This window comes from Oryza glaberrima, chromosome 8 (assembly GCF_000147395.1).
Source record: "Oryza glaberrima chromosome 8, OglaRS2, whole genome shotgun sequence".
Classification (NCBI taxonomy): domain Eukaryota; kingdom Viridiplantae; phylum Streptophyta; class Magnoliopsida; order Poales; family Poaceae; genus Oryza; species Oryza glaberrima.
In genome coordinates, this window is record NC_068333.1 from 2,786,432 (window position 1) to 2,928,849 (window position 142,418).

The 142,418-nt window shown below is 40.8% G+C and overlaps 14 protein-coding genes and 2 pseudogenes across 25 annotated transcripts in view; 6 read left to right on the forward strand and 10 right to left on the reverse strand.

Moving 5' to 3' along the window:
• The window catches only part of LOC127782536 (protein LHY), an 11,067-nt gene extending 7,963 nt beyond the window's left edge, over positions 1-3,104 (forward strand). For 6 of the 7 annotated variants that reach the window (XM_052309793.1, XM_052309789.1, XM_052309790.1 and 3 more), the window contains 3 exons: positions 708-926; positions 1,016-2,386; positions 2,477-3,104. In XM_052309793.1, the coding sequence (XP_052165753.1) occupies positions 708-926; positions 1,016-2,386; positions 2,477-2,824 (1,938 nt within the window). In that variant the 3' untranslated portion in view covers positions 2,825-3,104. The remainder of the gene's footprint in view (positions 1-707; positions 927-1,015; positions 2,387-2,476) is intronic. The other variant, XM_052309794.1, reaches the window with a different exon arrangement.
• Positions 3,105-6,742: 3,638 nt separating this feature from the next.
• LOC127782908 (putative B3 domain-containing protein Os08g0157700) lies at positions 6,743-8,199 on the forward strand. Its single transcript, XM_052310186.1, has one exon. The coding sequence runs from the start codon at positions 7,177-7,179 to the stop codon at positions 8,047-8,049; it is 873 nt and encodes a 290-aa protein (XP_052166146.1). The 5' UTR covers positions 6,743-7,176; the 3' UTR covers positions 8,050-8,199.
• Positions 8,200-12,362: 4,163 nt separating this feature from the next.
• Positions 12,363-16,791, reverse strand: LOC127783312 (uncharacterized). Its single transcript, XM_052310565.1, has 5 exons — positions 16,598-16,791; positions 14,806-15,828; positions 14,506-14,681; positions 13,848-14,045; positions 12,363-13,242 (listed from the first exon to the last, which is right to left on the reverse strand). Exons 1-5 carry the CDS (start codon positions 16,713-16,715, stop codon positions 12,601-12,603), a joined length of 2,157 nt encoding a protein of 718 aa, XP_052166525.1. The 5' UTR covers positions 16,716-16,791; the 3' UTR covers positions 12,363-12,600.
• A 2,055-nt stretch (positions 16,792-18,846) lies between these two features.
• Positions 18,847-23,263, reverse strand: LOC127781795 (NAC domain-containing protein 14-like). Of its 2 annotated transcripts, none has more exons than XM_052308843.1 (7): positions 22,882-23,263; positions 21,913-22,199; positions 21,328-21,654; positions 20,901-21,197; positions 20,001-20,816; positions 19,680-19,749; positions 18,847-19,591 (listed from the first exon to the last, which is right to left on the reverse strand). In XM_052308843.1, exons 1-7 carry the CDS (start codon positions 23,048-23,050, stop codon positions 19,377-19,379), a joined length of 2,181 nt encoding a protein of 726 aa, XP_052164803.1. In that variant the 5' UTR covers positions 23,051-23,263; the 3' UTR covers positions 18,847-19,376. The 2 variants fall into 2 exon arrangements, with proteins under 2 accessions (XP_052164803.1, XP_052164802.1); XM_052308842.1 differs by having other exon boundaries at positions 20,901-21,200.
• A 7,036-nt stretch (positions 23,264-30,299) lies between these two features.
• Positions 30,300-32,161, reverse strand: LOC127781797 (berberine bridge enzyme-like D-2). The gene has a single exon (XM_052308844.1). The coding sequence runs from the start codon at positions 32,159-32,161 to the stop codon at positions 30,572-30,574; it is 1,590 nt and encodes a 529-aa protein (XP_052164804.1). The 3' UTR covers positions 30,300-30,571.
• A 2,374-nt stretch (positions 32,162-34,535) lies between these two features.
• Positions 34,536-36,190, reverse strand: LOC127782922 (berberine bridge enzyme-like D-2). Its single transcript, XM_052310203.1, has one exon. It carries the CDS (start codon positions 36,188-36,190, stop codon positions 34,616-34,618), a length of 1,575 nt encoding a protein of 524 aa, XP_052166163.1. The 3' UTR covers positions 34,536-34,615.
• Positions 36,191-38,566: 2,376 nt separating this feature from the next.
• LOC127782774 (berberine bridge enzyme-like D-1) lies at positions 38,567-40,512 on the reverse strand. The gene has a single exon (XM_052310042.1). It carries the CDS (start codon positions 40,510-40,512, stop codon positions 38,824-38,826), a length of 1,689 nt encoding a protein of 562 aa, XP_052166002.1. The 3' UTR covers positions 38,567-38,823.
• A 3,361-nt stretch (positions 40,513-43,873) lies between these two features.
• Positions 43,874-48,818, forward strand: LOC127783167 (uncharacterized). Its single transcript, XM_052310405.1, has 9 exons — positions 43,874-44,078; positions 44,169-44,415; positions 45,524-45,673; positions 46,079-46,136; positions 46,216-46,308; positions 46,435-46,467; positions 47,017-47,108; positions 47,204-47,263; positions 47,389-48,818. Exons 1-9 carry the CDS (start codon positions 43,945-43,947, stop codon positions 47,653-47,655), a joined length of 1,134 nt encoding a protein of 377 aa, XP_052166365.1. The 5' UTR covers positions 43,874-43,944; the 3' UTR covers positions 47,656-48,818.
• Positions 48,819-60,943: 12,125 nt separating this feature from the next.
• On the reverse strand, positions 60,944-64,612 carry LOC127781173 (uncharacterized; annotated as a pseudogene).
• A 14,667-nt stretch (positions 64,613-79,279) lies between these two features.
• Positions 79,280-81,911, reverse strand: LOC127782026 (uncharacterized). Its single transcript, XM_052309100.1, has 3 exons — positions 81,784-81,911; positions 81,315-81,586; positions 79,280-79,647 (listed from the first exon to the last, which is right to left on the reverse strand). Exons 1-3 carry the CDS (start codon positions 81,909-81,911, stop codon positions 79,439-79,441), a joined length of 609 nt encoding a protein of 202 aa, XP_052165060.1. The 3' UTR covers positions 79,280-79,438.
• A 1,532-nt stretch (positions 81,912-83,443) lies between these two features.
• Positions 83,444-85,092, forward strand: LOC127781867 (uncharacterized; annotated as a pseudogene).
• A 59-nt stretch (positions 85,093-85,151) lies between these two features.
• LOC127781865 (nucleolar GTP-binding protein 1) lies at positions 85,152-91,182 on the reverse strand. Its single transcript, XM_052308932.1, has 14 exons — positions 90,989-91,182; positions 90,221-90,342; positions 89,204-89,324; positions 89,026-89,090; positions 88,838-88,951; positions 88,618-88,692; positions 87,621-87,659; positions 87,407-87,478; positions 87,127-87,240; positions 86,548-86,619; positions 86,399-86,435; positions 85,891-86,003; positions 85,558-85,752; positions 85,152-85,447 (listed from the first exon to the last, which is right to left on the reverse strand). Exons 1-14 carry the CDS (start codon positions 91,128-91,130, stop codon positions 85,337-85,339), a joined length of 1,392 nt encoding a protein of 463 aa, XP_052164892.1. The 5' UTR covers positions 91,131-91,182; the 3' UTR covers positions 85,152-85,336.
• A 206-nt stretch (positions 91,183-91,388) lies between these two features.
• LOC127781866 (transcription factor MAMYB) lies at positions 91,389-94,804 on the forward strand. The gene is made up of 2 exons (XM_052308933.1): positions 91,389-92,478; positions 94,484-94,804. The coding sequence occupies exon 1, from the start codon at positions 91,456-91,458 to the stop codon at positions 92,431-92,433; it is 978 nt and encodes a 325-aa protein (XP_052164893.1). The 5' UTR covers positions 91,389-91,455; the 3' UTR covers positions 92,434-92,478; positions 94,484-94,804.
• A 1,567-nt stretch (positions 94,805-96,371) lies between these two features.
• Positions 96,372-99,911, forward strand: LOC127783013 (tobamovirus multiplication protein 2A-like). The gene is made up of 6 exons (XM_052310310.1): positions 96,372-96,934; positions 97,562-97,658; positions 98,031-98,111; positions 98,197-98,301; positions 99,266-99,463; positions 99,552-99,911. Exons 1-6 carry the CDS (start codon positions 96,666-96,668, stop codon positions 99,636-99,638), a joined length of 837 nt encoding a protein of 278 aa, XP_052166270.1. The 5' UTR covers positions 96,372-96,665; the 3' UTR covers positions 99,639-99,911.
• A 13,451-nt stretch (positions 99,912-113,362) lies between these two features.
• Positions 113,363-117,433, reverse strand: LOC127782520 (protein LSD1). 4 transcript variants are annotated; one of them, XM_052309765.1, is made up of 7 exons: positions 116,250-116,437; positions 115,918-116,005; positions 115,406-115,570; positions 114,864-114,977; positions 114,428-114,541; positions 113,855-113,964; positions 113,363-113,688 (listed from the first exon to the last, which is right to left on the reverse strand). In XM_052309765.1, exons 3-7 carry the CDS (start codon positions 115,461-115,463, stop codon positions 113,653-113,655), a joined length of 432 nt encoding a protein of 143 aa, XP_052165725.1. In that variant the 5' UTR covers positions 115,464-115,570; positions 115,918-116,005; positions 116,250-116,437; the 3' UTR covers positions 113,363-113,652. The 4 variants fall into 4 exon arrangements, with proteins under 4 accessions (XP_052165725.1, XP_052165726.1, XP_052165724.1 ...); XM_052309766.1 differs by lacking the exons at positions 115,918-116,005; positions 116,250-116,437 and adding an exon at positions 117,286-117,433; XM_052309764.1 differs by lacking the exon at positions 115,918-116,005 and having other exon boundaries at positions 116,250-116,430.
• A 14,548-nt stretch (positions 117,434-131,981) lies between these two features.
• Positions 131,982-133,744, reverse strand: LOC127782575 (AT-hook motif nuclear-localized protein 23-like). 2 transcript variants are annotated; one of them, XM_052309836.1, is made up of 2 exons: positions 133,228-133,744; positions 131,982-133,143 (listed from the first exon to the last, which is right to left on the reverse strand). In XM_052309836.1, exon 2 carries the CDS (start codon positions 133,138-133,140, stop codon positions 132,271-132,273), a length of 870 nt encoding a protein of 289 aa, XP_052165796.1. In that variant the 5' UTR covers positions 133,141-133,143; positions 133,228-133,744; the 3' UTR covers positions 131,982-132,270. The 2 variants fall into 2 exon arrangements, with proteins under 2 accessions (XP_052165796.1, XP_052165797.1); XM_052309837.1 differs by having other exon boundaries at positions 131,982-133,140; positions 133,228-133,743.
• Positions 133,745-142,418: the final 8,674 nt, after the last annotated feature.

Genomic DNA, 142,418 nt, shown 5'->3' on the forward strand with positions numbered 1-142,418 from the left:
AGTATAATGCTCATTAATTATCTAATATGGCAGCAAGGCAGACATAATCCGGTAAGTAAAGGGTAGGGCTGACCGCCCTCTGGTCAAGCAGGCTCTCCCTGCATAGCAGGAGGCTCTGCTTGGTGAAATACAAAATCCTTCTCTGATATTATTGCTTATTTTTCCTTAATACACATACTAGTCCACCTTTATAGCACAAGTGCTGAGATATGTACTTGGAAGTACTAAATAAACTAGGAAGCTCTAGCTAGAAAGTACCGGTTCCCGAACCGATGGCTTCATGAAACTTTTTGCCAAAGGTTTTTAGTAACCTTCTACATGACACTCCCTCTACTCCACAATATTTGTCCAAGACTACCATCTGCATAGACCAAGGAGGTGCAAGATATAAGAAATAGTTAATGATAATGGACTATATATACCATCTGCATAACTTTTATACCTCTTTTAAGCATTATATAAAGTTTAGTAGAGAGTTGGGAGCAATAAGTCCAAACTCCTAATTTTCTCGACAAACAGACATTGTCAAAGGGGACAGCCCCGAGAAAATGAACAAATCTTGTGGAGCAGACGGAGTAGCATTATGTAAAATATCAATATCATGTAGTATGGCACTTTCATATGTCAAAATTACTGTTAGATATGCCTGATTTGTTTTCTGTTTCTTTATGTAATTTAACTGTATCTAACTAATTGAAATATTACAGTTGGAAAAGGAAGCTATCAACAATGGCACTTCTCCAGGACAAGCTCATGACATCGACATACCTCCACCACGACCAAAAAGAAAACCTAACAGTCCATATCCTCGAAAAAGTTGTCTCAGCTCTGAGACATCCACCAGGGAAGTTCAAAATGATAAGGCAACAATATCAAATATGACGAACAATAGCACTGCACAAATGGCAGGTGATGCAGCTCTTGAGGTACATACCTTTGTAGTATTCCATTTTAGTTAGGTTTCTATTTTTGATTTATCCTTTTCTTTAATGTGCTATCCTGTTTCTTTAACAAGAAACTCACTTACATTCAGAAACTTCAAAGAAAGGAGATATCTGAAAAAGGAAGTTGCTCCGAAGTTCTTAATCTCTTTCGAGAAGTCCCATCGGCATCATTTTCTTCAGTTAACAAAAGCTCTTCAAATCATGGTGCATCCAGGGGGCTGGAACCGACTAAAACAGAAGTCAAAGATGTGGTCATCTTGGAAAGGGATTCTATTTCCAATGGTGCAGGGAAGGATGCAAAAGATATCAATGATCAAGAAATGGAAAGGCTCAATGGGATACACATCAGCTCGAAGCCTGATCATTCTCATGAAAACTGTTTGGATACCTCAAGCCAACAATTTAAGCCAAAATCAAACTCTGTGGAGATAACATATGTGGATTGGTCTGCTGCAAAAGCTTCACACTACCAAATGGACAGAAATGGGGTTACTGGCTTTCAAGCCACTGGAACTGAAGGAAGCGGAGGAGCCAGCGGAACTATGAATCAATGCATCCATCCAACACTTCCTGTGGATCCAAAATTCGACGGCAATGCCGCAGCACAGCCCTTTCCTCACAACTATGCAGCCTTTGCACCAATGATGCAATGCCACTGCAACCAAGATGCCTACAGATCTTTTGCCAATATGTCATCCACCTTCTCCAGCATGCTTGTCTCCACATTGTTGTCAAACCCTGCAATCCATGCAGCTGCCAGGCTTGCAGCATCGTACTGGCCTACAGTAGACGGCAATACTCCTGATCCAAATCAAGAAAATCTTTCTGAGAGTGCTCAAGGAAGCCACGCTGGCTCTCCTCCCAACATGGCATCTATTGTCGCAGCTACAGTTGCTGCAGCATCAGCATGGTGGGCAACACAAGGTCTTCTCCCTCTTTTTCCTCCACCTATAGCTTTTCCATTTGTTCCAGCTCCTAGTGCTCCCTTTTCCACAGCAGATGTTCAGCGAGCTCAAGAGAAAGATATAGACTGCCCAATGGATAATGCACAGAAGGAATTGCAAGAAACTCGGAAACAAGATAATTCTGAAGCTATGAAGGTCATAGTGTCTTCAGAGACTGATGAGAGTGGAAAAGGAGAAGTGTCGCTCCACACTGAGTTAAAGATATCTCCAGCAGATAAGGCCGACACCAAACCTGCCGCAGGAGCTGAAACAAGTGACGTTTTTGGAAATAAGAAAAAGCAGGATCGCTCTTCATGTGGTTCCAACACACCGTCAAGTAGTGATATAGAAGCAGATAATGCTCCTGAGAATCAAGAAAAGGCTAACGACAAGGCAAAGCAAGCATCTTGCAGTAACTCTTCAGCCGGTGACAATAACCACCGTAGATTTAGGAGCAGTGCAAGCACAAGTGATTCATGGAAGGAAGTTTCTGAAGAGGTGGTCGTCTACCAGCATTCCGCATATTCACATTTATCTTACTCGCTGAACATCCATCACTGCTTTTCTAATTCACATTTCTGCTGTCAGGGTCGTCTGGCTTTTGATGCACTGTTCAGTAGAGAAAGGCTTCCCCAAAGCTTTTCTCCTCCGCAAGTAGAAGGATCAAAGGAGATTAGCAAGGAGGAAGAAGATGAAGTAACCACGGTGACGGTTGACCTCAACAAGAATGCCGCTATTATTGATCAAGAACTCGACACAGCGGATGAGCCAAGAGCTTCCTTTCCTAATGAATTGTCAAACCTGAAGCTGAAATCTCGCAGGACCGGTTTCAAACCATACAAGAGGTGCTCAGTGGAAGCGAAGGAGAACAGGGTACCGGCTAGTGATGAGGTTGGTACCAAGAGGATTCGTCTTGAGAGCGAAGCATCGACATGATTTGCTTTCCACCTGGTTGCTGGCCTCTACCAAGTCAGAAGTTAAATTTACATCTGAGCTACCATAGGACTTCAGACCTTCCAATGCATTACCTCACAAACTCAATTTATTGTGTGTTGTATCTTAATGCTTGCCAAGCAGCTCCTATAGACTGCTTTTAAACCGTATCTCATAGACTTTTGATTAGCATTTAAGCGACTGCTAAACTTTCTTCATAAAAGGGTATTATCCTTATTATGCATTATAGTCTGGGGAAGGTAATAAGTGGAATTTTGGTTCATTTTTCTGGGTCATATTTTACCAACTGCATTTTTATCCATATAACTTTAGTTCAGTCCATAGGGGTCCATGAGGGATCTGAACCACTAATCTAGTTCAAATTATTTTTGAAAATTTTCATTTGTTTGCCACAAACTAATTATCTCGAATGTTTCTCAACCATAAGCTTTCTGCTTTTGTCATTTTTGTTGACTTCTATACGGTATAGTTTCAACACGGATTGTTGGATTTCAATTGCATCTCCTAATGAAATAATGAGAACTTCCATCCTTATCTGTACAGACTTGTGTGCATCCTCCTTCCAATTTGTTTTAGACAAAGATTGCCAGATTGGACTACTTGACATATACTCTTGTTAATTGTGACACAAGTGGAGACCAAAAGGATATGCTTTTGGCTTACCCTGACTTCATCATGCAAGTGCATGTTCCCAGTTCCAACATGTGACCTTGAAAAATGATGAATTGGGAGAACAAAATCGCCTTGTATCTGTCACCATATATATATCTGAGATTTGAAGATTCTCTGGATGGACCTTGTCTGGAATCCATGTGTTCCTTTTTCTCAAACAGGAGCACCAGCTACTGATCTGCCTCTATATTTGGAATTAATCTGATCTCCAACTACTCTTCATTTCACTTTCATGTCTGAATATAAAAATGTTTGCAAAGGACTTGCAGATCAGTGCATGATCACCACTTGCTGAATGAAGGGGGAAACAGGGTGCCAGAGTGGGAAGAACGTGTTCAACGTGCCCACTTGCAAGCATGGACAGGGTTACTGAACTCTAAAAAGTTCAGATAATTCATAATCATTGTGCCTGTTGCATTACAACTTGCAAAAACTTATGGTAAAATGAGCAGCTGGTGCTGTGTACAACTTCTTCTCTGCTACCCAACAGGGGAAAATGCGTGACTATGAAAGGTAACCTAGCACCTTTTGAAGTCGCCAAGAGCACATTTGATTTTTCTCAAGAAAAGAAGAACAGTTACGAATTCTTGGGGTTGGTTTTTCTGGATGACTCTCTTATATTGACTTGGCGGAATTTCTAATGTTTGGCAGTTTTTGGTCGGGGTTTAATTTGCTTGCATTACATACAAATTGCAAATAAGTTTAACCAAGCTTATTAGATGATAGGACTTTTACCATCCTTGAGCAGCTCTGACTAAACTTAAAGTCTCCTCTAGAATTGAAAAAAAAAAAAGTGTATATCTGACGAGGCTAGCCGTGGATTCTTCTGATCTGATGACCGATTCTTCCCCTTGACCAACTAGCTTAATTAGCTAACCTTATTTAGCATTGTTTGTTGAGAAAGTTTCACGGCAAACCATGGCTAACGATTCCGTGTTATATATATATAAGCAAGACAACGATCGATGTCACCGGAATTAATTGCAAGTTGCCTCTTAACACTTTGTACTACAATCTGGTACTTCCTGTACACAGTTGTACTACTCCAATAACCATGTTTACATGATACAGCTATTAATCTGTTCTTAGTTAATTAATTAGGTTGGTTATTTACCATCCTAATAATTCCAAGACTGCAATATGTCTGTGTTTAGTTCAGCGCAAAGTTTGAATTTTGATTGAAATTGGAGATGATGTGACTGAAAAGTTATGTGTGTATGACAGGTTGATGTGATAGAAAAGGACTGAAGTTTAGATCTAAACTTTGGATCTAAACACAGCCTATGTATATGTGCATCAGGCAAACTTTCTTTTTAGGAATCATTACGCTAGCAAACAGATTAGTACTTAATTAATTTCCAAGCATGCGTTGAAGTTTTTTTTTCAGCTATAGTAAAACAGTAAAATGACAGTACTAATTAACACAGGATGAGCTGTGACTGCTAAAATATGTCGTGGACAGTTCTCAGAAAATTCTGCCGGGCAATCTGTTTGTCGCTGAAGGCTTTAATTTGTTGGTGGTGTTAATTTATAAGAAATGTCTGATCTGGGGGGATTTGCTTAAACAAATTTAATATTATATTTGAATCACCCCAGCACATGGAAGATGACGCCACAAGCAACAAGAGCGATGACGTCTTCGTCGCTTGATGAACTGATCGACTGCATAAATATAGATTTAACTATCCGTTGTTTTCTCGTCTGTTTATTTTATGTACAGCTGTTGAGTTTCGAAAAAAAAAGGGCACTTAATTCACGAATAAAACATAGTAAAACCCGAAGCAAGATCAAAGAGCAGCCAAAAGTGTCGATGATAAGAGGGGGATAATTTTCCAATTTTTTTAAAATTTTCAGCCATAACTAAAAAAAATCAACCATCAATGCAACTTGGAAACATTTAATGTTACAACCATGACCTGTTAACAGTTTACGGTTCACTTTTTCTTTCTAAGCCAGAACTTAGAGAGGCTTTAGGTGAGGTGTCGCTAATATGTCTACATTATGGGTGAAATAGTCATCGAACTTTAAAAATTAGCTAATGACTAGATACTAAAATCTTACTTGCACAGTTGCACTAACGGAAATTTTGAAATTAAGATCAATTTGGTACAGGAAAATAAAATACAAATACAATATGACCCTGTATAAAATTAAATGAAGCCGTTTTGATGAGTCTATTGAACATTATTATTTCACTCGTCAGGCTGAATTAGTTAATAAGGTCTTAATAGTCCAATTCATGTGAAATATTAGTCATTGAATAATTTAAAATTAATAATTGTATAAAAATTCCCCATTTTTAAATTTAAATCATAGGACCTGCGTTTTGAAATTTAAAAAAATAAAATTTTCAAAACCATCTAAAAATTACTTTTTTATATAAAATGCTGTCTTTCATGTTAAATTAATTATTGGCCGTTCTATTGTCTCTCCTCATGTAACTCCTAAGTATAAGTTCAGGTGCTCTGCTTGTGCTGGATTTTCTTTTCCTTTCTCTTCCACCTCCAATGAAATCCATTGATCTAGCTAGGAATGCAAAATCTTTATCTAAACAAAAGGAATAGGATGCAAAACACCATCGATTTCTTTTTACGAAACACCATTGATTCTAATCAACATGTATTTAGTCCTAATTTTACTATTACCAATTATTAGCATAATACCGAAATTTCAGGCTGCTGGCCACTGGCACTATATATAAAAATTAACATGCAAATAAAAATTCCAAACCGGTAGTCTAGAGGCAACCTGGTTGCAGTTATATATTTTCACTCCGAGTTGTTCATAATCTACTATCTTACTCAGCTCAGTACCGATTGACCACTTCACACCAATTTTTTTTTTAAAAAAAGATTAAGCACATGAAAGACAGGTTAAGTAAATTACTAATAGTAGACACCAACTCAAGCAAACTGCATCCACTTTAATTTGAAGCCATAAGGAGAGAAGAATCCTTAAGTACGGCATGGCATATGACCTAACCCTGAATCAAGTTGCTGCAAATGTGTAACTACCACAAACATGCATGCATGTAGTAGCATATTAATCCAGGTAGCAATAAGTGGCGTTGAAAAGGTTAGTTAATTAATTAATTGATTGGTAGTAATTTATAGTTAATTAAATATGCTATTAGCCACATCCCTGCATCCTCCTAGCAAGCTCATTAGTCTCCTAACCCTGCTAATCTCAGAAAGGACAAACCCACTTGCTGCCTAGGTATACATTTTACTTATATCAGGTGGGCCCCACTCCCCCTAATTGCAAAGAAGCTTCTCCCTTAATCTCTCTCTCTAATAAGCTTCTCTCTCTCACATCAACCCCATTCCCCATCATCTCTTCTCTCCCATTCCTAGCTAACTAAGCTATCCCTCTAATCCTCATCAAGATCATTTCAAAAAGCCCATTTTTGATGATGATTAGCTAGCTATCTATAGAGATAAGCCCCCTTTTCCATTCTTAGTTAGTTCTTCCATTACATGCACTAATCACTTTCTTGATGAAGTCATAACCTCAGATAGATTGGAAGGATTCTATTTCTCCCCCTCAGATCCAAGAAAGATCCACCCAAAGAATCCAAGCAAAAAACAAAGGAGATATCAGATCTTTGCCCTAGCTTGCTTGATTGATAGAGAGAGAGAGAGAAAGCTAGCAATCCATCATCCATGTACATGGACTTAACCCTAGGAGGAGCACTGCTGCAGGTAGAAGAAGCCACTGAGGAAGAAGAAGAAGAAGAAGAGGAGGAGCAAGTTCTAGGTCAAGAACCTGCACCGGCTGCGGCGGCGGCGGCGCTGGTGCTAGGTCGTCGCCACGGCGTCGTCGTCGGCGGCGGCGGTGGTGGAGTGGTGGTGGCGGCGGAGCGGGAGCACATGTTCGACAAGGTGGTGACGCCGAGCGACGTGGGCAAGCTGAACCGGCTGGTGGTGCCGAAGCAGCACGCGGAGAGGTTCTTCCCGGCGGCGGCCGCCGGCACGCAGCTGTGCTTCGAGGACCGCGCCGGGACGCCATGGCGGTTCCGCTACTCCTACTGGGGGAGCAGCCAGAGCTACGTGATGACCAAGGGGTGGAGCCGCTTCGTCCGCGCCGCCCGCCTCTCCGCCGGCGACACCGTCTCCTTCTCCCGCGCCGCCGACGGCCGCTACTTCATCGACTACCGCCACTGCCACCGCCACGGCGGCCGCGACATCAGCTTCGCCTCCGCCGCCACCGCCATGCCGGCGGCGGCGGCGGCGGCGTGGCCGCTCTTCGGCCGGGTGCAAACGGCGGCGCCGGTCAGCTACGGCGGCGGCCATGGGAGTGCGGCCACAGCAACGATGTTCTTGGACACGGTGGCGCCCGTCGCCGCCGCCGGCGGCCACCGCGGCGAGGTGGGGCCCTCCGGACAGAGGAGCTTCAGGCTCTTCGGCGTCAATGTCGAGTGCGGCGGCGACGTCGACGCGGCGGCGGAAGAGGAGGATGCCGACGACGACGTCGACGACGGTGATCATCGCCGAGGTGAGGAAATGGAGCTTGTGATGTGGACGAACCATAGGTAGAGTTAATTTGCAAAAATCTAGCTATAATCACACAGCTGATTAATTACTTGCTTTCATGAGTATACTTTAGATCTGATTAATTCCAATTTGTTATGATCGATAATGATGATTCTAATTGCACCAATTAATTGATGATTAGTTCCTTGTTCTTGTTTTTTTGGTTCTTAAACTTGTCTCTCTTGGGTTGAGCTAATATCCAGGTAGTGTGATCATTTGAATATGACCCAAGAGTTTTGTTTATTTGTTTGGTAGAATAACAGTAGATCTGGCTTTGAGATTCGATGAAGTGGTCATGTGTGTTCCAAATCACGGTCAATTGCAGTAGTTTTTTGGGTGATGCTTGATTCTTCTTAATTTTATGCTCATTTGTTCACTCTCAATTTAATTTTATGCAAATTAATTATATGTTTATAGCCACCAATATTAAGCATGCATGTGAATTGTGAATTGAGAATGATCAGTTTCTTCATGACTTTTATGCATATGCCATGCTGTGCTCCATGCATGTTGCATATATATCAAAGGTAAGTCTACAACTTGCTGCGTGTGTTTTTAGACTTTCCACTCCATTTCGTCGTCGTGTCTGTCCTTTATAAGTTAAATTTGCTTTTTTCTTCCGATTCTGTGAGATTTATATGTACGATAGTTTAATTATCCCCTATATGTAGATTATATATTGTGTGTGTGTGTGTGTGTGTGTGTGTGTGTGTGTGTATTGTTTGGATGTAGAGGTTGATCATCTTATCCTATTTTCTAAAAAAATCTCCAGATTATTACATGCATATGCACAAAATTTGTATATGAAAATACCCCATGGACTACTTATATATACGTGTGGTATACAATGTATATACATATAGCTAATTAATTAACGTATATATAATTGTATACTTGGATATATATATCCATCTAGCTAATTAAGAATACGTACGTGTGGTAGCTCGATATATATGTATGCTCTTATAAGCTGTATATACAGGAGGAGCTGGATTTGATCACTATATATATATGCTTTCGATCAGGCTGCTTTAATTCAGTAATGAGTTAATTCAATTCACGTACTTATAAATTAAATGAGAAACGATGGAGTTAACATAGTAACAATATAATGCATTAGAAGCAAACTTAATTAGTTCTTTGGAATGAAACAATGGTCTATATGCATCTGACCGAATAAGCAAGGAAAACGAAATATGCATGCATGCATGGTTCCATTATTTGAATGAAAGAAACATTTTTTTTATTTCTACCGGGGCTAAAACCACGTACGGTTTCTATCTGTAATCTGTTTAATTTCTAGTATATATCTGTCTCTTTTATTAATTTTATGCTAGTATTATTTATCTTGTTAACTTGGGCTCTTGATCTATAAGTTTCTCCTTCAACGTACATTTATCCAAATTAGTATATGACCAGATCGAAAAAATCTCTTATTATCTTTCATTTTGCTGGTATATATATGCATGGTGGCCTACAGTTCGATCGAGCCATATATATATATGGAGAAACGGGTAATTAATTAACCTGATCTTATGATGGTTTTTTTGCTTATGTAAAATGCACTGTGATTAATTTGGGTTATATATAGATTGGTCATCCTTACAATGTGCCTGAAAGTTGCACCCTTCTTGCCTTTACGCGATCCCGATTACTATGATGGAGTAAAAAAAGTAACAATAATATAATGCATTAGAAGCAAACTTAATTAGTTCTTTGGAATGCAAATAGACAAATATATGTGCAAACCATGGTCAAAATTAAGCTATAGGTCTTATATATACCGATAACTGTTCATTTCTGTATAGCCGGAGCTGGTTAGAGCTAGCATGCACCCCGATTGTGCAACTTAATCTCGACTAGCTAGCTAGGACTAATTAGCGATGAATCATTTGAAAACATCGCGATTATATATTTAGATGGTTTAGTTCTACGCGATATGATCGAAGACATGTGCTTGATTAGTAAAAGACGCGTATACATATATCGATCCCTAGCTAATATTTATGCTAGTACCTGTGGCACATGATTTCATCGTACATAACATGCACAGTAATTAATAAATATTTTAAAAAATTATACATGTACTTCTAATAGGTTATACCTATTTATAAAATCTTAACCCTAAATTTATTATATATTTTAGCTGTGACAAAAAAAAAGAAAATTTGATGAACATATATATACAATACAACTACATGTAGAACCTAAACCACAAAAGTTGTACATGTAGTTGTATTGTATATATATGTGTGAAATCTCATATTAAAATTCATCATATAGAGAGCAATATAAACAATATTAAAATTCATCATATAGAGAGCAATATAAGACAATTGTCTTATATTGCTCTCTTTATGATGAATTTTAATATGAGATTTCACACATATATATACAATACAACTACATGTACAACTTTTTTTAAAAAAAAAAGTTCGGTGACATTTGTTAGCTAGTTTGCACGGTGTGTACGTTCATCGGAAACTTGTGTGCAGGATATGTTCCCCTGTAATACACGTCTAACACAACAGTACAACACGCCTACTTAATTATCTCTAAGGGTGTTGGGGGAATTGTTAGGAGATAATTTGCAAATCTACTGTATATCAAACAAGCGACGGAAAGTAAAAGATTAAACTCTAAACTTCCACCTCTAAACTTCCAATCCTATTTCTCAAAGTTGCCAAACAGACGAAAGGTATTACTGTAATGTTGGGCGTGCATGTGCATTGTGTTGAATTGGCGAAAAAAAAACATGACGCATGTATAACATGAAATAAAATATATGAAGAGAGAATAATTCTAACACTCCAAAATTATTAGTAACAGTACAAAGTTCATTCCTGCACGCATCATCTCAGACAAGTTAAAGTAGAAAGATGTAATTAATAATTGATTAAAGGTCTTTGATAAAGTGGAGAGGGTACTAATATGAACACGCACCTCAAAATGACTGATTCAATACACATCGATCTCACAGGGTTTGCACTCTTGGAGCAGCATGCATTTGACTAGGATGAATGGGACACATGCATAATCAACTTGCACAAACAAATCAGCACAAGGCTACAAATTACAGATTGGTTTAAGAATTAAGTATGTTCCAAGTTGATAGAGGACCATGCATCCCCTTGCTAAATTTATGTTATCACTTGTCTGCCTTCCAAACAAATTGATGATCAGTTTTACCTACTGTACATAACTACGTACATATGGTTGCTCTAAAAGAAGATTAATTATCAATTTCAATCTGATGGATTTCAACTTGATTTTCAAAATACAGATTTGATGTACTCATCGTGCATGCGCCCATGTGTGCATGTGCATGATGGAAGAGACTTATTCCATAATTATCAAAACCAATTTTTATACAATGATGATATGTCTTGATTATCTCAAATTGCATTAACGGGAGTAAGCAACATTTTTTTAGCTCTCTCACTTCCATGCAAGTGGAAACAATAATATTCAGAAAATTAACTACATATTTGGATTTCTCCACTGAACCCCACTAACCTCTTTAGACTACTACTGGAAGTACTACCATAATTTTTTCAGCCATGTAAATTGTAGAAGTGCAGAACTAATTTCCAATCCTTGCATGATTGATCTCCAAAGAATTTCACTCTTTGCACGAAAGCCTGTGTTAAAAGAATGTTTTTCAGATGAATCACACGTGTTCTATGTAGTGAAGCTTGTCAATAATATTGATGCCAACATTACCATATTAATTATTAAAAAAACTGATATTTTAATGGGAGATCCTTTTGTTCTGATCTAGAGAAGTACTTAATTGGATTTCTCACAAAGTGATCTTTCGTAGATTTGCCATAGAAATGATTAGCACATAATTTTATTTCCGTAGATAACTATTTTTAATCACACATACTAAGTTATGTATTTCAGGCTTGTTGACATCGAGTGGTAAGTAAAAGAGCACACAAATATATATTATGTTGACTCTCTGCTATATTAGTATGTAGTATCAACCAAGAACCTCAGCAACTCTTGAAGGAGTTAGGGAACACAAAGTACTCTTGGAGATCACAAGGCAAATCCCCGGGAAGTAGTTGGCACAGGATCCCATTAGTTACAGAGAATTTAAGAATTTTTAAGTTGTTCGGTTGGATAGTGTGTCGAAAGTTCATCGGTACCTAACGTGTTCTCCATTTTGTGATCTTGTTAACATCATCACACTTTCAGGTATGTGCATATTCTTATCATGTGGATCTAATTGCTTGCTTAATTTAGTTGCAAGAGAACAATTCACATAGTGACAATTTGGCACTGCCATGGCCAAAATGTGCAGCTAGGTTAGGACTTAGGAGTTCTTATACAATTGTTCATAAGAAGCTAATTAGACATGCATACATAAAAGTGGTGCTGTTTTTTCAGAGGCTGGAAAGCACCATTTTGCCAAGCAGTGCCTGCTATCCTCAGCCTTATCAGACAAAAAAACTCAAAAAAAAACCCATGAGCAGAATTCCTGCATCTCTAATTACTCAAGCATATATATATGTACAAATTAAGTAGCAATCTGGCTGGCAGATCCCTTTAGCTCCAGCCGATTTCTTCCTTAAGAACATGCTCCCAATCTGATGACAAGCCATATTCAGAATTGCCACTCAAAATGCCGTCTGCTCCGGTGAAGCATGAGTGGCCTGACGCTTCATCCATAGTGCTTATTCTCGGTTCCCTGTGAACTCTGCTCGGTGCGAGTTGCGGTACTGGCTGAGCATGATGATGCAAGCCAGTTTCCTCCAAGCCTGTTAAAAGGTCACCCTGAAAATTATTCGGTCGAGTAGGATGGCTGATGGTGCTTGCAGAGCAGCTAGGCACACTGTTATCTCCTAACCGGATGCAATCACCAGTGTAAAGGAGGTCAGTGTTCCTTGCTCTTGATGTCTCTTCAGTAGAATCACCCTTAGGAAAACTCAGAGTTGGTGGGTAAGATATGGCAGCTCCATAAGAATTACTTGGACCTGCACCTAAATTACATGCCTGGAAAGAAGGATTTCTTGGACCACCAATATGAGCCATACTGGATTCTTGGACAATTTTGATACGGTTCTGTTTCAGTAGATACTTCAACTCACAATTTGTACGCTCAGCATCAATCCACAGATTCTTATAAATGAGAATCTGTGAGTGGTCTTCTTCACAGGATATCATCCTTGGAATATTGTTGAATGAAGGCTGGCCAAACATTAATAATAGCTTGTAAGAAAGTGTACTAGACTAAATGAGAGTAAATTGCACATTGTACCAGCCTACCGGGTAGAGTATACCTTGTTTCACTTTACACTAGTTTTAGTTCATACTTTCACTTTAAACTAGGGTATATTGAAATAAGCTTCACATGGCACTAGGTAGCATCATATAATTGAAGAGAAATCTCGAAAAATATGAGTACAACCTGTGAAACTCTTTGAATTTAGACCATGTTTTACGAGATTTTATGAAATGCCATGACATTTCTATAGATTGAATGATGCATCCAGGTGTTAAGTGAAATCAATAAGCGCAAATTGAAAGTATGTGCTAAATCTGGTGCAAAGCAAAACAAGGTACACTTTACCCATTGCAAAGTGCAACTTACTCAACTAATAAGAAGGTTATAGACAAAGGAAAGGGGGTAAATTCCTAACAAAATGTTGCAGGCTCAAACTCTGTCATATACTGTATCTTGTAAAAATTACTACTGACCTTTTTGTGCTTATAAAGATTTTAAAGAACATTTTGGAAAACCCTCTGCACATTTTTCACAAACAGCACGAGCTACTATGTGTACAAAAGAATACCTGGGACCATGTCAAGCTGTTCTTCCCAAAATCACTGAGCACACGAGTAGGACCCACAGATTTATTTACAGTTATGCCATTTCCACCATTGGTTGTACAACTACCTCTGTAGTCCCCTGCATAAGATTTTAAAACAGCGGACTGAGAATGAGGAGCCCTTAGTCCTGCCTTGTTAGAGCCATCATCATTAATGGGACCCTAGAAAGAATTGAAAAAAATATTATGGGATCACTGATTTAGAAAGTCACAAATGGAAATGCATCATGTGGGTATATGTACTGTCCTACCCATCCAAAGTGTTTGTGTGTAAGGACATCATAATGAAGAGAAGGTGGGATTGTTTGTTCCAGTTTTGGACTTTGCTACTCAAGGTACATTTGATGGTGGTGATTGTGCATGTGCATTTGGGAAGCATTCTCCAGCAATAATCATAAACTTTGTTATCCTACACATGTGAGGACTAACAATAATAAACTAACAGTTAAACTAATCCTTTACTAATAACAAAATGGATGAGCTGATGAAATCTTCTGAAAGAGTTGTATGAAGGAAGATGCCAATAAAATACAAGTTGCAGGTTGTGCACATGCTCAAAGTAACGCATTTTACAGAAAGCTTAATCTAGTAAGAACTAAAAGAAAGACCACAAACAATGCACCTTTTTTTTCCTATCAATACATGTCTGAAGATTCTCAATTACTGATTGGAGGAGAGTGTGCTCATGCTCATCGAGCTCATTTTCATCCAACAAACAGCTATCGCGAAGCATTTCTGACAAATTCCCCATTGCCTTGAGAATTCCAGAAGTGTTCCTTCCTGTCGTGGAACAGGACCCTGAATGTGACAAATATTTAAACATGGTTGTGAATATGAAGTAAAATAAAGGATATAATAACTTGAAATACAAATCATGAGACAGGCACGATCATATAAAGCACTTTTATGGAGTTAGACTGACCTTTGACAATTTTTGATTTCCCAACTGATGAAGGGATAAAATCAGGAGCAGCAAAGTTTAGACCAGATCGCTTCACGCTATTATCTCTCAGCTCCAAACTGTGTTTCTGCTCTGCGGTGCATTTTGCTGCACATTGTTTTGCACTCTCAATCTCCTTATTGTGGGAAACTTCTTCCTCTTTTTTACCAATGTCTCCAGATTTCATAGACACAGACAATTCAACATGAGATTGGGATTGGTTTTGCTTATTCTCGATAGTGTCCAAATTTTGAGATGCGGTCAGAACCTCACAATGCTGAACAGTGCTAGTGCTCTTCTTTTGGCCAGAATCAAAAGCCTCTGATTCTTGATTTATTAACTGTATCACTGACGTTTGATGAGAAAGTGAAGTTCCTCTTCCTCTCCAACATGGTGAATCCACATAGCATTCTGATGGTTCTGTTTTCACACCATCAGCCATAGAATCGCATGGATCAGAGCCAGCAGTTGAAATATGAAGAGGCCTCGTATGGGAGACAGGGCTTGCCTCTTTGGAGCAGATCTCCGTACCAACTTCCAAAATTTGTGGAAAGGGGGCATTTTTCACAGCATCTTCGTTGGATTTACTAACATCTTTTGTCATAGATGACTTGCTTGTTAAACCACAACTGATTTTATTGGCTTCAGATATTTTATTTGGTGGGCTTTCTATCTTGACTGTTGAACATCTGCTTCCATTACTTCCCATCCCAGGGTACAAGGGATTTTTCTGGTTATGATTGGAGGCCATCATGACTGAAGGATATGAAAATACCACAGAAGTAGAACAAATCGAGGATGGATAAGCTGCATCGCTGCCAATTTCTGGCCATTCCCTCGGCTGACTTGCGTTCGCTCCACATGTGGAGGCTGGTAAAACTGTGTCAAATGATTGTGTTTGAAAGCAAGATGTTGCTGACGACGATGATGGATGAGCATCTCCTAAAATTTTATTATCTAATCCATGCACCACAATGCTACCATCCATCGACCTAGAAACATCACCTAAGCATCCAAGAACAAACGTGAAATCAATGCCATGATGCATACTCCCTCCCGTTCCATAATTCTTGACGTTTTGGACAATGACACAATCTCCAAAATATATCTTTGATTTTATTTTTCTATTATAATATATACAATAAATAAATGCATGTTTACTTTTCTTATAGTACTTTGAAAGATAAATCTATAAATGTTGTTCCTTTAAACTAAATACTTTTAAAGTTATTAACAACCAAAGTTACAAAAGTTTAACTTTAAACTTGTCTAAAACGTCAAGAATTATGGAACTGGAGGGAGCAAGTAATACTAACTGAAAATAAGATAGGATAATCGCATGAAATCAGACTGCGGCGCAAATAGCCCCAAATAAACATCCACATTATTGCGCCAATGATTTGATACTCAATGAACAAACTCATCTCTCAGATGAAACCGAGAGAGTAAGTAAATTCAAAAGTGCAGAACAATAACACAAATTTTGATGATCGCCGATCGGTTTCAGGTACTACTTAATCTCAACTAAATTCTACCAACTGAAAATCGAAAAACCTCACTCCTCACACACTTGACGCGAATGAACCACACACAAAGACCGGATCCTTCGGAAAGCCCCCCCCCCCCCCCCCCCCCCGCGCACCAAATCGACGGTGCCGATCATCAGGGAGCGGAAGAACACGCCGTACCAGCCGAAGAACGCGCGGTGGCGGGGCATGAGAGACAATCAAGAAGAGGGTAGAGGAGGAGGAGGAGGAGGAGGGCAGGTTGTTACCATCTTGGAGAGGGGCGCGGGCCGGGCGGACGGGGAGGGCGAAGGGAGCCGCGTGCGGGGAGAGGGTGGAGGACGAGGCGGATTGAATGGCGGCGGCGGCGGTGGAGGAGGAGGTCATCTCCGGTGAGGTCGCTGGTGGGGTTTGGTGGGGCGGCGGAGAGTGGCAAGAGTCGTAAATAACGAGGAAGTTGGAGGGGCAGCTATGACCATTTTTATATGAGATTATCGTTCGCTTTGAGCCTTTAAATCTCTCCGTTTTCCAATGCAAAGCTTCTGAGAGAAGGATTTGGTTTGGGAAATCTGGAAAGGATTTTGTTTTTTTTTTCCAAATGTTTGGAGAAAGACATTCTCCTTTTTTTTTTGAAAAAAAGGAATTGTTTGGACAAAGAAATTCTTGTGGCAATGTGCAGAGATGCGTCAAGCAATTGTTTAAAAAGTTGTTTTTTTTTTGTTGGTGTTCTGTTTTTTCATGAGACTTGTTTTGAAAGAACTGTTCAAAGTCAACGGGACCGAGTTCTGCTTCCGAATATATAAATAGGGTGTGTTCAGTTCACGATAAAATTAAAAGTTTGGTTGAAATTGGAACGATGTGACGGAAAAGTTAGAAGTTTGTGTGTGTAAAAAAGTTTTGATGTGATGAAAAAGTTGAAAGTTTGAAGAAAAATTTTGCAGCTAAACAAGGCCCTAGTATGGTGTTATCTGTCTAAAATTCTGATGTTGCCATGTTGGACAATGAATATTTGATTACCGTCTCTTTTTAGAAACTTTCCGTATAAAAGTTCTTTAAAAAGATAATAAATTAATTAATTTTTAAGTTTATGGTAGTAATTCATCTCAATTAACGTGCATCCTTAATGAAAAGTTAAAACACCATAGCTGTATCTATGATCCAGAGCTGAATAAAGAAAAAAGATATGGCAGTTAATACACATGGCCGAGTTTAGTTCTAAACTATTTCTTTAAACTTCTAACTTTTTCATCACATCAAAACTTTCCTACATACACAAACTTCTAACTTTTTCGTCACATCGTTCTAATTTCAATCAAACTTTTAATTTTGGTGTGAAACACTGAGATTTGTCGCGTGTTGACTACGACTAATTTGGGCAACAAAACAATAAATTTTTCTAGGGAGTTAAAGAAATGATCAGTATCAGGCCGTGGTAGGCCCGATACTGATTGGTGGCCCAGATGAGTGGACGCACGGCACGATAGGAAGGTGGGCTCTGCTTCATGGGCCGGAGTGTTCAAGGGGCTGCACCCTCTGTTTGGCGACAAGACCTTACTCTACCGCAGATTTGAGTATAATCCAAACGATTTTAAATTTTGAAGTTTGATTTTAAGAGTACTTTTCGTGTCCCTTTAACCTACTCCCCCGTTTCAAATTATAAGTTGTTTTGGTTAAGCTTGACCAAGTTTATAAAAAAAATTAGTAACATTTGCAACCCAAGATAAATGTATTCAATTATTGATTTAATAAAATTAATTTGGTGTTACAAATATTACTATATTTGACTACAAATTTAATTAAACTTAAAGCAGTTTAACTTTGTCCAAAATCAAAACGACTTGTAATCTGAAACAGAGGGAGTATCATCTTTATAATCATGAGAGCGGAGCTGTACGATAAGAGTGAAGGAGAAAAACTACTCTTAGGGCCGGTTTGGTTTGAGGCCTAAATTGGCCTTATCAATATTTGGCAATTTTAACACTGTTTAGTATCTATTTGGTTTGAAGCCAAATTTTGGCATGCCTAAGAAAATAGGCCATTTCAATAGTTAACTTAGACTATTTTGGCTTTAATCCAAACACAACTTTGCCTTGCCAAAATTAGCCATGCCAAAACTTGCCAAAATTTGGCATCGACAAAAATTGGTAAGGCCAATTTAGATCACAACCCAAACCAGCCCTTAAAATCATTTTCTAAAAGATCAAAATCAGCTTTGGCCCATAATCCACTAGGCAGCAGGTGACCATCCTCACGTTTGCATGAAGCTTTTTTCAACTTTCGCTCAACTTTCTCTTTCAAAGTATCCTGCTACAGTAAAACAAGAACATGCAGGAAACTTCGGCAGCTGCAGCAATTAAAAGTTGTAGGGAAGGAAACTTCAGCCCCCTACGGCAATTGCTCAGCAGATCCTCACCACATGTGAAGATAAAGCAGCAGCAGCAACAATCAATCCCAATCACATTCTCATGTGCCCCCCTCATAGGATGTTGCACCTCACCAGTCTATTCATGCCTCCTCATTTCATCATCAATAGTATATTAGTACTAGAAGTATTAACACTTCACACATCAAAATTTACACAGGAACTACAGTTTGCAGCACAGAGATTTACTGAAAGGAAAACGAAATTGCATCCGATAAAGCAGGTTCAGATAATGCTACAGAACATTACATAGACAAAAGTAACCATATCCCTAACCTGACTTACAACTGCTGAACAACTAGGGTATGTGGCTACTAACATCTGCAATAACAGCAGGAAGGAATACTACCATGCACCTAAGTCACAGAACATCTACAACAACTTTCCTCATTCACTACCTCTTCTTTTTTCTTCGTTTTCGCCCCTCTTTTTTTTGTTTTTGGATTTTTCTTCTGCCGCAGCACGCTGGAAGGGGAACAAACACTCCAGGGTGTCTAGCAGCCGCCGTCTAAACACAAGGGCGTAAGACGCAATATGTACAACAGGTCACTCAGCACAGCAGGTCAATGTTGGGAGCCTGTGCCAGTAAGCATGGTCATCTTGAAGACCATCAGGGGAGCAGCTGTTTATACCCATCCATAAATCCCAAGGGAGATAAGCAGGACCAGAGCCACAGAGAGAACCAGCCAAATGATGTACGATGGGAATCCCCTCTTATTCCCTGGAGCTCTCACATGTGAATCAAGAACACCCTCCTCTTCCTCCTGCTTGTTCTCCTTGTCGCTTCCCTCTGCTGTCTTCCGCAGCCTCACAACAGATTTAGCATTTGCTGCTGAAGCATCTACATGTCAATATATCAGATTAGCTTACGAGAGAAGGAACGGTAAATCACAAATTTTCTGGATGAAATATTTCAAAAGTGGTATTACCATGCTCCTTCTGGTCATCCTCATGGCAAGTCCCACCTTCAGCCAAGGTACTTCCTGCATTCTCTTCAATCTGGCAAGAACAACGTAAGAGAAAATTAGCGTTTCTAAAGCAACAGAACTTTCAAAGCATGCAGTACATAATCAGCCTAGAGTTCTTTTATTTATTTTTTACAAGAAATTAACCAGGATCCATTAGTAGTTCATGACAAAGGAATTACCTGCATTCTGGTACAATTAATAACAAACTGGCTATGGAATATAAAGGATTTAACTTATTCCCATGGAACAAGAGTGCATTAGTTTAAGGGTAATATAACCCACCTCAGGTTTCTCCATGGTGCGTTCACTTTCACCTTCATTTATGATGCAACTTGATGAACCATCAACGCTAGAACACGGTGCTGCATCAAGGTTTGATTGTAGCCGCACCCTTTGCACTGCAGCACCCTGTTGAGTAAATGAACTAGCTGAGCTAGCAGTTGGAGCTTGGCGTCGTCTTAGGATAGTGATACCCGTTGACTCAGCATCATCTCCATCAGAAAGCAAGCTTGCATTTGGAGCTTGGTGCTGTCTTAGGATGGTAATACCCGTTGACTCAGCATCATCTCCATCAGAAAACGAACTTGCAGTGCGTCGCCTCAGGATAGTAATACCCGTTGGCTCAGCATCATCTCCATCAGAAGGCATATCCTTTTCTGCAGTTGACTCCTCAGGAGCTTCATTCACATACTTCGAAGTTACAACAATACCTGGTTCCTCATCTTCACACTCATCTCTAGTCATGCTCGCATCAAAATCAGGAGATAATGATTCTGATAGTTGTAGCATGAGCCTCCTATTTGCAGTGCCCTGGTTTGGAAATGCGGAGTTCGGCTGTAACGGCCAAGACATGGGAAATCCAGTCCCCTGGAGGAATGGTTCGTTGCCCCATACATTATTCCTCGCGTTTGAATCGTCCATGCTGTTGAATAGATCTTGCAAGGATTCAGCACCAGAGTCCATGGAGAGCACATCCTGGTCGGTGCTATCATAAGGCAGCAATGGTGTGTCCTCATACAGTGCACTCAACTGGGGATTTCGGTCATCTGGCCAGAAATCTAAATTTTCCAACCCACTCAGATCATCCATGAATTCACCCTGCAAAGGTTCCATGGATAATAAGAATTAAAAACAATAACTATAACCTAAACAGCAGGTGCAGATTAGGGAGAACAACATTACCTGCATCACCCCATGGTTCTCAAACTCAGTTGGTATGATTCCAGTGTCCGAATCATACTGAGCCTTTGATGTTGTTGATGAATGCTCATCTGGATCAGCAATGGTTTGATTCAAGAACTCCTCCACTGGATCTCGAGGATTCATATTGCCATCAAAATTACCAATGGCTCCTAGAGGGAAATTATTGAAGTCTTCATGTGGTAGCATGGGTGCAGAAACTGTGGCTAATTCATTATTATCATGGATATTCTGTTGTGAACCAATCAGCTGAGGGAAAGCACCAGTTGAAGGGCTAGCCTGCTTATATCAAAAGAATCACGCAAACAATTAGAAGGAATTCACACCTTGGAAGTTAACTGGCTAGAGAAATAAATCAATTATAAAATGATCATACAAGTTTAATAGACCTACAAGCAACTTTACTGACCTTAGCTCCTCCATCAAGCCCATGATGAGGCATGTGAGAGATGTTTACTTCATTTGTTGTCGCGTTATCAGTTCTGTCTGCAAGCCACCTTGTAATTGGCGCAGCTTGAGCCTCAGTTAGAGCAGGCAAATCAATTGGGCTTTCATGCAGAGCAGATTCTGGAGATTCCCTGTTTAATGGTGTATTTCCGTCTTCAATTGGTTCCATGTTATCAGGAGTTGAACGAGAAGGAGTGGGTGAGTATCCACTTCTATCCACTTCATCCGGACTGGGTCGCTCAATTTTCTCCTCTTGCTTTCGGAACAGCCGGTAGAGAACGTAACCTCCCTGAAAATACAAATACGAATACTAAGATACCAGAACAGAAACATCAGATGATTATGTCTCTTTTTTTCCCAAAAGATATTTGCAGTGTTCATTTGACATTCTCATTTGCTGTAAACTCACAACCGAGCTGTGAACTGTGAGCATACCTATATATAACAACATCGTCGCTAAAAATCTTGACATACTGATCATGAACTTGCTGAGAAAATAAACCTACAAAGGAAAGCTACAAAACAAGGTACTAGCACTATCGCATACCTGCTCACCGGACTCAAACTCCGGCTCGGTGGTGCGGTACTCATGCATGATCCACCCAGTCCGCTCACCCTTCGGCGCACGCCCCCGGTGGAACACGAGCGTCTTCTTCATGCCAATTACTTGCTGCTTCTTCTTGTCACCCTTGGACCTGATCACCCTGTCCTTCCCGGTGGCCTTCCAGTACCCGGCCTCCGTCGCCCTGTTCGACCTGCTCCCATTGGGATACTTCCTATCCTTCGGAGCGAAGAAGAACCACTCCGGATCATCGGAGCGGATCAGAGACTTATCTGAACGCACCCGCCACAAAATCAAGAGGAACACGCGTCAGAAATGGAATCTTTCTCAGAGTTTGACAGGTCGATTAGTAAAATTTGCATCCACGAAGTCAAAGATTTGAACCGCATCACACCAAACAGCATCTCGGGTATATTTTAATAAAGGATTAAGGCATTTTTAGCGGAGTTCGAGGGAATCGCATCAAACTAGCATCCCCATGGGGAGAAAAAATTCCTCACGGAGAAAGATGCAAACCACAGCAAGCAGCAGTAATCTGCTCATCAGAATCCCGCCCAGAAACCACCGAGATCCAGCAATAAAGCAGCATAAACAAAAACAAAAGAATCACTGAAAGAATGGCCAAAAATGGGGGAAACCCCAGTAGTGATCAAACCAAAAAAAAATCCCCAAAACCACACGGCTACAGTTATAAAACCAAAAATCAAAAAAAGCAAGAAACAAAACCCAAACAAGAAAGAGCAAACCAGAGTGATTTCTTCAAAACGAATAAAACCAAAAACGAAAACACGCAAACGAGCACAACCCCCAAGCTCTCCATACCTGGAATCAGCCGCAAACCACACCCGATCGAGACAAAAAAAAAACAGCACAAATAACCCCAAGCAACGAAATTCAAACCAACCCTGCAGCAAAAGGAGGACTAAAGCAGAGAGGAAGGAGAAGAAAACTCACCAGGGAGATCCCACGGCTCGCACTTGCAGACATCGATCTCGGGGATGACCTCGGCCTCGCTCCTGATCTGCCCCGTGATCTTCCCCTTGAGGTAGTGCCTGACGAGCTCCTCGTCGGTGGGGTGGAACCTGAACCCGAGCGGCAGCTTCTTGAGCTCCATCACCGTCATCTCCGCCCTCTCATCCACCTCCCCCAACCTCTCTCTCACTCTCAAGATCCGATTCGCGGTCGCCGGGAGGGATATACTTAGCGGCGAAGGAAGCGTGGGGTGGTGGAGTGAGGCGATTTGGGGGGAGCTAGGGTTTGGTCGGAATTGGGGATTTTTTAGGGGAGGAGAAGAGGAGGAGACGTGGTGGGGAAGAAAGCGAGTGGCTTTACCGCGTCGACGACTCGAGGGGGGATTTGCTTTGCATATTCCTCTCTCCTCTCCAATCCCCCACTCCCGCGTACGAGCCTGACCCCACGCTCCGTCGTAATTTACGGGAATTGCCACTGCCGGTCTGTGGGGCCCGTCCTGTCAGTGGCAGACGGGTGGGGGGCTGGGAGCTCGTTGTCTCGTCTCACCGGAGTACCGGACGCCTTTGGAGTTTGGAGTGAGTTTGGACTTGTTTGGCGAATTTTTGGTGACCATTTTTTGGATTCGTATGGCTGGATTTAAAATGACTAGTACACATTTGAACCACTGGCTGAGTTCATTTCCTTCCATTTTCCAGCGCACCTCTCTCGTTTTTCACGCACACATTTTTTAAACTGCTAAATGATATTTTTATTAAAAAAATAGATATATACATAAATTGCTTTAAAAATATATTAATTATTTTTTAAAACAAATAGTTAATTATTTAATTAATCATACACTAATGAGCCGCTCGTTTTGTGTGTAAGAGAGATTAGCTAATTATTTAATTAATCATACACTAAGTCGTGTTGAGCTCTCTATGACAAAATGAAATACTCCCTCCGTTCTATAATATAAGTCACGACTACTTTTTTTTATGTTTCATAATATAAGGCATGTATGCATACATACAATTAATTAGGACATCATCTCCATTAAATTATTACTTTTTTAAATCCTCCACCCTCAAGATCTCTAATTCTATTGGATGCATGCATTATATTTATTAGGGTGATCCAAACTAGGAGATAATAATAATTGTTTCTTGGTCTTTGGATTAAGGGTGATTGTGCCTTATATTTTGGAACGGAGGGAGTACTGGGAAGTGCCTACTTCACATGAGAAAACAAAGTTCTAGAAGCTTTGACGAATACTATGCCAGAGCAGCAGCCCTAAGCTTAATATTCTAAGATTAAGACATTAATTTCAAGGCTAGGTCCTTGCTAATATCAGACAAATATCTACAATTACATGAGTTGGATAGTTCAGTTAGGTTAGCTAGTTGACAAGTATTGCCAAGCGTTTCAGACACTCCTTTCTCGGATTCAACAGTGAACCAAAAACAGATGAGCAGAAAAACAGTGTGTGCAAGTGGCGGAGTGCAAAAGTCTTTGGATTGTTCTTCTAATCCTAGTGTGTTTTTGACTTCCACGGTCTAGATTTGCAGCAAATTTGGAAATCGTTTTGACATCGAACTGCCCTGAATTAGACGCGCACTAAGCTACTGCTACTACTACGGTCGTTCACAGTTACCATCAGTCAAGAGACGAAATAATGACTTTGATTTGCACGCGACAATTCGACATTGTGTCATGATACACGTTTGCTGTTTAAACTTCAAACATGAAACATTTTTACCAAAGTCTGTATATATGAAAAAAAAGCGTGGAATAATTTCCCAGCTTTTTCTCGAGCCGTTGAAAGCTGTTGAAAGCTCATTGTCTCAAAGCTCAAACCGACAGGCACAACCAAACAATGTCGGCTCATCCTCTTTAAACATCAAGCTAATTATTATACTAACAAAGAATCGATCACTTTTATTTAGACAACACTTTCATAGTAACATTCTGCTCTCGTTCTTTAAAAAAAACATGAGCATCTTATAGCTAATATTCTCGATCACTGAAGACAATTGAGAGAGAGAGAGAGCAAGAGAGAGGAAAACATCATCTTAAGTTGGGCTTCTTAAAGCAGGTGGCGATCGATCGAATTTCGTCCAAATTTGTGAAAGTTGGAGGTGATCGACACGATGACGAAACATAACAAACAAAGCAAATCCTGAACATGATATGGCAGATACTAGTCCTAGAGTAGAATTAGAGCAGGTACAATAGCAGGCTACTATTAGCCAGCTATAAACATATTTTAATGAGATAAACGATGAGAGAAAAGAGCAGCGGGCTACAGATCTATAGCCAGCTGTAGCACGGACTCCAAAACACACGGTGTGTATGATAGGTGGAATCATATATTAATAGTATAGTAAGCAGCTATTGTATAAATTGACTATTAGATTGGCTATAGATGAATTGGAGCTAGCAGTGTGCTGTACTATTAGCCTTCTCTTAGGACAAGTTAAGATGGGAGGTTGATGGTGACAAATGATTAATTAGTGGGCTTCAATTCCCTCCATGCTTTTAAGAAGGCTTTTCTTTTTCATCCGGGCCTTTTTGCTTTTGATTTGACCCAATTAATTATGAGCTCCAAAAAGGGCCATGACAATATGACATTATTCCCTCCCAAGGATCTGTAGTGTGATCGTTGTGCAACAACCCTCGTAATTCCGCAAAGTTTTTGCAGGTGATATTCTGATCAGATTCGCATTTCTCGTGCCGTTGCATATTGGACTATTGGAGTATTATTTATCAAGGAAAATGGGTGGTAACTTTGTACCCAAAAAAAAAACTCCGTAAAAAATTTAACTGAAGAGAGTAATTAACGGTGTAGCGATTATTGTATGCATTATGTGAACATTAGACAACCATTCAAAACTCGTATTCCTTCGTTTTATTTGCATATAAGTATATTTAGGATCTAAAATTAGTTGCGCTAAAACTAATATTTAATGTATTTTGATAGTACATTTGTTATGTGTTAAATATTTTGTTATAGTTTTTACTCCCTTCATCCCAAAGTAAGTATAGTTTTACACTATTCACGTTCAACGTTTGACCGTTCGTCTTATTTGAAATTTTTTTATGATTAGTATTTTTATTACTAATAGATGATAAAACATGGATAGTACTTTATGTGTGACTAAATATTTTTAAATTTTTCACAAATTTTTCAAATAAGACGGACGGTCAAATGTTGGGCACGGATATCCACGGCTGCACTTATTTTGGGACGGAGGTAGTATATAAATTTGATTTATAATACTTCCTCTGTTTTTTAATAAATGAATTTTTGTGACATGTTTAATCAGTGACAGACAGCCTAAGGCGTGGCAATCGAGGACGTGGCGAACCTGGGTTGGGAAGAGAAGCAGCCGCCGGCGACGAGGACGCGACGAGAGGACACGAAGCACAAAAATAATAAAAAAGAAAAGCGGAGCGATGATTGGTGGGGAGCGGGCAGTGCGCGTGGGGACCCACTCCTCTTGATCTTGTGTGGGACCATACGTGTCGTCCCCGCCGTCCGTTTCCCATCGGGCGCCGCTTTGCCTTTTTTGGCGCCGTACTAGCAACGTAGAGGTACCCCATTTGGTAGTAGTAGACTAGTATACGACTATACGTATACGGCGTCGGCGTACGAGAGGAATGGTGGTGTGCTCGATGCCTTTTTTTTTTTTTTACTGTGGCTGCTTTTGGCATTTGGCATTGCCAATTTCTTCTCTTCTCTCTCATCTTCATGTTCATGTTCATCTTGTTCGCAGGCAGAGTCACGTGATGGCAAAGCAAAGCAAAGCAGGGGCAAAACCAAACAAGCGCATCACCAATTCACAAAGCGATGGATGGATGGATCAAAAGCAGGGAGGAAGGAAAAGGAGAAAGGGACGGGTGAAACACAGACAAGCCTGCCTCAGGCAAAGCTTCTTCCACAAGCTGCCTTCTCTTCTCTTCCTTTCTCATCTCTCTCTCTTTTTTATCTCTCTCTAGTCAATCTTTTCAGGCTGTTCAGAGTTATCATTTCAAATCATGCTAATTTTAATAAAATTATCAAATATGTGCATATATACATCTAATTTCTTCTCAAACTTTGATAAATACGTAAGAGTAAGAAATTCTGCCAATAGTACCAACTTACCAGAATGTGGTACTTCCTCTGTTTTATATTATAAGACTTTCTAGCATTGTCCACATTCACATATATGTTAATGAATTTAGATATATATGTTTAGATTTATTAACATATATATAAATATGGGTAATACTAGTAAGTCTTATAACATAAAATGAAGGGAGTAAGGTTTATTTTGGTCACAATCTAAACAACCCCTTCGTCTCTCACTGACAATCTTATCCCTTCGCTTATGCTTACGTTTGTAAGCTAGAATTTAAATTTTTAATTTTGAAGTTGATTTTTTTTAAATCATAGTTTATTTTTCAGTATTTATTTTTAAACGTTAAAAACACACATATATATATATATATATATATATAAAAGTTTTATTTGTAAATTAATTCTCGTTTACAAATATATACATTTTAACTTATTCCACCATAAAGACATGGGTACTGATGTAGGGATTGGGCCGATGAGATGAGCCGTGGTGGCGCCATAAATAAATAATTGTGTCCCACTCCGGCTGAAGTACTATTTATTGACTGCGTGCACTGTAGTACTGTGCTGTGGGCGTGCAAGCGTGGAGTGGGAGTGTCGTTTTCGTGTCTGGGCTGGGCATTCATTCGTCATGATTTTCAGGCTGCACACGGACTAGTGTACTGCGTGTCACGGATGGATGGATCATGCATTGTGATTGCGGGGCGCTCCAATTATTGCTTACCGTGCCGTGCCGTCTCACCATTGCTCCGTCCGTGCCGCCTCCATCGGAGCAGCGCACCACCAAACGTGAGCTTTCAACGTGATGCTTTAATTATGTGTTGATCTGTGAATGTGTGCGTAAAAAATGAGGAAGTACAAGTTAAAAAAGAGAGAGTATAATATCGAACACAGCTTAAAACCAGTAGAAAACAACTCCCTCGAATGTTTGTTAGGATGACTTCAGCTAACATCCACGTTGTAGCCTAGGCATACATATTTTTTTTTCTTTTAAAAAAAAATAGAGCGAGGCCCTTGTATCATCCTCTCCCTCTCCTTACTTCTCTACCTCCACCGTCTTCCCCTCCCTATATCTTCTCGGTAGCATCTAGGCGGCGGCGGTCGGCGGGAGGTTGAGGACAGATTGTAGTAGCCAACAGCGCAGCGACAGATAAAACAGGACGCGCGACGGTGTGGTGGAGCAGGCGGCGTGGTGGTTCACCACCTTCGTTGCGCGGATCGAGAAGAGAGATAGGCCACTTTGTCGGGCAGCCGATGCATGGTGATGTTTCCGAGCAACTCTCCCTCATCGCGGCCACATCGTTCGTCATCTCTCTCACACCGCTGTGACCATGTATCTGTCAGAGAAGAGGACACATGACGATGGGGATGAGGTGGATGAGTATGTGCGTAAGGCGTCAAGCCTGTCCTTGCCTTTATCCGACTACAAGCCATTAGTCAACCAGCTCGAAGAGGTAGCATTAGGTCATCATCACCTTACTAACTTATCCCCTCTGCTTAGGGATGAAAACGGAGCAGATAGTTTCCATCCGCTTCAAAGAAGAACGAATACGGATACATTTCGGATAGGATAATTTCTGTATAGTTCGGATACGGATACGAATATGGATATTTTCTCCTGGATATGAATACGAATATGGTATCGAGATTTCTGTCTTATACGGATAATAATTCGGATATCTGGTGAATAGTGCTATTTGGATATCCGTAGAAGCCATGAGACATACTCCATTTCTTTATAACTCTATGACTTTCAATATACCTTTTTAGATTTTAATAGTAGTTTATCTCTTAACACTAGTCCACACTATTAATATTATTTAAATTTTTAAAAATATTTATAAATTATACTATATTTTATATAAAATGAGCTAATTATATATGTTGATATTTGTTTCTATTAAAAACTGAGTTGGTTTTCATGTTCCGAGAAAAAATTGTTTCCATATTCGTGTCCGATCATATTCGATTCTTATTCATATTCGAGATAATCCGTATTTTTTTCGTATTCGAGCTATCCATATCCAGCAAAAAATATAAAAACGAATATGGCATGAGCATTATTCGTCCGTATCCGTTCCGTTTTCATCCCTACCTCTGCTTCTTCCAAAGGGGTGCACTTGCCTTCTAAAAGGCCACGTGAATGGCACGTAAATAAAAACCACTAATCAATACTATTGAGAAAATCATTTTGCATGGTTTTAAGAGTTGGAGAAGTCGATATACTGGTTTTAAGAGTTGGAGAAGTCGATATACCAGGTTTTATGGTTGAGGGATACGGATCAAATTCACCCAATAGCTGAGGGAGTCACCATGGACTTTTTCCTTGATATGTACTACTACTAGAATGATCCTCCCACGAATGAGCCCAACACTTGCCTCTTTTTTTTTCTTGTTTAATATCACAGAGCTTTTCTGCTATGCGTAGCTCACTTCTTTTAATTTTGGACCGGAATTTCTCGCCGGCTTGGCCTCGACCAAAAATACACAGATGTACTCCCAAATTTTTTTTAAATTTTTCTTTAAGATAGTAGAAATGTTCTGTATCCCTGGCCTCAGTTATAAGACACACAAGTACACAACTATGCAAGCGAAATACACAGACGTACTCACAACTTGTTTCTTGTCAAATACAGAAATTAAAAACCAATTCCACCATGATTTCTTAACTAAAAACTATTTGCGGCCCTGCCTGAACTGTCATTTAGAGAGTTGCAAAGAGTCATTTGAGGTAGGCATTGTTACAATTAAATTATTAGGATTGATCACTATGACTTTTATCCTACTGTTATTTTTTTGAATTTTTATCCTACTCTTTTAAGGGTAAACCACACATCCTAATATTCTATAGTAGAGCAGTTTGGAAAATTAACTTGTTCAACGAAGAGTCGTTAGCATAGTACAGCATACTATGCTTGAATTTAAGATGAACAAGCCAAAGGCTTCAAAGACTCTGAAAGCTACAGCCAATGCATGTGCCCATGTCAAGCCATCTTAGCGTTCAAAGCCTGACGAAATGAGCGAAAATTACAGTAATACTATATATAAATGGCTCCAAGCCAAACGGCACTAGCTACAACCACCCCTGATTATTTTTTTGAGGACTACCACTCCTTGATTATCTGATGGATTAAGTCGCCATCAGGGTCGCAACAACAACGGGAGATTCCATTTTGGTCAGATCCGATGCTTCGTGTGTAAGATTCCACTGTTCACCTGCGCCTATCACCACCATACACCTACCACTGTTGTGCTACAGTAGAAGCAAACATCAGCCAGCCACAACATTGGACTGAAGTATTTCTCTTCGTGTTGGGACCAGAAGAAGTGAAAGATACTGCATATTCTCAAAAGTAATTTTGCAGTTGGAAAAGATACTCAGAACGAGATAAACCATTAGTGTATAATTAATTAAATATTAATTATTTAAAACTTAAAAAACAGTTTAATATAATTTTTAAAGCAACTTTCTTATAAAAAACTTTTGTAAAAAAAACATAGTAGTTATTCTCCCAATCCATTGCTGCCGAACACAGCCAGTTTCATTTCTGTTCTATATTTTCACTAGAACTAATACAAAGGGGGAATGCTTTGAGCGTTATTGAATACATTGCTTGGATCAATTGTCGTCTTGGCGCTGACCAACCGATTGAAATTGTTCCTAAAATATGCCGCACCCCAAGAAGATCTCGCACGCGCCATTGCTTCCATAGATGATCCACCCATGGGGTGCGTCCAGTTGTTGGCGCCCAAGTCTAGATCTAGATAATTGACATACGCACCACGGGGATCCTTTGACACATGGGGGGTCATATACGTGTACAATGATCGGAGCCATATGATGTACTCATTAGCCCTAGCTTGATCCGATTGGCCCCAATATACAGTATACTGAATACTGTAGAGGATGCCAGCTCGATGTGGGAATGGTGTCGCATTGCTCTTGATTCGAGCCATGGCACCTCCATAAGGGTCAAGTATGATGGACCCCGACGGTCCAGCTGATAGGTATCGGACGATCTCAACCATGTCATGTCTCGAGATTGGTGCCCTCACATAATCAGACTTACTCTTGGTGTACGAGTTTGTTCCAGGCGACCGATTTGATAGGTCAGAGACCGTGCCAACATTGGCGAACTTGGCCGTTGACTCGACCCAACTCATCTCACTTAGGTCAGACTCAGTGACACCTAACATTGGAAAGCTTTGGCTCAACACTGATAGGGTTTGTTGTTTTGTTCCTAAAACTTGGCCCTCAAATGAGATAGAGACATTACCATCTGATGATCCAGTAGGAAAATACACTGAGAGATAGAACTCGTCAGGTAGATTGGGCCCTACATGCTGCCACCAATGAACCAACCCAGCTATGTACTCGACCGGTCCAGTACGATCAATAATGAACATGGTGATGTTGTGAGGAACCGGCACGAGCCGGAGCTTCCAAGCATACACCACACCCCAGCTCCCGCCACCGCCACCACGAATTGCCCAAAAGACGTCTTCACCCATCGAACTCCGGTCAAGGACTCTCCCATTCGGGTCGACGAGCACCGCATCCAGTACGTTATCAGCGGCGAGCCCAAATTTCCGTGATAGCAACCCAAAGCCACCACCGGAGATGACACCACCTAAGCCGATGGTGGAACACGACCCGCCCGAGAAGGCCAAGGACCGGCTCGACTGTCCCACGGCGTAGTAGAGCTCACCTAGAGTTGCACCGGCCTCGGCCCATGTTGTGGCCGAGACCGAGTCAACCCGGACACGGTTCAGGTTCATGAGGTCGATCACAACGAAGGGGACATGGTTCTCTGTGGTGTATGACAAGCCCTCATAGCTGTGCCCGCCGCTACGCACACGGATCGCCAGTGAACTATTGCGCGCACATAGTATGGCTCGCTGGAGATCCTCCTTTGACCCGGGAAGGACGATGGCTGCCGGCCTGGTGACATCGGGGAGCGTGAACCGGAGATTTCTGATGGAGAAGTTGAGGGTGGTGTTGTAGCTTGGTGATGCAGGGAGGGAGAAGTTGCTGACACCATGGATGGCAAGGCATGAGGAGAAGCTGCTTGCACTTGCAGCATCATGAGCACTGGAGCAAATGCTCTGATGAAGTGATAGGAGGAGGAAAACCAGGACAGGTGAAATGGTGGGACTCATGAGAGATGGGGTGAGATTTGTTTTGGTAGTGAGCACACAGATATATAGCTGTGTTTTGTACAGTTTGCAGATTGCTTTCAGGGAAGACTTTGACTAAACCACCACTACAGAATTGAATGGTCCAACTTTTGTGGCTCTGGAAATTGCTCTCATGGGAGTGGGCTCAGTGGTGGCAGTTTTGTAAGCATTTGTGTGGAGAGAGGAGGGTTAAAGAAGTTCTGAAAATCCTGATGTGCTTATGCATCATACTAGTGCGTGTTAAAGAAAAACTCTCTCTAAAATCTGTTTCATTGTCTAATGAGCTTGCTGTAACAAATCAAGGAATATTTGTCAAATATGAGAGAACATTTCTGTCAAATATGGTGAATAATTAGCTGAAACTAAAGCATACGCAGCCTGCTCACAAGCTCTGAAGATGGCATACACTTGCAGTATGGGAATTATTAGCACTGGAACCTGGAGAGAACAGGACAATTTTCAGAGAAGCAAAGTTCGTGTTAACTTGCAACTCTGAAATTTTCATGTCATGTGTTCACAAGTCATTGAATTAAAAGTTTGAGAAGTGATTAAACGATTGATATGGTGGCGATGCACCATGCCTAGTACTATACATCTGAACATAACACCTCACATGAGTTTGTTTTGATCATCTGTCATCTCAGCAAGTTATGTTATTCCCACCATTTCTGCCAAAAGGAAATGGTTGTTGGTTGAGCACTAGAGGTTGTGGCATGCAGTAGGAAGAAGCAGAGTTCAAGGGTTGCTGCTGTGGACTGCATCATGGCAGGGAGGACCAACAAGTGGAGGATACAAAGAAAGCGAGAGATATGTGAAAGCTTAGTAGACACATCTGAAGGTCTTCTATAGATGCTGCAGGTGTTGAAAATTAAAATCAAATCATAGTAAGTCCAATGCATTAATTTTGTCAAGCGGTTGAATTTTCGCTGCTAGCAAGGGAAGAATCTTGACAAAACCCACCACATATATATATATAGTTGTTAATTTCCGATCCTGGAAGTTCCAGATAAATTTGATGTGTGGTAACGTAAGAGGATTTTGAACCTTGTACAAAACCATCTTAAACATTAAAATGAGAGGAGTTCAACTGGTTAGGTTTATAGAATCATAGTGATGAAAACTGCCCTCCTAGACTACCAGTTAATTACCTTACTATAATTCATTAGGATGATAATTGATTTCTGTTAAGATGAAGCTAGCTACAAGCAGAGAGGAGGAGATTGTTTTCCTTTTTAAAACAAAAAGAAAAAGATAAGTGTTTTTTTTTTGTTATACTTCGCTGCTGTTAACTTTTGATCATTTGTCTTATTAAAAAATTAGTATAAATATGAAAAAAAAAATACAAGTCACGCTTAAAATATTTTTACTAATAAAACAAATCACAACAAAATGAATGATATTAACATAAATATCTTGAATAAGACGAATGCTCATGCTTTGATCATGATCAAATCAACTAAGTTAGGCCGTGTTTAGTTCACTACTAACTACCCCAAACTTCCAACTTTTCATCACATCACATCACATCTAAAACTTTCCTACACACGTAAACTTTCAACTTTTTTTTTCAAACTTCCAACTTTCCCCAAACTTCCAACTTTTTTCTGGAACTAAACACACCCTTAGATATTTATGACCAGAGAGTAGGTTTTGTTTCAATGGGACTTTTTTTTTCAAAAATTATCAATATATTAGTTTTATAGATTTTTTTTAAACACAGACAACTCGTTTAACTTAGTTAATTTATTCGTTTTGATCCTCAATATATTACAGGCAAAATTACAGTGTATCAATCCATAATTGAAGAAAATGTTTTTGATCATCTCTAAGTCTAAATAAATGTAGACTTAGGTCTTCCTTTGAAAGCCCTCAATCAGCTGGAAACTGTAGTCTCAACACGAGACTACGTGCTCTCCTAATCTCCTTTCGCTATTCTTGTTGCTGCAAGACATTTTCACCCTTATATTTTTCAAAAGAAGAAAAGGAAGAGCTCGTAAACTCGCTTAATTATGCGAAATGCATAAAAGTGTTGAAGCATTTACTTCCCAGTTTGCAATATTGCAGCCTATTCGAAAACAATTTAGTTTATTGAGCATGTGTGTGAAGAGACCGGGTTACTTGAAAAGGTTCAGAAAAAAAAAATCCTAATGTGCATGTGTATTGTACACGATTCATTTGAGATGTTATGATCAGACTACTAGCAACGTGTGCTTCTGAGGATTTCATTCTGTATGATCATACATCTACGCTGTACTATAAGTATGATATTTCAATGGATTATATGTAAGTATCTAGTATATTTAGCGTTGGTTACGAATTACGACCCGGATAACATCCAGAGAGTTTCAGAGTAACATGCACTGACATTGCATATTCATGTTATTAATTGATCAGAAATTCACCTATCAGTAATTCATAATACATTGCCTGTTCCCTCTAATACTGTAGAGGAGGAATGCTCTGTGCATTGTTGAACACATTTTCAGGATCAATCATTGTCTTTGCACGAACCAACCGATCAAAATTCTTCGAGAAGTACCTTATACCCCATGATTTTGCATGAATCACCGAGTTATTAGAAGTTCCATCTGTAGCATTCCTCCAGTTGTTCGTGCCCAGATCGAGGTCCAGGTAGTTCACATACGCAGCCCGAGGGTTTTTAGACACGTGGGGAGCCATATACGCATAGAATGATCTCAACCATCGAATGTACTCATCTGCTCCATCATTATCCGACGCCTTCCAGGACACACTGTATTCAATGCTATACAAGTATCCAGCCCGGTATGGAAATGGTAACTTAGAGCTCCCTATTCGAGCCATTGCGCCGCCATAAGGGTTAAGCTGGATGAACCCTTGTGGACCGTTCGATAGATATTCGATGATCTTGATTGTGTCTTGCATTGAGATTGGTGAATGGACATAGTCCGACTTGCTCTTGGAGTAGTGCTTTACTCCAAGTTTTCTATCAGTAAGATCAGCGGTTGAGTTGAGCCTAGCAAACTTGGCTGTCGATTCGATCCAACTCATCTCAGATAGGTCTGGCTCGACAATGCCTAACTCTGGAAAAGTGTGATGTAGCACTAACATGGCATATTGTTTTGGTCCTAGGACTTGGCCGATGAAGGACATGGCGAAATTACCATTTGATGTCCCTGTTGGGATGTGAACCGAGAGGTAAAATTCATCGGGCAGATGTGGCCCAACAAATTGCCACTTATGCATCAACTTGGCAGTTTGTTCTAGTGGTCCAGTTCTATTCAAGCTGAACACAGTGATGTTGTGTGGAACATGGACGAGTTGGAGCTTCCATGCATACACTACACCCCAGCTCCCTCCACCACCGCCTCGAATGGCCCAAAACACATCATCACCCATCGATCCACGGTTCAAGGCATTCCCATTTGGGTCCATCAAAATTGCATCCAACACGTTATCAGCAGCAAGCGCAAACTTGCGTGATATTAGACAAAAACCTCCACCGGATACAAACCCTCCCATGCCGACCGTTGAGCACGATCCAGCCGAAAATGCTAAGGACCTATTCGACTGCCCTATTGCATAGTATAACTCACCTAGGGTAGCACCCGACTCGACCCAAGCAGTGCCTGAGACCGAGTCAACATGGACTCGGTTGAGGTTCATAAGGTCTATGACAACAAAAGGGACATGATTTTTCGCGGTGTATGACAAACCCTCATAGCTGTGTCCGCCGCTACGCACACGGATCGCCAATGAACTATTCCGTGCACATAGAATCGCTCGCTGGAGATCTAACTTGGAGGTCGGGATGATAAGCGCAGCTGGCTTGCTAACATCAGAGAGCGCAAAGCGGAGGTTTTGGATGGAGGAGTCAAGGAGTGTGGTGTAGCTGGGAGACAGGGGAAGGGAGAAGTTCCTGACTCCATTGTAGAGTAGACAGGAGGAGATGTTTGATGGTGGTTGAGCACTAGAGGTTGTGGGATGCAGTAGACAAAAGCAGAGCACAAGGGTTGCAGCTATGGCATGCATGATGGCAAGAGTAGCTAAGGAGAAAGTGATAGATATGTGAAAGCTAGACATATGTTAAGGTGTTTATATAGATGAAGAGGTGTGTTGGGATGGATCGGTCTGTTAAGCCATCAAAAACATAATTAATGTTGATGCTGTACAGTCTAATGAGACTGCTTCCGGAAGTACGCAAATTTCAAGAGTTTAACGCATTTTGTCAAAACTGCCAGTTGAATTTTTGCTCCTAGTACAGGGGAAGACTATTGACTAAGTCTACTGCTTACCTTGTTAACTTTCGGTTAGAATGTTTTAGATGCAAATTTTATATGTGTTACATGTTTTTTTTCCTTTTTGTCCTTAACCTCGAATTTTAATAAAGTGTTTTATACACAACTCTAAATAATTCACCAAAACTGAACTGCACATTTGACCTTTTGCTAAAAATTAAAGCTCTTATTTGACGACGTTGAGTCATCGACTAACACCAGGGCGTGATTTCAACCAGACATGATGGCGTTGACGTACACCCTAGTTAATGTCTGAGGAATTTTTTTTTCTGGGAAACTCAATTTTGCTAAAAAAAATCAATTGGATTGACCATTCATAGTTGCTGGCAGGGGCGAAGCCAGGATAGATGGTCACCGGGGTCACTATTAATTAACGATCCTAACAATTGGCTATAGCTTCTAATAATTTTAAGGCTATTGTTGTAGTAGTGGTTACCTTTTACATATCAGGAGGTGTTTAGATCTAGGGGTGTAAAGTTTTGGCGTGTCACATCGGATATTATATAGGGTATCACATGGGATGATCGGGCAATAATAAAAAAAACTAATTACATAATCCGTCAGTAAACAGCGAGACGAATTTATTAAGCCTAATTAATCTGTCATTAGAAAGTGTCTACCATAGCACAACATTATCAAATCATGGAGCAATTATGCTTAAAAGATTCGTCTCACAAATTAGTCGCAATATGTGCAATTAGTTAATTTTTTAGCCTATATTTAATACTTCATGCAGGTGTTAAACGTTCGATGTGATATGGTGTAAATTTTTTGTGTAGGAACTAAACAGGGCCTTAATACAACCACATCATTATTGTACTATATTACTATATTTGGGAAAAGAATATAACAACCTCTTATATGGTGAAAATCACCTTTGTTATATTCCCCCAGGCCCATGCCTCATGATCATGTAACTGAACTTGAAAAATCAAACGTTTATATTTCAAAACTCTAATTTCCTCAAATTCAGACTTGAGAGACTAGGTTCAACCAAATTGTGATGATAATCAAGAAATAATAATAGGATTAGTTGGCTACTGGAGCAATTAATCCTAAATAAGGGCCACTTTATGAGCGCCAGTCTAAAACATATATGTATATCTATGTAGACTGACATATAATCACAATTGCTAACTAATTTTCTATTTGCTAGCTGATAATAGTATCGTTCCTTGCCACCAGTTGAGCTTTAACGAAACAATCACCAGGGTCTAGTGTTTTCTTTGACCGGGGTCATAGCTGTAAAATAGAAAGGAGTATAAGGGACTCAGAAGGAATCATCGGGGTCTACTGACCCCAATAACTTGCTATAGCTTCGTCCCTGGTTGCTGGGGATAGAAATGAAAAGGCTACAATATGTATGCTGAGAGACCAAGACTGTAGTAATTTTAGGCCAAAACTTACAAATCAGGAATGCAAATTTAACGGATTCAGAGTTACACTTCAAATTAGACTTAAGAAAATATGAAAAATCGTATGATGAAAGTTTTTGCAATGACCTTTTAACTTTTATACCTACCCGAACCCTAAAAAAAAATAAACGCTGGATGTGTTTGTTTCAACGACAAAGGATATAAAGTTATCATTTTCCGAGCTCATGTTTCCCAGATCGTTAAATGTTGTGTTTTTTGAAAAAAAATTATAGGAAAGTTGCTTTAAAAAATTATATTAATCTATTTTCTAAGTTTAAAATAATTGAGTGGGCCAGAATAGCTCTGCGGCTTGTATGCGGGCCGGGCCGTTTGAGTGGGGCTGGATCTGTGTAAGCAACATTTCTGATGGACTCGATGGGCCAAGAGTGCTTTCGTTCGTAAAAAAGGGCCGGCCCATCATGTGGGGGAGTATCATCAACTCTGCCTTGTGTTTATTCAGAAAAGGCAGAACGATCACAATTTACAAATGACAAGAACCAGATTGAGCCTGGACATCATGAAAAGAAAAAAAATTTGAAGAGATGATAAAACTTGTTGAATTGTTGCGAATTTGAAGAGATGATAAAACTTGTGCGAATTGGCATATAGTTTCACAGCACTTTCCTTCTGTTTTGCAATTTGCATGGCATCAAAGCGAATGAAAAAGAATATACGACAGAATATACGGTCCAGTACGTTCTTCTAGTTAATCCACAAGCTTATCATTGTTTCAATTTTTTTACATATTTGATATGACATTGATCATTTCACAAATGGAGGCAAAACCTAACAATCCAACCTCTCATTTTCTGCCGTATCTACCAATCCAAATCACAATTCTCCCCAAAAGGAACACGACTCATCCTTATGGGCAGCACCACATGAAAGCAACATGCCCAAAATCAAATCAAAACACACGCCCACATTAGCAATTTTGTTTGTATGTTCAAACCTAGCTATCATAAGTTTTGTCCTTGGATGCAACCTTGGGTGAGATGCCACGTGGAATCCTACGCATCCTCCGACTCCCAAGTGGAGGGATACTCTGCGCGTTGCGAAATATGTTGTCTGGGTCGATGATAGTCTTGGCACGTACCAAACGATCGTAGTTTCCCAAGAAGTACCTCTCGCCCCAAACACGTGCCGCCTCAACTTCTGGGTTAGGGCTTCCATCACCTCCATACATTCGAAGATTAGACCAATTGTTCATGCCTAGATCAAGATCCATGTAGTTTATGTATGCAGTACGTGGGCTATTCGGTACATATGATCCCATAAACTCATAAAATCGGCGTATCCAGTCCATATACTCCTCTCTATGATCATCATCATTTGCCGTCCATTCGATCAAGTATTGGATACCATGAATATTACCTCTTCTATGTGGGAATGGTAGACTTGCAGACTCGATCCGATCCATCGCCCCGCCATACGGGTCCAGGATAACATATGCTTTTGGCTCCGTTGATAAGAGATCAATGGCTCTGATTAGTTCACCGATGCGCATCGGACGGCGCACATAATCCGACTTGGCCTTGAAGTACTTCTTCTTGTGGAGCACCCTGTCCGTCAGATCGGACACGGAGCTCCCTTGAGGTAGGCCCGAGAAGAAGACAACGGATTCGATCCAACTCATCTCTATCGGGTTCAGATCCGATAACCCGATTTCGGGCAACCTCGCCGTCAGTATGTCGACCGCTTCGTGTGCCGACCCAAGGTACAAGCCTTTGAACGTGACCGAGATGCCGGTCCGGTTCATCTCCGGCAAGCCGGCTCCGACGAACGCCGAGAGGTAGAACTCGTCGGGCAGCCATGGCGCGACGTGCTGCCACGCCGCGACGAGCTCGGCGACGGACTCAGCGGTGCCGGGCCGGTTGACGACGAACGCCGTGACGCGCTCCGGCACCGGGACGAGCTGGATGCGCCACGCGTAGACGGCGCCCCACGTGCCGCCGCCGCCGCCGCGGATCGCCCAGAACACGTCCTCGCCCATGCCGGCGCGGTCGAGCACCCGGCCGTCGGCGGCGATCAGCACAGCGTCGACGACATTGTCGCCGGCGAGGCCGTACTTGCGCGAGAGGAGGCCGAACCCTCCCCCGGCGATGTGGCCGCCGGAGCCGACGGTGGGGCACGACCCCGCCGAGAACGCCAGGGCCGGGCTCGCCGCGGCGACGGCGTGGTACACCTGGCCCAGCGTCGCGCCGGACTCCACCCACGCCGTGCGCGACGCGGCGTCGACGCGGACGCCGTCGAGCGCCAGGAGGTCGACGACGACGAACCCGCCGTCGTCCTCCCCGGTGTAGGACACCCCCTCGTAGCTGTGTCCGCCGCTCCGGAGCCGCACGGCGCCGAGCCCGGCCTCCCGCGCGCACCGCACGGCGTCGCGCAGCTCGCCCCTCGTCGCCGGCACGACCACCGCCGCCGGCTTCGCCACGCCGTCGCCCGCGAACCGGAGGTTCTGCGCCGACGCCCGCAGCGCCGCGTCGTACGCGTCGCGCTCCCGGCGCGCCGTCACGTTCCGCACGCCGGCCGCCGCGAGGCAGGGCTCCATGATCGCGCCGCCACCATCGTCGACATCGCCGCCGGCGCGTAGCACGGCGAGGAGAGAGAGCAAGACGGCCGTCGCGATCGCCATCGCCATGGACGATGGAGGTGGAATGGCTAGCTAAGCTGATGAGCTAGAGAAAGTGTGGAAGGAGAGTGATGAGGTGTGTGGGGTTTTATGTGTACGTGAGCATTGAGCTACTACGTCTTTGTCGCGACGTGGAGGTGATTAGCTGATTAATCAGTGAGAAAACGATGGGTAATTAAATAGGATTAGTCCGTAACTTTGTATTGACCGTCCTCGTTTGATTACGATTAGTGGCCGGCAAGGGGTGGTTATTAATTAGTTGCTATATAATTGTACGTACGTATCTTACATACATGTAAGATATTGAGATGGATTATGGCCGTGTTTAGATTCAAATTTTTTTATACTAAAAACGTCACATCGAATGTTTGACACGTGCATGAAGCATTAAACGTGGACGAAAAAAAACCAATTGCACAGTTTGTATATAAATTATGAGATGAATCTTTTGAGCCTAATTACGCCACGATTTAACAATGTGATGCTACAGTAAACATTTGCTAATGACGGATTAATTATGCTTAATAAATTCGTCTCGCAGTTTATATGTGGAATCTGTAATTTATTTTGTTATTAGACTACATTTAATATTTTAAATATGTGTCCGTATTCTTAAAAAAATTTTGGCCAAGGAACTAAACATAGCCTATATGACAAATGTTTGGTTGATGCATTTAGCTTTAGGATTAAGACAGTTTGGTGTTCAATTAACTGATTTTTGAGTTGCAAACATTGTTGCGAAACCAGAAGTATATAATTGGGCGGGGTCGGTCTGATTATATATTGGTGGGTTTTCGAAGCGGTTTTTAGGACCAGCGGACGCCAAGAGCCAGATACACACTTCGGCCGGCCAAGCCAAGAGCTTAACTATATATCGAACTAAACTTAATCATAAGCGGTTTGTCTTATTACGTTGCTCTATTTAATTCATCTCAACAAGATCAATATTCAATACTTCATCCGTTTCACAATATAAGTCATTCTAGCATTTTCCATATTCATATTAAAACGGATAAAGTAGTAAGCAAAAGTTTTTTTTTTGGTTGAGGGCAATACAAACAAGGAGGATGCATGCGCGTGAGAGGAGTTTATAGCAACACAATTAATGGTAAATATCCGATTGGATGTAGAGACGGTAGAGGCCTGATTTATCTTTTTTTTTTAAAAAAAAAACTACTACCTCAACCCCTAAAAGAACGTTGTTTTAGTCTAAAGTTTTTATGGATAAAAAGTGTCTTTTAAAATTGGGGTCTACTCTAACTCCCTAATACTAAGTCATTATTTTTCTTATTGTTTTAAGCACCGAACCAATAGTAATCCTCTCTCCTCGTTTTTCCTCCTTATTTTTCCCTCTACACATTAATTAATAATATAATAGTCTTTGAATTTTCTTTTTAATCAGTATTTTATAGACGACGAGGAGATACTATAATATATAATTATGTATTTATGTGGAGTCCACACACATAGGGAGCTATTGATTGATCGAGTATATAATACGAAAATATATACTTTCAAGTGTTCTGTTTACACTTAATTTTCAGCTGATGGCCCTCCAAGGCTGCATGCCAACTGTACATATACTCCCTCCGTTTCAAATATTTGACACCGTTGACTTTTTAGCACATGTTTGACTGTTCGTCTTATTAAAAAAAATTGTGAAATATGTAAAACTATATGTGTACACGAAAGTGTATTTAACAATGAATCAAATGATATGAAAAGAATAAATAATTACTTAAATTTTTTAAATAAGACGAATGGTTAAACACGTACTTAAAAAGTTAATAGTGTCAAACATTTTGTATATTGTTTTATTCAGCATATAATCCTTTTTAATTATTTTTGCCGTTTGGCTTAGTAGTTTATAAAACTTGTGTGATATGACATATATATCCTGACGTAACAAATTAATCTTTAATTTGGTCATCGATCGTCGTCTCGACCTGCTTGTCTTAATCCGACGACGAGATCATGACATTGCAATTGCGCTCCAGTTGCTGTACTTGGTATCTTCTCTCTCGTCGCATTTATCTGTTCATTCTTCAAAATTGGGGCGACGCAATTTAATTAGTTGATTCAAAAATACTACTCCATAACAAATTAATAAACAGTATAGAAGTTGTACTAATTAAAATTTATTACACATGACGGCACACATAATATAATACCCACATAATTGCGGCATCAGCCATCTGCCCTGGTGAGGAGTTTGGGCTGCACAAAAGCTGCTCAGAGGCCCATAAGTCTTCTGGGCCGAAAGTCCAAACGGCCCAAACTTTGCGGCCCATATACTATTTCTCCAGTTAGCTCAGGGGTATCAAGTTACAGTGCACCTAGCATTTCCAAAGCTAATCTTGTGCTTGATCTCTTCCTTTCTGGAGCTAATTCTTGCAGCGTAAGTTGATCCAGTTAATTGCTACGTACGAAGGAACTAGCAACTCTACACATGCTCACCTTTTTTTCTTCTTCTTCGCACAAATCAAATGCATTTGATTCTCTTCCAGGAACTAAATACTAGTAGTATTGCAGTCCAAGATTGGAATTATTTTGTAAAACTCTGCCGAATATGAAATCGGGTAAAAAAAAAATCTTCTCCATCAATTGATAAAACGCTGTAATTATCTTCCGGTTCATTACATATTGCACTATGGATTTATTATCAAAGGACCCCCAAAACAAATACGCATAACGTAAAGTGAATAAGTCTTGCTTCCCTTATCTCTCGCTCTGATTGAATCGTCGTCCTCAATTGCAAAACCGAGTATAACACTTCACCCACCTTTGCAAACTGACGCAAATGAACTCTTTCGGTGGTGTTGAGAAGTGATTTCAGCTAACGTGGCAGGTTAATTGCGATTGACTCACTGAGTTAGTAGGTGAGACCCATATGTCATAGATTCATATATAAACCCCTTGAAGGAAAAAAAAATCAGTTACCCATATGTTATCCATCCTCTCTCTACTTCTCTTCCTTTTTTTTTTCTCCGTCTCTCTTACGGATGGGCGACAGAAAGGCTGAGAGAGGCGGGCGGCGACGAGGTTGAGGGAGGGAGGAAAGACCTATTCCTAAATCTAGGCCAGAAGTACATATGACTTCTCTGCACAGGCCCAGACCAACAGGTCCGGCCCACGTATCACTTCCGATCACGCGCACGGCGCAGCATGGAGCTCGATTTGGGTAAGAAGCCGTGGGGTGCAGCTAGCATTTCGAAACCCAAATTTCCCATTTGATCAGTCTCTATTTTCAAATCCATTCTTGCAATACAAGTTGGTCCGGCCAACTGCTACGCGGACACGAGGAAGTCCACACGACAACCCAGCCCTCCTCCTCCTCCGCCTCGTCTTATACCCACCACCGAGACCCATTTCCTTTTCATTTCCTCCTCCTCCCCCAAAACCCACTCCTCCTCCCCATCGCCGCCGCCGCCGACGAGGGAGATGGCGACGCTCCTCCGGCGATCCGTCGGCCCCGCGCGCCAGCTCCTCCTCCGCCCGCGCCCGCTCCCGCTCCCCCACGCCGCCTCCTCCACCCGCTCCTTCTCCCGCTACTACTCCCGCGACGACGTCTCGAGGTCAGCGCCCCAACTCCTCCTCCTCGTTTTGGTTTTGGTTTTGGTTTTGGTTTTGGAAGGGTGGTTGATGTGTGGTGGTGGTGGTTGCAGGTACGAGGCGCTGAGCACGCCGGTGAACTGGGGGGTGAGCATCGTGCCGGAGAAGAAGGCGTTCGTGGTGGAGCGGTTCGGCAAGTACGTCAAGACGCTCGGCTCCGGGATCCACGTGCTCGTCCCCCTCGTCGACCGCATCGCCTACGTCCACTCGCTCAAGGAGGAGGCCATCCCCATCCCCGACCAGTCCGCCATCACCAAGGACAACGTCTCCATCCAGATCGACGGCGTCCTCTACGTCAAGGTTATATATCTCTCGACCTCCTCGCCTTAACACTGTTTCTGCTCTGCTGCATTTCCGATTGCTGCTGCTAGTGGTGGATGCAACGAGTTGTGTTGTGCGCGATCGAGCTTGCAATTTTGGCTACTGTGGTGTTTGGGTTTCAGGATTTCTGAATTTTAGATGGTCGGGTTGGGTGCTCTAGGTGAGGGCTGATGGTTATGCTGCATTGTAAGGGTTTTTTGGTGCAGAGTCTCTTCTCTGTTGTAGGAGATTGTTCGCTTGCTGCATTGTTAGATGCAATTCGTTGTGGTGAGGATTTTGTATGGGGGATCAAGCTTGCAACAATTTGGCTAGTGTGGTGTGGGTTGAGCTATGCTAAGGATTTCTGAATTTGGATGGTCAGGTTTTGTGTTCTAGGTGAGAGTGGAGGATTGTGATGCACTGCAGGATTTTTTTTTCTTGTGATGCGGAGGCTCCCTTCCTTGTTCTAGAAGATGCTATGCTTGTGCTTATTCGGGATTGGCAAAATGTGTGGACAATCTGAGTTTAGATGGGTGCGGTTCCACGGCAGATGCTATTCTGATGGTTTAGGGATATATAGGTGGGAAAAATTAAATTGATAGGAGTTTTGTGAGCATGGACATGTATGCTTATTTCCTTGCCATGTGATATGTGTGGGACGCTCCTGGTTGCTGTTGTTGTATTAAGACGCTGTTCTAATACTGCTAGGTTGGTGGTTTGGTTTATATCTGATTTTGTTTGGCTATACAAGCTAACAAGTTTTTTTTTTTCGCATCCATAACAACTCTGTAGCTTGGTTGATCATAAAGTTGTCTGTAGCTAGGTTATTTATATCCATGTTGATCATCCTGCCCTTAATGAATATGACTAGCATTGTTGGGCATGTAAATCTCACATTGGATAACTAACTTATTTATGCAAATGCTCCAAATGGTAAATGTCAAAACATTTAGCATTGTATCTAAGATATATATATCAAGTGACTGCTTTGTGATAATGCACCCAATCAAGGGATTTCCATAAATATAGAGTCAGCTTTCTAGAAGGTATATGCTGTTGCTTGCAAGTGCTAACTATTACTTCTCTTTGGTGATTGTGAACTTTGCAGATTGTTGATCCCTACCTTGCTTCCTATGGTGTGGAGAATCCAATTTTTGCAGTCATACAGCTTGCCCAAACAACTATGAGAAGTGAGCTTGGAAAGATTACGCTAGACAAGACTTTTGAGGAGAGGGATACACTAAATGAGCAAATTGTGGTATGGAATCTTGTTCGCACTATACATTGTTTGTTCTACTAGAATCTGGGTTTAGTACTTAAATATGCAATGAGCTCTGTCCATATGTTAAACTTCCATCTCTTATAACGATTCATTTTACTTTATAATTGCATTGTTTTGTGGATCATCATTGCCGAATGTAAGCAAAAAAACTGCAGTTCCTATGGTCGTCTCTCTCCATTATTGTTTTGTTAGGCTTTCCAATTTATGGCTCCCATTAAGCAACACCGCTGTCCGCCGTACAGATTTTTTATCAGTAATTTATAACAGTGACTGTTGTAGCATGATAATTTTGTATTGTCTGTACTCTATATCATGCTTTTCATCATTCTTGTCAGTGTTATGCATTGCTTTTGATGTATTTTTTCTGTATTTGTCTGGCAGAGGTCCATTAATGAGGCTGCAACTGATTGGGGACTGAAATGCCTCCGTTATGAGATCAGTATGCCTTTTTGCTTCTGAATTGTTGAGCTATAACTGTTTCCTGTAACATTTCTGATGTTTAATAATTGACTATGCAGGGGATATATCTCCGCCACGTGGTGTTAAGGTGGCTATGGAGATGCAAGCAGAAGCAGAAAGGAAAAAGCGTGCCCAAATCCTTGAATCAGAAGGTGATGAATGCACGGTCTCTTTTAAGTCTTTAACATGATTTGTCTTAGCCTGCTTGAAAGGGCATTATTGGATTGTAGTATGTAGAAAATGAAATTCTGATTGACATATTTCATTTGATCTTCCAGGTGCTATGTTGGATCAGGCAAATCGCGCAAAGGGTATGTTTTATATGTTCATTCTAAATCTTTCTGTTTTCCATGTTCTCCATGATAAGATGGCCTATAAATATGTTCAGCATGCTTCCTTCTGTTTGTTTCATTTATCATGCCATCATGTTTCCTAGCTTTTGAGCATCACACTGTCCATATTATCTGTCATAACCTGGTATGTATAGTTTTTTTGAGTGTCGTTCTGTATGTCCATTTTTTCTGCCATCATCTTTATTGCCTTTTAGCTTTCCCATTTTCCATGTTATCTCATTATACAAGGGGCCATGTGTATTTTTGTTCAGCATCCATTCATCTGTTTGTTCCATTTATTATACTATCATCCTTCTCGTTTTTTGAAATGCTTATGTTCAGCCTGTGTCTTTTGGTTGTTCCATTATTTTACTATCATCTTGGCCACTTATGGAGATTGGATCATTGCAATATACCATATTTTGGTTTGATTACCCTGAAACATTTTGTTTGTGTTTTTTTATCCTGATGAGAATTAATGGATTATCTACGCATTGATGCTAATACAATCTTATGTAATGATACCAGGTGAGGCTGAAGCAATTCTTGCAAAGTCTGAAGCAACTGCTCGAGGAATCAGATTGGTCTCTGAGGCCATGAGGACCAAGGGCAGCACTGAGGTATCATGATCTGTTGAGACAGTTTAATAGCGTCTACTTTTGTGCTAAGTTCTGTATCAAACCTGTGCTCATATTCATTCTCTCACTTGTTTTAGGCTGCGAACCTGAGAGTTGCTGAACAATACATGAAGGCATTTGCTAATCTGGCCAAAAAGGTGAGATTCCTGAAGCTATGTTTCCATATTCCACAGTTACTAATGTGATTTGCAAAGTATTCTATCTACAGTTCCTAATGTGATTTGCAAAGTACTGATGCATCGCTGATCTCTTTGAAACACAGAGCAACACGATTCTCCTTCCAAGTGACGCTGGCAACCCATCATCCCTCATCGCCCAGTCTCTCCAGATATACAAGCACATCTGCCAGACCAACAGCTTGAAGAGTGGGAAGTACCTCACAGATGCTCTAGAGGAGACGGAACCGGAGGAAGAAGAGTTGGACTCTACCGACCTACCTTCTCTGAGCAGCGGGATGCCGTCCCCCGACATGCCAGATGACCATGACAAGACTTTCTCCCTGCAGCGCCGCAACAAGGACAAGCACTGAGTGAGTCCCCCTGTTCGAGTACCTGAAGGAGAGGAGACCCTTTTTTTGGCCCACTGTTTTTCTACGAGCATGGAACTGTAATTGAAAGCACACTAGCTTAGTAGCGGTAGAGGTTTCTGAGTTTCGACACTGTTGATCTGGGAAACGTTTTGAGGATGGTAGGAAATTAACAAGACATTGGCTTCTGGTAGACGATTGGGAGTAAGTTTAGCGACCAGAAAGATTTTTGTCCCTGCTAAGGATGGTTTGGGATAGCTCTGATTTTCGTTCTTAATCTGTTTCAGCAGCAAGTCTGTTTCTGTAAATGCATGGATTATCAGTCGTTCATGAAACAAGTTCACCATGACGGCAATGGCTCATGGCCGCTTTGATTCCGAAGAGTTCTTTTTTCTGGTTTAGCTTTAATATGTTTACTTGTTAGTAGACTGAATTTGAATGTATGGATGGATGGTCCGATCCGTTGTCCTTGCAGATGCCGTGGGATCTTCCAGTCTGTAGGGTAGGGTAGACTGTGACTGTGATAATCATCAATCTGCTTTGTGCTGTTGTGCTGAGTACTCCCATTAGTTGGCAGTAATAGGAGAGATTAGAAGTGCTTCATGGGTTTGGTTCTACTTCTGTTCTTTTTTTTCCCCTTGTGGTAATAATTCTAAATGGCGTTGTTGATGGTGAAGCGGAAGCAGCATAAATGAGAAGTCATCAAGCCCAGTGAGCCATACTAGCATCGATCGTTTCATGAATTTGAGATCCCAGTTTCCGTTCTCTCTTCCTTTTCCGTTTACCACATAATTAGATCGTGCGTGCGTGCGTGCTGTTCGTGAATGTTCTTGTTGTAATGGGAAACGTGATTACAGATAGCGGGCCCAAACATTCCAAACACGAGTACTAGGAACAGGTATTATTGCCGACGCCGTGTTATAGTTGCAAAATTTTTCTTTAAACTTCTAATTTTTTTATCACATTAAAACTTTTCTACACACACAAATTCCAACTTTTCCGTCACATCGTTCTAATTTCAAACAAACTTTTAATTTTAGTGTGAACTAAACACACCCTATATTCGTCTATATCGAATATGCACAAGAAGTGTCCAAATCATTTATTATACGTTTCCAACAAACAAAAAGCAACCAAAAAAAAAAAAGAAAAAGAACACACAGCAACACACCAGCAGTTGAGGAGTACGGAGTACTAGTAGTTTGTGGTACTAGGAGGAGAACCATTCTGACCAAAGCAGAAAGGCGATACGGCTCGCTGGCCGCGGCGGCGGACACGGAGCGGATAACGAGCGCGAGGGCAGCGTTGAAGGCGAGGCACAGCGCCAGGCCGAAACATGGTCGGTCCCAAGACTCCACGGCTGCGGTGACGGCGGCAGAGGCGATGCACAGCCCCACCATGCTGGCAACGTAGTAGTAATCCATCCCTGCTTGCACAGAGAGAGGGGAGGGGAAAAGACGGGGCACGGGGGGTGGGGGGATCTGAGCGAGCAGTTTGATAGGAGTACTTTGATCAGCTGCTTGCTGTGGGTTTGCGTGGTGGGTGGGCGGGGCCGGGCCACTATATATAGGTCGCCCGGCGGGCATTAGACGAACATGTCACCGAACTTTCGCTCTAGAATCAAATTTAGTACGACATTCTGTATTATCTAAACAAGTCCCTGATGTCCATTGTATTATCTAAACAAGTCCTTGAACCCTCCACAAATACCATATACACATGCCACATCATCTATGTGGCAAATTTAATATTTAAATGTCCATTCTAACCTTACATTTTCATAGGAAATAAAGAAAAACTATTGAGAAAAACAAAAGGTTTTGGCCATTGGCAAAAAGATGTAGCATTGGTAACAAATTCTTTTTGGCATTTTCCTTTGTTTTATGATTGCTTCTTGTTTTTCCATTTGTTTTTTTAATAAAAATGTAAGGTTAAAATGGACATTTAAATGTTAACTTTATATGTATGAATGATGTGGTATGTCCACGTAACATTTAAAGTGGGTCCAAAGACAATATTAAATCGCATGATAATCTTTAGGGATTTATTTGGATACTATAAAACATCGAGAACTAATTCGATATACAAGAAAAATAAGAAAAATAGAAGGACTGAATTGGCTATTCAGCTTTTGACGACTTTCGGAGGCGCACACGGCACATCTGGATTGGTCGGCGTCTCTATTGCGCATCAGCCATCCCCGATGGAACGGGGACAGCAGTGTAACCATGACACATCAGCAGCCAAACTAACGCCTCCTTCCGACGGTGATCAAGAAGCTCCTCTGCTCTATAAGGCTATGCTCTTTTTCCTCGTCTTTCTCGTTTTCTACACGCACGTTTTTTAAACTGCTAAACGGATACATTTTACAAAAAGGAAAAGTTGCTTTAAAAAAATTATATTAATCTATTTTTCAAGTTTTCAATAAAAAAAATACTTAATTAATTATGCGTTAATCTATCGCTTCATTTAGTGTGCGGAGGGGAGGGGTTCCCAACCCCTCTGAAAGAACACAGCCTAAGAGTAGACCGTGGCCTCTCACTCAATGCATTTCATATCGCTGTCAGGAGAAGGTCTGAAGGTGGACGAGACGTTGCCAGCCGCATCTGGTTAGGGTGAGGGGAGAAGGGGGGAAGGAGGCATTGCCAGTCGCATCTGGCGGTGATGGTTGCAACGGAAGAGGTGAGGAACGTTTCTGTCGGCCTCTGTGGTCATCGGCGATGGTGACGGCGGGGAGGCAGCAGCGACGGTAGCCAGCCAGTGAGAGAGCTCGAGGAGGGAGGAGGGATGGTTGGGAGGGAGAGGGAAGAAGGAGGCGTCGATGTGCTGCCGACCATGGAGATAGAGAGGAGGGTGAGACCTACTGACATGTGGGTCTCTCTATTTTTTAATCTTTTGTCTAACTGATATGTGGACCCCATATTTTTAAAAATTTAATTTTTTTATATTTTGCTCCCAGTGCCGCGTTACCACCACGTAGGATGGGGACCAAATCAAACAAGCAATGTAGGTGCCATGTAAGCCGAAATTGTCATCCAAAACGCCTTGTAACCTTATTTGCATTGGTTTTAGGAGTTGAGAGACACGTCATATCTGGTATTGTGGTTCAGGGATGAATTTCAGACTCGAGGATAAATCGAGAGACGTGAAGTGAACTTATTCCAAATCAGCCATGCTGGGTCCACATGTCAGGCTGAGTCATCTATCTCCCTCTCTTCTCTTCCGCGGTTCCTCATCTCTCTCTCCCTCTGCCTGTAGGCCGATTGGTGGGTCAAGGCGGGAGAGGGCAGAGCCGCGACGGCGGCGGTGGCCGCAATTAGGAAGCACGGCGACAGCCCGCGCGGGCGTGCACTGGCTGTGCGCGGGTGTCGACGGGGAGGAGCAGGCGTGCAGCGGGAAGGCGCGGGTGTCGATGGGGAGGCGCAGGCGTGCGCGGGCAGCGGGAAGACGCGGGCGGGGGCTCGTGGAGGAGTTGGTGTTGAAACGTTGCCTTCCCTAGGTGCGTTGCCTTCTATCTTTCTTCTTCCCTGGGCCGACGACTCCTCTCCGCACAACGCCGCCGCCGCCACCGGCCAAGTGCTCGCCCGCCCACCCATCTCCATCTCTCTCCATCCTTTCCTTTTCCAGCTACTGCTAGCTCTCTGTCCAAGGAAAGAAAAACCAAAATCACCCATCACAGCTGCAGCGGCGACGCAAGGGGCAACCGGCATGAGGGACGTCGGCACACCGGCAGATCGTGACCGCAGCAGCTCAGGCTCAGGCTCAGCCTCAACCTCAGCTCAGGTGAAAAGTTTCCCCATCTTCCATTGCTCTCCCATATACAAGTACTGTTTCTCATTATTGATTGGGAATTTGGGATCTCAATTCTATATCATGGTTGTGTTTAGTTCCTTTCAAAGTTAAAAGTTTGAGTTAAAATTGATACGATTTGATTGAAAAGTTGTATATGTATGACAGGTTGATATGATGTAAAAAGTTGAAAGTTTAGATGTAAACATAGCCTATACATGAATGATTCTCTCACACCAAATCAAATACTGGCACATCATACCAACCAAATACAGCCGTCCCCGCCCTCGGGAGCAGTGGTGGCAGGCGAGTGCGATGGCGGCGGCTGCTGCTGCTGGTGCCCAACTCCTGCAGCGCCTGCCCCCTTGCTCTGCTTCGCGTGGAGAATCGCGCCGACCTACTCCGCTTCGGCCGCCGCCCCTGCCTACTTCGCCCACGTGCCCATCTCGTCCCCGTCGGCTACCCATTGAAGAAGACGAGAAGAGAAGAAACTAAAAGAGAAAAGAGAAGAAATAAGAAATGACGTGGCATCCTGACATGTGGGGTCCATGTGGGATAAAACCGGGGTCAAAACCACCGAAGAACATATGGTGGTTTAATAATTAGTTAAGAGACGCTGGATATCTGTTTTTGTGGTTGGGGGACGATTTTGTAACTCGATGACAAGTTGAGGGACCCTCGGTGTACTTTTTCCTTAGTAGGATGGTCTGTCATGCTTAGTGGGCTTACAAAGGCCCATGAGTAACGGCCCGTCAGATCGCAAACGATAGTAGCAATACGGACTTTGCACTTTGTTTCAAGACAAACTGTCGTCGTCGTATGAAACCATCAAACAAACGAGGAATGAATTCAAAGACAACGATAGGCAGGATCAACAGTAAATTTGGTGGTAAATTACTTAGAGCAATCGGATAAAAAAAATCACCCAGCTAGCATTAGGAAGAAAAATGAAAGATATTAATTACTACTCCTACTACAGGTACTAGACACATGTTCGACAACACTGTTACATGGAGAGAACTTCCAGAGTGGAATTCCTTTGCATTTTATTGTACTGACACCTGCATATCTATATCTCTGTCGGAGAGACAACAACATCCCTGCTAAAACGATGCAGAAAACGGGCCCGATGACCGCCGCGTCACGGGCCCGGGCGGGAGACGGAGACCGCGCGCATGACAAGCGCGATACCAGCGTGGAAGCCGGCGAGGCACACAGCGAGGCCCAACCATGGCTCCTCCGCGGCTGCGGCGGCGGCGGCGGCGGCGGTGACGGCGGCGGAGGCAATGCACAGCCCCACCATGCTCAGCTTGCCGTTCTCCATTAAATATTAATCCCCTTCTCCCCGTCCGCAGACTGCAGAGATCGATCGAAGAGAGAGAGGCTAATGGATCAAAAGCAAATTAACATCACAAATAAACATAAGTATATATAATCGATCGTGTAAATGTAATGGCTAATTAGGCAAAAAGGCAAAGGTGGTAATAAATCATGCAAACTTTTAACCTTCGATTATTTTCCCAGGCGCGCGCGGTCGGTCGAGCCGATCTTGTGGTGGCTAGTATTTGCGATGCGAGTGAGACCGTGTTTTTATATATATAGAGGCGGAGTCTAGAGTCGTTGCTCAAAGCCTCAAACGCGTCGCATATATATCTGACGGAAAATCTCAAAGCTAGCTAATGTGTAATGTGTTCCGATCCCTTGTGTCGTGTACTCGTGTCCGGCCTTTTTTATTGTGTGTCTTGCTGACGTTGGTGTTTTTGTAGAGTTGTGAAAATGGCGGCAATGAGATCGATCGAGTTATTTCAATAGAGTTTTCGTAGAGTTCTTATAGAGATCGATCGAGTTATTTAATAGGGCGTTTATGATATAGGTGCTGACCTATCTATTGGGCTTCTGCTTCGTCATGCATTCCCTGCGCATGCCTTTTCTTCGTCACTACTCACTACTTCTACTGCACAATTTAATTAATTAATCCTTAAGTCTGCTTTAACTTGCCTTGCAGCACCTAACATGCCAATTAATCTCACCATCGCATGGGGTTCGACTAGACCTGATCCTTTTCTTAATTAAGTTTTAACCCACAGTTCGCAGAAGTTGTCGAGGTCGCCTTCGCCCACGAACTGGACCTCCTGCAGCAGCAGGGGAAGCCGGACTGCACAAAATCAACATTGGCAGCACGCGCGCAAAGAGAAAGAGAGAGATTGCTGCTCCATCAATCGTCCCATGAAAATTAAAACAAGTTAGCCTCAAATGAATGAGTATATGTATATACTAAGGTAAAATTAAGGGACTGTTTGGGGAGCTTCTAGTTGCTGCAGCTTCTCCTAGAATTAGAAGCTCCATCAAACAGTCCAGATTCTTAGAAGCTAGTTACCAACCAATTACTTCTCAAAATCTTAAGCTCCCCAAACAGACCCTAAGCAAGACAAGGTGGCAAATTAGCCATACTTTTCACCTTCAGTTTCCCAGAGTTGGTTGGGTTGAGTTTTTAGGAGGGATGATGCTATTATTTATTCCATTTGGTTGGAAGACATGAAAGTTTCCGTGGGACGAGGATGAGAGATTGAGAGAGGAACTATCTCCTTTTTAACACCTGGATAGGGGTGATAAATGAAAGAGAATTCCTCGTTTACTTTGCCTAAATAAATCTGAACCATCCGTTTTTATTTAAGATCTCATCTCGAACTAAGCTCTATCAATTTCTACCATCTCTACCAAACAAAAGATTGAAACTAAAAATCATATTTCCATGTTAATCTCACCCTTAATTTCCTACTCTAAACTCCTAGTAATTCTTTTTTCTTCAGTTGTCAAACAAGCCGGCCGTCAAAGAATTACTGCAATTATTTTTCTGCTCAAGGCTTGGGTATAAATGGCCGCTCTTCTCGCTAGCTGCTCATTTTCACCTTACCCCTTTGTAGCTCCAAATTTCGATTTTGTCCTCTTCCATACAGGCACCTCGAGGCGATTGCCCAAACCAACAAGCAGCTATCTGCGCACGCGCTAAGGTAGAGAGTAGAGACGTCAACTGATCCGATCTAAAGTTTACTACTACCTCTATTTTATAACGTGTAAGGCTTTCTAACATGGTCTACATAAACATACATACATATACATATACATATATATGCATACATACACACACATACATATACATATACATATATATACATACACACACATATATCTATATTATATATATATATATATATATATATATATATATATATATATATATATTCATTAACATCTATATAAATATAGACAATGCTAGAAAGTCTTACATTATGAAACGGAAGAAGTACTATACTAATTAATCAACGTCCTGCTCTTGTACTGCTACACAACCGATCTTTGCTGCCGGTTGGCAACCATCTGTTGTCCCGGTTATGCAACCGGGACGGTAAATCCAAGATTAAAGATGGCTATCTTTAGTCCCGGTTGAAATAACGAGGACCAAAGATGCATTTTTAGTCCCGGTTATAGTCCGGTGGTTGTTATCAACCGGGATTAAAAAGTTTTTTTCCTTTTTTTCTTTTCCTTTCATCCGGCCTTTTTTACTGTTCTTTTGTTTTTGCATATCGCCCAAACCAATGAATAAAATCATCAACAAAGCCCAAATCATAGACCGAATGAATAAAATCAACAATAAAGCGTCCATATTCTTTACACTTATTCACATCTACAACATCTTCAGAAAAACAAGCATTCATCACACAATCGTCCACGATACATGCCCTTCCTCAATCCATAAATCATCCCCAAAATCTACACATCAATTCACAAAAAAAATAAAGCTACACAGGACCACACCCGCCACCAGCCTCCCGCCTTCAGCCACCGCCCGACCACCTCCCTTCCTGGATCCGGCAGAGGGGAGGACGCCGCCACCCTCGCGCCGCCCCAACGCCGCCGCCGCCCGGCCGCCGCGCGAGGCCCCCGTGCCTCCCCTACCGGATCTGGCGGAGGGGAGGTGAAGCATCTAGGCTCCCGGTGTTAATTTTGGTAATTAATGACAAGCGCTAGTTGTGGACTAACCGTTCTTTTGAGCTATATATTTTAAGTTATGTTCACATTATGTGTGCACATGGATGTCTACTGATGGATTAAAATTGAGGCGCAAAGCTAAAGGAAGAGAAGATGGTAAACTAGTGTTTTAATTTTAAATTGATCAAGGCGTTGGGCGATCAAAATTGTGCTAGTTTATTTATAGCTTTGCCATATTATTAAGAGGGGTAATGACCTAGCAAAGAGATGATCTTAATTGCCACATTAGATCATTTACATATTCACTTGTGCTCACATTTGACAACACACACACACAATCACTTTGCTATTCACTGAGTTCGGCCTGACCAGGGGCGGTCAGACCGGCACACAAGGTCGGTCTGACCGGCAGCACTTGTGTGGTCAGACTGGCCCCCTGGAGGCCGGGATGGTGTTGCTCGGGGTGGCCGATACAGAGCCGACGGAGCCGTATTCGGTCAGACCGAGCTGATGGCGGTCTGACCGAGCCGAGGCCGGTCTGATCGGCCACTCAACTGCAGTCTGACCGGCCACGCCGATGGGGCCCTCTGACAGGGCTACAACGGCTAGTTTTCTAGCCGTTGCAGAGTAGCACGGTCAGACCGGCCACATACCTCCGGTCAGACCGGCAATACACAGAGTTGGGGACTAGTTTTGGTTGGTGGGAGTATAAATACTCCCCTCCAGCAGCAAGGGGGTTCTCTTGGCACCCAATTCATTTGCATACACCCCTTGCATCTCTTACACACCCACTTGAGCTTTCTGTTTATCCATCTAGTGTGTTTGAGGGTTGATTAGCCAAGAGTCAAGTGCATTGCTTCATTGTAGAGATAGTGTGGCACTTGATCATCTCCGAACCGGGTCATCGCTTGTTACTCTTGAAGGTTGCCGCCTCCTAGACGGCTTGTGGAGAAGTTGCCCGGTGACCTCTCCGAAAAGATTGTGGAGGAGGCCTGGCGCCGGTTGTGAGTGGTTTGGAGTTCACCACCTTTGGAGTGAAGGAAGAACTACCCCGAGTGATCGAGGCTTGGGTAGTCCTCTCCGTGGGCCGGCTCCCACCTTGCCCACCCCTTGACGAAGGGGGTGTGCGGTGGCTTCGTGGTTGAGCGGTGGAGTTGGGCTCGCCTCAACGGGGAGTAGGAAACCGGCGAGTTTCCGAATCTCGGTGAAAAATCTCTTGTCTCCTTGTCTCATTTGATTGTCGCATTTACATTTGTGTAATTTACAATCCTAGAGACATACTTGAGATCATATCACCCTAGGATTGCAAAACTTTGACATAGGAGTGTGATTTACTTTCCTAGAGAATTAATTGAGCCATTATCACCCTAGATTTACAAAACATAACTTAGTTGCTTAGTTAGACTTAACCCTCACCGAGCCTAGCAACTTAGGTTAGTTTTGATTGGGTGTCATTTAGTTTTTAAATCTCCTATTCACCCCCCTCTAGTCGTCATCTCGATCCTACAGGAGGCCGCCGCCACTCTCGCGCCACCCCGGTGCCGCCGCCGCGCGAGGCCCCTGCGTCGCCGCCCGGCGCCTCCCCTACCGGATCCTGCTGCCTGCCGTGAGGCCGGCTTGCTCCGCCGGCCCGGCCCGTGACAAGGGATATATATAGGAGAAATCTAGGAGTTCTAATAGGAAACTAATCCTATAAAGTAGAGTCCTATTAGATAACTAATCCGAATATATTGTGGGCCCAAAATTCGGATCACATATTTAACATATAATCCCGAGCAAAAGAGAGCAGCATGAATATTGCATTTAGCCATAATATTCTCTTTTTTAAAAGAAAAAATAAAATTAGCCATAATACTTTTTCCTAATACTAAAAGTTAGCCATAATATGTATGTATACTTTTTTTTTGACAAAAAAAGATAGAGAGACTCCACTTTATATGCATTATATTAATTGCGAGGCAAAGTTACAGAACACGAGAAAAAAAAAGAGAAAAGTGAAGGAGGAGGGAAGAAAATGAAGAGAGGAAGAGAGTGAAAAAAAAAGAAGAGCAAAGTATAAGGAGTAAATGATAAAATGATAAAATAATTAATAAGCAAGATAATGTGTGGAATAATTAGGTATACTCGCCTTTAATTTCCGGGATCGGCTAGTTAGCTTGCTCCCCTTGATGATAATTTACTTGCGGCAGGCGAGTTGAACTGTTGGTTCGTGATTATTAGCTGCTTAATTACAACTTGGAAGCGTCGTTAGGGATAACACAGCTTATATAGGCTAGTTTAATATTGAGGATTGTCCATGTCAACCAACTTAAGGAGACCAGGGCCGCCACGAATTAGCCGATGCACGGTTCAGAACTAGTTGAGGCATTTTTGGAGTTGTTGCCTCCATTGATATTACCGTTCTCGCCTTCCCCAGTACCAATGCAGGGGGTCGAGTTGGTGTTGACGGTAGACATGGCGTTGAAGAGGAAGGAGAGCCTGACGAAGAGGATGTAGAATAGTGAAAGCAGGACAGGAGCAGTCGCGCCAAGACGCTCCCAAAAAGCTGATTGCCCGTCTACCTATGCAGGTTCTCAAGCGAACGGAGTTTCGGAGGCACCTGCTCATCCCGTTTACCCGTGCGTGTAGGAGAACAGGACAGGGGAATGCTCATCCCGTTTACCCGTGCGTGTAGGAGAACAGGACAGGGGAAGGCAGTGGCTAGTACAGGAATAGAACGGAGAGGAACCAACGAGGAAGAATAGAGCAGAGCTTGAGATGCGTTCTTCTGCCTGTCCCGTAGGTGGGATTTATAGTGCGTGAGGGAGTAACGTTCTGGATAAACTCCTACGGCCAGCTTAAACAATTAATGCTAGCTAGCTAGTACTATCATGATATCATCTATTCGTATCATGGTAGTTAAAAAATTGAGAGTAATTAAAGAAAAATCCGAGAATATATTTATTTCGTTTCCGCGCGAATCACCACGTCACAACCAATCTGCCAATGCCACACTACGTGCTTACAAGACTGCATTACGTGGTAGACTAAGTCAAAAGGTATATTGTAAACGAAAAATAAATTGCGAATAGAACTTTTATACACGTGTTCTTAATGATTTAAAAGCAAAAGATGGAAAATAAACTTCGATGAAAAAAACTTTAAAATCAACTCCAAGTTTAAGGTTGAAAATTTAAATTTTAGCTGATTAGAATAAGCATAAGTGAAAAGATAATATCGTAGATTCGCATGCTACAGTGGTCTAGCCGAATCTAACCTGTTTTTCTTTTGATCTAACGGTCACGCAAGAACTGCTGGAGGAGTGGTCATATCATTCCTGACTTCTTCGCCGATCTTCACCAAATGGAAAGCACATGCATGCAGTCAAAGAGCTACTCAGGCGATTTTGTCTCGATGATGTGTGCATGCTTATAGTAGTACAGTATATCCTAATAGAGAATTTAAACAGCTGGTTTCCGAAAAATACCACCCACAGCTTCTAACTAGAGGCCGCGTCCCTGGCCCTTCTTGCCACGTGTACATAAGAAAGTTCTGATCATTATGCCAGTCCCAACCCAAGACATTATATATAGTTTTTAAGAAACTAGTACTCCCTCCGTTCCATAATATAAGGGATTTTTAGTTTTTACTGGTACTGTTTGACCACTCATCTTATTTAAAAAATGTGTGCAAACAAAAACTTAAAATCCCTTATATTATGGGACGGAGGGAGTATTAGACATTACTCTTTCAATGCAAACACCACTTTTCCATACTTAAATTTAATGCTACTTATCTCACATGATTTCTTGTATGTTGTGTAGAAACCATGTCTTATGCAAGACCTGGTTTCCTTCTCTTTCCTTATTTATTCACTTGTCACATCATTTTTTATTTTAAGTGGCAGCTTATTTAATGTTATGGACCACATCCTAATCATTGGGTTGGGAATAGCCTTATCCCATTTAACCATTTTGCAGTTCCTTCAGTTAGCAACGGAAAATAGGACCAAAATGCCCCCATCTCCTCTGGAAGCAGCCGTGGCAAGACATGGCTTACGCACCCCCTCTTCTTAATTCAGCGTTCAGCAATTAATTCAACATTTTTTTTTTGCCACTGGAACGCTGTGATTGGATTGGATGGCACAACTCACACGTAGGAGCAAGTACCAAAACAACATGAACACGCGCCGCACTCGATCTGTGATTGTGGGCTCTAAAAGCGTCCGCAATTGACCGGTTGGTTGAGCCGGCCCACAATATGATATACGGAAAAGCGCCCACAATGTCAGCTTAACCTGTTGCTAGTAGAATGGAAAAGATAGAGGATTAGAATAAGACAAGACTCACAAGAGAGCCAAATCTTCACTAAAACTAAATTTGTTGTTTAATTAGCATCCACCTAAGCCTTAGTTCGTTTGGGCATTTGATTGTGGTAGCTTACTCGTTTTTCATTATTATATTTTTCAAACTGTATTTTGATGTGCGTGACCTCCCAACAATCATATTGTTGTTGGACTCTAGCTTTATATAATTTCATCCATAAACCATAATGCATTTGGTCAACGATATGTCACTGGCCGCGGGAAAAAAGCATGTGTATTTTTAAAAGACTTTTTATATAGAAACTTTTTTTAAGAAATCAAATAAACATATATTTTAAGTTTATAATAATTAATACTCAATTAATTATATGCTAATAGCTTCTTTTATTTTATGTGCCATGGAGTTATAACTGAACGTACTCAGCCTAAGGCCCTGTTTCTTTCAGTTTGGGATTATTATAATCCAGATTATTAGGAGTAAGTTGAAAGAAACAGACAACTTATTGAAGTAGCTTATTATAATCTGGAGCCTAGCTTATTATAATCTGATAAGCTCATTTAGGTTAGCTTTTTCCAGATTATTGGATGAAAAATTACCCACCATACCACCCCGCTCCCTCTTTAGACTTGTAAACCCAATAATCTAGGCTCTAATAATCTAGTAAAGAAACAACTACTCCCTCCGGTTTCATTTTAATTGACGTTTTGGACAATGACACGGACTACAAAATATATTTTTAACCTTATTTTTCTATTATAATATATATCAATAAATAAATGCATGTTTACTTTTGACCTTATTTTTCTATTATAATATATATCAATAAATAAATGCATGTTTACTTTTAGGAAAAAGTACGAATTACCCCCTGAACTATCGCGGTCGGCCGAATTACCCCCTGAACCCAAAAACCAGACATTATTCACCCTAAACTTTCAATACCAGACGAATTACCCCCCTCGATCCAATCCAGAGCTGTTTTGGCCTACGTGGCGTACACGTGACAATCTAATCAGCATTTTCTTTTTTTAATGGTAGGGCCCACTTGTCATATATACCCTCTCATCTCCACTCTCCCCCTTTCCCCACTTCCTCTCTCTCGGCGCACACGGCGGCGCATGGCGGCGGTCCGTCGGTGCGCACGGCGACGTGCTGGGGCAGGTGGTGGGCGGCGGCGCGCAGCCCACTGCGGCGGCACGCGACGCAGGTCAAGCGGCAGCGGGTGGTCGTGAGGGGACGCGGGAAGACGGCGCGGGCGCGGTCCTAGTGCGGAAGGGCGGCGCTCGGCCGTGCGGCGGTGGAAGGCGAGCGTCGCGTGGCGCGGCCGGGCGTTGGTGCAGTCGGGGGTGGCGATGCGTGGCAGATGGTGCGGTGGCTGGCGACGGACGACCTTGTGTCGGTCGACGCGGCAGACGGCGGGGCTCCTGTGGCGCTAAGCGCGGACGCACGGCGACGGGCACTGACTGCCTCCCCGCTTTTCCCCTTTTTATTCATATTCTTTTTCTGGTTCTTGTTCCTTTCCTCCCCCGGCTTGACGGTGGTGGTGCCGCCGGATGGCGCTTGGCACGGCCGCACGGCCGTGCATCGGCGAGGTGTGGTTGAGTGTCACGCCCAGAAATTCCCGAATAGAATTCCAAGCAGAATGTGCATTAAAATCCCCGTCCAGGACCGGCCGAGGTACACAAACGACAATGTTGACATTCAGATCCACGTCTTACAAACATTATAAAAGTCTTACATAAATGCAGCGGAAAAACGAAAGACAACAGGAGCTAAGCCTTGACTAGAACTGCAGCGGGAACACCACTCCACAGGCATCCTCGACGGCACGGACGAAGCCTACTCCTCGGAGAAACCACCATCTGACACATACTCGTACTCTGGGGTTGGGAAAAATAGAGCAAGACTGAGTACTACCCACTGTACTCAGCAAGTCATACCGGAATAGGGATATGATGCGAGGAATTATCAAAGGAGAGCTAGAGTGGTTCATTTACATAAAGCGAGCATTTATAAACAGAAGTTGAAAGATTTAAACAGTTGTAATAATTAATTAATATTGATCATCCACTGTGCAACGCTATCCCACGTTGCAACAGGCCCAACCATCCACCTATACTATCCAATTTCAAAAGACTAAACTAGGGTGAGACTAATCACGGTGAATTTGGTTGATCGCCCATAACCGCGGGCATGGCTATTCGAATAGTTTTACTCTGATCAGAGGTGTACAACTGTACCCACAAGACACAGCCCCACGACACGTTTCCGTGTGCCGACATGCCACCACGACATACCGGAAAGAGGCAGTGACAGGACCCTTCGCATAACCCCCTCTAGCCAAGCACACCACACCTCAGGTTTCACCCCCGTCCCCAGCGGGCAACGGGCAGTCCCCTCTCGTGCCTAGGTGAATCCGGAAGCGACAGAGGCCGTCGTAGGGCCCGCCCTGCTCCATCACGCCCACCCTTGCCTAGATGCGTCGACTAGAGGAAAGCTACACTACAAGCCCAGCCGTTGCCCACGCTGGCTTGTGGTAAGTACGATAAGTTCTTCCAGGGCATCCCGCAAACCGGTCCTTAACTGCCATGGGTGCGACTAGCAAAACCATGCACCCACAGCCCACCATGTGATTCATTTTAATTAACCAACACCAAAACGGTGGTACTAACCAACCTTACCAATTGAACCTAAAGTCTATATTTTAGTGAGCTTTCCCCATTGTGTGCTAGTGGAACTAAGCATGGCTAAGCAATTCCTAGTCCAAAATCTATTCATGTTATAACCCAAGCTAACGAAGGAGCATGGTATCAAAATGGAATGGCTGTAACAATAGGTAAACACCCCATAGTAACATTATAAAACAATGCAATATTTGAAGAAAAACAATAGAGAATTTGCAATATAGGATCAACATGTTCAAGTGACAAGCATGACCTGCCTTGCTCTGCTGCTGGAGAAACCTCGGCGACTATCTCGAAATACACCGGAGCGTCGGAAGAACCGGGATCTAGCGACATACAAGGCAAACATTGCAAACAGGCTATAAGACTACTGAAACAGAGAACAAAACTATTTTTAATGGATTCTACACATTTTTCTTGATTTACTGAGACTTGAATGGGCTTAAACGAAGCTCGGATGAATTAGTTATGAATTTTAGAAGATTCACTGTGTTTATTACTATAACAAAAAGTCCTTAAATCATTTATTGCGCAATAAATCCCAGGGCTGACGTCATCAGGGGGGGCGGCGCCGACATGCGGGGCCCACCGGTCAGCGGCTCGAGAGAGAGGGAAAAGGGGCGCCGGCACGCGGGCCCCACTCGGCAGCGGCTCAAAGGGGGGGGCGGTTCACCGTGGACCAGGACCACGCGGGTGGTCCACCGCCGGTCCACGGGACCGACGGCCCAGATCGCCCTCGGGGCTGATCGGACGGACGGCGGCGACCCGGCTCGGCTCGGCTCAAGGCCGGCCGATCGGCCACGGTGACGGCGACGGCGTGCGCGCGCGCACGCGTTGCCGGCGACGGCAACCGGCGGCGGAGGCGGCGACGCGAAGGCAGTGGCGCTAAGCGGCGGCTAGGAAGGAGAGGGAGGGGAATAGAGGGGAGAGGAAGCCTCACCGAGGGTGGCCGGCGCGGAGGAAGACGACGGCGAATGGCGACGACGAGCCACGGGAGGACGACGGCAACCGACGGACGGGATTCGGGGTGCCCTAAGGAAGGAGAAGAGAGAGATTAGAGGGAGAGAGATGAACCACGGCGATGGGAAACCATGGCCGAAGGCGGCGGACATGGCGGCTCTCACCGTCACACGGTGAGAACGGCGCTCCGGCGGCGAACCTCGACGAAGGAGGGGTGGACGGGGTGGATCTCGGCCACGCGAACCCGACGGCGCCGACGGCGCGGTGCGGCGGCTAGCGGCGGCCGGAGCGACGGGAAAGGCGGCGGCGGGTGGGGGCACGGCGCAGGAGCGATGGGGAGCACGAGGGGGTTCGGCGAAATGGGGAAAAAGAGAGAGGGGGCGGCGGCGAAGCTTAAATAGGGAGAGAGGGGAGGTGGACGTGGCCGGGAGAGGCGGGAATCGCCGGCCAACGTGGGGGAGTGGGAGAGGAGAGAGAGAGGCGGGATTCGAAAATCGAATCCCGGCCATCTCGGGCGCGGGCGCGGGCGGGAGAGAGAGGGGAGGTGGGCGCGGGAGGCGCGGTGCACGACCGGGGCGGCCGACGTGGCCCGGAGGGGGCGGGACGTGGGCGCGGTGGCGATTTCGGCGGTGGTGGCGACGTGGGAACGGGAGGCCGGAGGAAGGGGACGACCCCGACAAGTGGGGCCCACCTGTCGGCGTCCCGGGGAGAGAGGGGAGGCGGGCGGCCGGCCCGCGCGGCTTAGCTGGGCCTCGGCCTTCGGTCGGCCCAGCGGGAGGAGGGGGAGAAAAAAAGAGGAATGGGCCGGCGGCCCATTCAAAGGAAAAAGAGAAAAGAAAAGAAAGAAAAAGGAAAAAGAAGGAAAAAGGATTTTTCCTGGAATTAAAATTGCATGTGCTCAATTTTAATTGGTTAAAATTATTTCTAGGGCTCTGAAAATTCCACTAAAAATCCTGTTAGTGAGTTTTGACATGTAGAACTCAAGAAAAATTCCACATGCCAATTCCGATTATTATTTGCGTTAATTTATTAAGGTTTTCTCTTGATTTACACAAGTATTTTCTTGAGACCATTTACAACTTCAATTTAGGCTTGGGAAAGAACTTTGGGGTGTGACATTGAGCGACGGCGAGACGCAGTCAGGACGGCATGCGGTGCAGCAGCCGGATGGCATGCACAGCGGTCATGTCTATGCAGCGGACCAAAATAACGGCTTGTGCTGCTGCTCATTGGTTCTTTCGTTTTTTTTCCTCTTTTTCTTCTTTCTTCTACTCCTGCTCGTTTTCTTCGTTCTCTCTGGCTAGCGCTCCACGGTATGGTGGCGCGGCTGCTAGTGCCGTCGTCGTGCAGGCGCGCGGGCACACGGGGCCCGCCGTGGACGCAGCCTCCATGTCCAGCATTGCCGCGGCCTCCGCGTCCCTCGCCGCCGCTGGCTCTTCCCACGCCACCGCTGATGCCGCGGCCTCTGTGTCCAGCGCGACGACGACGACGCTGTAGCCGCCGCGCTGCGTCCTCGCCGAGAGAGGGGGAGAGAGAGCGAGAAGGGGAAGAGAAGAGAGAGTATATGACAGGTGGGCCCCAGCATGTTTTAAAAAAAAAGAAAATGCTGACTGGGTTGCCACGCGTACGTCACGTAGGATAAAACCGCTCTTGATTGGGTCGAGGGGGGTAATTCGTCCGGTATTGAAAGTTCAGGATGAGTTGTATCTGGTTTCCGGGTTCGGGGGGGAAATTCGGCTGACCACGATACTTCAGGGTGGTAATTCGTACTTTTTCCTTACTTTTATTATAGTGCTTTGAAAGACAAATCTATATATGATGTTCTAGTTTATTTAAACTAAATATTTTTAAAGTTATTAATGGTCAAAGTTATAAAAGTTTGACCTCAACCTTATCCAAAACGTCAATTATTATGGAACCGGAGGGAGTAACCGCTTATTCTACTACAGATTATAACAATCTAGCTTATAGTAATCTGACTCAATAATCTAGATTATAATTATCCGAAGCTGAAAGAAACAGGGCCTAAGTGTGCATTTGAACCTTCATTTTGGTTTTGGACTTTTCGTGATACACAAAACAAAATAAATCATTAACACACGATTTATTAAGTATTAATTACAAACTTAAAAGTTGATTTATTTGATTTTTTAAAGAAACCTGTATATAAAAAGTTTTTGCAGAAAAGACATGTTTGGAAAGCGTACTCGTGGTAAACAAGGAGTTAGAGTTAGTAGTTAAAGTTTAGAACACACCCAAATCAAATAACAAAGTTCCATCTAGAATCCATTTTGAAACTCCTCTTAATTCTAGTCCATCACAAACCTGTCTTTCTAAACTTCCAATCGAAAAGCATATCCTAAGGCCCCGTTTGGTGGGGCTCCAAACTCCAACTTCGACCTCCAAACTTCAACTCCAGTGAGAGCTAGCTCCTATTGGAGTTGAGGACTCGTTGAAAAGTGTTTGGCTACGTTTCAGGTGTAGATTTGGACAAAAAGAAAAAAATTGAAAAAAAAAAAGCCGCGGGCCATGTGCCGCCAGCCCACCGGCCGCGGGCCACCAACCCGCCTGCTCGTGGGCCGCCGTCCCCGCGCCGCCGCCACTGCCACTAAGCCCGCGTGCCGCCGCCCGCCCCGCAGTCGGCGGTTTGCTCGCTGGCCGCCGCCGCCGCCGCCGCCGCCGTCAGCCCGTCACCACCCCGCACCACCGCCCGCGCGCTGCCACCCGTGGCCCTCGCCGCGGCGCCACCCACCCGATGCCGACGCCGCCGCCACTGGGCTACCGAGGAAGACGGAGGAGGAGAGAGAACGGGAGGAGATGTTGTAGGAAGGGGTAATTCAGTGGCATTTTAGTGTAAATATACTAAAAAATTAAAGGGTAGTTAGTCTTTTGGGATGGAGTGGAGCTGTGGAGCAGTAAAAACTTAGCTCTATCACCGTAGTACAATTTTGTGGAGTAGCTCTACCAACTCCGCTCCTAAAAACAGAGAATCTGAACTGTTTGCCACAGCTCCAGCTCTAGGTAAGTTGGAGTTGGGAGCTAGAGCTGTGCCAAACGGGGCCTAAATCCCTGCTTTAGATTTCCAAATTTTGAATTTAGAAACTACCTTTGAATTCCCCTTTTCCATAGTCTACAAAAGTTCTAGTCATGAGACCCTTGTTTGAAATCCTCAGAATTTTTTGAACTCAATTGTTAAATTTGGGTTCAGATATCCCTTCGACTCTTTCAACAAATACCCTTCAAACAATTCCCTGAAAAAAAAAATCTTATTCTTCACTGTTTTCTCGGGCCGCTTCCTTTTCCTTTCTTCCTAGCCGGCCCAGCACGGCCTCCTCCTTTCTCCTTCCTACGTGGCCCGGTCTGCCTCACCTCCCGGCCTCTCTCTCTCGCCGCATGGCCCAACCTCAAGTTACTACTCGGATGTTGAACTTGACAACTGAACTACTGATGATATGATCATTTTCAGAACAAGTTGAATAGACAATAAAGTCTTGAACTGGTTTTAGACCATCCATTAATTTTAGGAGTGATTCACAACAACAGGCGTTAACTAGAGGCACACAGTATTAGCATACTACCATTGAGCCACTGCTAATTATTCTGCCTGTTTACTAGTACTATATTCAGAACATGATCTTAAAAATATCCACAGCATCCAGATAAAAAAGATAAATCCTATTGCCAAGATACACAGAATTAGTGCATATAATTTTCTGGTGATGCCTAACATGAAAATCTGTCAGATAAGTCCAGATATATTTCACTTCCTAACTCAAGCAGAAACAAAATTTTCCACTAACAAGCAAAAACGTAATGTACATAACTGAACACCGCAAATCTACAGTGCTGAACTACATAACACAAGATCTCTACTCAATAACAGAAAATTCGTAGTGAACCACTAGGTCGTTCCTTTCACAGCAAAATTCAGAACCACATAAACAACATTGTTCAGAAAATTGAGCATCATTCATATTCGAAGTAGGCCGTTTACCTGCGCTGTTGGACCTGAGGGAGGACGATCGATGTGCAGGGTCTCCCGGCCGCGAGGCAGGTTGATCGAGTAGCTACTCCTCGGCTTCTCGCTTCTCGGCGTGGCGTGGGGAGGAAGACGAGAGAGGCAACTAGCGCCATGGAAGAAGAGTTTGTTAACCGAGACGAGGCGGCGCCGGCGGTGGCATTTGAAGGCGTCTCGAGGAGAGGGACGGAGACACACGTCGCATTCTGACAGGTGGTCCCATTTATGGGTCAACCTCGTCAATGACGGGTGGCCCCGTGCAAAGTGCGTCGGCTTCCCCGCCGTTTTATAACTACTTGATCGACGGAAAGATGTGGAATTTGCTCGAACATTTTCAAGAAAGTATAAATATATATCACTTTTTAATAAATATTTTTTATAAAAATAAGAAATAAAGTTTTATTTTAGAGATCGTGTCGCTGTCGAGAATAACTTTGAGAGAGTATAGGATTAAGTGATTTCGCAGAAACCAGCATGGCATGCGTACAAATTAACCACGGCTCTCCTCGCAGCCTCGCTGCTCATATATATCCCTTTAATTTGGGCTTTGCGGCTCCAACTTTCTAATCACTCCTGGCCTCGATTTGTCTCCTTCCATCTCGCTCGCGTCGTGGAAGTCGTCGACGTGTGCGAGCCGCCGGCCGGCTCGGTCCCTCTCGCCAGCATCATGTCCTGTCCGGCCTCGCCATGGGCATGGAGCCGGATGGAGCTCCCGCTCCTCGCCGTGTCCGGCCGTCGCCCTCGCCTCCTCCGCCTGGGCGAACCTATAGCTCAACCTTACCCTCTTCCTCCTCGCCTTCGTCTACGCCTCCGGCGGCTTCTCGTTGCGACGCAGCCCGGCAGGCTGTTCGTTCAGGTCAACCTCGTGCTCGCGTTCTGGACTCGAAGGGGCTTTGGCTCGGCCTCCGTACGTACGCACTGAATGACGTACTGGGACATAGTACAAACCAAGCGATCAAGCTCCCAAAAAAAAAAAAAGGCTGCCAACGGCTCGGACGATTTTGAGAAAAATCGGACGCTAAGCACCTAATTTATGTGGCAAAACTATTTTAAACTGATTTTTCTCTTAAATTACTTATCCAAATCATGATCCGATTGCACTGTTAAATTTATTGTAATTAAATCTTCAAAACAAGACTACACATAGATATATTCTGACGACAATTTTTTTAACTTATTAATGAATTATTTTTAAATGTTGCACGATGTTCCACCAGGTATATCGGAGTTGTTTCACTGAGTAGATCGAAAATGTTTCACTCGTTTAAATTAGTTGTTGTTTCACCTTATACAAAAATAATGTTCCAGCAAATAGAGAAAGATTGTTTCAGTTCACTGCAACATTTGATCCATACATAGTGAAACATTATAAGTGCACTAGGTGAAACATTTTTTGGTGGAACAAAAAATAAAACGAATTCCCTTAATAGGGAGTTTCCAAAATATGTGTGTTTTTTTTTTGCAATGGAATATTTCAGTTCACTGCAACATTAGATCTATATATAGTGAAACATTGTGAATATATTAGGTGAAATATTTTTGATAGAAAAAAAAACCAATTTTCTTTAATAGAGGGTTTTAAAATATATTGTTGATTTGTTGCATGTGACGACCGATTTTTCCTCCCCTTTTTACTCACCCGCTCGGTCGTCCGACGGCCATCATTATCCCAAAAAAGATCCAAATTCGTTTCTAAATTCGATATCATTCGAACGGATACTATTCGTTTCCAAATAATCGCTACAAGTCACATCACATCTGTTTCTAGTGTCACCACTGTAACTTAAAACCATATTTAGGTGGGACTAATACTTGTATTAAGTCCTTATCGTATGAATGTTTTGAGACTAGTTATAAATATTAAACGTACACTATTAATAAAACTCATCTATAATCTTGGACTAATTCGCGAGACGAATCTATTGAGCCTAATTAATCCATGATTAGCCTATATGATGCTACAGTAAACATTATCTAATTATGGATTAGTTAGGCTTAAAAAATTTGTCTCGCAAATTAGCTTTTATTTATGTAATTAGTTTTGTAAGTAGTCTATATTTAATACTCTAAATTAGTGTCTAAATGAAGGGACTAAAGTTAAGCCCCTGATACAAACACCACCTTAATTACATACAACAAAACACTCGTCGTCTGAATTCTGAAACAATCGAACCAACACAGAATTACGGAATGGAGTAGTAGGTACAAGAATCAACTGTAAATTTGGTAGTAAATTACATTATTAGGATGACAATCGAAGTTGCACACAGCACACACTAGTAGTTTCATCGAGGACTCCCAGAATTAATGGTATTCCTTGCACGCATTTATTTTACTGACACGGACCGCTGCCGAAACAAAACATCCCAGACCAAATTAGAGAAAATACAATAGCAGGCTACAAACATATTTTAAAAAGATAAATGAGTATAGAGAAAGACAGCGGGCTACAGATTTATAGCCAGCTATAGCACGGACTCCAAGACATAGTGTGTGTATGACAGGCGGGACCATGTATTAATAGTGTAGTATGTAACTATTGTATGAATGAGCTATTAGATTAGCTATAGATAAATTGGAGCTAGTAGTTAGCTATACTATTGAACTTGCTCTTATAGCAGATGCTATACTATTGAACTTGCTCTTATAGCAGATACAATAGCATGCTAGATATAAGCCAGCTACAAACATATTTTAAGAAGATAAATAAGGAGAGAGAAAATGAGTAGGCTACATATTCGTAGCCAGTTGTAACACGGACTCCAAGACGTAGTGTGTGTATAAAAAGTGCGACCATGTTTTAATAGTGTAGTATGTAACTATTATATGAATTAACTATTAGATTGGCTATAGGTGAATTGAAGTTAGTAGTGGGGCTATACTATTAAACTTGCTTTTAAAGCGACTAAAATTAACCAAAACGATGCAGAAGCAAGCACAAATACAGAGCCGATCGAGAACCTGATCATCGATCGACGCGTCACGGGCGGCGGTGCGCGGAGGAGACCGCGCGCACGACAAGCGCAATGCCAGCGTGGAAGCCGAGGCACAGAGCCAGGCCCAAGCACGCCCGCCTCCATGTCTCCTCCGCCGCCGTCGTCGTCGCCGCGGCGGCGGCGGCGGCGACGGCCGCAGAAGCAATGCACAGGCCAACCATGCTCACCTTGCTGTTCTCCATTAAATCCTGCCGCGGATTGCAGAGAGCAGAGAATTAACAATAAGTATAATCGATCGTGTAAATGTAATGGCGAAATTAAGCAAGACAAAAAAAGGATGTAAATAAATACATATATACCTTTAAGCAACTTTTGATTTCCTAGGCACGCGGCCGAGCCGATAGATCTTGTGGTGGTGCAGTGCGATATACCATGCGAGACCGTCGACTTTATATAGGGACGGAGTGTCTACTGCGTGGATTGTTGATAAAACTTGTCCTCGTATGGATAATCTGACGAAAAATTACTCCCTCCATTCCAAAATATAAGGCATAATTACCCTTAATTCAAAAACCAAGAAATAATTATTATCATCTTACAGTTTGGATCATCCTAAGAGCACCCACAATGGTTATCTATAGGCTCCTACAAGAGATCCATGTCAGCATATTTTCCTACTTGGAAGAGATTAAATAAAGAGAGAGAGCAAAACATCTACTAATCTAGAGATAGTCTATAGAGAAAAACGAGACAATGTATTAGAGATCTATAGGTATCCATGTAGACGTACTATTGAGGTGGTTTACTATTAATCTAGTCTATTGCTGAGATGTACATGTTTTATAGATAGCACCTTACTTTACCATTGCGGGTGCTCTAACAAATACTAATGCATGCATCCAATAGGATTAGATAATATGAGAGTTGAGGATTTAAAAAAGTAATAATTTAATGGAGAAGATGTCATAGTTAATTGCATGCTTGCATGTATGCTTTATATTATGGAAATCTAAGAAAAGTGGTTGTGCCTTATATTATAAAATGGAGGGAGTAATCTCTTGTGTTCCTATCTCTTGTGACTCGTGGTGCCGCGCAATCAATTTAATAATAGCGTTTTTTTTTTGTAGAATAGTGAAAATCGCGTGCGAGTCATATCGGTTTATAAAATGCTCAACCTCTTGACCGTTCTACTAGTGGCTGTTAAACATATACTCCATCCGTTTTTAAATATTTGACACCGTTAACTTTTTAGCACATGTTTGACCATTTGTTTTATTCAAAAACTTTTGTGAAATATGTAAAACTATACGTATACATATAAATATATTTAACAATGAAACAAATGATAGGAAAAAAAATTAATAATTACTTAAATTTTTTTAATAAGACGAACGGTTAAACATATTTAAAAAAATTAACGGAGTTAAATATTTTAAAACTGAGGGAGTATATGTATAATTGTGATGTTTTTGGGTGATTAGCTGGATAGAGTTTGTTATCAAGATAGAGATAGAACCTATAGTTTGTCGTAAGCCCAGCGGTCCAGCCGAACACCCGAAACCATCGCTACTGCTTTGTATGCGCCAGGATGACGCTATGATGGCTATTGCCCTGAGAAAGGGTTGCACGCTTCCTAATCCTCTGTATCATTTTACAGTTGCTGTCTACTATGATTAAGAAAAAAAGAGTGGTGGCGACCGTTTATGGATGATGAATGCGTCTTTTCTCTTCTGCTCAATTTAGTTATATAGTACTCGTTAAGTAACTTTAACTTGCCTTTCAACAGTCAACACTACCTAACAAAATTCCAATTAATCTCACCATCGCATGGGGTTCGACTACTACCTCAAGGAAGAGCATCTTTTTTCTATGAGAACAGAAGAACTTCAGTTGCGCCAAGAGATTTCTAACTTTCTGAGTACGTGCGTATTCTTGGCTTGGGCAGGACTTGGATGTGGATGGAGTAGGAAATTAACAATACATTTGTTTCTGGGAGCCGAAGAATAGGAAATTAGAAAGGCATTTGACTGCACTGCTGCATCTTATGGGTAAATGCTCAATATTCAAGTGGGCTTACAAATTTGATCACGATCAATTGCTCTGTGGATTGTCTCGCGTCTCTTGATTAGTTGGTATTTATCCCCCTCAATATTGCAAGTTTCTTACGTCCAAACAAAGTAAATACTTGTTACTAATAAAAAATCAAAAAGTTTAGCCTACGTTCTTCCTTAGATCCCTTCTTTTACTCCGATAGTAATATTGCAGATCGTAATCGATGCAAAGAAAATGAATACATTTCCATACTATAATAAAAAGTAAGTGTAATAAATAGAGAATTGTATCATGTCAAATGACTTATTCCATTTCTACTCTATGGGATCTTACAGAGCCTCTTCATGGATGACAACAAAAGGAATCCAGCAGAATGGAATTAGGGTGTGTTTAGTTTGTGAAAAGAAAAAAACTTTTTGTGTCACATCGAATGTAAGACTGGATCGATGTCGGAAGGGGTTTTTAGACACGAATGAAAAAAACTAATTTTATAACTCGCCTGGAAACCACGAGACGAATTTATTAAGCTTAATTAATCCGTCATTAGCATGTGGGTTACTATAGTACTATGGCTAATCATGGCTCAAAAGATTCGTCAAGCGATTTCCATGCAAACTGTGCAATTAGTTTTTTAGCTATATTTAATATTCCATGCATGTGTCCAAATATTCGATGTGATGTTTTTCGGTAAAATTTTTGGGAACTAAACAAGGCCTTAGACACGCCGATCGCTGTCCGAAGCAACATGGCCTGTTTCCCATGTTCAGGCTCGGTGGGCTGATGCAGAGAAGAAAATTAACTGTTCTGACACTACCGTGTACTCCCTCCGTCCCAAAAAAGGCAATCTAGGAGGGGACGTGATATTGTTCAGATTTGTTGTACTAGGAGGGTCAAGTTGTCTTTTATTGGGACAGAGGAAGTATGCAAGATTGTATATATATAGTTATATTCTTCTCCTTTCTTCCTCCTTACTATAAATAATTTTTTATTAAATTACTAGCTCACGGCACTTTAGAATGAACACTGTAGGAATTGATCTGGACCATTGATAAAAAAATAAATGGCTAAAAATACTTGTAATTCTAAGGTTTAGTCGCAATTAGGACTGCACCGATCTCAATCCGAGATGACTGTAATTCCTCCGGACGTTCTTACTTCATTTATTTACTGGTGTCGTGCAGGTGGAGACGAGACGACCTTGGAGGCTTGGATTGGACGACGTTGCCAATTGCCAAGTTGCTATCTGAGTTCTGGACCACAATACAACCACATGCAAGTGGTTGTTGCATACACCATACAACTGCTGCGAATGCTCGTCACACATTACTATTGTCATGCATGTACCTTCCACACCCCCTCCTCTCTCTCTCTCTACCTTCTCTTACTTTTTGATTAACTTTAAATTTTTTCCTCCTAAACTATCTATGCAACCATAGGATTTGTTATAATTTAATTTTTATAACAAGATCCACATGACTATATTTGGATAATAAATAAACAATTGCTTCATCGTTTACGGAAAATTGTTTCATCACTTTGTCTAATGTTTCATCTTACTTTATATAATGTTTCAGAAAGGTGCAACAACTAAAATTATTGACTGCAATAATGACGACCACTATACAAAACATGTATTTCCTAACAAGTGAAAAACACCAAAAAAATATATGAAACATACAATATATTTGCAAATACTTAATTTTATTAAAATATTTTTATAGTAGGTACGATACATCGAGTTGTAAGTATTAAAATATCAAGAAAGATACTTGGTATAACATCCAATAGAACATCACATGTGTCAGGGTTACGGATAAGGTATACCATCTATCCTTGAATGCACGTTGTATACCGATACGGTATACCCGCGCGTATACGGATAGTTTCCGTATACGTTAAGGAAATCTATTACGTGATAGGGACGGTATCTACGGATTGAAGGAGTTCTACTCGGACAAGACCGGGTCTTTACCATATCGTGAGGGGTCCGACATCTCCGAGTCCTACTTGGAGATCAACTGACCCGCAGTATATAAGGGACCCCCTGGGCAGGACCTAAGACATCGAATATCACCGCCAACACACCCACCACAGCCTACGAAGTCGGAGCGTGCAGGAGCCAAGTCGCCGTGAGGTCTAGTCGGACCAACTCGACTACGTTTTCGTCGGTATCATCGAGTTCTGCTATTCCCTTTGCAATATGTGGTTTCCATCATATAATCCCATATCAACTGGATTAGAGCTATTACCTACCAAGGGGCCTGAACCAGTATAATCCTTGTTTTTTGTTTGCTTGATATCGTACTACGTCGATCCTCGTACCAACGGACCCCAATACCCTCTATATCCGATTTACGGATACCCCCGTCGACAACATGCAATATTTAGAAAAACGTGATGAAACATGAGAAAAGATTTGTTGAAACATTGACATAACACTACGTGCAACATTCATTACATATCCAATGCAATAAAAAAACTAAAAATCATAGAAAAATAAGCATGTGAGATCTTGCTACAAATATTTAATTACGATAAATCCAATAGTATAATTAGTTCATAAAACATATTAATAATTTTAGAGGAAAAAGTATTTGAAGTATAGATGAAAAAGTTATTACATGTATATCTATTGAGTAAGAGAGAGGAGAGAGAGAGTCATGCTCATCTATGCCTCTCACCGTCTCACGGTCTCACCTGCCCCAAGCATGGAGAGAGTAGTGAGCATAGAAAAAAGTGACGAGAAAGGATGGATGTGAGTGAACACAAATAAGAAGACCCTGTTTAAATTTCATCGTAAAATTTTTCATCCTGTTATATCGAAGGTTTGAACACGTACCTATATAAAATATTAAATATAAGGTAAAAAATAACTAATTGCACATATTGCGACTAATTTACGAGACAAATCTTTTAAGTCTAATTGCTCCATGATTTGACAATGTGGTTTTACAAAAAATATTTTCTAATGATAGATTAATTAGGCTTAATAAATTCATCTCACGGTTTACTGGTGGATTTCGTGATTATTTTTTATTAGTGCCCGAACACTCTATGCGACACCCTATATAATACCCGTTGTGACACGCTAAACTTTACACCTGGACTAAACACCCGAGGGGAAGGGCGTTCAATATTTTGGCCTCGAGATCGAGCGTCCGAACCAGAGCAATCAATGCCAATAACGTTGATGCCGCCCTATTTGTAAATATTTTTTTTACAAATATGTCTTTTTCTGCTATATATATATATATATTAAAAAATACAAATAGGTCCTCAGCACCGTTCCCATTCACATTAATGACTTAGTTTTCACAAGGAGGCGAGGGGGACACAATGCATGCCAACGTCATTAGCTCCGTCATGTTAGACTACGGCACCAATGGCGTTAGCATCGTAAAAAGGATTATTTGTAGTATATTTTTTTTCTATTTGTAGAATAAGTTTTCTAAAAATATCAAATTGTAAAAAAAATACAGTGGTCCAGAAGCTTGCTCGTGGTGTTTCTGTTTGGGTTGGTACGATGCGTCCTAATAAGAGGCTGGCTTAAGTTTTATCCTTCAAATATAACGAGAACCGGGTATTAGCTCATAATTAATTAAATATTGCAAATGTGAAAATTGATTTATTTGATATTTTAAGAAAAACTCATATAGAAAGTATTTATTAAACATGCACGTTTTAGTAACTTGAAAATGCGTTTATTAAAAGCAAACAGATCGAAAAGGTAGCTAAGGCGTTAATATGATTACTGGAACTCAGCCTGAGGTTGACATTTTTCTTAAAGGTTGAGAGACTTGAGAGCCTCATCGGTTGGCCTAATAGCTAAAACAAAAGCTAACAATTTAAATTTTTAAACTTGATTTTGAAGTTAAAATTGATTTTAACATATTTTCACGTAATTTTTCGCTGGTGAAGAAATGCTCTTTACTCCCGGTTCAGAACCCTTTGTAATCCGGGACTTCAGTCCCGGTTCAAATAACCGGGAAAAAAGATCGATCTTTAGTCCCGGTAGTAACACCAACCGAGACTAAAGATGGAATCTTTACTCCCGGTTGGTGTTACTAACCGGAGGTCCCTTTTCTTCTTTTTTTCCATTGTTGATTTGCTAATGGCTAAAGTTAATCCCTGTATTTTCTCCCAACCTCGAGGTCCCTTTTCTTTTTTTTTTCATTGTTGATTTGCTAATGGCTAATAGTTAATCCCTATATTTTCTCCCAAATCGAGTGGGATGCACATCCCCAAATCAACATCCTAAAATATTAAGTTACCTATACACACAGATCAAATACATCACAAATCCTAAAAAAATTACACACAAATTAAATACATCATAGATTATACAAGATTATACATCTCAGATCTATGCGATGCAATGAATCACAAATTCTAAAAAAAATATACGTCCAGTGAATCACAAATTTTATATATATATATATATATATATATATATATATATATATATAACCAAACAAGCCAGCCGCCGCCACCGCCTGCCTGCCGCCGCTGGCCGGCTGATGGGAGGGAGTAGAGGGGAGGAGGAGGAAGGGGAGGAGGGGGAGGAGGAGAAGGGAGGGGAGGAGGAAGGGGATTGGATCTGAGAAGAGGAAGAGGGGATGATACAATCTTATCTAAATATCTGTCTGGGACTTAACCGATCAGATGTGGGAGAGAAATATTTACTCCCAGTTGATAACTCCAACCGGGACTAGTAGATTTTTGTTCCCGGTTGACTAAAGATCTAAATGATCTTTACTTCCGGTTGGTAGTACCAACCGAACTAAAGTGTTAATCTTTAGTCCCGGTTAGTAGTATCAACCGGGACTAAAGATCCTCGGCCCCCTGACATGCCTCTGACAGGGGATGAAAGACCAACCGAGACTAAAGATCAAAAAAAATTTTAACCGGGACTAAAAATCGTTTTTAGTCCCGATTTTTAATGGAACCGGGACTATTGTGGAATTTGGTCGACCGACCAAAGATGGTTTCTCTACCAGTGTTTTTAGCGTTGGTTTTTAAGTTTATACGAACAAATATATAAAAGTTTTAGAGCCTCATCGGTTTGCCATATTTCCTAATAAGCCACATAAAATTAAATTATAGGTAAAACTTTTATATATTTGTTCGTAGTGACTTAAAAGCCAACGCTAAAATAAAATTACGTTAAAAATATCTTGAAATAAAGTTCAAAGTCAAGTTCAAAATTTTCCTTTTACGGGCATGTTTAGTTCGCAAAATGAAAATTTTTTGGTGTCACATCGGACGTTTGATCAGATATCGGAAATGATTTTTAGATACGAATGAATAAACTAATTTCATAACTCGCCTGGAAACCACGAGACAAATCTTTTGAGCCTAATTAATCCATCATTAGCACATGTGGGTTACTGTAGCACTTATGGTTAATTATGGACTAATTAGGCTCAAAAGATTTGTCTCGCAATCTCCCCCCTAAATGTGCAATTAGTTTTTCTTTTAATCTATATTTAATGCTTTATACATATGTCTAAATTAAGATTCAATGTGATGTTTTTGGAAAAACTTTTGGGGAACTAAACGGGACTATTAGACCAAAAGATCGGGCTTATGACTTACAACCGTGCGACCGTACCATTACGCCCCTTTATTTCATAGGCATTTACGATCATACCATCGGACCGTAACACACTAATGCCTCTTGACGTCATAGATATTTACAACTATGCCATTGGAGTGCTTTATGTGCTTATCTGCTTGGGTTTGGCCTTTGGTTTGTGTAAACCTTTCCGCTTCATTCACTAAAGAACACCACAAATTTCGCCTGTGATTAACCCAAATAGTTCCGTGATTACTAGAAAAAAAATCTAACGCCATTAAGCAATTTCACTGCTGTGGCTAGCATCTGGTACTTACTTGTATTATTCTGGAGAATATATGCGAATATTCCAGAAACAATTGGATTGTCCAGGGGGGATTAATTGGGACGGATTTTGGGTGATGAGTGCTAGCTATGAGCAATTCTCAATTACAAGTCAGATGAGTTCACTACCGGCCGCCGCCTTGATCGATCTCAATTTCTTTCAATTCCAATGCTACAATATAACAATCCCGATAGATCTGATAGGCCACCCAAAAATCTATTTAGTGTACGATAGATAGATTGAGGCCATAAACGTTTTATAATAATTGACTGGACAAGCATGTGCTGTTATTTGAAGCAGAGTGGCTCAGATGCAAGTCGGACGGAGATGGTTGCTTCATGCTTATGTTTTTCTCCTTTTCAACGCGAGATGGATGGAGACCCTCTCTTTTTCTTTTTTGCCCATGGTAGGAAATTAACAAGAAATTGATTTGTGGAAGCCGAATGGGAAAAAGCTATGGAAGTCTGTAAATAATAGTACGCGTGTGTTGGATGCGTATGTGTGTATGTAATTGTGAACCCAAAACGAAAATTACCGGAAATCCTTGCGTTCATCTAACCCATTCAATAGCCTTCCCAGATATCCAATATCATTTGATTGGATGTCTCACATGATATAAATACATGGATTATAACTGTAAATTCATTTTTACCTAACTAAACACTTCCCTGTGTAACGTGTATGCGTGGGTAGTGTGATCGTGTGCATCTTAGCTTGTACCCTCTAAACAAAAGTAAATACTGTTTTGGTCATCGTTCTGTACTTCTGTTCTAGCTTGTCACTTTCAGCCAGTATTTACTACTAATATTTGTCATTCATTAAACAAGTGAGGCTAATGCATGTTGACGCAGGCTTGGCCCACATAACCAAGTTTAGGCCATCTTTGTTACTTTTTCCCTTTTTATGCTATTATATTACTAGTTTACTAGTAGCATATCATGATGTCCTTATCTTTCTGTTGGGAAAAAGCACGGGACGACGCAGGATTGTTACATACTCATAGCAAACAGTAAACAAAATATTTATTTTAGATAATTCAAGCAACTTTTCAGGGCGAATATATAGCTGAACAAAACAAGATAAAGTTAAGACAAGCACACATCACACATCCCTATAATTATATACTCCATATCTATATTTATATATAGTACTACTAGTAATAACTATAGAGTAAACTCCGATTCCGGCGACTCTGCGTGCGAGCGAGCGACCGGCCGGCGTCAGGGGCGGCGGCGACGCGGATGACGAGCGCGATACCGGCATGGAAGGCGAGGCACAGAAGCAGGCCCAGGCACGCCTGCTCCCGAGACAACTCCGCCGCGACGGCGACGGCGGCGGAGGCAATGCACAATCCGACCATTCCTACGCGCAGAAAGAGCGAGAGTGATGACGCCGTGTTTAGTTGCAAAATTTTTCTTCAAACTTTCAACTTTTACATCACATCAAAACTTTCCTATACACACAAACTTTCAACTTTTCCATCACATCATTCTAATTTCAACTAAACTTTTAATTTTAGTGTAAACTAAACACACCCTGAGAGATCGATCGATCGATCAGCTTTTTTCCAATTTGCAGGACTAAAAAACTGAGAAAGATATACGTATATATGCGGACGTGACTCCCCCTCGGACGCCCGATGGGAGCCAATTAAAATCGGGCGCTGACGTCAGCGCCCGATTTACGTGCAAAAACTACTTTAAACTAATTTTTCTCTTAAATTACTTATCCAAATCATGATCCGATTGCACCATTAAATTCATTGCAATTAAATCTTCAAAACAAGACCACACATGGATATATTCCGACGAAAATTTTTTTAGCTTATTATTAAATTATTTTTAAATGTTGCACGATGTTCCACCAGGTATATCGGAATTGTTTCACTAAGTAGATCGAAAATGTTTCACTCGTTTAAATCGGGTGTTGTACCTTATATAAAAACAATGTTTCAGCAAATAGCAAAAAATTGTTTCAGTTCACTGCAACATTTGGTCCATACATAATAAAACATTATAAATACACTAGGTGAAACATTTTTCGGTGGAACAAAAATAAAACGAACTCCCTTAATAGGGGGTTTCCAAAATATGTGGGTTTTTTGTTGCAATGGAATATTTCAGTTCACTGCAACATTAGGTTTATACATAGTGAAACATTGTGAATATACTAGGTGCAATATTTTTTGTGGAACAAAAAATAAACCAAATTCTCTTAATATAGGGTTTCCAAAATATATGGTTGATTTGTTGTAGGTGGGGACATATATTGTGGTGGGGCCAATAATATCACTGTGCGTGGGGACAGGGCCGCGGGGGGAGCGTCCGATTTTTTTTGCTCCCCCCGTCGGTCGACCGACCAATAGTATTATCGTATATATGCAAATCTTTTGTCCACCAAAATCGATCATGTACAGAATGGAAACCACTAATATCACATCACAGGCAGAGTTTGAAATTTCGGTTCAAAATTCGGAAATTTCGCCCCCACCAAAATGGTCATATCTCGTCCGAAACTTTCGGTTTTTTGCAAATTTTTGTGAATTTGATCAAATTTTATTCAAATTCAGTCAAAATTTCAAAAAATTTCATACCAAAAAAATCCGAAATTTCCAAAATCACCGAAAGAAACCTTAGTTTCGAAATTGGAAACCCTGATCACAGGTGATGATTACAACTTTTTATCAAGGTAACATGGCGCATGAACGCTTGCTTATCACAATTTGTATTGTATTACTATCTATGTGTAAGAAAAGCAAGACGAACAAAGACCTGAATTTAGGCTTTGTTCGTTCCGGGGAGATAGGGGAGAATGAGTCGTGTTTTCCGCCGTACGCTTTTCAAACTACTAAACGGTGTGTTTTTTAAAAAAAAAAATTTCTATATGAAAGTTGCTTTCAAAAATCATATTAATCTATTTTTGAAATTTAAAATAGTTAATACTCAATTAATCATGAGATAATGGCTCACCTCGTTTTACTGAGGAACCACAAGTCGAGAGAAGTTGTTAAAGCAGCATGCATGACTTACCGTTGATCCAGTTCATCATGGGCGGCTGAAAGTGGGAGACCGACGCCTGCTCGGCCTCGAGGCTCTGGGGGACGGCGTGACACGCGCCGGCGAGCTGCAGGACGAGGAGGAGCGCCAATGGCGCGAGAGCCCAGAGCTGAGTGGCCGCCATATACGGGGAGAGAGAGCAGAGGAGGAGAGACGGGAAACAGGTGCGAATGGGGGATGGCGACAAGAGCCTTGGTTGGTTCTTGAAGTTGAAGATTGGGAGAGATGAACAACATGGCTTGACTCTTTGTGGACTTTATACTGGGGGCGCATCTAGCCTTTTTGGATTTGGGAAAAAAAAATAATCAGGAGTAACAGTTGTTGCGAGTTTAGGTTTGGATTTTCTTTTCGGGTCCCACTACCAGATAGAGTATTCAATTTGGTGCGAGAAAATAATTTTAAATTGAAAATATTTTGTGGTGTGGTACGGTAAAACACACACAAAGTAGGGAAACTGACATAAAGCTGCAGCCAGCTGTTGACCTGACTGTGCACGTTGTGTACTCCCTGCGTCACATTCTTGGGCCAAAAGCGGCGCTTGGCGCGTTTTATATAGTGGGTCGTCTTCATCCAGTCTAACCCCGTCTCCTCTCTCTCTCTCTCTCTCCACATACGAATCCAATGTTTATTAACAAAGTTTTAGATAGCTTCTTCTTCTAAATTATTAAACTAATGTGTCACGCGGTGCTGCCCCAATTTTGTCCGGGGTTCTCCCGTGTTCCAGACGTGAGGCGCACCGCGGATGGCCCACGGGACAGCGAGAGGCGCAATGACAGAGTATTTACTCGCAGATGTGCTGTCGCTTACCTATGTTTATATATACAAAGTAGATATGCAATGGAGATTTGGATTGAAAATGGATGTCCAAGATTCGTCCATATAAACATGAGTAAAAATTTTACTCACGAGTGAATTTGTGAGTAAAAAAATTTTAGTCATGATAACGTGGACGAATTTTAAACATATATTTTTATCCAACGATATTTGTTAGGTTTCCAATATATATATATATATATATATATATATATATATATATATATATATATATATATAGTTTTCATCATATATTTTCCTCCAGTGTTTAGCCACGTGTGTCTTATTTCTTTCTATGTCGTTTCTTATGCATACCTCGATCTTACAATGAAGTATTTTTAGAACAATACCTTACTTTATTAAAATTGAGCTATTTTTTTACCTAGTCTATCCTCCAAATCAATTACAACCATTATTTATTTACTTTTTCACGTATTTTCTCTTCTCAACCAAACACAAAACCTTTCTTCAATCATTTTCACATTATTCTTTAGCATTTGTATCCATCTTATAAACACTTATATTTTAGAATATCTTAAAAATATTTTTATTTTAGAATGGAGATAATATAAGAGAATGGAAAACACTTATATGCATCTTGTACATTGATGCTGCACCATCCCTACTATTTTTTACCCAATAGCAAATCAAGATATTGCATTTGGGTTATAAATACTTGTGTGCATGAATGCATGCATCAATGTACATTTAGTCCAATGCACAAATAACGAATAGACTTCATGAATGAACACAAATATGTAGATCATTTAGAAATAAAAAAAAAACCTATATGTAGATCAATTTATACAGAGGGAGTAATTTTCTTGTACTTCTCTCTCTCTTGCTCGGATTGTTGCAAAGAAGTTGACTCACGTCTGCGATGGCGGATTCTCCATAGGAAAAAGTACGAATTACCCCACCGAACTATCGCGGTCGTCTGAATTACCCCATGAACCATAAAACCGGGTATTCTTCACCCCCAACTATGCAAACCGGACAAATTACCCCCCTCGATCCAATCCGCGGTGATTCTAGTCTACGGTGACGTTCGTGTGGCAGTCCAGTCAGCACTCTAGTCATTAAAAAAATATGGGACCAACATGTCATACTCCTCATCCTCTCTCTTTTCTCTCTCTCACTCTTCCTCTCTCTCTCAGACGGGTCAGCGGCGGCGGCGTGCGGGCGGCCGCGGAGCGCGGGGAGGACGCGACGGCGGCGGGCGGCGCCGAGGAGGGGGGATGAGGAGGAGGACGACGAGGATGGCAACGGAGGAGTGGAGACGACGCTCGGGCTCTGGCTGCGGCGGCCATGGCAGAGAGGTGGAGCGCGGGGAAGATGCGGCAGCGGCGGGCGGCGCCGAGGAGGTGGCGGCGGCGGGGGCGGGGGATGAGGAGGTGGCGGCGGCCGCTCGGCGCGGCTTCCCCCCTCCCCCCCTCTCTCTCTGTGTGGCACCGTCGGGAGAGCGGGCACAGCGGGGCCGATGACAGAGCTCGCGGCGCGTCGGGAGAGCGGGCACAGCCCGAGCGTCGTCCTCGTCGTCACAGGAGAGAAGAGCAAGCTCTCACCATCAATGGCGCCACCGTCAGTGAACTCCGGCGACGCCACCGCCACGGCCGAGAAGAGCAAGCTCTCGCCTCTCCGCCATGGCCGCCGCAGCCAGCGCCCGAGTCGTCTCCACTCCTCCGTCACCATCCTCGTCGTCGTCCTCCTCATCCCCCGCCGCCGCCGCCTCCGCATCACCTGCCGCATCAGCCGTGGTGTGGGCTAGCAACCACCTCCTCGGCAACGGCCACATCGTGGTGGTGCTCCTCCGGTCGTGGTCGGAGTTCGCGCGCACGGGGACATTCGCCGGAGGCCTGAACCTTGACCGGTCGGTGCTGAGCCGTCCCCACTCCCCGCCGAGGTACAGCGCCGCCGTCGACGGGATGTTCGTGCCGTGGGACCACGAGCACGAGGTGAACCCGCTCACTGGGGAGGCGAGCTTCGTCGAGCGGCTCTACTATGTCGAGGCCGCCGACATCGCCAGGCTGCGCGAGGAGGCGCGCGCGACGAGCGTGCAGGCGGTGTCGGCGTACCTGTGGAAGAAGCTAGCCGCCGTCGTCAGTTCGTCGGCGAGCATAGCCAAATCCGACACCGCGGCGAGGCGCTGCAGCATGGGGTATTGGGTGGACCTGCGGTGGCGCGTGAGGTCGCCGGATTTCTGCCGCGCGCTGCGCAGCTACGTCGGCAACGCGACCACCTACGTGGAGCGGGAGGAGCCCGCGGACGCCGTCCTGAAGAAGCCGCTGGGCGAGGTGGCTGCGATGGTGCGGCGAAGCTGCCGGCCGCCCGCTCCGCTTCCGTCTCAGCCGCCCGCTGCCCTCCGCCGCCGGCAGCGCTGCTTGCTCCCGCCCTCGCGGGGCCGCCGCCATGCTGGTGAGCAGAGAGAGAGAGAGGGGGGGGGGGGGGAGATTGGGATAGAGTAGAGAGAGAGAGTGGTGGAGAACTGACGGTGGGGCCCACTAATTTTTTTTTTAAAAAAATTGCTGACTAAACTGCCATGTGGATCCAAAACTACTCCGGATTGAGTCAAGGGGGATTATTTATTCGGTTTCAATAATTGAGAATGTAGAATGCCTGTTTTTCGAATTTTTTGAATTTGGGAGTGTAATTCAGTCAACCTTGATAGTTCGGGGGGATAATTCGTACCCTTTTACTTCTCCGTATAGCAGTTCGGGGTTTCTCAAACAATCCGCCATCGCTGATGGCCTGATACGAGTCCACTTCTTCTGCTCCTCATCTGAAGTTAATCGAAGACACAACCAGCCCTAGTAGGGCCTTGTTGCATGTAAAAGCTGCATGTGAAAGGGTCTGTTCACTTTGCTGCCATTTTCAACCTTACCAAATTTTGATAAAGTTGCTAAAAAAATAGCTACATTTAGTTTGCTAACAAATTTTGGTAACTATATAAGAAATCATGTCAAAATTTTGACAAGTTTGCCAAAATTTTGGCAACTATACCAAAATTTGGCAATGCCAAAATTTATTGCTAAATTTTGGTAAGGTTTTTTTTTGGCATCAAAATGAACAGGCCCAAAATTTTCTCCTTCCGTACAAAATTCCAGGTACTACTACATTAGATGCACCGACTGTCAGCACGAGTTAAAAGGTTTACATAAATGTGTACATAACCTTTCCATAATCTAAGTTTGCCCGGGAGCATTATCATCCGTTCTCTGGGTTTCCTGATAGATTGTGCCAGCTTTGATCCGAGACATCTGAGAGGTTAGTAGCTGATGCACCTTCTCTTTTAGCTGAGGGGTGAGAAATTCATACGTTAGTCTAGATCAAGTTCTTGGTTGTACTATTGAATTGATGGTTCTGAGTTGAGTGACAATGTCATGAGGATTGGCTGATTGCTTACCTCTTTTACTCCAACTTGGCCCTGCACAGATACTCGGATGGCACATTCTGGCCCGAATCTTCTGTATCTCCCTACTTCATCATCAGCATCATCAAATTCTGAGGATGTTTTCTTGTCCAAAAGATCAGATTTGGATATAACATCAAGCCACAAGCGATCACCGAATCTTTCCTTTATATGCTTGTATGTGATGTACTGCAAAAAGAGAGGGAAAATATGTTTTCAAGTCAGAACACAAAACTTGTCATTTGCCCTGTCCAGTCTCTTTGATCTTGTCAAGGGGCTAGAATGAGCAGAAGACAACAAAATCTATGAAGTAAATAAACAGTTTACCTGATCGGCCACTGAGGTCCCGCAGTCCTCAGATAAATCATGAACATACAGGACAGCAATTGGTAGATGAGAAAGGACAGCAAGGGTCAATTTCTCAATGTTATTCCTTTCATCTGTTTGCCACAGATAAAAAATAGATTACAACAAATGCTAAATAAAATGTATGGAATCATATAGCATCACTCATTAGTAGCACAGCAAAAACTTGTTAAGAATACAGTGAAAAATGTACAAGACCCCACCCTACTGAGTATAAAATCATAGGTTATATTTTAAAAGCAGTAAGTTGAGTCTACAAAGGCTTATACACTGATCAAGTATTGAAAAAAAAAGTATCTTAATCTAGACATCAATTTGTTGTGAGAAGTGTATCTTTCTTCAAACAAGCACAGGGTGAGAAGGAAGTAAGGAATCTCTTTCACTAAGATTGTAAGAACAATGCTACAAACGCTATACAGAGTTGGTCCAACTCCAGTAAATAACTACAAGGCCAGGAAAACTAACTCACCATCATCTCTTGTAAGAAGTCCTGGGGTATCAGTAACCTGCAAAATAATTTTCTTGTTCAGTAACATATAGATGGAAAAGAGGAAAGAAGCTTTGGCAATTTTATTTTTTTCAGGTATATATGCAAATTGGAGATGCAGATCTTTGTACCTGAAAACGTTCATGATTGGATACAATGTGTCCCATTAGAATACCTCTTGTTGTGAAAGGGTAGCTGCAGACCTGAAAGTAGCTGAATGGTATAAGGCATCGAAAATTAGACAGAAAATAGAAAACAGAGTAGAATAAAACCATAGAGATATCAATTATATTGAGAAAAGAGAACAAATAAAGACATACCTAAAAGCATGAGCTAAAGTAAATTAAATTTTTTGACAATATGCTATTAATCATCTGTTGTTAAACATAGAGAAGTCATCATTCACAAACAAATATTATATATTTTCCTTAGAGTAGTCTTATCGTGATGAAAAAACAAGACTTGGGCTTAGTTGCTTTATTTATTGTTTCGCCAATGAGGGAGTGGAATTTTAAGAAATAGGAGCAATAATCAGTGAGGCATGAGTTCTGACAACTTATATTCGAGAACTATAAGCCATGTAATAGTTCAAAAGTGATGGCTACAACCTTCATACAATTGCAAACTAGCAATATATAATTCATGAAGCTGTCCCTACTCCCTACCACCAAACAGCACTCCAACTAAGCATTATACAGGGATATACTTACCTCAGGTTTTCCAGACGATAATATGCGAACTAATGATGACTTCCCCACATTGGGTGATCCAACAAGACAAAGTGTAGGTATATGTGGATCAACAACTGGCATAGAACGCAAAGTCTGCCATAGATCATCAATCAATCAGAAGTGCTTAAGCATGCCATAAATGCAATAGCAATCTTAGAAGCATGAATAACTGTAAACAAAAGTAGAGTATGAGACATAATAACCATTCTCTTGGAAGTTTCACACCAAATTTATAGTAAATTAAGCTATCAAAACCTACCTTTGCAATGTTTACTAAATCATCAATTACCCACTTCCCATGCTCGAAAGCTTCCTCAAGTTTCTTCCGCCCCTAGAGAATTAATAATACAGACAAATTTGTAAAGCATCAAATTAGTAAAACATGAAAACTAGAAACTTTCAACAAGAGCACTATAAAACACAAGGTATGAATCAGAGGCCATTCGTTTATGTCTGCTCGAACATGAACTAACCTCACTGAGTCGCTCCTCTGCTTCACGCTTCGTTAATGACTGTCAAGGTCAGACATACAACCTGGATCAAATTATATGCTATTTCGATAGAAGAAAGAATGTTTCAAGGTAGTTAAAGGGCTTGTCTGTGGCAGTTCATGTCAATGCCCAGTCATGTATCATACTCAGATATCATGAAGAAGACTGAATATATACACAACTTCCTTAGTCCTTACAACTTAAAAAAAAAACATTTGATTGGTCATTATTGGTCTAATGTAAGAGAAGTCTGTTTGATATAGGACATGCCCTTTTTTTGTTTTGACAAAAACGGGTCCTATGGAATTTTGACTATGACCAGCATCAGCAGGATCAAACAATATTTTTCTCAGCTACTTCACTGGATTATTTCCACAGATTGCTCTACACCTCTAAAAATATGTTTCCTCAAAAAAACTTTCTTGTACTGCATTGCTTAGACCACCTGTTCTGAGCTATTTGTTAAGTTTATTTCTAAAAAAAATCCCTATAATCAATTAGATAATCCACAACGATAATCTGATGAATAATCTGTTCCAAACAGGCCTAAATCATGTGCCAGTCAATACAAGGCTTGGGGTTCAACTAGGTCAAAATACTTAGAATACTAAAAAAACCGTGCACATTGTTGTACATTGCTCTCATTCCTTATAAAATGGCTTAATGAGTATGTTGGTGTTGAGTGAGTATCAACAAACCTTCATCCTTTGTTACTACATACTCCTATCCTATCCTATCAGAATGCAACTGTCCAATATCTTTGCATGTTTAAGGTCTACAGAGAATTCAGTATGCTAAAATTCTTGCTTTGAGATGCTAATAGTTGTATTTTCATAAATTCATGTTAATAGTTGCTTTGAGATATTAATTATCTATTAAATGCTTGATTCGAGAACTCAACAGTACTTAAGGCAAGGGTAAATTATTTTCATGTGTAAAAATCGTAGTAGCATTAAAGAAAATCAACATCTACTCTAACCTTAGCACAGACAGAAGCATGTTGCTTCCCGACAGAATTAATCTTTTTCCTGAGAGCATCCACTCGTGCTATTACCTGTCAAGGCACTACTAAAGATTATAATAACTCAACAAACAATGCAAAATTCCATGAAAAATAGACTTTAGTTGAATAAGTAAATAGATAATACTCTGATGATTCTTGCACTGATCGAGAGTGGCAAGTCATTTTAGAGCCATACCTTCTCGTAATATCCCTCCCCAAAAGTCAACTCAATGAGAGATCTCTCATAGGGGTGAAGATCCCTCCTCTTAGGGAAGTTTTCTGTATATGTTCTCAGAGGTACTGAAATTTCCTGAGAAAGAAAACTGCTGTCAATAACCCAGATGAATTACTTTGATTGGCAGGTTAACAGAGTAGAGGGCTTACTTTCATTAAGGCATCAAGTTGTTTTGCCCCTTTGTTCCTTTCACGTTTAGCAATATTTGCTATACCTACCGAACATATGGATTGCAAAACAAGCTTGGTGACACTGAATGCCATGTGAAATGTGATGGGTGATTCAGAGGGAAAAAAAAAGAACAATAGATGGTCAGTGGAATAATACCCTTTGTAGGTGGTACATTTCTTGATTTTCTTTGTGCTGACATAAGTATATCAGTTGCAGGCATCACCATTGGTATTCTCTGAAATGCACCTACCTTCTCATGCTTTTGAACAAGGTCGGACTGAAAACAAATGTAATTAGCAAAATATAAAGTAAATGGAATGGTGTATCCTATTAAATATGTAAATATACTGAATTGCTGATGGAACTAACATGTCTAACAGAGGAAATTATTCTTATGTGAACTTGTGTATAGTGTTAACTTATAGACATGTACCAACCACATCTCAGCTTGTGGTGTGATGAATTAATTACATCCTACCAGAACATCACTTGTTGCATTTGCTGAAGTTCACATATTATGCTACTAATAAACTCGTCCTTTAGAACTGGTTACCTTCCAGGACAACAGTTCTTGTAGATAGATCTACTTACAGAAGAACTCAAATAGTCACAAATTATTACTTAGCATCCTAAATGTGATGTACTTGTATCATATAGGTATAGCCACTATGCAGAGGACATAAGGACAAACTCACACACGCACGAACACACACATACAACATGTGAAAATGAACAGGTTATGTCCCACAAATTGTACTAAATAAACAGCACAATTTCTGTTATATTTTATAAACAAAGCATCGAAATCATGGGGAAAGAGCATCTCTAACCTGGACGCAAGTTCTAGGGCATGCCCAAGAGGTTTGGGTAAAAAAAAAAAAAAAAACTTGAGCAGACATTCAGTTTTAGCAGCAGATAAACACCATTTCAAAAGCTAACAGATAAATGGGGATTCTTGCCAATTAAGAACATGAAACATTATATTTGAGAACTTGAAATGAATAAATAATGCACACTAGTATAGTAGTATTTTAAATAAACAAAGCAGGAGCAATCAGAATTAGTCATATAGAAGTACTCATCGCATTTGAGCAAAGGAGGATACACCGAAACTCAGATTTAAAAATAGAGATGAATCAACATGCTGAGTGAAGGTTTCTCAAAGTAACATACCTTTGCTCCATTCACAGGTTCTGCCTGTGATATGTCATGTAACGTAACACCACATGTTGCAGAGTGAACCCAACGACGCAAATGCAGTGTAGAAACACCTCGTTCCAGGGTGGACAAAATACCTGATTTACGTGAATGAATAGAGAAGGTTCATAATGCTATTTCAGAAGACATACTGTGTTTCCCTCTCCCTGCCCTCCTTAATTCGATGCTCAATTGCTTGTGTTAACCCATTTTCGTGATCAATAAAAGTTCAGGTTAGCGTAAGCCCGCCATAGTTTCCCTCAACAAGAATAGATAATGTGGGGGAGAAAAATATAATTGCAGCGACACAAAGGTTTTGGCGCTTGCAAGCATATTCAGACTGAGAGCTCCAGCTTGCCCGGGGCATTTCATTGAACACCCCAGCGCCCCATAAGGCAGTCAGTGCCCAGGGAAGAGCAGGAACGAGAGCTACACAAGAATTCAAACATCCTCGCCGTCTCGTGCTCACAGTAGCTAATAAAAAAAGGTCCGATTGGTTTGGCGGAAAGCATGTAACCGGAAATCACACACAGTCTCCCATGAACAAGAACGTGCTCAGCACAAGGTCTTCCGCAACGCACCTAAGGGGATCCGCAGAGCCAGAGATGCAGCATGTGCCGATGCGCGCGACTCATGCAACCAAAACAGCCCTAAACCGGAGGCGGGCATTTCGTCGAACACCCTGCGGGCGAACCGCGGGGACGGCGAAGACTACAGTACCAGAGGCGTCTAAGGAGGACCAACCTTCAGGTAGGCGTCGGTGGTGAAGCCGCCTCGCGAGCGCGGTGGCGGTGGCTGGAGGAGGAGGACAAGGAGGAGTCGCGGGAGCTCGCCATGGCGGCCGCGGGTGGAGGAGGAAGCCGCGGCCTCCTGCTGCCGCTCGCATCTCCACTCCCAACTTCGGATCAACTACACCAGCAACTACCCAGCGAATGGCTCATGCACAAGAAGCCTTCTCGTGGGCCTTTTCTTCTCAGACCAGCCCACAACTCGCAATCCATCTTGGGCCTATTTGTGAAACTTCCAGCCCAAAATCAGACAAAGGCCCGAATTGTAATTGGGCTCTTTTGAAATTCCGGCCCATGTAATCAATATGCGGGCCCATTTTATAAGGAGAGCACCTACCACTACCAGAGGCGGCTACTCCACGCATCTCCACTCCTCTTGCATCTCCGGCGAGTTCTCTCCGGCGAGCTCCCTCGCCGCCGGCGATGGAGTTCATCGACGACGACTGGGACTACCAGCCACGCGCGCGAGTCATCCACTCCCGCAGCAACGCTAACTCCAACGGTGCCACCACTGCCTCGTCGTCCCAACCGACCCGCTCCCTCCCCCACACCGCCGCCTGCGCCGCCGCGGCCGTGGCGCTCCTCGCCGCGGCGTACTACCTCCTCCCGGACTACCAGGTCCTCGCATCCGTCGTCGTCTGGGTCGCGTCCTCCCTCCTCCTCGCCCCCTTCGCGCCCTCCTCCGCCACCGGCGGCGACGTCTCCGTCGGCCGCGGGGATCCCCTCCCCGAGCAGGAGCCCGTCGAGGAACCCGTCTCGGATCCCGCCCCCACCTCCCGCCGCGGTCGGCGCCAGAGCTCGAGCTCGAACCCGACGCCTCCGCCCCCGAAGCCCTCAGATCCGATCGCGCCTCCGCCGCCGCGACACGCGGCGGCTGCGGCTGCGGCTGCGGCGACGGCCGTGTCGGATGGCGGCGAGGCGGTGGAGGACGCCGGCGAGTGGACCGACCAAGAGATGGACATCCTCCGCCGCCAGATGGTGAAGCACCCGGCGGGTGAGCCGCAGCGGTGGGAGAAGATTGCCGCGGCGTTCGGCGGCCGCCGCACGCCGGAGAGCGTAATCCGCGCGGCGAAGTCCGGCGGCGGCGCTGCTGCCGCGGGGGCCTCGTTCGACCAGTTCCTCCGCAAGCGCAAGCCGCTCGACCCGAGGTCCGAGGCGACCGACGCAGGAGGTGGCAATGCCGGAGGAGGAGGAGGGGAGAGTGGTGATGGGTCTTGGAGCGCCGGCGATGACCGGGCATTGCTCAACGCGCTCAAGGAGTTCCCCAAGGACACGGCGATGAGGTGGGAGAAGGTGGCGGTGGCGGTGCCCGGGAAGACGAAGGCAGCTTGCATGAAGAGGGTCACCGAGCTCAAGCGCGATTTCCGGAGCAGCAAGGCAGCATCGGAGGCAGCTCCATAGCTGCAAATGCTACCTAGTTGCCTGCAATTCTTCTTTGAGAGTAAGGTTGGTACAATCCTTTCTGCCTTAGCAATTTGATGCAGTAATGGTAACAGTTTCTCGTCATTTTCAGAAGCTAGAAAACCTCCTGATTTAGTCACATTGGCATATGGATCCTTTGAATGGTGGATCCTAGTGATAGGAACGATATCGATGTAGTAACATGTTTAGAAACTATTCAATCCGTAAGCTCATTAACTCGCAATTTGGTTTATATGGCTTGTGTTGTTCAGTGCTGTGCAAAGTCCCTTGTATGGGCAATTAGTCAGTCTGTCTAGCAATGGCGCTTGACAAACTGCCATGACTCATGGATTCAGAGTGCCATCAACTCTTGTGATCGACTAATCAGTTGTACACACCAACTGTTTGGCTGTTCTATTTTAGTTGGCCATATTATCCTTTTTATAACTGAGACAATCATTAAATCGTTTATAGTATGACAGTCCAAAAGGTATCCTCATGCCGAGTGCATTCCAAAGTCTCTTGCATAGCCTCAGCCTGTGTGCTTAACTGCTTGTTGCAAATGACCATGAGATGATGTTGTGTTTCAATATTATCCAGGGTTACTTTCTATTTGATCTGTGCATAGAATTTTCTTTTCTTTCTTTTTTATTATTTTTTCTACTATGTCCTAAACATGCTCAGAGATCAAACTTGCCACTTTCATATGAGAAAGGAAGAAATTGCTGCGCTTAATGCTCTGGCACTTTATTATTTTGAAACACAAAATAATGAAGTGCTGTGTTTTACTGCTTGATGCCTCTGATCAAGCTGGATAATGGATTAATGTCTGTCTAGTCCTAAAATGCATAAACATTGAACATGGTACATGGTGGCAAATCTTCAGTTTTCCCTTGGAGGGATGTTTTATAATTGAAGGGAGGTACTGTTATGGTTGGTTATTCAGATGAATTATTGAAGAATAACTAATACTGGTGTTATTATAAAATACGTAAACACTTTTGTATATTAGGATGAAACAATTTTGTCTAATTGTTCATATTCTGATTAATTGCTTGGCAATACCCTATCAGATGACCTTGTTCTGTCTCTTTTTCCAACACTTGTGTTGTTTAATTCTGACAATCTTCTACCTTATATAGATTGTGAGCAATTGTTTATGTCATAGTTAGATTGAATACCTTTAAGCCCAAAACGAGTAAGGCATTTAACTGAAATTTCTTGAAGAAAGTTTGCCTGAATTGAATCGTAACTGTTGACTGCAATTGTGCGTACTAGAATGTAGAAACTGTGTAATCTGGAATCTGGATCATGTAGAGTAAGGACTAGGAGAAATATAGGATGTTTATGATACGCTTTACACACTGGTTGTCAAGCGCGTCGGCGCCAAGGGTAGCAGGACCGCGGCTACGTAGCTCGTAGCCTGGGTCGGCAATGGCGTCAGGGTTCTTCCCTGATCGACCAATGGTGAAAGGGGGAAGGATTTGGAGAGAGAGGGAGATTAGGAAATTGGGTTCATATTTCTTATCCCCAAAGATAGCTGATTACATAGTTTATATTTGGCACTTGGCCTCTAATACAAGGAAATGACCTTTATTCTCTCCTAATTAATACTTTCCTTGCATGATTCTTTCCAAATTCGCACTCCTTGATTCATGTGGCTTGCTGCGCATGCGCCTGCACCATGTCCATCTTGTTCCTCCACTGGTAGTGGCGTCCCCACATGACAGATGCAAATTTCATGTTTCTTGTTTTCTTCATGATGGATCTATTGTTGTATCGCATAATAAATAGTTTTATTGGGGGCTTATAATGTACAATGCAAACTGGTAAAGTCTGATTGCACAACTCAGAGTAACTGTTTTTCTCTTATTTTTCTAATGTCAAACTAGTTGTGATCAGTACTGCCATGTATCTAAAAAGCTTTGTGCTGTCATTTTTCTTCTGAAACGAGAAAATATGGTCCTGCTACCACTGTTTTATATTAACGCCATGAGCATATACTGTGCATATTTAACTTACTGCAACATTACTTCAAAATATATTTCAGGTTTTAGACAAAGAGATTTACCATGATGAAACGAGAAACGAAAAGCCATTTGCTCCGGGGTGATGCCAAATGAAGGAGACAACTGAATTATAGAACAGATGGTGTACTTTTATTGTTTTGAGAAAGGTCAGGAAAAAAATCCTTGATACATGAAGATACTGGGACACACGAAAACAAACAGATTGCCAGATTGTAAAAGAAATTGTAGCCCCTTGTTTGGTTGTAGTGTCACTCAAGCCTCCATCCAACATGTGTTAACATTACATGACTGTTTCTGCTCATCTTTTGATAGAGCTAATACGATACACACTGTTCTCTTCCTTTGTTGCTTTCATGCCCAACCCCCTTATATACCCCTGTCAATTCTGCTGTTGGTTTTCTGCAACTTTAAGCATGTTTAGCCAACTCATCTACAGTCCCAAATCTTTTTGAAGTGTCATGTCTGAAAATTGCTTTACAGTTTGGACTCAAGTGCTACCTCTCCAGTTACTTTTGACGGCTAAAAACAAACAATTTCCTCTTAACACCTCTCACTAAACAACTGTTTGGACATCTGACTCAACAGCTTAGCTGTTCTAGCTGGGATTTTTCTAGAGCCGCCCAATTCCAAATCGATCAGAAAGTTCCAAACCGACGAGATGAAGAACAGGTCAGGGAATTTCGTTTAACCTTTTGATGATGACGAGTGCATCCATCCAAAGAGGATAAGAAACTAGAGACTGTTCATTTTTTGTGACAGATGCCCTATCCATGGATGCTTCAAAACCACTAGAAACCAAACCAGCGCGTCAGATTTGCCACGCCACATGCCACCGATAAATGGAACGTGTCAACTATTTTTAGTGTGTTCTCAAAAAAAAAAAAACTATTTTTAGTGCAATCACATCATCAAGTTCATTTTTTTTAGAGAAACTGTAAACAAATCGACTGGTTTGCAACTTTGCATCTAAACAATCAAAATTAGGCGGCAAAATCGGCTGGTTTACTGTGGAGGCTTGTCGAGCAGATTAATGTTGTGGATTATATATATTGATTATAATAGAAAACTAAATACTGTATATGTAAAAAATAAATTTATAAATAGTTTAACCTAACTGGTCAACTATACTGCTCTTTTTATCTTAAAATAAATTAATTTAGTACGGAATATATCACATTTAGCATTATACGAATCTGGATATACTCTTACTCCCTCCATCCCAAAATGTTTGACGCCGTTGACTTTTTTAAAAATGTTTGGCCGTTCGTCTTATTCAAAAAATATAAGTAATTATTAATTCTTTTCCTATCATTTGATTTATTGTTAAATATACTTTTATGTATACATATATAGTTTTACACATTTATAAAAGTTTTGGAAATAAGATGAATGGTCAAATATGTTTAAAAAAGTCAATGGCGTCAAACATTTAGAGAAGGAGGGAGTATCTTACATCCCGAGGTATTACGTTAACATATTTTGGGTCAGAGTGATAAGTTTTTTAAAAAAAACATACTACCTCCGTTTTTTAATAGATGACGCCGTTGACTTTTTCTCACATGTTTGACCATTCGTCTTATTAAAATAATTTACGTAATTATAATTTATTTTATTATGAGTTGTTTTATTACTCATAGTACTTTAAGTGTGATTTATATCTTATACATTTACATAAAATTTTTAAATAAGACGAATGGTAAAACATATGAGAAAAAGTCAACAACGTCGTCTATTAAAAAACGGAGGTACTATATTTTAACAGAGAAAATAACGATTAATAAGGAGGAGATGACCTAAACGATCATGATTAGGCGGTGTTGAGTTGCATTAAATTAGAAGGAAACTGCTAAATATTTTTCTTCAACGGCTGCCTCATGCTTTGCGTTTTACATTTAGCTTTACAGGTGAAAAGAACACGTTAGAGAGGCCAAGGCCATACCATAGTTTGGAGCTCCCAGTTTACGAGAGGAGGAGAAGAAGAACCGCACGACACCCCACCCCACCTCCCGATCGCCAAGAACCACAATCCCCAATCCACCCAATAACTCTAATTCCTCCCCCGATTCGCTCTCGACCAAGAACCACTTGGATCGATCAAAGCCGCCACCTTTCCACCAAATCCCCAATCTTTTTTTTTTCTTCTTCTTTTCTTGCAATTGATGCGCTTCGCCATCGGGATTTGAGGGGAGGAAGAAGAAGGCGATGGCGTGCAGGGGGTTCTTCGAGTGGGTCCTGAAGCTGCTCAACTTGGTGGTGATGGTGGTCGGGCTGGCCATGATGGGGTACGGCGCCTACCTCCTCGTGGCGTGGCTCCAGCTGCTGCCTTCGCCGCCGCCGCTGCCGCCTGCGCCGGCGGTGGCTCCCGGCGGCGGCGGAGGCGGCGAGATGGTGCGGCTCGGGAGGCCGCTGCTGCTCCTCCTCGACGTGTCGTCCTTGCCCGATGGGACGGCGGAGAGGCTCTCCGCTGCATGGTGCGTCATTTCTTGATCTAATTTGTCTTGATAGAGCTTTGATTTTTGGTGTGGTTATGGCAATTTGAGGAGATACGGCGCCTCTATTAAAAGGGGAGAAATTATTAGATTCTTAGCATCAATTCACATGCCGTACGAAGCTAATTGTAGAAACATATCAATTGTAGAAACATGCATGTCAGGTGGCACTGAAGAATGACTTAATTGCTTAGTTAGCACTGAAATAATAATCTGCAGAATGGAATAATGTACCTGAAATACATATCTCCTTTGTTCTGTTTGAGAATAATTTGAGAGATCAAATTTGTGAGTTGGTTCTGTGTTTTTTTTTTCTTTTTCAACCTTGTGGAACGATGTTTGGTGAGAGGGGAAGAGGGTGGTAATCCCATTTAAGAGCTGCCAATCTAGATGCTTTATTATGGTGCCCACAGTAACCTCAGAGGCTTTATGTGATTAGCAAGGAGTAATGAATCCTCACTTTGCAGCATATGACTAGTGTGCTACCTTTTCTGCTGTATGTTAAAGTTCTGCTTGAAGTGCCATACATGCAAACTCCCGTGGTTTAGGAAGCCTGGCTTGTGAATCCTGTGCATATATTTTTCTTTACATCTTTTTTGTTTGTTGCAGGTTTATTTACGCGTTTATTGGTGTTGGTGTAATACTCTTCATTACATCCATCTTTGGTTGCGCTGGAGCATCGAGGGGCGGGTGCTGCTTATCCTTTGTATCCAAATTTAATATGCATGTTTATGAACGCGATATCTGCAGTTGTTGTTTCCCACTGATGCATGCTACTTTTAGTATCAATCACTAAATACTTTTATACTCACTGTGGAGCAAGGAATCAGCCATAAGAATCAGGAAACATTTATACACATCCAACATTGATTCCTGATCGAAAATCAATCAAATTTAGGAGTATTTTAGCTGACTTGATTTAGTTTAGTTTCATTAGTATGGTTAGTTATTTATGAAAGGTTTTGCATGCAATTTCTGATGCTTTTATTGATGGTGATTGATTTCGATTGTTATCAGTAACATATCTATCTTACTTACTTGTACTTGCATGGGATGGTTTCCTTGACATTCAGAAAAGTATTCGTTCCTCATTATTCTGTTCATACTGGTAGAGCTTGCTGCAGGAGGTTTCATTTTCTTCAACCATAGCTGGAAAGATGTGAGTACACCTAATCTGTCATATTCATTTGTTGAGCATTATTTGTTCTATTCATATTCACATTTAATGCCTTGTTATTATGCAGGTAATTCCAGTTGATAAAACTGGTAACTTTGACATGATGTACAGCTTTTTGAAGGAGAATTGGAGAATCGCAAAGTGGGTTGCACTTGGAGCTGTACTATTTGAGGTAAAAGTGGACAATAGTAAACGCCTTGGATATTAATGCAACCATACTATGTCTTGGGGACTAATTGTTATTTAATATGAATTCAGTGTGCTTTTCATGTCAACACATTCAAGCATTCAGAATCCAAACATGATTTTAGCTGCAGATAAAGAATTGTACAATATGCAACGTTTGAGATTGGTTTAACTATAACAGTTTCAATGAGCTAATACAAAAACGGTTTCAACGTGCATGTGCTGAACTGCCTAAACAATCCTGTCTGCCCTGTCCTTAACAAGTCTATTTATGATGTTTTACTTCCTCTTCTCTGCCCCGTGTCCAGTGTCCAATACAATTATACAAAGTGCACTGTGCGCGAGTTGACATTGCACGGTTTTCTAATTTGCATGACCAGTCACAGTTTGTTTCAGTATTTTCAACCTTGAATATAAAAATGGTGTCGTCAAACAAGGTGTACTGGTTATGAAGATGCCTTGACAGTCTGTCAGAGTAGAATGTATTAACACAAGCAGACCCGGTAGTGCATATTGAAACATTTTAAATGTTATAATACTGGAATAGACCTGACTGGAACATACTGGAAAACAATTGGCACTTCTGGTAAGCTGCACATGATCTATTTTGTGTTCTCTTCATGCTTTGTCTCATCTTTTGTGTGCCATAGAACTGGAATATAGCTCCCATCGTTTCCTCCATTCAGCATCAGCCGCTGCCAAAATTTAAATTTTAGAAGTTAATTTTGAAGTTGATTTTGAAGCTTTTTCATTGAAGTTTATTTTTCAGCATTTGCATTTAAGTCGCTAAGAACACATATATAAAAGTTTTATCCACAAATTATTATTATTTTGCTAATACGTTGGATGGCACATTATCCACATTTGGCCAAACGATTGGGGCCTAATATTTATTACCAGTGTGGATAAAAGATTTCACTAGGCAGTGCAACTAAAACTCTCATTTGCAGGCAGTGCTGTTCACTGTAGCTCTCATAGTGCAGTCAGGCAATCAAGCAGACTATGACAGTGATGACGAGTACATTGCCCCAAGGTCTTCAACCCGGCAGCCGTTGGTGAACAAGCAACCTGTTGCTGACCCTAGGGTGCCCAACCTTGACTACCGTCCAATCCGAAACGATGCGTGGAGCCAAAGAATGAGAGAAAAGGTATACTCTGTTCATCAATCATTATCAGTGATTCTTAATATTGAATGCCCATTCTTCCTTATAACTCAGTTCCAATGTATTCTGGCAGTATGGGGTGGACACCTTTGATCCAAACAGGTTCCAACAGGCGACAATATCTCCCGCAGAACAAAGAAACCGATGCGCAATCCTCTGAAACTCGGTTGGTATCAGTCGGTAGCGGCTCTAATTTACACCCAACTGTACAATAACATCGATCGGTTCCCGCATAATGTATACCTGCTTGATGTCTTTGAACCAATGTTGTTCAGTTGTTCAGTTGTCCAGTTAAAAAAAAAAAAACTTGCACAGTTAGAGTTCTGTTGAACATTTTGTAGTTTATGCGCCCTTCCATCTTGCAATAATTAAATTTCAGTTTTTGTTAACAGAGACATCTCCTGTTGTGCATAAAACCTGCTATGTACTCCCATCGGTTCCTCTTTTCTTTTTATAACAAGGTATATTATAAAGTCAATAAGTTAAAAATTTAGTAATCTTTGACCATTGATTTCTCGTAAATTATATTCTCATAAATTATATTGTTTGTATTAACCGGCCTAATATAATACTGTATGAAAGTGCATTGAAACACAATTAATTCAGTTGTTATATTTTTTATGCATTAAATGTTTTCAGAATTGGAGTAATTCTTGGTCAAACACAATAAAGTAAGACTTTTTGACGTTTTAATACGCCTTATAAAAAAGATATAGAGGGATTGATATCATATATGGAATCTGATAGAGAACCGATTTGCGTTACTGCTACGCTGACTTTGGTTCTAGAGACTAAATTTGCCCACTATTACTTTCTATAACTTCACAATTCACAAAGCTTTACTATTATGAAATTTTTTTTCTTTTTTCTTTTTGGGGGGCAATTAATCTTGAGCAGTTTTCATATGCCCAGTTTTCATAACTTGCCTCAAAATGCTCAAATCAAAGCTTGGAATGGAAAGGAACAGAGGATTAAAGGAAAATCTATACGTCCATATCATCATCCATCATATATCTCTCGTACTCTTTCCTTCCAATTCTGATTAATCAACATATATTCTCCATCAAATCAAAGGCTAGAAATCCGATTCCGCTGATCATGTCCGTTTACAAACACAATCAAACATTCCATCCTCGTAACATGGAATAATTAACACACCAACATCTCTTCTCTCTATATATACAAACGACGCCGATTAGCACACACACGCTCTTTAATTTCATGTCATATATGGCGGAGGATCTTGAACAACCATCAAGCGACCGTCACGGCGGCGGCCGCACGCCGGCGGCGGCGGCGGCGGCGGCGGCGGGTGATCGTCAGAAAGAACCATGGGAGCGCCGCCGCAGCAAGAGGCCGATTTGCGCCGACGTGTGCGCCTGCTTCTTCACGTTGATCGGCATCGCCGCCGTCGTCTTGGTCTTCGTCTTGGCCTACAAATGCTTCCGCACGACGTGCTACAAGTTATAAATTTATAATTATAAATTTGTAATCACGATGTTTTTTTTTCTTTCTTTTCTCTGTAAGACTAGACAAGAACGGTTGATTTTTTTTTTTGTCTTGAGTACTCTTGAGAGGTTAATATGATCAGTTCGTACTATAATGTTTTCTTCTTGTTGTTGTTGCGTGCACTCGTGTTTTTAATTTTGCGAGACATGAACTTAATCTGGATCGTGCGCTTTCATATTGTTTTCTTTGTGCACGTGAATTATATTGTGAAATTTTGTTTTTCACAATGCTTTTCTTTGTGTTTTTTGTTCACTTTTGCAGTAGTTTGAGGTGAAGAAATTATGTTGATGTATATTTTTAATCGATTCGAGCAGTTAATCACGGGCTCACGGCAATGTATTTATTAAATGACGAGTGATGGAATGTGTTTGGATCTAATTTTCTCAATTTCTATATCACTCTTACCGATGATAATACTGATGGATAATTAATATTAACATTAGATATCACCGTAAAGGTATTTTCAAATGTATTTTGTAATTAGAACTAACTGGATACGTGCATCCATGATAGGTACTTAGTTTTGAGGTGTTAAAAATACAATCTTTAAAATTAGTAACACGATGATTGGTACTTAATATTTTGTCACCTTACTTTTGGATGTAAGCAAAAGGTACCGGATTTATATGGAACCAGCACCTTAGGAAATGGAGGGATTATTCCATTTAAAATCCAACATCTATTTCAATTACAATTGAAAGATACCAGGTTTTTTCTTTGGCGCCCCATTGGGGTGCTTGTGTGGACCTCTTTGACGCCCCGGGGGTGCTTGTGTGGACCGAAAAAGTACTATATGTGTCGATGTTAGTTCTGATATCTACTGTGCCCTTTTCTATGTACCTTTTTATAGTAATACTAGCCAGATGGCATCACCAAAACATTTACGTGTAAAGCGCAACTCTGATTATTACAGTAATTAGTGACCATGTTTACTTTTCCAATGAACTGCGAGATCATAACCGGCGTACGACAATAGCACCTTAGGAAATAGAGGTGCTGATTCTATTTAAAATCCAACATCTATTTCAATTTCAATTGAAAGGTACCAGGTTTTTTCTTTGGCACCCCGGGGGTGCTTGTGTAGATCTCTTTGGCGCCCTGGGGATGCTTGTGTGGGTCCAAAAAGCATTATAGGTGTCGATTTTATTTGTTCCGATACTTATAGTGCCCTTTTCTATGTGCCTTTTATAGTAATGCTAGCCAGATAGCATTACCAAGGTATTTATGTGTAATATGTAACTCTGATGATTATAGTAACTAGTGATTTACTTTTCCGATGAACTGCGAGATCATAACCGGCGGTACGACAGTATTTGGCAAAGTTAAACTAAATTTTGCTCGAATTTTCTATTTTAAATTTTAAAAAACTTGCACTATTAGAGTTGTTGAACATTTTGTAGTTATGCACCTTTCCATCTTGCAATAATTAAATTTCAGTTTTTGTTAACAGAGAAAAATCTCCTTTTGTGCATAAAACCTGCTATGTACTCGATCGGTACTCCCTTCGGCTCCTCTTTTATTTTTATAATAGGGTATATTATAAAGTCAATAAGTTAAAAATTAATAAATCTTTGACCATTGATTTCTCATAAATTATTTTGTTTGTATCCACAAGGCTAATATAATACTATATGACAATGCATTGAAATATAATTCAATTGTTATATTTTTTATGCATTAAATGTGTTTAAAATTGGAGTAATTGTTGGTCAAATTCAATAAAGTAAGATTATTTGACATTTTGATACGCCTTATAAAGAAGTAGAGGGATTAATATCATATATGTAACCTGATAGAGAACCGATTGCGCTACTTCTACGCTGACTCTGGTGGTTCCAGAGACTAAATTTGCCCACTATTACTTTCTATAACTTCATATATTTATATACTTGGCATATCACAAAGCTGTACTATTATGAATTTTTTTTCTGGGGCAATTAATCTTGAGCAGTTTTCATGTGCCCAGTTTTGGTAACTTGCCTCAAAATGCTCAAATCAAAGCTTGGAATGGAAAGGAACAGAGGAGTAAAGGAAAATCTATACGACCATATCATCATCCATCATTTATCTCTCGTACTCTTTCCTTCCATTCTGATTAATCAGCAGATATTCTCCATCAAATCAAAGGCTAGAAATCTGATTCCGGTGATCATGTCCGTTTACAAACACAATCAAATATTCCATCCTCATAACATGGAATAATTAGCACCAACATCTCTATATATAAACGACGCCGATTAGCACACGCATACGCTCTTTGATCAAGTCATGGCGGAGGATCTTGAACAACCATCAAGCGATCGTCGCGTCGGCGGCCGCACGCCGGCGGCGGAGGCGGCGGATGATCGTCAGAAAGAACCACCGGAGCGCCGCCGCAGCAACAGCCCGATGGACGCCGACTTGTGCTGCTGCTCCTGCGCGTTGATCGGCATCGCCGCCACCGTCGCGGCCTCGCTCTTGGCCTTCAAATGCCTCCTCACGACGTGCTACAAGTTATAATCAAGATGTTTTCGGAATTGCTATATTTGTGTCGCCGCAAATTTGTTAATTTTATAGTCAGATCTTAGAGCATCTATGTTTTTGCTAGTTTTTGCAGTCGATTATCTTTGAGATTTGGTGCTAGTATTTGCTTTCACTTGGAGATTAAACTATATTATTGGTGGATAAATTATTCATACTAATTACATTGTACTTGTACTATAATTACATACGATTTACATATGTAAATTTGATACTTACATTGTAAATACATTAAAATAAAATTACATATGTAATTTAGGAACTTACATTAATGTAAATACATGTCGTCTATTTTCTACTGAAACATATGGCGCCATAAATATAGCTAATCCTATGCAAGACTAGACCAGAACGGTTGATTTTTTTCTAGATGTTTTCTTTTCTTTTCTTTATTTTCTATGCAAGACTAGACAAGAACGGTTGAATTTTTTTTTTGTCTTGAGTACTCTTGAGAGGTTAATCAGTTCGAATTATAATGTTTTTTTGTTGTTGTATGCACTCGTGTGTTTTTAATTTTGGGATACACGAAGAACTTTATGTTATTCGTGCGCTTTTATGTTGTTTTTTTCTTTGTGCACGTGAAGTATATTGTGAAAATTTGTTTTTCACATTGGTTGGTTTGTGTGTTTTTGTTCACTTTTGCACTAGTTTGAGGTGAAGAAAATATTTTGATTTGATTCGAGCAGTTTGTCATGGCAATATATTTATTGAATGACGAGTGATGGAATGTGCTTGGTTCTAATTTTCCCAATCTCTACTAGCCATTTGGTCGTGCGTTGCACGACTTTAGAAGGACACTATTAATACCTGGTCGCACCTGTCATACACACTGCGTCTTGTAGTCCGTGCGACAGATGGCTACAAATCTAGCCCGCTGTTCTTCTCTCTCCTTATTTATCTACTTAAAATATGTTTACAGCTGGTTTACAGCATGCTATTATACCTGCCATGGCCTGAGACTTTTATTTACTAATTGGCTGGTAAAGAATTAAATCAATTCTGTGTGGTGTATGCAGACGTGCCTTGCAGTATTAAAATGTGTTTTTCCCCTACTGTTCATACCGATTGATAATCATTTGGATAGTACTAATTTTCTATATCTAGCTGATGACCGATATCCAAACCTGACCAGAACATATTAAGGCCCCTTTTAATTGAAAGAAAATTCATAAAAATTCTAAAGGATTTTATTTCTACATGAATTTTTCCTATATAGCCGTTTAAAACAAAGGAATAAATCCTATAGAATCCTATGAAATTCCTATAGAATGCCTAATGCCATGCAAGTTTTGGAGGAAATCTAGCATGAGGTTCTACCTCATGGAAACTTTCCTATGAGTCTTCATCTCTCCTCTAATTCCTGTGTTTTTCCTGCGGTCCAATCAAACGGCCATTCCTGTGTTTTTCCTATGTTTTGCAATCATCTGTTTTGTACTTGTATTCCTGCCAGAATCTTACATTTTTCCTATTACTCCGTTTTTCTATTTCTGCGATTTAAAGGGGCCCTAATCCATTACCCTGAAAGAATATCTACAGCCATCACAAACAAATCAGATACTCAATTTCTTTTTTACTCGTATAGTATGCAAGAATATAATATCTTGCTGGGTTTCTACGCTTGTAGGAATTGGCGTAGAAAGAATTGGCAAGCACATCATCTGGGCGATCTACGCACCTCATCGAGTAGTAAAAATGCCTAAATTTAGTGGATTATCATTATTCATTAGTGTTAGAGAATGACATGGAGGGTGTAGCCTTGACAGCGCCTTATCTCCGGTGCGGGCATGGAGGGCAGCGGCACAGTGCCACCAGTCGGAGGAGAGAGTAGTTAGCGGCAGGTTGTTGAGTTGTGATCCAAATTCATTTGCACTTAATAAAGGCCAGCTTCTGCCGTAGTGGAGCGGAGGCCCGTCGCCAGTAGGCTTGGACCGGAGCGTAGCGGATCATCATCCCTTTTAGGGTTTCACCATATATATACCTCTTGTAAGCCACCGTGGGGCGATGTAACCTCACCTCAGATATAGTGAAGATATTTTGCTGGCTGGCGCCCGTGGTTTTTTCTCTTCTGTTTTGGGAGGGTTTTCCACGTTAAATCTCGTGTCTTCTGTGATTGATCTATTATGAAAGGACCTTGATGTCGCCTAGAGGGGGGGGGGTGAATAGGCGGTTTTAAAAATACATGTGGAAGCTAAAACAAAACAGGGTCGGATTGTCTGATATCAGGTCGGATAGTCCTATGTGATCAGATAGTCTGAACTGAGATCAGACTATCTGACCTGCACAACAACAATACAAACAAGAGAACAACCTAAGAGATCTAGATTCAATCCACAAGCAAAGAGGTGAGCTCGACCAACAACAATATTAGCATAGCACAAAGAAATGGAACAAGAAGGTAAAGAGAGTGAGGATATCACCGAGGTTTATGCGCCGATGTATTTCCCGGAGTTCAAATCCTTGAGGGGATTCTAGTCTCCGTTGAGGGGCTCGCAAAGAGCCGGGTCTTTTTCAACCCTATCCACGTGAGGTTGCACAAATGCACTCTTCCTTCCACTAAGGGTATCTCTTTCCTTGCGGAGGCGAGATCCGGCCTACACAAACTTCTCTTGGCCAACCACACGTAGATCGGTGGCCCAAGAACGACACCTAGCCGTCTAGGAGTCCTCAACCTCCAAGAGTAATACACACCACACAACTCTTGGACAAATCCTAGTGCTCAAGATCAAAAGAAACACACACTAGACTCCCAAACTCCAAATCCACACACAAAGATCCAAGTCACAAAGAACAAGGGAGATTTGAGATAGAGAGGGAGAGAGCTCAAAGATCCAAAGCACTTAGCACAAAGCTCAACCCAAAACAAGATTTGAATGAAATGAGTTTAGGCAACCCTAGAAAAGGGTTGGTGGGGGGTTTATATAGATCCCCCAAAATGTGACCGTTGGAGGGAAATCTTTCAGCCCACGTCGGATAGTCCGATACAAGATCGGATAGTCCGATATTTTAAACCTCCAAGGCAACGAGAAACAGAGAACGAAGTTCCATGAAATTTTGGACTTTCCGAGACATCGGACTATCTGATGTTAAATCGGAGTATCTGATATTTTAGAAGCAAAAACTTCGTCCTCAAACAGAGACTCAAGTTCCATGAAATTTCGGAGTCTCTGTGTCATCGGACTATCTGATCCGATATCGGATACTCCGATACTTAGAAAAACTGACTCGATAGGATTTTTCAAATCAAGACAGAGAGTGAAGTTCTGTGAAAAATCTGATAATCCAATACATCGGATAGTCTGATTTCAAATCGGATAGTCTGATGTTGCTTAAGTAAAAATGCAATAACTTTTTACTCCGAACTCCGATTTCGAAGATCTTGGACTCTATGGAAAACTAGTTTCGTGGGCTATCAAACCCAATATAAAACATGGTCCAAAACCTTCAAGAGATGTTGAAAAACTTTCATAGAAACCCGATGTAAGTGTTGTGACAAGTGAAACAACTCGGGATTGAAATTTTGGCTTAGGTTTTTCAAACTCACACAAAGATGAAGCATTTTGAACACTAGTATTCAACCAATTATATGCATGTCATATCCCTCTTAATAGTACGGCCTCCTAAACTCAAATTTGAAAGGCAAAGTTATACCAATAGGAGTACCTTCACACCATATTGTTTCTTCACTTGGAGGGTTACCAACGTCAAGGTCATTCGATCATCGGGAAGATCTCATCTTCTTGATCTTTGACATTTCATCTTCCATTTCTCAAATGATTGATGTGGATAATCCATGGCTTCAAATGGCCTCGCACGGTTCATCACGACACAGTCTTCACTCGCCATTCACCACCGGTTTCGGTTCGTCGGCGCCAAGCCCCTTGCTTGCCCTTCACCACCGTATGGTCCATCGCAACTGAGCGTCGCTTGCGCTTCACCGTCTTGCCATAGGTAGTCACTTCATACCCACATCTTCAATATCTTCTCTTTAATTCCCATCCATCGATAAGTCCATTTCCTAGCTTTTTCATCGGACTAATCACTTGCTTATACACTCAATAAGTGCATTAGTCCCTTAATCGTTTGTCATCAATAAACCAAAACCCACTAGGGGCATAGATGCTCTTTCATATTATTCTTTATCGTTTGTTCGTCTATCGTTTCCTAACACACGTCACCAGGGTTTCCCAAACCACCGGGGCCGGGGTTACCGCGCCCCGGCGGTAAGCACGTTTACCGCGCGGTAACCGCGAAAAACCGTGCAAAATTTATCAAAAATTCAAATTATATTTTAAAATTATTTGAATTTAAGGAGGTTACCGCAGCATTTATATTACCGTACCCCGCGGTAAGCCCGGTAACCGCGGTAACCGCGCGGTTACCGGCAGTAACGTCAACCCTGCACGTTGCACGCGAGGAACCGGACGTCGATACGGCGGTTTTTTTCCTTCTCTATCGTTCGCTTCTTCCCGACATATCAGGAACACTCTTCGACCATTTTGACTCTTTTACAGGGCTTTTCTTCACACGCTGAATTGTATGGCAGGGATTTTAGTTGTGTGGCATCCCACGGTCACATTTAATCTGATGACGTGGTACAATATGGTGGTGAAAAACTTTACTTTTTTCCACTACTTTAGATATCACTTCTACCGATGATAGTACTGATGGAGAAATTAACATTAGATATCACTGTAAAGGTATTTTTAAATATATTTTGCAATTAGAACTAACTGGATACATGCATATCCATGATAGATACTTAGTTTAGAGGTGTAAAACTTTGTATTATGTTTAAAATTAGTAATCATGATAGGTACTTTATATTTTGTCACATGTTTTAAACGGTGCTGGATTTTATATGGATCCGACACCTTTATTTATCTAACAGGAAATATAAACACCGGTTCCATTTAAAAACCGACTTCTATTTCAATTGGAAGGTGCTGGTTTTTTCCTCAGCGTCCCTGCCGGCACTTGTGTAGGCAGGTTTAGTGTCAGTTTTAGTTGTTTTGGTACCTACAGTGTCGTCTTCTATATGTGCCTTTCTATAGTAATGCTAGCCAGATAGCATCATCAAAGCATTTACATGTAATGTGCAACTCTGATGATTAGAGTAACTAGTAACCAGATTCACCTTTCTAATGAACTGCGAGATCATAACATGCGGTACGATAGTATTTGACAAAGTTCAACTAATTCGGCGCCCCTTTTCCCAACCCCTTCTCACTCGTTTTTTACGGGCACGCTTTTTAAACAGTTAAATAATGTGTTTTTTATGAAAAGTTCCTATATGAAAGTTGCATAAAAAAATCAAATTAATCATTTTTTTTAAAAAAATTAGCTTATATTTAATTAATCGCGTGCTAATAGACCATTTCATTTTATGCGCGTATGTTCTGGTTGGGAACATGTACTTGCGAACCCAGCCGTAGCATGATCCGGAAAATGTCTGATATAATGAAAGAAAAGTCAAAAAGTGTTATCGGTCGATTGAGGCCAGACTCTTAGCAATAATTCAATGGAAAGAATGTGAAAATATTTTTGGCAATCAAATCCTATTCAGCTTTCAGACGTCCATCTTTTGATAGAAAGAAAAAATATATATTCAATTGCTCCTAGAAAAAGAAGGAGCAGAAGAAATTCATTTCTATATATACCCCCATATATATCATCCATCGATATTCGATCTCTCCTCTCCTAGTGTTTCCATTTCTTATTATGATTTAAGATAGTAAACATTGTTCATGAAATTATACATGGAACTAAAATCATATCAGGTTAATCAATTTTGGCAATCATATTCATATCTGAAAACAATCGTTCCATTTTCTCAATATGGAATAATTAACACTAACATATCTATATAAACGACGCCGATTAATTATTATTAGCACGCACACATACGCATCGAGATCGATCCATCATCTTCATCTCACATCTCAGATCTCATCGATCATGGCTACCGACGCACAAATCTGCTGCCAGAAGCTCTTCGCCTTCTTCTTGTTCCTCATCCTCGTCGCGGTCGTTGTCATCGCCGCCATCCTCTCCTCCCAATGCTTGTCGTTGCCGTGTTGTTATAAATCGATATTCGGAAGTGGATGACGGCTTAGAATAATTTTTCTTCAATGATGTATTAGTTTGTACTTTCCTTTTTTTTTTTTTTTGTGAGATGCACTCGTGTGTTCTTATTGAGGCATGAATTATCATGTGTGATTTTTAGGCTTTTATATAAACTATATATTGGTTATGTTTACGACTGGAGCTGCACGCTTGAAGTCGGTTATCGTGTTCTTGTTCTTGCTAGCTGTACAACATTTGATGGTATTTTTTAGTGGAAAAATTTCAGATATAACTATAGTATAATTTATGTGTATAATGGATAAAGTGAGCGCGGCCGGCTGGCTTGTCCATCCTACAAGGTTCAACTCCCAACTCTCGTGTGCGCTTGCAAAATTGTTTCCTCCGATCCAATGGCCCGCTCTCATGTGTGTTTGCAAATTTTTTCTCTGATCCGGCAGTTGAAAATTCAAAAGTTCTGGGACAGCGTGAATCTCGAGACGATCAAACGGTTAAAATTTTGAAAGTTTTGGGAGAGAAACGGCCTAATGATTTTTATGCGAGTCTTGAGGCGATCCAACAGTTCAAAATTCAAAAGTTTTGGAGGAGAAAAACGGTCGGATGGTTTTTATAATTCTGTAGTGAAGTTGAAACATGCTAATTTATGATGCATACGAGAAGGTGGGGGCTAGTCCCTCCCATCCCCGATTTTGAATTTCAAATGTATTTGGTTTAAATTGAAGTTGAATCAAATTAATTATCCGTGTGTATCAATGGTATACTAGAGCCTGAAGTTAAATTGATAAATAAATCCAAAGTGTTTGTTTTTGATAGAATGAAAGTAGCGAAAGAGCTACTCCCTCCGTCCAAAAAAACTCAACTTCTAGAGTTTGAATTTTGTCCCATAGAAAACCAATTTCTACCATCCTACTTACCTTCAGCATGTAAAACGAGAAGTTTTATCCCTTCAATACCCTTTATCTATCTATCACTCTTACTACTTTTTTTTCAATTATTAAGGGCATTTTAACCATTCTCCATCTCCACTAATTTCACCTCGGGATGCTAGAAATGTATTTTTTGTGGGACGGAGAGAGTACTTTACTGTGCCATGCCAACAAATTGATTTTCTATCCTGACGTTACAGACCGTTGGATCCTTAACTGGTAAAATATCTTGTTGATTCTTCATAAAAACTTCTTTATACAACGATGTCCTTCCATGTCCCTGTGGTAAAAAAAAATTATGAATCCAGCCGCAGTTGCCTTGTCTTTGTTCAGGGAATCACAAAATTCAGATATTGTTACCATCCAGTGTGATACCTGATATCAATATACTATCCATTAAAATTTAGATATATGTTTGGCCTTTTATTTTATTAAAAAATTGTACAAATATAAAAAATATAAGTGAGGCTTAAGTACATTTTACCATAAAACAAGCCATGTCAAAAGGCTTAAGTACATTTTACCATAAAACAAGCCATGTCAAAATTAATAATATTTATATACTCCATCCGTTTCGTAACGTAAGTCATTCTAGCATTTCTCACATTCATATTGATGTTAATGAGTCTAGATTCATTAACATCAATATAAATATGGGAAATGCTAGAATAGACTAGATTCATTAACATCAATATGAATGTGGGAAATACTAGAATGACTTACATTGTGAAACGGAGGAAATATCTTTTTACACATTAGCCAGGTCACCTAGATGACGCCTGCATCAAAAGCTCTCTTGTCCCGTTTCGTGATTGTTTTGCGAGCATCACACAACCAAGAAGGAAATTCAAAACTAACGGTATCTTACATTTAAAATGGAGGGAAGAAGTACTTTCTACTGCTCTAGCAATATAGGAGCAATGTAACAAAACAGAGAAAGAAATCGGATAATGTTATTGTTCTCGATCGAACTAACGTTCGTTTATTCAGCTATCCTAACAACAATGCAATGGAAAGATTACGAAAAGATTTTTGGCAATCAATCTTATTCTGCTTTTATATGCCCAATTTTTTTTTATCATATAAAGATTATGAAAAAAGATATTTGACAATAAATCTTATTCAACTTTAAATATACATATACCCAGTTTTTTTTAGATAACTTTCCTCCAATTGCTCAAAGCTTATAGTAGAAAGAAAAAGAGAAGAGCAGAGGAAATTAACTCTACCTATACGCCCATATATATCATCCATCTCTTAAAATCTTAATTCCATTTTTCATTTTTCAGTTATAATTTTTTTTTTGCCGGGTCGGTCGAAAGATTTGGTCGACCAATTTCATTAAGAATGGAGGGAAGGTTATAATTGAGAGAGAGGGTGTTTCGATAATACATGAAATTATTATGGAATTGAATTCTGGTTTCGGTAATCATGTCCATATATAAAAAACAACCATTCCATATTCTCAATATGGAGATAATTAACACTAACACGCCCATATAAACGACGCCGATTTGGTGATCATCATCTCACATCGATCTCTCTATCTTTGTCTCTTATTATGGAGCAGCAGCAACAACGATTCCATGTCAACCATCGGATTGTCGCCGGCGACAACGGAAGGGGCGCCGCCGCACGCGCTCGCGCCGGCGATGGCCTCGTCGGCTGCTGCTGGTTCCTCATCTTCGGTGGCTTCGCCGCCGTCGTCGCTGCCTTCTTCCTCGCCTTCCTATGCTTGGCGAAGTCGTGTTACAACTCATGAAAAATCTCTGTAAAACTAGATATAACCTGCTGAGGATTAATTAGCTAGTCTTTACTGTTTTTTAGCTTCTTTTTTTTCAATTTTTTTTAGTTCGTGTTTGGGAGACATGAATTATAATGCTTACGTTTTTCAACTGGAGGTACACGCTAAGCTAGTCTTAAACTTTGTTTTTTTATTTTATTTTATTGGAGTTGGTGTTTGGGAGAAATGAATTATGATTCATGTGCTTTTGTATCGTTTACGTTTATAACTGGAGCTACACGCTTGGAGTAGGTTATTATGATCATTTTATCGATTTTGATAGCAAAGTAGAAGCATATCTAGAGTTGTTTAGTTAATTTTATCAGGATAATTGTATCACTTCTATGTTATTTAATGAATTCAACAAATAAGCTTCTATTGTTTAAAAAAGTCGGTGGGTGTCCAAAGGCCAAAATTTATATTTCCCTTGTCGCCCCAAAAAGTTAGTGTGCTACTATGCATGGGCTTGTCACATCTCCTATTTGATTTTCAAGTATATTAAATTTGCAATTGAATCGAATTATTTAGCTGCTTGCATTTATCGGAACAGTCTGAAAATAATTTGACAGAAGAAAATCCAGAGTGTTTTGTTTTTGATAGAATTAAAGTTGAGGAGCAAATCTATTCATCAGTCCTAACAATAATTCAGTAATGGGCGTGCCTACATTTGCGTTGTTGGGTCAGTTTTCTGAAATACTCGACTGATTGACTGAACACCACCTATATATGCCTTCTATCATTGAGATCTCTGAAACTTCTGCATCTTCCTGACAATTATTGAGCAGTGATCATAGACTGATAGTCCTTGTCAGTGTGATCCATTTGTGTTGTACAATACAATGCATTCATTCATAGATCAAAATGCATCACATGCCATCACTGCAAGCTGTTGCCAAGCAGACATCAGCTTTGGGTGACAGTCAGAGAGATTGTACCAATCACCTGGGTCCCAGTGTTCCTGCAAGCAGCATTAGTTCACTGTTGTTTGACTACAATTTCCCATCTGATGTGCTATTCAATCTGATTGTGATTGCATTTGGAGGCTGAGTTTTTACATGTTTCAACTATTCAGAAACAATGAGCAATGCATAAATATTATTATAGGTTTATGTATATAATCTGTCAATCTTGTTCGGTCATACAGACGATTCGACGAATTTTGAGCACTAGGTATTTAGCAAAACTCTCATTTATTCCGCAGGCTCTCTCCATATCCAAGGAAGGAAGGTGGAAATTGGGGGGAAAGGGAGATAAAAAAGGAAGAAAAAAAATGCTTCAGGGAAGAACTCTATACATGTGCACTCAAAGCATCGGTTTGAGAAGCTCTTTTCTGAATATTTATGGCACTTAGCAGTTCAGCTGCTGGGCTTCTGGTCTGTACCAGGTGAGGCCTGAAAAGATTCAGAAAAAAAACACACTCTTCAACTAAGGTCACATCATGAAAAAAATCAGGTTGCAGTGCAATATTAGCCATTAGATGATGCTACTGTAAAATTGAACGTTTTCAGATAAAGGAACTAAATATGAAATTGAAGTGTCCTGTTGATGAACACTTACCCCAACTGATGTCACAAAATTGCAGACTGCGCATTTGACAGACCTTGCGCCATACTGGTACATGAGCAGCATACGGCAGTTCCCGCAGTTTACATGCGCAACTTGATTTGCTGCCATCAAGAACATGGGAATCATTTGTTATTCAGTGTGTTTAAGATTATATGAACAAACACTCATCTTTCAGAAGTCTGCCTTAAAGAAAACTCTAAACTCTGAACAAATTATATGGAACTTCAGAACTTGATGCTAAATTAGGTGTCCTTGTGAGACCTTCAGTAAGTATAGGATACTACTGTAGCACATCTTGTAATTGTAGGAGATATTTCATCATACTCTGGTAAATCTAGTGTATCCTTGTCAAACTTTTTTGTTTTCTGAACCATAGCCAACTCTCATGAATATGACTGGAATACAAGCCAACTCGACGATGTTTATTGCTACCGACTGATTGCTGTTGCTTTCAGCCACAGGAAAATATTCTGTTCAGAAGGAGGAGGATTTTGCATACTGGAATCAAAGCCACAGAATATACCAATTGCAACAGAGGAGGAGGATGATAAATTTTGGTAGTACCTTCCATAGCCAGGTTGACAGTGTGACAGCAAGAACATTGCACACTCGTCGCGCCGCGTATATACATCAGGAGAGTGTGGCATCCTCCACAAACTAACTGCGCCATCTCGGTTCCTGCACAGAAATTCCAGGTAGGAAAATCATTGGCAAAACTGCATTTCAGAACAAAATTTCAGCAAATGCAAAACTCATGCATCGATTTCAAGGGAAAACAGGCTATCCCCTTTAATCTCTCTTTACATTTTTGTGAACATTGCAGCTATATTTCTGCTCTAAAAACCAAAAACTACTCACTTTTGTAAATAAAACAGAGAGGGTACAATATAAACTTCTAAACTACTATAAAATTTAGATGCAAAGAAACTCAATTTTCAGATGCCACATTACTTACAAACAAAACCTTGAGATGTAAAACCTGAGTGAATCATGTGCATACCAGGAGCAGGCACAGCAGTCACGGTACTGCAAACTGCGCAGCAAACCGACGTTGCTCCGGCTGGATACATGAGCAGATTACGGCACCCAGAGCACACGAGCTGGCTTTGAGCCCCTGAAATTGCACAATCATGGCTCTTCAGAGACTGACTGAATCTCACATTTCAGCAGCTAACATTTTCATTTTCAGACAACAAAAGCATCTTCCATGCAATGTTTTCATTTCAGACAACAAAACTCAGCAGTAAAGAACTTCCATTTTATCAAGTGGGAGTTCTCTCTGAACTTATTTCTATGAGCAGAATAAACTGCTACCTCTGAACCAGGAACAGTAACATTTGATTCAACAAAAACTGTCTAAGAAAGTTTAGTTCACAAGATTTCTAATCCAAAAGCATGCACCAGGCAAACACTTAATATGCACATCTTGAGAAAAGATTAAATTAATCAGTCAGCCCAACATTTTCAGGTGACCAGCCAACATCAGGGGAAAAAAACTAAAAAAGTAGCTGTGTTCTTGCAGTGCCAAGTTGGAATCCATACCATTGGGAGGTGTAAATGGCACAGGCGGGGTTGGGTATGGAGCAAGGGGAACCGGCATTGCCGTGCCGGCTGCCTGAACGACGGCGTCGCTTGTAGATGCTTCGCAGATTCTGGCAGCAGTCAGGCAACTGAAATCACCTTTCCTTTCCCTACATGAAAGAAACCCTGCAGAAAGATGCATGAGAAGCTGATGAGAAAGCAAGAAAGATTTCAGTTCTGAAGAAACCAGTGAAAGCTCCAATGGAAAAATGTTAGAACATCACGCTTCAGTTTGCAACATGAAGTTTCAGGACTCTTTATGCAACAGAAAATTGGTTCAGCAATGCACATCAGGTGCAAAAAATTTCAGCTTCTTGGTTGAATCTCTCATCAAATCTTGTGTTCAGATTCTGTTTACATATACCCAAAAAAATAAGAACCACCCGATAATTGAAAATTCATTGGTGGGTATGGCATCCAGGCAAAGAGCTATTTGAGTACTTTTTTTGTGCTAAAATACCAACAAAACTCACATGAACTTTTATTAGTTTGGAGAGATTAGCCACACCACTTGGGATTCACGGCCAATAACGTCCATGAAAACTATTTCCCATTGATAACCTGATAAAAGATGAGCAAGAACAAGTACATGATAAGGTAGGTGGATATAAAATTACCAGCTAAATCTTGAGTCCAAAAACAACAAGGAAATGCTTGCCATCAGCAATCAAGAAACAGGTAAAGAATCATGAACAAGACCAGAGCAAGCCAAAGAGAAGATAGAAACTCAAAGATGGAGGAATTATCAACCATTCAACAAAAAAACATCCAGAGAGAAAAAAATAATTAGGAGCAGAAGCAGCACCTAACAACAGTGCTTATGACCCAATCTTTATGGTAATCTGGCTTGCATGAGAGCAGTTCATCAGTTAGTACAGCTCTCTCTATCTCCTCTCTCTTACAGTGTGAGATAGAGCTTGGCAAATTTATAGGGGAGAAGAAAAAAGGAGGAGCTCATATGATAGGAGGCCAAAAAGGTACCCCCAAAAGTTTCTCACGGCTTGAAAGGACTTTTCTCTTTGTGCTCAAAGAGAGTTTTGTTTCTTGAGCTATTACTGTCCCAGGTATTACTTTTCATGTATTACATACAATTTTTTGTACTAAAACAACTGCTTGAGACAAAATATAATCCATTAGGAGCATCGGAATGGGAATCGTGCATTTCTGAAGCAGAAAGTTAAAGGAGCTGAAAATTTTATTTCTAAAAATTCAATTAGTGACCATATATGCATATTAGGATATCTGAAAGTCTTCCCTTTGTTTGGATAGAGCAGAAGCAGTCCACAATTTGCACTCTTCTGATATCCTAGTCATCCATGATGCAACAAGTTCCCTTAAATGTGAAACTTTGGATGCAAGATTTCAACAAACATGAGAATGACAAATCATCACTTCATCCTGTGTGCCAACCAGCCCATGGTTTTCATGGTTTGACAAGATACAGTGAAATAAGTGACGTAATAATGGAAAAGTTTAACTGAATTCCTATCCTGAATTTCCTTGTATTTCAAGCTTATTGGTGACAAAAATAATTTACAGGTAAAACTCTCCTTTTGAGAAATTTTACGGTCCTCGAGTAGGTACCACTCAGATCCGACCGTTAATTTGCAAAGGGCATGATTGGCATCAGTCTATAAACAGTAAACAGTGCCTACGACTGACGTCATCTCTCCTGTCCGCTTGCACAAGCAGGGCGGCTGGCGTCGTCGATCTACTTGATTTTCCCATCAATGGAGTTCGAACGAACTAAGCAACAACCACGTATACTCTAACACTCTACTTGATCGCTGGCTGCGTGCAGCATCAGGAGCAAACCCCTCGACCAAGAACACTAGTCTTACCATCAATGGAGAATGAGAATGAGCATGAGCATGAGCAGAGGAGGCCACAGCCGTCGGAGTCCACACGCTGCAGGAGATTGACGGCGGCCGGCGGCGGCCGTGCGCGCGCGCGCGCGAAAGAAGGAATGGAGATGGCGGTCGTGTAGTGTGAGAAGGAAAAGGGGGAGAAAATAGAATGAAAAATGGATCGGAAGAAAGAGTTTGATGCGATATTACAGATGTACCCTCCCACCATCGAATCGAACCGGTAGCCATTCGATTATTATCCCACCCAAAAATTAAAATTGTTCGCTCTGTCACATCGAAGGGTTGAACATGTGTATTAAATATTAAATATAAGCTAAAAAGCTAATTATACAGATTGCAACAAATTTGTGAAATGAATCTTTTGTCGAATTGCTCTATGATTTGACAAAATGTTGCTACAATAAATATTTGCTAATAATGGATTAATTAGGCCTAATAAATTCGTCTCGCGGTTAACCAGTGGATTCTGTAATTAATTTTTTTATTAGTGTCCGAACATCCTATGCAACACCCTATATAATATCTTATGTGACACGCTAAAACTTTTTGATTTAAACACACCACATGCAAAATCAACGGTCCACATATGTACGGTAAAAAGTCTCAAAAAGAAAAAACTACATTAAAGTATCCTATAATAAACACTTTAAAATTTAAGTTATAACTTTGGCTGATTCATTATAGGGCCATTCTTCTGAAAATTCTCAATTGCATCTATTTTCATTTACCTCACCAAAGAATCAAAAATGGCCCAAAAAAAACTTATGGGGAAGGTAGGTATTAGTAATAAGCAACTAAATCATCTAGAGAAAATATTTTTTTAAAAAAAAATAAAATAAACAGTTGCAAAGTGAAAAGAAATTCTTGTGTGGCCCACCTGTCAGGCTAGTTGTAGCTCACGTTTGAGATGTGTGGGAAATAGTGGCTCAGGAGATGCCACGCGCACACCAGACAAGTCACGGGGCTCGTACAAAAAACGCTGGGTCCACACACGTTATCACACAGTAGTAAATAAAAGCGAGGACAATGGACCATACAAACTGCCCACTATTTTGTGAGGCACAGGTACGAACTTTGTTTTATATAAAAATTGGTTACACTATATTGTACCTTCACAATGGTTATAATTTTTTTTGCAAGGAATATGGAGTCAATGATTTTTATCATGATGAAATAGACTGTCTTTGTATGTATCTATATTCCTTTAGAAAGGGGGTGAATCTGTCACCCCACCTACTCCCATTGTAATTTTCGCAAGTTAACTCTGAACTTTTTTTTTAATGTTCAAAAAAAACTCTGAACTTTTTAATATTAAAAAGATTAGATCTAAATGGATAGCCACATAAAAAATTTAGAGTAAAATGAATATTCCCTATAAAAAAAAGTGGGAAACACATTAATACATTTTCTTTTATCTGTAGTAAAGTATGAGCATTTAACTAGTTATATATATATATATGTGCATATCTTCCTAACTTTATTTGGTATCCAAGATAGAAAAATATTTTTTATTTTGACATGTGCTTGATTCCACATGTAGATAGTGTGGATCAACGGACCGCCTACATGAAGGCAACATAACCACATTAGCATTTCGATCCACTATATGGACAAGGATGTACCTGTTTGCCACTGGTATTAACCAGTCAAAATCTATAGTTTTGAAAATACACCATAAAAGTATTAGCAAAACTTTAGATATATATGTACATTAAATAGAGGAGGGGTGGACTAGAGTTGGTTGGTTGAACAATTATGGTTATAATCAAACTATCAAATGGCGTATGTTGCAGGGCAGGGATTAGTAGTTCTTGTGTCCATTTGTGTCTTGATGAAGTAGACTGTCTTTGTATGTATTATATGTGCATATCGTCCTAACTTACTAGAGAAATCCCAGTGATTATTTTGGGAAGCACTCTTCTGAAAATAGCCAAGCATATTAGACCCAAAAAAAAAAGATTGCAAGATCATAAGCGTTCTTGTATATATGCAATTCATCTATGTTTCTAATCTCAATGCTAATTTTTGCGCGACCATCATATGTAATAAGCTAATTGTTGCAAGGATCAATTAATTCTACAGAGGATTTACTGCAAAGGAATCTACCAAATATACATATACAAAATACATCGCATTTGGTTGAAATGTATGTAATATGCAAATAAATAAATATATGAAGTAGTTTTTTTTTCAATTTTGACATGTGCTCGATTCCACGTGTAAACGGTGCATATCGTCAGACGACCCTACATGAAGGCAACATAGCCATTAGCATTATCGATCCTCCCCTCTATATAGACAGGGTTGTACCTGTGTTTTCACCTGTATTAACCAATCAAATCTACAGTTTTTTTTCGAACGCGCAAAATGATTACACGTCAATATATTAAAAGAAAATAAAGTTTTTGTTATACAACGTAATCAGCCAGACGGTTGGGAACAAGGAATAAAGAGAAAAAACAAAAGGACTACTATGGTAAAGGAAAAAAAAAGACTTTAGATATACATGCACATTAAAAAGAGAAGGGGTGGCCTACGGTTGGTTGGTTGAGCATTCTGGTTAGAATCAAACTGGCATCTGTTGCAGGGCAGGGATTAGTGATGCTTGTGTCCATTTGTTGTGGCAACTTGAGACAAACGATGGATGAGTGGCTGCCAATGAGCACGTCCCCGTTGGTAGATATCCCCGTGATCTCTTGGACCCCCACATACAAACAATTCCCCATGTATTTATACACCATCTCTTCATCGTGAAATCACAATCTTATCGCCCCAAAATCAGACCATCCGAAAAACGTACATCGTAGTTACGGTTTCACTCGTATATTTTCAATTATAGCGATATACCTATTTTTTTTCACAAACAAATCACTCAATCAACTATTGCGTGCGACCAGCCTTATCTCTCAATTTTGTTATTACATGGTTCCTGTGACGAAACTTTAACCATTCATTTCTATATATCATCTTAGATGTATCTGTCCTTGTATACATATCACGCCAGATACTTTATTCTCTTATATCTCCTTTGATACGTAGAAATTGTATAAAAATTAACAGTTCAATTTAAACGCGAATCACGGAAAATTATCGCCTTCTAAACTTGTATTAGGAGCATACATACAGGTTTGAAGTTCAGATGCAATGAGGTTGAGCTGAAAGCAAAGTACTAGCACCAACCTAGCAGCAGTACTGTGGCCAACATTGACATGCCACAGCTAGCAAACCACCTCCAAAGTGGATAACAGGATAAGGCAGCCAACCCATAGCTTTCCTGTGCCCATGAAGGACACTCCCTGTGCCTGTCTGCAATGGACTAGCATTCAGTAATTTTTTGTCAATACTTCTCAACATCCAGCCATTCATCCATGCCAATGGCCAATGCCTCCCAGGGAACAGTAACAACAATACTAGAGAGTCTGACAGAGAGATGGAGATTGAGATATACATGCTACGCTTTGGTTACTACTGTTACAGTTACAGCTTCAATTTCCGCCTTCATTGTTTGTCTTTTAGCTTATCAGCCAAAGCCAAAATTTAAATTTTAAAACTTAATTCGAGAGTTGATTTTGATGTGTTTTTTTTGTCGTAGTTTATTTTCTAGTATTAGCTTTTAAACCACTAAAGATACAAATATAAAAGTTTTATCTATAAATTATTTTGATTGATCCGTTCATTCTTGCATATGTTCAGAGATCAAGGCCAAAACCATTAGCAAGTTAATTATCAATGGAGCTGAGGATGCAGACACCTGTTGTGAGTAGTGAGTACACTGAGTAGTGTGACCCCTTGGTGTTCTTCCAAGTTTGGTCATTTTCAGCATCAACTTGCACACTGCTGCTTCTTACCGTGTGGTTCACTGTCACGCATGACGGGTAAAGGTTCTGATTGGCTGGTCACCCACAATTATTGGACAACACATTGGTTTGTAGACATTGAGGGTTTCGTCGGAACGTATGATTCGGAAAACAAAATACGTATAGGAATAGAAATACATGTAAGAGATCCTAATGTATGTTTAAATTCAAATGGTTCTCATGTAGAATCAGTGGTAAAGGAAAGTTTGCTCGCTTCCTCTATGCCCCAATCTTCCATTCAAATGGATTAACATATAAATCAAAATTCTTGCCTCATGACCCTGCTCTCCTCAACATCGCCGTTAATGTTCCATTCTTGTTCGGTGCAGCCCTTGTTCTTAATTTTATCGTGGGAGACAGCCTATATCAAATGGAGGTAGTTATATGGGTAGTGGCTTCTTTCGGGATGGGTCTGATCCGATTTATGGATTCGGCAATATTAGCGCTTGTATGTTGTCTCCTTGTTGAAGGTGTCGTGTTAGACTTTGATGAAAATCTTGTTTTGACTACAGATTATACCAGCAAACAAGTAATGGTTCCTTCTCGATGGTGTAATTTTAGAGGAGGTTTATATAGGTCGTTGTATATGTTCAGTGACTGAGAAGTTTTCTTTTTTTTTTTTTCTTTTGGCTTTGTGCATAATAGAAGCAGAGGTCTTGTGTAATTTTTTTTATTAATGAAAATTTTACGATTGTCTGAAATGAGAGGGACTAATTAGGAATCGTGGAGTTTACCTGCGAATTACTTAACACCCCACTAAAATACATATTCTATATATCAATGAGACAAAAGTATAAGGTGCACTTTAATTATCACGTGCATTTCTGTCGCACTGACAAACTAATTAAATTATCAGTTTGGTCAATAATATTAAACCACATGTTTAAATTTGTTTAAAAAATCATCTCATCGAATTGAAGAATCTGCACACTACTGTTTTCAAAGATCTTGATTGCACGCACAGTTAAGTTGAATCTGTATTGTTAACTGTGTGCGCGTTATGATATGATTGGATCATGAACAGAGGAAAGAACATTCGAGTATGAAATATGCATGATTGGTTACAGCTAAAAATATCATTAGTGTTAACAGAAATAACAGAAATAAGGGTACAAAAATCATGGGGCGCAACGCCCACAGGATGCCGCGGAATTCGATTTGATTTATTCTTTATTTGTCCGAATTTCAAAAATAAAAAGAAGGGATGAGGATAAATGAGAGTTAAGGCCTCTAATCTGAGCCACTAATTCAAGATTTGCAGTGAGTAAAATATCCTCGGATAGCTCTGTGGTCAAAATGCGAAATGCACCCATCAAAAGATCAGCGTATGTCGCCATAAATTGCAACCGGCTAAATCTCGCGTTACATCACTCCAGTGTCATGTTTGCGCAAAAAAGATTAAAAAGCGAAAGGTTTTGATAAAAATATGAAGATTTGATTAGAAAATAGATAGAAAATTTTGGCAAGAGTAAGATATATACTATGATGAATCGAGGCTTCATTTTCGTTGCGACTAGGTCAAAATTAAATATATTAGTTGTAGCTCTCAAACTAAGTTAATCATTTGCTAATGATAACCGCGCCATGGCTATAAACCAAAAATGTCCGATCATAAGATGGGGATGATTTCATCATGTTTCAACATCTGACAAACAGTTACACTACCATGGTTGCCCTACCAGATTCAGAGTTTTCTTGCATCCTTTAAAATCTGAACCCTGCATCTCTCCAAGACCATATGCATGCATATCTGTGATTCTGTGTGGCTCTGCTTGCATCAGTGAAAATGAATGAGAGAGAAAGAGATGGATGGCATATGTTGAGCATCTTCATAGTCCATGCATGGACCACAGATGCTTAGGTGTGATGTTTGAGAAGTAGTTGAATTGGGAGTGTCCTCACAGTGGACAAGCTAGTGGCCAAAGTGGGGGAGACTGACTCAACCTTGTAATTTCTGATACAAATTCATGAAATATGTAGGAAAACATCCTATGAAAATAAAACTGTCTTTTCATTGTTTTTCTTGAATTTCATAGATCATTATGCAGGTTTTATTAATGAATCTATAGTGAAAAAAACTTAAATATTAAGGTGAGAAAGATAGACTATTCTTTTGAATTAAAACCCTCCTTATTGAATTCCTACAGCAAAATATCAGAGCTCATACCCATAGGTAGCCTTCTGCAATGCTAGATCCCATTTCTGCAATGCCACAAGAACCCTACACTAGTACACTCTACCATCTAATAATACTCTGCTTCTCTCCTCACTTCTAGAGCACTTGCTTTCTCCTCTCACCCTTTTATTCTTTCCTCACTCGCACCACCCAAATTGATCTCGCATGTAACACCTTAGCCCTCCTCGCAGAAAAAAAAAGTAACACCTTAGCCTGTTTAAAGCATGTAGTGGTGTGGTTTATGCCCATATAGTTCAGAAGTGGTGTAGTAATGGGTGGTTTAGTCCCACATTAAAAGTTGAGGTAAGTAAAGATATGCTTATATGTCTTGACACTTCAACCATTTTAGTCCAGGTTAACTATTTTACACGGTACAAAATTGTAAATGGTTTACACGTGCTATGTAAACATAGACCTGCTTAATACATAGAGTAGACTACCATGGATTTTGGAGACAAGGTGTTACACTGCCATTGATCATTTTTTTTTTCCGTTTCTCTCAACCTAGACTAATGGTGAATGGGGATGCTGGGCTAAGGATGGACATTTTGACGGTTTTTCCTTCTTGGTTCCCAATGAAGGGGCTCTATCCCACCCCAAATAAGCTATGTTTCCGTCACTCAACCAATTCCTTTTCTTTTTCAAAAGGATCCAACTGTTACCAATGTATTGTATAAAAAAACAAGATGACTCATTTTAAAGAGAAAATAAAACCAAATAATACACAATTAATAAAAAGTTAAAAAAACCCACAACTACAACAGACTATCAACCAACTAACCTAACCTACCACATCAGCGAAACCAGGACGGCCATGCGTATGCTCCCCACTTACACACCTTTAAATCGTGCTCCCTACAAGCCACAACCAAATAAATAATATGAGCCCAGCAAAATACAAAACCCTTTTGTCCAACGGCAAGAGCAGGCTAGCTAAGCCAAGCCCTCCTTTTGTCGCCATGTCTGAAAACCAAAAGAGCTGGCTGCATTCTTCGAAATTCACCGGCCCTGAATTAGTGATCGATACTCCACCAATGGACGAATATTCCGGCCGGTCCCGCCGCTCCCGGATCGCCGACGACAGCCACACGATCGCCGCCGGCGAGCGAGAGCGTGACTTGTGCCCATTTCAGATTTTCAGTAGCTACTTTTCTCATTTTTTCATGCTCATGAACAAAGCAGCAGATATAGCTAGATAAACATTGAGATGAGTGAGTAACTGACTGACTATCTGTCAGTAACAGTAAGTATATGCAGTAATCCAAGATTAATCCAAGAATCATGATAAGCTGCAAATCCGATGAACAAATTAACCACAGTGTTTAGACACAGGGTATATATATGACAGTAGTACTTTGTATTTTACAGTAGCGATCGACAACCAAACTGTAAATATCATTTGCTCATGTGTCTTGTTCGTAGATACGGTAATTTGTACCATGCATTTGTCGTAAATACAGATCTTGTGTGCAGTGCAGGGACGATGCACTACACGTGATACATTCTGGATGATTCGGTTACATATGAACCAAAACATGGTGTACTAGCTAGCTGCTGCTGTAGAGGGACCATTTTCCCCATCAAAAGCTCGCTCATTCTTCGCTCGTTGGCTGCAACTTGAAGAGAACCGACGATGTCCATTTCGCCATGGGTCGCTTGCAGCTACCTCTTGATATACTCTCTCCTTCCCTAAATATTTGACACCGTTAACTTTTTTAAACATGTTTAACCGTTCGTCTTATTTAAAAACTTTTGTGAAATATGTAAAACTACATGTATACATTAAGTATATTTAACAATTAATCAAATGATAGGGAAAAAAATTAATAATTATTTAAATTTTTTTAATAAGACAAACGGTCAAACATATTAAAAAATATTAACGGCGTCGAACATTTGAGAATGGAGGGAGTATGCTCCATATATATATCTCTATCCCTGCTGCTATATAAAGAGGGAGCATCCTTCTCCACATCCACGTAAAAACCTCGTTTCTCCTATAAAAACTGTCCACCCTGGAAAAAAATACGCCACTAAACTGAATAAAAAAAACTGTTGTAATACACCAGCTTATAACTAGTATGAGTAGCGTGCAGACAAAAGTCCATCATACATACGGTCCATGACGACAAGTACCTCACCTAGTCACCTGTGTGTATGTCTACACACAGCATTAATTCACATAATACATGGCTGATAGTGTCAGCTTGTATTAGGCGTATTTGTTTAATGAGTTAATTTTACTTTGGGCCACCTTTTATTACCGATGTTTCGCTTTGAACCACCTTAGGACCAATGTTTTCACTTTGGACCGGATATTTTTACCTTTGTTTCACATTGGGCCACCCTCACTCTTTTATCCATCTACATCCAACTTGTAATATGTCGAAGAAATAGTCTTACATATAGCTGTGGCAGTTCATTGACGAGTAGGAGACGGCATAATCGAGATCGTTCATATGCTTGAGAAGAGAGTTGGGTGGTTCAAAGTGAAACAAAGGTAAGTTTACCCAGTCGAAAGTGAAAATATTGCTTAAAAGGTGGCCCGAAGTGAAATTTACTCTTGTTTAATTTTTAACAAAACCAAGGAGAAATTAACATATCTTATAAGTTATATGTAACAAAGATCAAGTAATTATACATGTGCATGCAACCAACGAATATTAAGATGATTTGCTCAAGTTTCGGTCAACAATTTAATCTAGCACTGTAAAACAAAAAAACAGTCTCTTCGTTTAAGTCCTGTATGCATGGAGATTACAAATATAATCATCTAGAAAATGAGGGGAGTGTGTGTGCCAAATATATGTAAAGGGAGTTTGCGGACAAATTAAGGTGTGTAACTAGTATGAGGAGGTTGATTTGTACCTTTGTACTAACCATCTTTAGCAAATGAGACACTTTGAATTTTGAACTCTCGTTAAGAAGTTCAATTTTCTGACGATTTCACCGAGTGGTATTGTGAAGCTATTCGATTTTCACTTTGTCTCGAGCTTTAGTCCTGATCTAATGGCCAATTGGGCCAATACCTTTAGTGCCGAAAAGAAAAAAAAAAGAAGCAAAGCTGAGATCTTTAACTGGGCTGGATGATGTAATAATTTGGCCCACATGGCACAATTGGCCCAAATAGTTTGGGCTTCGATTTGGAGTCCGGAGGACTGGCCTTATGCCAACATGTATGAGAAGAAATGAATTAATAATCGAATTAATATTAGATCATAAAAAATATGCTAAGATCGTTAATTAATTTCTCATTATTATTGCAGTATATTATTTTTGGCACTAGAATGAAACTAAGTACTCCCTCGGTATAAAAAGTATAAGGCATATAGTTTATAGCTCTTAGAAAAAAATCATTTTAAAATGAAAATACCCATAATTAATATAATAATATTCTAGTTACATGCATTTTTAAGGGGTATTAATGGTAAACACCCATTAAAGATTGCTTCAAAAACTGTGCACGTACTAAATTATTTCATAAAACTAAAAGACTTATGAAGAAATAAGTCTTACCTTCTTGTATAGAGGGAGTAATTAATAATGTTTGTTAATCTAAAAATATACTCCCTCCGTCTCAAAATATAACAACTTTTAACCCTTAAGATTTGTCCCAAAATATAACAACTTCTCCACCAATATTCTCTTCCCAACCAATCACAACTCTCCCCCATTCACTTTTCTTACATACCTCCACTACTCAACCAATCACAACTCTCCACTATTCATTCCTATCTAGCTACTTTCTTAATAACCATGTCCAATTTTAAAAATGCTTATATTCTGGGACGGATGGAGTAGTATATATGATTAATAATAATTAACGAAAAATTAACCAACTCACTGCTTCAATCGATTAATTTTCACCATACAATTAAGTAGAACCCTTCTGACTGATCCAGGATGCGGTTGCTTATCTTTCGTCAGTTAAAAATGTGCTTGATGTTCTACATAAATTTACTAGTGCTCCTTAAAATGTAAACTTAATTCTGACCTAACTAGAAACAAAAAAAAATAAGGAACGTATATATAAGTAGCATAAACTATATATATTTTCATCCTTGCTTCACCGTATAGGCACAGTTAATTATTTCGTTAATTCAAAATTATATGAACCAGCAAACTAATAATATTGTTAATTATATATTCCCATGAACCAGCACTAATAAATTTGTTTTTGAACAAATTAATCTGCAAGACGACTGCAAACCATATTTAAAAAGCAGGATAAGAAAGCTCTAAATAAAAACGCCAGCAGGACTGCAAGTATTTTTTTTTTCTTTTAGTTAACATATATATACCTTATAGTTTACTCCATCTAGTCATAAACATTTCTAACTTACTCGATATAATATTTTATTAAACACTACCGGAGAAGTGATCTTTGCTGGGTGGTGCAAAAACACATTAGTCCCGATTTGAATAGGAACCGGGACTAAAAATCATCTTTAGCCCCGGTTGAAAAGCCCAACGCCAACCGGGACTAAAGATCATTTTTAGTCCCGGTTCAAAAGACGCCTAGCCCCCTACTATTTTTAGTCCCAACCGGACTAAAAATCCATCCGTAGTACATAATCCCTCGCACTTATCCTCTAGTAGACTCTTCCTCATTTTAACTTCCTCCACTTTTTTCTTATCCTCTCTCTCTCTCTCTCTCTCTCTTGCTGGGCTGCGCAGCGACAGGCTGCGGGACGCGCGGTGGCGGGAGTCCCCGCTTGCGGCGGCGGGCTGTGCGGCAGTTGGCGGCGCGGCGGGCAGCAGTGGCCAATGTGGATATGTGAATGATCTGTGAAATTTGTGATTTGTAAATTTGCGATCTGTAAATTTGTGATTTGTTGATTTGTATGTGATGTCTGTGGATCTATAAATTTGTGATATGAATCTGTGGATGATTTTGTGATTTTTTTTTTGAATATGGATGATTTTGTTGTTGAGTTCGGTTTGAAATCAATATGCCAAGAGCAAAAACACTGAAAAAAAGAAAAAAAAACAACCGGGACTAAACATGGTAGCGCCAGCCACGTGGCACTACCATCTTTACTAAAGATAATTTTTAGTCTCGGTTATTTCAGCTAGGACTAAAGATGGATTCGGGGTCCCAGTTGTATACCCGGGATTAAAAGGGGTTGCAAACCGTGAGTAAATATGGGTTTTCTAGCAGTGAAAACTCTTGAAACTTTCACAATCAATTTTCTATCAATAAGTTTAAATCATCTAATAAGTTTATGACATATTATTTATGATAGTACATTTGAAAGAAAATCTATAGATATATCATGTTATTTTCTGTTTAAACTACTAGCTCCCCAATCCTTCCTGGATCCTATAATAAGCCTACCCGCTCTGTTTCCTAAGCACTTGATCATAAATTATAGATGATCAAAGATTTAATTGACCAATTATCTAAACATCAAATATTTATAACCAAAGGAATATGTCGTTATGGTTATGTATATTTAGTTCATTTATCTATAATCTTCCATGAATTAATCACCCATGTGATCGATGAATTGAAGTATGTTTAATCCAGTTGAACAGTTCGATGTAAAAGAAAATTTGCACTGGAAATTCTTTACTGAATGAAACCAAGAAGAAGCAGATGGTCGATCGATCGTGCACGAGTACATAAATGATATGATAAAATGCGTACGTGGTTAGTGGAAGAAACAGTGTGCCTACAGATTAGCACCTGCGTCTCGTCGCTGTCTAATTTGTAGGCTTGCATGCTTAGCATATCACTGTTAATCACTTTATTTTCTAGCTAATTAAGTACAGCTTCGCTTGTCCACTAGTTTGCAGGCACATCGCACTGTACGCACATACAACAAGGAGCTACCAGCTAGCTCATCCTCTCCTCTCGATGAATTCCCAAATTAAAGTTCAAAACTGATGGGACACTTGCATCATTATTTTTAATCAAGCTTTCAACACCGTTAATTAATCACTTCGAATCAAGTAGGGGCTGATTTCTTTATGCATAATATATATAGAGAATAGACCAGCATCAACATGAGTTTGTGGTAGAGCAATAGATATATAATTATACAGAGATTTTGGATGTAAAGAAACAGTTCGAGAAAAGCAAACCGGTACTCCTGTTCAATGTGCATGAAATGATAAATAATTCAACACGAAACAGTATTCCATGACCATACAGAAAAATGTCGCAATCATCAAGCTGCAAATACGGGATTGACGCGTGATTGATCAGTTAAGAACCATAAACTAATACTCAAATCACAAAATCTTACACGATTCTTTTTAATTCGAGAATCAAATTAACTACTCCAGCTAGTGTGTCTGTTATTCTACTGAACGAGTAGTGAACTTTTTAGTAATTTGCACGCGCGATTAAATTAGTAATAAACATGCAGTTCCCAAGGCCACATACGCACATAGAGAAAAGGTTGTGTCTGTAACAAACTTGATCAGACACGCACGAAAAGAACAGCGAAGGGTTGCAGGACACATGTAGATCATGAAATGACACCATTGAATCGAGAAGTGAAGTGATCATCAGTGAAGTAGTAGTAGTAGTATTAATTAGTATTATATTAATTTATACTCTCCATTTCATTTAAAGTGTAGTCATGAGTTTATATGTCCAATATTTGACAATCCGTATTATTTAAAAAAATTATGAAAAAATAAGTCACGCATAAATTTCTATTCATGTTTTATCATCTAATAACAATAAAAATATTAATTATAAAAAAAATTCAAATATAACGGATTGTCAAATATTGGACACAAAAATCCATAACTGCACTGAAAATGTAACCGAGGGAGTTGCTAGGAGAGAGACAAGATCAATGCAGCATGGGTTTGAGGGCCCTGGTTTTGCTCATTTTGGGTATGGTAGTCATGCGTCCCGATTTGGGGGGAGAAAGGGCCAGCAAAGATTCCAAAATGGTCATTTCATGGCTTCAAAAGAAAACACAAAACAGTAGTCAGCTCATCGATCTGCAGGGTGTTCATGATCAAGCCATGTACACTAGCTTGCATGAATGCATATCGATCCATATCATTTTAAATTCACTTGTTGTGAAGTTAAATGATAAATAAGGTGTATGGATAGGCTTGCACACGTGAAGCTACTAAACAAATCCCCTAAAAATTAAAATAAATATGCCCTACCGTGTGGCTGTCTGCTTTATATGGAGTTGTGTACATATATTTATGCAAGATATAATCATTTGTTTCAATTATATATTGGTAACTTTTGTGCAAAGCCATCTCAGAAATTTGAAAAAGAAATGCTGAATACCAATCAAAAGGAACAAAAGAAACAGTTATTATAACTAGAAACTAGCTGGGATCAGGTGCATTATATATATGTAGACAAACATCTAAAAAAACATCTAGCTAGTTCGGTTGGCCTTCGCAAAAGCTTGCATTGGGATAGTCCTTGAATGTTAATTACATTATATACGAGCTTTCTCTGTGTTTAAATGTAAAATCTGGAACTAAACCCATGTGAATTACTATCTTAAATGTTTAGTTTATTTCCTAATTAAGTTCCAAATCAGGGCATGGTGATACAGTTTAATCATAAACGACCCTTTGTTCTACAGACACATCTTCCTTTTTCAATCCTCTTCACTTGGATCTTTAATTCCTAGCTAGCTAGTGTGCCTGCATATACATGTACACATATACCACACTAATATGACCTACTAGGTCATGTTATCTGGTTAGTATTTCAATGTTACTATAGGAATTCAGTTTCTAATTAAGTTCTAAATAATCCTCCAGTTTCAGAAAATTCTATGAATTACAGTTTGTTAAAATTAGTTACATGAATTTCAACAGTGCTGTGTTTCACCCCTTTTTGTGTATGTAGAATATAGAGGCATGAACTAAATGAAAAGTTTAAAATCATATAGCTTCCTAGATACTCCACTAACTTATCATATATAGTTCTATACCCTACCTATCTGAACAAATCATAGTTAAAGCATTGTTCTAATTCCATTGCTAGATCTTTGCCCGATCTAAGGGAAAAGCTTTGAATTAACTAAAACGAAACATCTTTATTTACTTCCCACATACTTCATCGATTAGCTTATTGTTTCTCCAACTACCCATATATAGATCAATATATCCAGGCTAATTTGAAAGAAAGGAATTAAGGACCAAGAACAAGATGAAATATATCTATTGCACTTTGCAAATTGGCCTGATGAGTAGGAATCAGATCGAACATAGAAAAGACCATATATCTATATGGAAGTAAAATAGAAGTTGTAAGATAGAAGCTGTACATAAAAATCAAATAGATTTTGCACATATTTGAAACAAGTGGGCCCATTTAAGAAGCACCTGAGATCAGTTCAGACATATCTTGATGCAAGCAAAATCATATCAATCAACAAATAATAGGAAAACGAATTAAGAAACAACTAAGGGGAAAAAAAGGACTGCCACTAGTAAACAACAGGGGAAATCCGAACAGATTTGCAAATCAAAGAGCTGCAATTGACAAATTAAATGTGAATCAGAATAGAGAGATTAAAATGTTAGGCTGAGAGCTTGGCATTTGCACTACAAGAATTCATGTCATGAAACATCATCACCACAAACCAACTTAGCTTGAGCATCAATTCCAACAAAAATTTAACTAAACAATCACTAACTTAGACAATAATAATTGATTTGATCAATTTATGAGTGCATGTCCTCACAACACATTCCAAGCAGCAAAGACACCTGACTGAAACAATTAACACAAGTACTCTCATACAGGTTAACACAAAAAACATCACGAAAAGATCACAAAGACAGACATCACAGAGATCGAACAAGAGGAGAAAAAGATTCAGAGATAAGAAAGGCTACTTGTTGTTGTACATGTCCATGTCCATGTCTTCAATCTTGCCGACCACCTCGCCGCCGGCCGCTCGCCGGAATATGGGGATCCATCCATCATGAGAACGGTGGCCTCCCGACGCCGGCGCCAGGCCAGCCGGCGTGGCCGTCCACCGGCATTGGCGGCATCCCGAACGGCATGTTGAAGAACGGGAGCCCACCGGCGGCGGCGCCGCCCGACGGATCAACGCCTAATGGTGGCATGCCGCCGCTGCCGCCGCCGCCCTGGTCGCTCCCTGCCGGCGCCGGGGGGACCACCTCGTCGCCGTCCTCGAGCGGCAGCCTCTCGTACGCCACGTTGCTGAACGACGCGGCGACGACGACGACGGGCCCCGCCGCGATGAGCGCGCCGGCGACGCTGCCGCCGACGACCTGCCCCTGCCCGCCGGCGAGGAACGCGGCGAGGCTGGTGGCGCCCGGCGGCGCGGGCGGGGGCAGGAAGGAGCCCGCGAGGGAGAGTATCTCGAACCTGCCGTGCAGCGTCGCCACCGCCGGCGAGGCCGGCCCGGGCTGCGCCGACTGCGGCTGCCGGAGCGTGACGTTCGCCACTGTCCCCGCCGCCGAGAGCACGCACACCCCGCGCTGCCGGCGGCGCGCGTACGCCGTCAGCGCCTCGAACACATCGCAACCGGCGGCTACCTCGAGGATATGCGCCCTGAGCGCGTTGGCGCTCTCCCTGGTGATGATCACCGGCGGCTTGGGCTTGTTCTTGGAGCCCGGCGGGCGGCCGCGGGGGCGGCGAGCGACGACCTCGCCGCCGCCGATCCCGGCGCCACCGGCCGTGCTGCTGGGCCCGCCGCCACCGCCGCTCCCCGGCGAGAGGTCGTCGTGGCCGCCGTCGTCGGAGCCGGCGCCGCCATCGTCGTGGCGGAGATGCAGTGATTGGTGGTGGTGGAGGTAGCTGGTGCCCAAATCAAGGCCTGCCATCTTCTAGGGTAGGAGAAGAGCTAATTATAAGTAAGTAAGGAGTATAGTAGCAATAAGGGAGTAAAAATAATGGCTAGATAACAGTACCGATATTATTAATAATTCGATATGCAAGTGATGATGATGATAATGATGATGATAATAGGAGAAGAGAGGAAGAAGAGAGGAGAAGAGAGAGAGAGAGAGAGAGAGTGTGTGTGTGTGTGTGTGTTTGTTTAGGGTTTGTGTGGTGCTTGTTTTCTTGGAGGAGAGTAAACAATGGAGGGAAAAAGAAAAGGAGGAGGAGGTGATAGATGGAGGGGGTTTTGGTGAATTTTCTAACTAACTTGTTTATCTTTGCAGCAGCTGCTGATGGTGTTTGCTCATGTGGATTTGTGGCTTTTTTTTTTTTGACAAGGGAAAGAAAGGGCTAGCTAGGAGGTGCACAAAAAAGGCAATTGAGAGATGGGACAATGAAGGTGCAGGATGAGGAAGGAGGAGAAGATGAGAGATGGAAGCCAATGAGAGAGAGAGAGAAGAAGGGAGAAGAGATCAAGAGAAGGAAGGAAGGAAGGAGAGAGGAAGTGATGGCAAAGGGAAGATGAGAAAGGGATAGGTTAGTGGGTCTTTGGAGTTGATGGCAGCAAGAAATATAAAAACATGAGATAGCCAGAGAGAGCATGGTGCAATGGCTTGGCTAGCTAGTGCATGTCACTGACATGTGGGGACATGTGATCATGGGGCCCAATTTTCAGTTACAGATTAAATAAACAATGAAGTGAATGGGAGTTCTTTTCTTGATAGAGAAGGAGGGGATGATACAAACGTTGATGCTTATGCACGCAAGTGGGGGTGGGATTAGTTTAATGGTGCAAGTTGTGGGCTTATTATATTAAGCCCTAGACCAAAGTGTTGTGCCATTGGGTTTGTGCATTCAGACATTGTTTTTTTCTGCTTAAGTGGGGGGCATGTGGGACTACTACTCTCATCAACAATCCTCTCTCTCTCTCTCTCAAATGCATCAACATGAACATGTGTATGCATGTATGTGAGTGTGACCTAAACTATTCCAAAGTGCTATTCATGGCTTGCTAGAGTCCAGGTTGGAATATGGGTCGTTGGGCTTGGGGGGCTAGCTACCTCCATGATTTGGGTGCCAATTAGAATTAATGGGATAGCTTAGGTTAGGGTTTCCTAGGTCTTACATTGTTGTTTTCTGCCTGGTTAGTGGAGGATGGAGGCATTTTGACCATTACAGTGAAATGAATATAATTGCCCTGGTTCTCTCTTTCAGTACCTTGACAGGCCAAGCAATTAGTGGAACATAAATACAAAGTTTATAAAGTTATGTTCCTCTTGTTGATTGACCAAATTAAGGTCAAATGTATCATACATATTGGTGGGCTTTCTGACAAGTCGTATCTTAGGAGATTCTCATAAACCAAAAACGGCCAATTCTATAGAAAAAACAATGTGTGGCGTCTCGTTGTAGACGGTTTACATATAGCTATTTATTTTGTAAAAATATACTCTCTCCGTTCCAAAGTTAAGTACAAGAACTGATAGCACTTGAATATTATTGTTTCATAAGAGTATAATACTTTGTGTACCATTTTTTGTTATTGAGGAGCACTAAATTTTTTTAACCTTCTGCTAAATATATATATATAGTTTAGAAATCCAAATATTTTGAAATGGAAGGGGTTGCATTTCAATATAGCAATAGATACTATATCGGATTTGTTTAGAATTAGGCATACGTCAAAGCTACAGAAAGATCAGCAAAGACTTGAAAAGGCAGCTTGGCAACCTAAAAGCGTGTAAAATGTATTTAAAAATAATTTATATATGAATACAATATAAGTTGAATGTTTTTAACCAACATATGTATATATGTATATGCTACATAGTCTTCAATAGTGATGTTAGCATTATTTAAGTAAGTCAAGGAGCTCGATTGTACTCCATTCAATATACTGCATGCATCTTTCTTTGTTTTTTTCCTTTTTGAAAGAGTATTCTCTTAAGGGCAAGTGTAATAGGAAAAATCTGCTTACTATTAGCCTGCTGATATCAGTGTTTGCATTGTTGGGAGAAAGAGGGTGTGAAGAGAGAGAAAAGCGGTCGACTAAATTGTCGACGGCTCAGCATGGATGGCTAGGCATAGCGTGCCTGTGAGCGATGCTGTGATTGGTGAAAAAATTAGATGAGAGAAAATTCAGATGGGCCCATATAGAAAGAGCTTATGTGATTAATCGGTACTCCCTCCGTCCCAAAATAAGCGCAGTCATGAGTTTCTGTGTCCAACTTTAATCATTCGTCTTATTTAAATTTTTTTTAAAAAAATTAACAAACATAAGTCACGCATAAAGTACTATTCATATTTTATAATCTAATAACAATAAAAATACTAATCATAAAATAATTTTAAATAAAATAGACGGTCAAAATTGGACACGAAAACTCATGGTTGCGCTTATTTTGGGATGGATGAAGTAAATAGATTAGGAGAGAGAACAAAGGCTTGGCCCACATAGAAACAAAAATTAATGACTCAATTAATTTTTATATTATTTTTAGTGATATGAAAATATCATGTAGGCGTATAATAGATGGTTGGTTGGTTACTCTCTTATTAGGCTTGTCATTAGGCCGGTTCCAACCCAAGACACTAAACATAGTTTCCATAAACTCCGCATCATCAAGAAACTATACTAGACAATGTTCTTTCAATGCAAACACCATTGTTACATACTTAAATTTAATGCTACTTATCTCACCTGATGTTTTGGATGTTGTGTAGAAACCATGTCTCATGCAAGACCTGGTTTCCTTCTCTTTTCTTATTTATTCATTTATCACATTATTTTTTATTCTAGGTGATAGCATTTTTAAGCTATGGACATCATCCCAGTCATTGGGTTAGGATTAGCCCTACTGCATCAATATAAAAAAGTCAGGTAAACACAGACAAAGAATTAATGGCGCACGCGTTTCTAGATGTATATAAAACTATTGTCTCAATCTGGAGTACTGTACGTACACTTAATTAATCACTTAACTGAAACTAAGCAAAGAACGTTAATAATGTGAAGCCAAAGTTTCAAGAATCAAGACAAGTTAATATGCGTACTATAATGACAGCGAGCTACTCCCAGGCAGAGCTCCCCAAACCGTTTTTTTTTTTTTTTTGTTACCATCACCTCACGGTTTGACGGTTACTGCGAGGTTATCGGAAAAACTGTATGGTTACCACGAGATATACCGTGATTTTAAAAACTGATAAGGTTACTATATGTGATAACTAGTGGTAATCGTACGGTTTTATAAATCATGTCTCAGGCTCCTATATTGATAGCAGTTAATATATAACTGAAAATCATCATAATATAATTAGCTAAAAGTTGTTATTTTGTATTATGAGCTAGCTTGTAGAACTTAATTATTTGTCTGTGTAAAAGTCATATGGATCATTAATTATGTAACTTTCTTAAGAGAAGCTTCAATTCCCACTTAGAAAAATGATCAGCACGTACATGTAAAGTTGTCTGCAAGCAGTCTTTATAAATATTTTGTTAGCACTTGATGAGTGATGGATATTCAACAACGACATGCATTTTTGTATTTAGATATATATTTGCTAAAATAATTGGCCGAGCCTCTACAGTGCGGTACCAAAAATTATTTAACTGAGGTTTCTCGATCAGGTCTTTGTTAATACCGAAATAAAAATATGTTTTTTTATCTTGCCACTTGCTCTAAAAATCAATTAATTTTCACAATTATTATGGGACAATATTCCCATGAGAGATTGCACATCACATTTCAATTATTTTTACATATCAGGTGTCTGGCCGCGCGGTCAAATTAATTAGTATGGCCGAGTGTGGTTTATTCGGGTACAATCCAATCTGGGTGAATTGATTTAACTTTTCTGCCAACAAATAGCAAAAGGTTATTAGTCATACTAATTTCCACCCAAAAAAAGACTAATCATAAATTACCGCCATGTACTGTGCTATTTAGTCGTGCTTAATTTAATTCTTAGGATTGATTTTGATCAGCTTCGGAATTAATGTGGGGGTTTTCTTTGTTGTATGGAGTATATGTATAGGGTTGAAGGGTCCTATATATATACAATGTGTTGTGGCATGCTACTTATATATATATAGTTATTAATTATATTTTAAGCACACATGCATATGCCTACAATCTAGCTAGGTACTATAAAAACATCTTATATGGAGTAGTACAAATTAATTAATTAATTACTGTTATTAACAGAACCAAATTACAGAAGGGACTGACTGTACATTATATTGTATATATATCACATACAATTAATTAATTAAGTTTGTCTTAAAGCTACCATACTGATTACTTCTATTGGCTGTCCAAGTTGACCAACTGCCCTAGCTAGCTAGCCAGTATCTACCTAACCATACAGAGAGATTAGAAATATATGCACGGCAGTTTGTCTTAATTATATAAAGATTATGTCATTTTCGCCTTATGCAAGTTAGAGTGTATTTGCATTTGCCGTATCATGACAAGATGGATTTGTGTTATAAAATCTGGCCAGCTCAATGGTCAATGATACTTGGTGATAATTTCCCCAACTTAATTTACTTTCATGTGCGCTTACATCAAAGGGTAGAAAAGAGGAACATAATTTGTCGTGTATTGTCCACTTGAATTTTGGATAATTAATTTAGAGAGAAGAATACTTTAAGTAAAACTTGGTCAGAGGAGAAGTCATCAACATGTACCATGCAATTGGGTATCATATATAGTGCTTAGAGCAAAACCATTAATAATCTAATAGAAATTGGGGAGCGCGTGTGGAATGTGTATTGATTTATGGATCAAGTTAAAAAGGGAATTGCAACTGTTTTATTGGCTTATATATATATATATATATATATATATATATATATATATATATATATATATATATATATATATATATATAGATATATATATATATATATATATATATATATATATATATATATATATATATCTGTGTGTGTGTAGGGGGGGTATATATTTCAAAAAAGAATGAAACAAAAATTTGATCAGCTGGTTTGGTGATTAAAATTTGATCCGAGTTCCTTCGTTGGCTATACGATGGTCGGCTGCAGCGGTGAGTGGCTGGGACGGCTGTGGCGGCGTGGTTTCACCAATATCTGGGTCCGGCTGCGCGGCAATATGCGGGTGGCGCCGGCATTTGCGATGCTCGTACCGACTCGGCAAGCCATCACCGTCGCAGCCGTGCTTTCGACCCTGTTTAGATGGGAGTAAAATATTTAAGTCCCTATCACATCAAATGTTTGGACACTAATTATAAATATTAAACGTAAACTATTAATAAAACCCATCCATAATCTTAGACTAATTCGCGAGACGAATCTATTGAGCCTAATTAATCCATAATTAGCCTATGTGATGCTACAGTAATCATTCTCTAATTAAGTAAACATTCTCTAATTATGGATTAATTAGGCTTAAAAAATTTATCTCGTAAATCAGCTTTGATTTATGTAATTAGTTTTGTAAGTAGTTTATATTTAATACTTTAAATTAGTGTCTAAACACAGAGACTAAAGATAAGTCCCTAGATCCAAACACCATCGTTTGAGTACTGATCGTCGACAGGGTAATAAATAGCGTTTGTTGTGGCCACTATAGCGGTAATTAATGGACCTTTACCGCTCGGACTGAAGATAGTCTGTTAGAACTTAGCAGCCACTGTAGCACTTCACGATCGCTATAGCATCCTGCTATTTACTTTGTTGGTCCGCTATAATTCTTAAACAATGTTCTTCACATATGGATAAAATAACTTAGCATTGTGCATCTTCTTTTATCTTATATATTTATATGTTATTTCATAAATTTTGTGTTGTAAAATGTAGGAGTAATTAAGTATGCAGTCTAAATTTTAAAATTTTAAGTGGAACTTAATGTTAATGTTGATATACAAACTAAATTTATATTTATTTTTCTTAATTCCGCTATTGGAACTTAGCATCTGCAATAACGCCTGCTATGCACAATCTACTATCCAGACACTAATCCGCTACCAACCCGTTGTACTCTGTTTATTACCTTGGACGTTAGTGATGCTTGTGGGCGTCACTCACCTACCAACAGGCAATGTCATGATGCCCCTTCCCTTATTCATGGCATGGGTGAATTCTCCAGGTGAAAACATTTCTTTTTAGATGTCTAAAATAGCTATGGTGATATTGAAGATGTCATGGGGTGGGCTTTGGGGCACTAGAAATCGCCTCCCCGGTTGCTCTACCCTTGAAGGTGGTATTCTTAGTAGTTTTTTTAATTAAGTCACAATTTTATAATTTTGAAAATTTTGTAATAATTAGTTGTAACAACTCTTACATAAACGCTAGAATTTCATTATGTATGAAAAAACAAACCGTAGACTAAAATTTTGGTCACGTTGTGCCTGATCCCGTACGGTCACTTTCTCTAACTTAAAATATAAGTATTTCTAGTTATGAATTAATCTAAATAACTTTCATTTGTAGATTCATAGGCCCTGTTTAGACCCACCCTAAAATTTTTCACCTACATGAAAAATTAAATATAGGCTTAAAAAAATAATTACTTACACAGATTGCGACTAATTTACGAGACGAACTTTTAAGCCTAATTGCTCCATGATTTGATAATGTGGTGCTAGAGTAAATATTTGCTAATAACGGATTAATTAGCGTTAATAAATTCATCTCATGGGTTATTGACGGATTCTACAATTAATTTGTATATTAGTACTCAAACACCCTATGCGATTCCCTATATAATATGGCACGATAAAACTTTACGCCGGATCTAAACAGCCCATTAGTCCCGACCATGCATGAGTGAAAACCGAGATGGATGATGGGTCACCTCGGGACTCGATCGCAAGCAGCAGTAGTGGAGTAGCAGGCAACCCCCCGTAGAAGCCGGCCGGCCTCCCGTCCCATCGCTGCCCGGCTCTCTCTAGCTGGAGTAGCTTCGTTGTTCTGTCGTCGTCGACCCGGTCACTCGGCCCAACTGTGTTCTTAATTTGCATTTCCATGGCCAACTAACTGCTATTCAGGTCAAGATCAATGCATGGATCATCGTTATTTTGTCAACAATTAATACCTTTTTCGGTAAAATTTAATCAAACCTATATGAACAAAACCATGGACGAGATCTTGATACGTGACATATAACCCAAGTATTATATGACTTGCTGATTATCATTTGATCCACCGTACTTATAGAGTTGTAAAAATCAAATCTTCTATTTATGAAATCTTTAGCTATCTAAGTTGTCTTTATGGTACTAGAAAATAATTAATTAACGGTGCGGTTATATGAAACTGTATATATTATCATATATAATATCTGAATTTATATGTCACGAGTCAAAACGCTTGTGATTCAATTTATGGATCGACTACCGAATCCCTATTGTAAATTGCATGCTACTAGCTCCTACTACTAATTTCACTACTACTATTTGACTACTAGTACGGTGCATGTCTTCCCAAATTACGGACACAGATTTAATTTCTTGAGACCTCAAAAAAAAAGATTTAATTTCTTGAGATTTGCCCTAAAAGAGTATATATGGTGTCTAGCTATTGCTAAATTAAGAATAAATTGTTGATTTGTGCTAACTACATGTAGCATTATTTGTAAACATCAACTACAAAAGAGCATGTACGTACCTGGGGGTTGCAGCGACCTGAGTAGCAACCCAAGATCCTAAGAATTTCACATTGAGTTATTTGATGGCTAAGTTTCCTGATTAATAGGCTAAGTTTCTAATTTAATAAGGCGGCATATATCCGGTTGGATATAAAGGCCGAGTAAAAAAATATCCTTTTCTAAAAAAAAATTGTCAAGAAAATTATTTTAACCAATTCCCCTTAGAATGATTCAACCAATTGTCAAGAAAATTAAGCAGGAAACGAAGAATGAGTTTTTTTTTAACAATAAATTAAATGCGAGGAACATAGATTAAGCCGGGCCCCCTTTCAACGCCAAATTAAACTAAATTCAGTTTTGCGTGATTCCCGAGATCCGATCTGTCCTACCTCTGAAACCAATCAGCGAGTGCCACGTTGTTGCGGAGCCCACGTGGGCTGTCACCCATACCTGTATGCATCCGTCGGCGCAGCTTAACGCCTGCTACCGGTCAAAACCTATCATTGAACTTGTGGTGCTGAATTGTTTTCCCAATCCATTGAAACTCCTTTAATTTATTTTATCATGTGCTTCCTCCATTTTAAAATAGAAGAATTTTTAAAATTTAAATTTTATACCAGAATATAATCATTCTTACACTAATTTTTGTAATTCTCATTATTTCAATGATTCCAAAATTAATAAGATGTACGAAGCGAGCATATATAGTTCAACTGATTAGCTTTATTGTGGTGGAACCAGCTCATCAGGGGTTAAGTTCTAGAGTTGACACGAATGCTCGTATTTATGGCTAATTATTCTTTAAGTGATAGACGACGTACCCGTTGACTTAAAAATCTTATATTCTAAAACTGATGGACTATTAGGCTAATTATATATGTCAATGAAATTTCCTTTCAGTTTGTTCTTTGTTGGGTGCATACAACTCTATTGCAGCCTGTAACAAACCTAAGGACATAATGTCACAACATCGATTACCGAAAAGGTACGTACCACAACAATTGTTGAAGCAACAATTCCTAATAGGTTGTTGGTAAGGTCTCTTATGGTGAAAATTATTCATCCAGATTTTAAGTCCCAGACTCAGCTGTGGTGCTTGTGTTTATGGGTTATTTATCTTTTTAGGGGTAAAGTTAATTACTCTCAATGTATACCTGCTCAATATTTTAAGGTGATAGGATGTACACGTGTACGTTAAGAGGGATGGTGTGCATATATACATATGCTACTCTAAGGCTGTATTCTTTTGTGCAACTTTCTAAATTCTTCTTCTTTGTTTTCTGCGAGCATGCTTTCAAATGGTTAAACAGAGTTTTTTTTAAAAAAAAATCTATAGAAAAGTTGCTTTAAAAAATCATAGTAATCTATATTTTTCAAGTTTTTTTAGCTAATACTCCCTCCTTCCAAAAGACTAAGTCCTATTTTATTCTTTGGTTTTTTCAAAAGTTTAAGTCCTATTTATAGTAACTATGTGATATATTAAATTTTTTATCGGAACCCAAAAAGTCATTTTAGTACTTATTGGTTGCATGTTCATTGATTTTGTCACATGATGAATGAGTTAACTACACATTTGGTCTTAGTGAAAAAGA

What these genes read in the sequence shown, in the direction of transcription:
- LOC127782908 (XM_052310186.1), top strand. Translation starts at nt 7,177, where the DNA reads ATGTACATGGACTTAACCCTAGGAGGAGCACTGCTGCAGGTAGAAGAA.
- LOC127783312 (XM_052310565.1), bottom strand. Translation starts at nt 16,715, where the DNA reads ATGACCTCCTCCTCCACCGCCGCCGCCGCCATTCAATCCGCCTCGTCC. An exon ending in GAAATCAAAAATTGTCAAAG is followed by an intron (nt 14,682 to 14,805) that starts GTCAGTCTAACT and finishes TGTCACATTCAG; the next exon opens with GGTCCTGTTCCACGACAGGA. An exon ending in ACAGCTTGACATGGTCCCAG is followed by an intron (nt 13,243 to 13,847) that starts GTATTCTTTTGT and finishes ATGTTTGGCCAG; the next exon opens with CCTTCATTCAACAATATTCC.
- LOC127781795 (XM_052308842.1), bottom strand. Translation starts at nt 23,050, where the DNA reads ATGACGGTGATGGAGCTCAAGAAGCTGCCGCTCGGGTTCAGGTTCCAC. An exon ending in AGTTTGAGTCCGGTGAGCAG is followed by an intron (nt 21,655 to 21,912) that starts GTATGCGATAGT and finishes TTGTATTTTCAG; the next exon opens with GGAGGTTACGTTCTCTACCG. An exon ending in AGAACCATGGGGTGATGCAG is followed by an intron (nt 20,817 to 20,900) that starts GTAATGTTGTTC and finishes GAACCTTTGCAG; the next exon opens with GGTGAATTCATGGATGATCT.
- LOC127781797 (XM_052308844.1), bottom strand. Translation starts at nt 32,161, where the DNA reads ATGAGTCCCACCATTTCACCTGTCCTGGTTTTCCTCCTCCTATCACTT.
- LOC127782922 (XM_052310203.1), bottom strand. Translation starts at nt 36,190, where the DNA reads ATGCATGCCATAGCTGCAACCCTTGTGCTCTGCTTTTGTCTACTGCAT.
- LOC127782774 (XM_052310042.1), bottom strand. Translation starts at nt 40,512, where the DNA reads ATGGCGATGGCGATCGCGACGGCCGTCTTGCTCTCTCTCCTCGCCGTG.
- LOC127783167 (XM_052310405.1), top strand. Translation starts at nt 43,945, where the DNA reads ATGGCGACGCTCCTCCGGCGATCCGTCGGCCCCGCGCGCCAGCTCCTC. An exon ending in TCCCGCGACGACGTCTCGAG is followed by an intron (nt 44,079 to 44,168) that starts GTCAGCGCCCCA and finishes TGGTGGTTGCAG; the next exon opens with GTACGAGGCGCTGAGCACGC. An exon ending in ATGCCTCCGTTATGAGATCA is followed by an intron (nt 46,137 to 46,215) that starts GTATGCCTTTTT and finishes TTGACTATGCAG; the next exon opens with GGGATATATCTCCGCCACGT.
- LOC127782026 (XM_052309100.1), bottom strand. Translation starts at nt 81,911, where the DNA reads ATGAAGACGACCCACTATATAAAACGCGCCAAGCGCCGCTTTTGGCCC. An exon ending in TATGTCAGTTTCCCTACTTT is followed by an intron (nt 81,587 to 81,783) that starts GTGTGTGTTTTA and finishes AAGTCCACAAAG; the next exon opens with AGTCAAGCCATGTTGTTCAT. An exon ending in CATGATGAACTGGATCAACG is followed by an intron (nt 79,648 to 81,314) that starts GTAAGTCATGCA and finishes TTCTGCGCGTAG; the next exon opens with GAATGGTCGGATTGTGCATT.
- LOC127781865 (XM_052308932.1), bottom strand. Translation starts at nt 91,130, where the DNA reads ATGCGAGCGGCAGCAGGAGGCCGCGGCTTCCTCCTCCACCCGCGGCCG. An exon ending in ATGCTTCTGTCTGTGCTAAG is followed by an intron (nt 87,660 to 88,617) that starts GTTAGAGTAGAT and finishes TGACCTTGACAG; the next exon opens with TCATTAACGAAGCGTGAAGC. An exon ending in TATCGTCTGGAAAACCTGAG is followed by an intron (nt 86,620 to 87,126) that starts GTAAGTATATCC and finishes AGCTACTTTCAG; the next exon opens with GTCTGCAGCTACCCTTTCAC.
- LOC127781866 (XM_052308933.1), top strand. Translation starts at nt 91,456, where the DNA reads ATGGAGTTCATCGACGACGACTGGGACTACCAGCCACGCGCGCGAGTC.
- LOC127783013 (XM_052310310.1), top strand. Translation starts at nt 96,666, where the DNA reads ATGGCGTGCAGGGGGTTCTTCGAGTGGGTCCTGAAGCTGCTCAACTTG. An exon ending in TTGGAGCTGTACTATTTGAG is followed by an intron (nt 98,302 to 99,265) that starts GTAAAAGTGGAC and finishes TCTCATTTGCAG; the next exon opens with GCAGTGCTGTTCACTGTAGC. An exon ending in GCCAAAGAATGAGAGAAAAG is followed by an intron (nt 99,464 to 99,551) that starts GTATACTCTGTT and finishes GTATTCTGGCAG; the next exon opens with TATGGGGTGGACACCTTTGA.
- LOC127782520 (XM_052309763.1), bottom strand. Translation starts at nt 115,586, where the DNA reads ATGCATCTTTCTGCAGGGTTTCTTTCATGTAGGGAAAGGAAAGGTGAT. An exon ending in GCCATTTACACCTCCCAATG is followed by an intron (nt 114,978 to 115,405) that starts GTATGGATTCCA and finishes GTGCAATTTCAG; the next exon opens with GGGCTCAAAGCCAGCTCGTG. An exon ending in GACTGCTGTGCCTGCTCCTG is followed by an intron (nt 114,542 to 114,863) that starts GTATGCACATGA and finishes ATTTCTGTGCAG; the next exon opens with GAACCGAGATGGCGCAGTTA.
- LOC127782575 (XM_052309836.1), bottom strand. Translation starts at nt 133,140, where the DNA reads ATGGCAGGCCTTGATTTGGGCACCAGCTACCTCCACCACCACCAATCA.